Below are 121,896 nucleotides of genomic sequence, written 5' to 3' on the forward strand. Positions count from 1 at the left end.
ACTATGGTCCCAGCTGCCTTGAGATCATTGACAAGATCCTCCCGTGTAGTTCTGGGCTGATTCATCACCGTTCTCATGATCATTGCAACTCCACGAGGTGAGATCTTGTATGGAGCTCCAGGCCGAGGGAGATTGACAGTTCTTTTGTGTTTCTTCCATTTGCGAATAATCGCATCAACTGTTGTCACCTTCTCACCAAGCTGCTTGGCAATGGTCTTGTAGCCTATTCCAGCCTTGTGTAGGTCTACAATCTTGTCCCTGTCATCCTTGGAGAGCTCTTTGGTCTTGGCCGGTGGAGAGTTTGGAATCTGATTGATTGATTGCTTCTTTGGACAGGTGTCTTTTATACAGGTAACAAGCTGAGATTAGGAGCACTCCCTTTAAGAGTGTGCTCCTAATCTCAGCTCGTTGCCTGTATAAAAGACACCTGGGAGCCAGAAATCTTTCTGATTTAGAGGGGGTCAAATACTTATTTCCCTCACTGCAGATGCTGTTCCTAATGTATAGCTTACACATCACTGTTGTCTTAGCTGCTGTTAGTAACTCGTGCTGCTGCCAGTGGCTGGTGCTGTTGTTAGTGGCTGGTGCTGCTGTTAGTGGCTGGTGCTGTTGTTAGTGGCCGGTGCTGTTGTTAGTGGCTGGTGCTGCTGTTGCCACTGCTGTTTGTGCTGTGAAGAGATGCTGTTGATGGTGCTATTATGTTGGCTGTGATATTGCCGTTAGTAGTGCTGTTGATGGTGCTGCTTCTGTTAGTGCTGCTGTTTGCGTTATTGGTGTTACTGTTAGTGCTATTGCTGCTGCTGCTGTTGTTGTTGTCAGGGTGACTTGGTGGCTGATGGATTTCTTATCGCATCCCCGACGGCGCCGGCTGAACATGTGGAGGACGGAGTGTGCCTGTGTGTTTGTGAGTGTTTGTGAGTGGCCTGTGTGTTTGTGAGTGTGTTTGTGAGTGTGTGAGTGGCCTGTGTGTTTGTGAGTGTGTGAGTGGCCTGTGTGTTTGTGAGTGTATGAGTGGCCTGTGTGTTTGTGAGTGTGTGAGTGGCCTGTGTGTTTGTGAGTGTGTGAGTGGCCTGTATGATTGTGTTTGTGAGTGGCCTGTGTGTTTGTGAGTGTGTTTGTGAGTGGCCTGTGTGTTTGTGAGTGTTTGTGAGTGGCCTGTGTGTTTGTGAGTGTTTGTGAGTGGCCTGTGTGTTTGTGAGTGGCCTGTGTGTTTGTGAGTGGCCTGTGTGTTTGTGTGTGAGTGGACTGTGTGTTTGTGAGTGTGTGTTGTGAGTGGCCTGTGTGTTGTGAGTGGCCTGTGTGTTGTGAGTGGCCTGTGTGTTTGTGAGTGGCCAGTGTGTTTGTGAGTGTGAGTGGCCAGTGTGTTTGTGAGTGTGAGTGGCCAGTGTGTTTGTGAGTGTGTTTGTGAGTGGCCTGTGTGTTTGTGAGTGTTTTGTGAGTGGCCTGTGTGTTTGTGAGTGTGTTTGTGAGTGGCCTGTGTGCTTGTGAGTGTGTTTGTGAGTGGCCTGTGTGCTTGTGAGTGTGTTTGTGAGTGGACTGTGTGTTTGTGAGTGGCCTGTGTGTTTGTGAGTGTGAGTGGCCTGTATGTTTGTGAGTGGCCTGTGTGTTTGTGTGTGAGTGGCCTGTGTGTTTGTGAGTGGCCTGTGTGTTTGTGTGGGGAGCGGTAGTGTAGCGGTTAGCGCGCTGCGCTATAAACCTGGCGACCTGGGTTCGATTCCCGCTCACGGCCAACACCAGTGACGATTATCTGAACCGGTTCTGGGCCTCCCCTAGGTCGACTCAGCCTTAAATGAGTACCTGGTGCGGTGTGTAAACATCGCCACTGGGGAGACAAAGGCGGTCGGGCGTGGTGCTGGCCACCCACCCCCTCGTGTACCGTTCCGGCCTTCATAGGTGCTCGCTACCAGCACTTGCCCCAACAGTCTGTTAAGGCTATACGGGGGATCTTTGTTATCTTTGTTGTGTGTTTGTGAGTGTGAGTGGCCTGTATGTTTGTGAGTGGCCTGTGTTTGTGTGTGAGTGGCCTGTATGTTTGTGAGTGGCCTGTGTTTGTGTGTGAGTGGACTGTGTGTTTGTGTGTGAGTGGCCTGTGTGTTTGTGAGAGTGTTTGTGAGTGGCCTGTGTGTTTGTGAGTGGCCTGTGTGTTTGTGAGTGGCCTGTGTGTTTGTGTGTGAGTGGCCTGTGTGTTTGTGAGTGGACTGTGTGTTTGTGAGTGGCCTGTGTGTTTGTGAGTGTGAGTGGCCTGTGTTTGTGAGTGGCCTGTGTTTGTGTGTGAGTGGCCTGTATGTTTGTGAGTGGCCTGTGTGTTTGTGAGTGGCCTGTGTGTTTGTGAGTGGCCTGTGTGTTTGTGAGTGGCCTGTGTGTTTGTGAGTGGCCTGTGTGTTTGTGTGTGAGTGGACTGTGTGTGTGTGTGTGAGTGGCCTGTGTGTTTGTGAGTGGCCTGTGTGTTTGTGTGTGAGTGGCCTGTGTGTTTGTGAGTGGCCTGTGTGTTTGTGAGTGGCCTGTGTGTTTGTGAGTGGCCTGTGTGTTTGTGAGTGGCCTGTGTGTTTGTGAGAGTGTTTGTGAGTGGCCTGTGTGTTTGTGAGAGTGTTTGTGAGTGGCCTGTGTGTTTGTGAGTGGCCTGTGTGTTTGTGAGTGTGTTTGTGAGTGGCCTGTGTGTTTGTGTGAGTGTGTTTGTGAGTGGCCTGTGTTGGCGCGCTGCGTTACGAACCCCGGCGAACCGAGTTCGATCCCCGCTCACGGCTAACACCGGTGACGATTATGTGAATCGGTGCTGGGCATCCTCTAGGTCGATTCGGACTCAAATTAATACCTGGTGCGGTTTGCAGATTTCGTCACTAGGGAGACAAAGGCGGGCGGGCGTGGTGCTGGCCACCCACCCCCTCGTGTGCCGTGTCGGTCTTCATAGGTCTTACTCGCTAACAGCACTTGCTCCTACAGTCTGTTACAGCTACACCGGGGATCAGTGCGTGCAATTCATGATAAACGATATCTGAAGCTGGCCTGGCCTCCTTCTAGGTTGATTCGGCCTTAAATTAATACCTGGCTACATTGGGTCAGCAAGGCTTGATGCTGGGCCGTGTGAAAGGACTGAGTACAATAGAGCACCTGGGTTTGAATCCGGGTTTCAGCCGCCCTTTATTTAAATCTGTTTCTCAAGGCTGGCGAGTCGATGGTCTCAGCCCGGTCACCAATGACTGGCGTATAGACCCAATGACTTGCACAGAGACCCATAAACTCGCATTGAGACCCATAGACTCACAGACTGAGTTGTGATTAAACCGGGTTCTCAAGGCTGGTGAGTCGATGGTCTCAGCCCGGTCACCAATGACTGGCGTATAGACCCAATGACTTGCACAGAGACCCATAAACTCGCATTGAGACCCATAGACTCACAGACTGAGTTGTGATTAAACCGGGTTCTCAAGGCTGGTGAGTCGATGGTCTCAGCCCGGTCACCAATGACTGGCGTATAGACCCAATGACTTGCACAGAGACCCATAAACTCGCATTGAGACCCATAGACTCACAGACTGAATTGTGATTAAACCGGGTGCTCAAGGCTGGTGAGTCAATGGTCTCAGCCCAGTCAGCAATGAACACTCATCATCAAATTTCGATTTAACACAATATTATTTTATTCTCATTCTACGTGACTTACCGAAAGAACCAAAGAAGATTCATCAAGTTAACTTTGCTTCTGCACTGAATCTGTCCTGATGCCTGCTCTCAGAAGGGAACCTCGATCGCAGGGCACGTGAGAAGTGCACCACCTTGTTGCGAGTAATATTCACAATCGAGGATCTCTCAGAAGTAGTTCTGTATTGTTGTCTTCCACAGGTCTGGCTCTCGTCAGCTTTCAGCCGAAATGAAACTTCATTTTGGCCTGGAATAATAGGTGCTCGTAAACACGTCCATCTACGATCCCCATCCTATCCCCCTTCCCACCCCCTCCCCCACTGCTCATTTAATGTTCCAGGCCAATTACTAACCATTGACGTTAAATGTACTTGTATACAATGCAATTAGCATATAATAAAATTAGAATGTAAGTGCAATTATATTACCATCACAATACCATCGTAATGTAATTACCATCGTAATGAAATTACAATGCACTTACAATTACAATTACTATTTACAGTGCAATTGCACATCAAAGTGTAATATACAATTACCATTTACAATTACTATCACAATACGATTACAATTCATAAAAGGTTTTTGGGTTAGATCGCGTTATTTATAAATGTGTCGCAACCCTCCACCACCCGACACGGCCAATCAGCGAAAAAAGTGTCACGTTGACAAAAGACAAATAATTCACTACTTTAGCCCACCGGTGTGTTGAAGAGTGAATCCACAACATTTACAGTTTGAGTACGACGTTTCGTTGGTAATTACATCCAGCATCATCAGGCAATTCGCCAGAATGGTAAAACCCTCGCTTGCTCCCGATCTTAAATAGAGCAGCAGCAGGGTGACGTCATCATTTAACTCATTTCAGGTGCAGTGATTTGAGGCGTAAGGGTTGTATTGTAATTCTATAATCGATTGGTAATCAGTCAATGGTTATGATTAGTAATGAGTTGTAGATTGATAATTAGTTGTAATGTGTTTTATTGTGTTTATATGCTACGTTAGTAATCCGTTAATTAGTATGTGTTTCCCCGATAAGGAATTGTAATGTCTTATTTAATAATACGCTTCCAAGCCGCACTAAGCCTGTAGCTGTCAGAGCGATTAAAGTAATTTTTATTCCTCTCAATTTCAATGGATTCTCTGATTAGTCCTTGCCAGTAATAATTAGTTTTACACAACACTTCAACGTTATCAAAATCAATTGAGTGTCCTTGTTGACAAGCATGTTCTGCCACTGCCGACAGTTGTGTTTGAGATAATTTAATATTTCTTTGATGTTCTTTTAGTCTTATGCTGATGTTACATCCCGTCTGTCCAATATAGCGTCTGCCACATAAACAATTAATCCGATATACACCTTCTGTTGATAATTCAGGTAATGCGTCTTTAGTGCAAGATACTAGTTTTTGAATTTTGTGTACTGTATAGCACGCAAAATAAAACTTTCATGACCAACTGCAGCAGTGCGATTGTGGCCATTCATCCTAAACTATGGGTCGCAGAGTAAATCCAGAGATGTACAGAGACCCGCAGAGACGCACATAGAGGTTACACAGTGACAGAGATACGTAGAGTCCCACAGAGATGCTTAGAGACGCATAGAGACCCACAGGGACACGTGTTATTGTGACCTTGCAATCCAAACTCTGGGCCATAGAGTAAACCACTGTATAGGGTGGTCCAGAGGTCTAGTGACCCCCCCCCCCCCCCCCCATTAATTGATCCTTTAAAAAAATCCCCTTTGCGTATTCATGTCTGTTTTTTTAAAATGAACCTTACTTTTAATTAAATGAGGTTCACAAGGCATTTGGACCGCTCTGTCCACTCCCTCTCGTGTCCAGCAGCAGACCTGCACATTGGCATTGAGCGTCTGAACATTCACAGTGCTGCTGCTGCTGCTGTCAGGCGCAAGATCACAACAGAACCAATATGGGTGGTGTGTGTGTGGTGTGTGTGTGGTGTGAGTGCGTGGCGTGTGTGTGTGGTGTGTGTGGTGTGAGTGGGTGGTGTGTATGTGGTGTGTGTGGTGTGTGTGTGGTGTGAGTGCGTGGTGTGTGTGTGTGGTGTGTGTGGTGTGAGTGCGTGGCGTGTGTGTGGTGTGTGTGTGGTGTGTGTGGTGTGAGTGCGTGTGGTGTGTGTGTGGTGTGTGTGGTGTGAGTGCGTGGTGTGTGTGTGTGTGGTGTGTGTGTGGTGTGAGTGCGTGGCGTGTGTGTGGTGTGTGTGGTATGAGTGTGTGGCGTGTGTGTGTGGTGTGTGGTGTGAGTGCGTGGTGTGAGTGCGTGGTGTGTGTGGTGTGAGTGCGTGGCGTGTGTGGTGTGTGGTGTGAGTGCGTGGCGTGTGTGTGTGGTGTGTGGTGTGCGTGGCGTGTGTGTGTGGTGTGTGTGTGTGGTGTGAGTGCGTGGTGTGTGTGTGTGGTGTGAGTGCGTGGTGTGTGTGTGGTGTGTGGTGTGAGTGCGTGGCGTGTGTGTGTTCTGTGCTTGGTGTGCTGTGCGTGGCGTGTGTATGGCGTGCATGGTGTGCTGTGTTGTGCGTGCTGTGCGTGGCGTGCGTTCGTGGTGTGTGTGTGCTGTGCGTGGCGCGCGTGTGTGACGCCTGCTCTCAGTGTTTGGATGGGAGACTGCCTGGGAATGCCAGGTGTTGTATGCCTGGGATGCGAGGTGCCCGACAGACGCCAGTGCAGCAATGGATTCGTGAATCCACCTGTGCGGAGCTCTGAGTGTCTCCCCCTCGCACGCGCGGTGAGTTTTCTCAGGGATGTCTCCGCTTTCTTGCCGCGCGAAGCCAAATCGTCTCTGCCAACGGAATGCCAGGCCATGCACGCCAATCCAAAGTAGCAGCACCCTCGTGTAAATTAGTCTTGAGGCTCTCCCGAGGCCTTCCTGGGTAACATAAAACGATTATACGGTGCAATGAAGATCAGCCCCTTCTCAAGCCACTACTGGCCGTGTCAGTCGTGGGTGGGCGGCTGGCGGGTTTGACCATACTTCACCACGCTGGTCAGTGCGGGTTGGTGAAAGATGGGGGAAACTAGGGGCGGGTGTAAGACCGCTTCACCGGGTACTCGTTTATGGCTAAGTCGACCTAAGGGAGGGTGGGGGGGGGAATGCCCCTTTCGTCACGACTCGTTTCAGATGTCACTCGCCACTGATGTTATCCGTGTCCGGGAATCGCACTCAGGCGGGGGGGGGGCTGGTTTGTAGTGCAGGTTCTAAACCACATTTATTCATTAACCACGCGTACCATAAAGGATCAAGGTCGCGTGTGGAACGCAATCTTTGTGGGAGTGCAGTGTTATGATGGGCTTCTATGTCGCGGGGAGCGGTGGCGCAGCGGTTAGCGCTACGCTGCACTACGAACCCGGCTGACCCGAGTTCGATTCCCGCTCACGGCCACCAACGACAGCAGGTGACGATTAGCGGTCCTGGGGCTCCCCTGGGTCGACTCGGCCTCAAATGAGTACCTGGTGCGGTGTGTAAACATCAGCGGTGGGAATACAAAGGCGGTCTGGCGCGGTGCTGGCCACCCACCCCCTCGTGTGCCGTGCCGGCCTTCTTAGTTGCTCGCTAGCAGCACTTGCCCCAGAAGTATGTTAAGGCCCTAAGGGGGGAGGGGGTCTTTGTCTTTGTACTGCTATCTATGGAGGCATCTACACCTATACATGCCACTGGAGCCTTAATGTTAAAACAATTGTATCAAGGCGACATTTTCTGGCAATGGCCCTTCTTGTACGCTGAACTTCTTTCGCACCGTAGGTAGCCGACCGTGCTAATCATTACACATCCACATAGGAACATAAACACAGATATATCCACCTAGCGTGAACGTGTTATGAAGGAGGGTCATTTCCCGAATCGTCGCCTATTGTATCTCTTTGTCCTTGTTAGGCCCCGCATTGTGTTAATGATGCACGTGTTGAGGTTGTTGTTGTTTGTGTTTGGGCACCACTGCCAACGCAGCAGCAACAGCAGGGACATCACCAAATACGATATTTATTATACTCTACTGATCTTGTGTGTGTTGTGTGCAGTATATGTATATACTGTATGTGTATACATTAATAATGTGTCCTGTATCATGTTTAGCGTGTGTGACAGAGCGTGTGCATGGATCTGTATGAGTGTGCACGTGTAATCTATGTGTGTGTGTGCATGTGAGAGTGTATGTGTGTGTGTGCATGTGAGAGTGTATGTGTGTGTGCATGTGAGAGTGTATGTGTGTGTGTGTGCATGTGAGAGTGTATGTGTGTGTGTGCATGTGAGAGTGTATGTGTGTGTGTGCATGTGAGAGTGTATGTGTGTGTGTGCATGTGAGAGTGTATGTGTGTGTGTGCATGTGAGAGTGTATGTGTGTGTGCATGTGAGAGTGTATGTGTGTGTGTACATGTGAGAGTGTATGTGTGTGTGTACATGTGAGAGTGTATGTGTGTGTGTACATGTGAGAGTGTATGTGTGTGTGCATGTGAGAGTGTATGTGTGTGTGCATGTGAGAGTGTATGTGTGTGTGCATGTGAGAGTGTATGTGTGTGTGCATGTGAGAGTGTATGTGTGTGTGCATGTGAGAGTGTATGTGTGTGTGTGCATGTGAGAGTGTATGTGTGTGTGTACATGTGAGAGTGTATGTGTGTGTGCGCATGTGAGAATGTATGTGTGTGTGCATGTGAGAGTGTATGTGTGTGTGTGCATGTGAGAGTGTATGTGTGTGTGCATGTGAGAGTGTATGTGTGTGTGCATGTGAGAGTGTATGTGTGTGTGCATGTGAGAACCTGGCGACCCGGGTTCAATTCCCGCTCACGGCCAACACTAGTGACGATTATCTGAACCGGTCCCAGGCCTCCCCTAGGTCGACTCACCCTCAAATGAGTACCTGGTGCGGTGTGTAAACATTGCCACTAGGGAGACAAAGGCGGTCGGGCGTGGTGCTGGCCACCCACCCCCTCGTGTACCGTTCTGGCCTTCATAGGTGCTCGCTAACAGCACTTGCCCCTACAGTCTGTTAAGGCTATATGGGGGATCTTTGTCTTTGTATGTGTGTGTGTGTGTGCGCGCGCATGTGAGAGTGTATGTGTGTGTGCGCGCGTGTGAGAATGTATGTGTGTGTGTGCGCATGTGAGAGTGAATGTGTGCGTGCATGTGAGAGTGTATGTGTGCGTGCATGTGAGAGTCTGTGTGTGTGCGCATGTGAGAGTGTATGTGTGTGTGTGCGCATGTGAGAGTGTGTGTGTGCATGTGAGAGTGTGTGTGTGTGTGTGTGCGCATGTGAGAGTGTGTATGTGTGTGCGCGCATGTGAGAGTGTATGGGTACATCTGTGTGGGGAACCCGTGTGCTTCTGTACGGGGTGGAGCTGTGGTTCGCGCACGAAACCGGCGACCAGAGATCGATCCCGCTCACGACCAATTTGATCCTGTGGTGGGCCTCCCCTGTGTTGAAGTTGAGTACCTGGTGCGGTGGAGACAAAGGCAGTTTGGCTTGGTGCTAACCACAGCACGCCCTGGTGTGGCCATGTTGGCCTTCGTAGGTGCACGCCAACAGCAATTGCCCCACCAGTTTGTGATAACTATACGGGGGAACTTTGACTTTGTTTCCACGACCTTGCGCAGCCATGGCAGATGACGTCTGTACTAGGTCTGGCCGCCTCACAGGTCGACTCGGCCCTAAATCAGTAACTTGGTGTGAGATGTGTGAAACATCAGTTATTGGGGAGACAAAGGCGGTTAGTTGGCCTTCGCTGATAGCACTTTCCCCGACAGCCCGTGCCGGCTACACGGAGGGGATCTTTGTCTTTGCGTCGTGTGAATGCAGAATGCGTCACTCCATACAAAGGTCAATCACACGGAAAAATCAAAACGCACTCGGGCTGCGTCTGGGGCTGCACGCGCTTCCAAATCTCTCCTCTCACCTTGGACCCCCTGCGAATAGAGGGCGGGGGGGGCGGGGCCCTGTGGGGGAATATGGAGGGGGGGGGCAGGGCAAAGGCAATGCCGCGTCTGTCTGATGATCATCACACTCGTCATCGTCACCCGCACGATCATCATTGTAATGAACGTCGCCACAAGCACAATTAAAATAGGCCACCGTTGTTAGTGTTTGTTTGTTCTCAACGCAAATCACCATCGACGTTCTTCATTGCAAGCCCCCTCCCCCCGCGGGCCCCTGGCGGTCTCCAGTGCGGCCCCTGGCGTGCGCGGCCCCCCCCCCCCCACCCCCCCCGACAAAACACAAATGGTGAACACACAACCCCATCATCATCGTCATCATCATCGTCATCATCACCGTGTTCCTGTCACGAAAAAACAAACCCCATGGCCGCCGTGAAAGGTCATCGCCTGTCGCCCAATCATCGTGGACGCGCCCGATCCGGTCACGTCCACGGACGGAAGGCCAAGCCTGGAGACGCAGCCCGCGTGGCGAGGCGCTGCCACGGGATTGTCGCCGCATGCCCGGGGGGGAGGGGGTGCTGCCATCGGTAGCTCTGAGGCTGCTGCGATGGGGAGGGGGGGGCTCTCTATGCACGTGACCGTCGGTAGAGGTGGTGGGGGGGGTCCACTGAACATCCCTCGGTGTTGTTGTTGTTGTGCTCGACGTCTCCTGTGCTCCTGTCCTTCCGCCAAACTCGCACTGCCAGCGTGGTGAAGTATGGTCAGATAGGCAACCACGACTCGGACGACGTTCAGAGGGAAGGGGCCCAGGAGCAGGAGGAGGTTGAACGTCACTCGCCGCTGCCGGGATTGGGACTCGTGTTTGAGGGCAGCGTGCTCGCCGCTGACGCCGCCGCTGCACGCAATTGAAGGATCTCACCGACGTCCGAATGCTGTCGGACGCATTCGGAAAATAAAACGAAACTGATTTTCCCGCTCAAACGGGCCGCCGGGAGGAAGTGGTGTTCATCTCAGCCTTGGAAAGCCAGCGGTGGAAATTCCACATTCGTATGGTGGGGTCGAGTCCGCCCACAGGATGACAATCACTGTTGACTTTCCCACAGAGTAGCACTAATTTTATCGACCCCGAAGGGATGATCGACAAGACCTAAAGCCAGCAGACGGTGGTGGTGGTGGTGGTGATAAGACGACTCGTGCTCCTCGGAGATTAGTTGTCAATTTCGCGCAAAGAACAGCGTTTTTCGGGCAGAGGGAAGGAAGCGATGGCGAGTTGTGAGACCCCCCCCCCCTCCCCCTTGACTATTAATCCGGATGCAATCTCACGTCGTTTGTTCTGCCAGACGCAGAAGGGCACCGCTCCGGTTTCCGTCGGAGCGGATCTAGTCCGCACAATGGAGCCTCAATCGCCCAGCACGGAAGCGGCGGGAATCTGTAGGGGGCCCAATGAGGGTGAGTGGGTCCCCTGTCACGTGGGGGGGGGGGGGGTTAATCGTAAATAAAAGAAATGTAATAAATTTGGGAATGATCCGAAAATGTGACGTCACGTGAAATAACATAACTGTGACGTCAGTTTAAACGACATAAATGTGACGTCACTTGAAGTGACATCGCTTCTGCGGCATTGCTGCTCCGAGTTTCATGACGTCACTTTGGCGATCAAACATTTTTCCCAATAAAGTTACTGATGGATCATTAACCATTTGAATTCAATTACTGATATTTAACGTTATGGAAATTATTCGATGTTTGTGCATAGACACTGGATGATATTGAAGTGTAGGTACATTTAAATCCGAAAAATATAACAATACCAAATCAAATCCATAACTGGACCTTAAAAGTCCGAAAGTATTTTTTTTTATATCTGAAACTCATCCCTACCTGGGTGAGTGGACGGGCCCATGTGGAGGGAAACATCCACTATGGACTGCACCATTATGTGAGTGAAGGGGTGACAGTTTGGAAACCCCGTGTGGACCCTACCGTTAAGGCATAGAGGAGAAAGAGGTGGCAACCCATTGTGGTTGCTATCATAATTTCGGTTTGGACTTTTCCATTATTCTAGCAGGGGGAGGGAAGGTGGAGAGAGGTTAATCCACTGGACCATACCAATCGAGCCGGGGATGTTCGCAGATCCCCCCACCGCGGAGAGGGGGATGGGCCAGCCCAGCTGCCCCCGCGCGAGACCCCCCACGGTGCCCCCCAAGGCGTGGGCTCAAGAATGGGAGAGGTGGGGGCCACCTCGTCACACCGGTCACCTCGTCACACCAGTATCATGCCAATGATCTCTTCACACTGAGCACCTCGTCACACTGTCCACGTCATTGTACTGTTATGATGATGACGACGATACGGCTGTCAGCATATGAACATTAAGCTCATAAACATGACGAGTGGTAACCCAGGTAACACAGGTGTGACACTGAAGATTGGTAGCCTAGGTAACACAGGTGTGACAATGAAGATTGGTAGCCTAGGTAACACAGGTGTGACACCGTGGATTGGTAGCCTAGGTAACACAGGTGTGATACTGAAGATTGGTAACCCAGGTAACACAGGTGTGACACCGTGGATTGGTAACCCAGGTAACACAAGTGTGACACTGAAGATTGGTTGCCCAGGTAACACAGGTGTGACACCGTGGATTGGTAGCCTAGGTAACACAGGTGTGATACTGAAGATTGGTAACCCAGGTAACACAGGTGTGACACCGTGGATTGGTAGCCTAGGTAACACAAGTGTGACACTGAAGATTGGTTGCCCAGGTAACACAGGTGTGACACTGAAGATTGGTAACCCAGGTAACACAGGTGTGACACCGTGGATTGGTAGCCTAGGTAACACAAGTGTGACACTGAGGATTGGTAACCTAGGTAACACAGGTGTGACACTGAAGATTGGTAGCCTAGGTAACACAGGTGTGACACCGTGGATTGGTAGCCTAGGTAACACAGGTGTGACACTGAGGATTGGTAACCCAGGTAACACAGGTGTGACACTGAGGATTGGTAACCCAGGTAACACAGGTGTGACACTGAAGATTGGTAGCCTAGGTAACACAGGTGTGACACCGTGGATTGGTAGCCTAGGTAACACAAGTGTGACACCGTGGATTGGTAGCCTAGGTAACACAGGTGTGACACCGTTAATTGGTAGCCTAGGTAACACAGGTGTGAGACTGATGATTGGTAGCCTAGGTAACACAGGTGTGAGACTGAAGATTGGTAGCCCAGGTAACACAGGTGTGACACCGAGGATTGGTAGCCTAGGTAAGACAGGTGTGACACTGAAGATTGGTAGCCCAGGCAACACAGGTGTGATACTGAAGATTGGTAGCCTAGGTAACACAGGTGTGACACTGAAGATTGGTAGCCCAGGTAACACAGGTGTGACACCGAGGATTGGTAGCCTAGGTAACACAGGTGTGACACTGAAGATTGGTAACACAGGTGTGACACTGAGGATTGGTAGCCTAGGTAACACAGGTGTGACACTGAAGATTGGTAGCCTAGGTAACACAGGTGTGACACTGAAGATTGGTAGCCCAGGTGTCTCTGTCCCTGTCGCCCTGGTGGCACTGCAGTGAGGAGCGCTTCTTGGGAGTCAAGGTGCGGAAGACGAAAGGAGGCCGGAGGCATTACACAGACGTGAGGACATGCACTCGGACACACTCACACAAAGACTAAGATCCCCGTATAACCAGGCAGACTTGTGTTAGCAAGCGCCGACGAAGGCCGACACGGCACACCAGTGGGTGGGTTGTGTCAAACAACCACGCTCCCTCTATCCAGCCAAACAGACACTGCTTGGTTCACGTGGTGACTGGCCGTGTGGGTTACATGATCCAGCCAACGCAGCCCTCGCCTGCCGGAGGAGCTCACTTATGTTGACGTAACTCGCTGACCCTGCCCTACTCGACATATGTGAAAATAGATTTTTAGCTCATCGGATTCAGCCACGAAAATAAATAAAGAATTTGATTCTGATATCCAGATCTATTAAGGATTTGTGAGCTTCTCACACATTTCAGTCGGGCTAAACCCAGGATGGCTCGCAGGCAGGCCAGCGCAGATGTGCCTTTTAACAGGGCCCACGTTTCTCAATCACAGAGAATAAGAGGGGCATAACTGTGGCCGAACAGACCCTGAGCTCCGTGCGGAGCGACAGGCCAAGTTGCTTCCACACAGCAGCGTTACGCTGCCAATGGAAATAAGACGACCGAAACCGGAGCTGGTCATGAACAAACTGCCCAGGTACGATAATATCTCCATCCTATCCACAATTGCCCCATTTACTCGTGGAGAATAGAGGGTGGGGGCGGAGAGTGGATTGTTTGATGACAGGTGATGGTACGGCCCACACCTCTTCGTCTTGTTTGTTGTTGTAATAAACTCCCACGTGCAATTGCATGCGCATCTCAGGATCAGAATCTCTGTTTAGACCGAAGAAGGAATCCGATGAGCAATGAAGCTCTTTTTCACAAAATGTCCACTGCGGGGGCGGGTCAGCGAGAGACACGACTAAAACAACGATAGGAGTGCAAAGTGCAAAATAGAGAGGAGAGAAACAAGTCGCTACAAATAGATATTATAAAGTATATGTTAACATGAATAAAGTGTGATGGACAAATTGCATGAGTACATACATTCCTGGCGATTTGTCGACACCCAATGCAAGCTTGGACAGGGCAGCAAAACAACAACAAAACAACAACAACAAAACAGCAACAACAATAACAGTCCCAGACCACATCGAGACAACGGTACACAGCAGTCCCTCAATTAAATTGTACGTTAATATTGGACTATCGATCCACGTTCCGACCCATCCTCCCGTGATGTACCGTATCCCCTCGTCCCTCCCCCCACCCCGCCCTGTCCCAGGACCCCGGCAGGGAGTGGTTCACGCTCAAGTTCGATTTGGCCAAAGACCAGGGAACGGAAGTGGTCCCAGCTGTCAAGGAGAAGTCGCTCAGGTGAGACCCGGATTGCAGGTGGCAGCAGTGACGTCCTGACTAAGTGGATGCGGTGCGAGAGGATGTGGGGCTGAGTGGACTTTCCGATGACCGGTACCAGCGGTGTCAAGATCGACCTGTGTGGAGGAGGCTCGTGAAGGACGCTACTGGGCAGTTGGAGGCAGTCGCCCTCCAACAACAACGGAGGGCAGAGGAGCGACGCTCACAACAACGAGCAGAGCGCCGGGCAGATAAAACACAGCCATTTTCCACAGTAGGGGGCAAAGGTGGTGCATTGGCCAGCTAGCTCAGTCAACCCATGGCACCTGGGTGTGTCCTGTGACCTCCTGCCAGCAGGCGTTCGACACTTCACGTGGCCTTAAAGTGCACACAGCCTGGCACAAGCGCCGTGGTGACGTCACCGCCACTTAGTGGCGAATGGCGGTTGTTGTTGCACTGACTAGGCGAGGGCCACCACGTGGAGCATCTGCTGTGTGTGTAGGTCCGTGTGGCCTTGTAAGTGGAGCGGTGGTGTCGGGGTTGACGTACTTCGCTCTGCGCCAAGAACCCGGCGACCGGTTTACGATGGCGATTTTTTTTAACCAGTCCTGGGTCTAGTTAAAATGAATACCTGGTACGGTGTGTGTAAAACATTAGCACTGGGGAGACACTTGCCCCCCCCAACAGCCTGTGTAGGTTCACCGGGGGGGATCTTTGTCTTTGTGTGTGTCGCAGGGAGACGCTGAGTCCCATCTTCTTACGGAGGGGCCTGAGTCTGGGCCGCGTCGATGTCTTCCTGGACCACTCGAGCACGCCGCTGTGCCTCGACTTTGAGACGTTCCCTTTCGGAGGACGGCACCTCACGGTCAAGGGTCAGTGAGGGACCTCCTTACCAGCCTCACCCGCACCAATCGTACCTCCTCACCCACTGCACCTTCTCACCGGTACCACCACAACATCTCACTCGGAATTCCTCACTAGCACCACCACGACATCTCACTCGGAATTTCTCACCAGCACCACCAGGATACCTCACAAGGACATCTTCACTGGCACCACAACGACATCTCACTCGGAATTCCTCACCAGCACCACCAGGATATCTCACTCGGAATTTCTCACCAGCACCACCACGACATCTCACTCGGAAATCCTCACCGGCACCACCACGACATCTCACTCGGAATTCCTCACCAGCACCACCACGGGATCTCACTCGGAATTTCTCACCGGAACCACCACGGCATCTCACTCGGAATTCCTCACCGGCACCACCACGGCATCTCACTCGGAATTCCTCACCAGCACCACCACGACATCTCACTCGGAATTTCTCACCAGCATCACCGGGGGGGGGGGTTAATTGTCATAATGGGCGAGGGTGGGGAGCAGGATGACTGGGGGGCGGGGGGTGGAGGAGATGGGGACGAGGCAACGCTGACGATGATCTCGAAGAATTACATCTACTTTGTGGAGGAGCTCTCTTGAGCGAGGCGATAGGACGCGAGGAGGAGGAGGAGGCTCTGTCCAAGACGCAAAAGGGAAGGGGTCGATTTCTCTGAGGGCTAAGAGCCGGGCGGTGGCTAGGCCACACGTGACCACGTGTCCTGCGATCCAGCGCCGTGTGTGGAGGCAGCATCGATGGGTTGTTGTGTGGATGGCTGCGCAGATGTTGTTGTGAAACTCCCTTCTTTGCCGTGGCTTGTCGAGGAGGTGCCCGTCATACCCCCGGGACACGCCAGGAGAAGTCGGTACAGGCACATGACACGAGTCGCCACGAGTTTCCATCTGTACGGGCGATAGAGCGTTGCCCCCTCGCGAAAGGCGTGGGTTTTCTCCAGGTGATTCGGTTTCCTCCCACGTGGTATAATCAGCACAACTCATCGTTAATTGGTTTAAAGAAAACAACGTACAATTATTTTTTTTAAAACCCAAATGCATCAGAGACCCCCAAAGACACATAGTGATGCATAGATTACACAGAGACCCACAGACTTGCATAGATTCCCATATATAGACCCATGGATTCACATAGAACTGTAGACTCTCACAAAGACCCATTTACTCTCACAAAGATCCATAGACTCACACAGACTAATAGACACTCACACATAGACCCATATACTCATACAGAGACCCATAAAACTGACTGCCTCTTTTTCACTACTCAATAATTCGCGTCGAGCGATGCCGGCTTCCATCGAGACACCGCTAAATCCACATCGCGATGCATTTCCTGGTGGTCCCTGTAGGGGGAGCATCGCCATGGCGTGGTGAGGCTATCTGCCTCAGTGGATCGAGAGAAACTGTGGGGAGCGGTGGTGCAGCGGTTAGCGCTAGGTTGCGCTACGAACCCGGCGACCTGAGTTCGATTCCCGCTCACGGCCAACAAACTCGACTTGCGGTCAAAGAGGTCGCCTCTGTCCACCCAGGTTGTGTGTGGTGCGGTAAAGTGTGAGTACACCCACATTTTTCAAAACGCCAGGCCAACGTGGAAGGGTAGTCGAAATAATTAAGAGGGCGCCACGATGGCTATGAGATGTTAACTACCTCGCCTGGTATGCAGGAGGTCATGAGTTCGATCCCGACTCTGACGTATATTTGGAGTTTGCGCGTCTCTCTTCCCCCATGGTCGCGTGGATTTTTCTCCGGGTCCTCTGGGTTTTCCCTCCACAAGAACACCAGTTTAGAGTATTTGGCTGCTACTTTACATTTCCACCATCGTTGAGCTATCATTGGTGATATCCACGTCGCTGAAAAAAATCCATGTAGCTAAGCGGACCTTACCTGGTAGAATAGCAAAAAAATACTGTGGAGTCGTAGTTAGTAAATGCACGCGTAGAGGTTCTCTCTCGAGCTCCCCCCAAAGGTGGAGGAACTTCCTCTGGCAGTGGGGCGAGCGAGACATTGCAGGGCTGCGCCGTTTCACGGCATCCGTGTCCACGCGCACACACTCGTGTTTTGGGTTGACCCCAAGGAGCGCAGCGGCCCCAGCGCGCTGACCCGGCGACCAGGCGAGCCGGCGAGCCGAGTTCGCCTCCCGCCTGCGGCCAATAAAGGTGGCGAGCATCTGAACCGGTCTCCTAGACCTCGCCCTAGGTTGGCTCGGCCTTAACACACGGGCGGAGTTTGACTTCTATATTTGGGTGCCGGTGGTCGGGGCGGGGGGGGGGTTCGCTTTGTCCCCCACATTGGGAATCGCGGGTGCATCTAATTAATTCATATTTTGAACAAAATTTTTAATTTTAAACGGCTGAAAATAAATTGATAAAGGTGTCCCAGTTTGGGCGGGGGCGTTGCGATCCCCCTATACCCCTTCCCCGTGCCCCCCCCCCGTGCCCCCCGCCCCGCAAACGCCTCCCACGCCTTAACCGAGGACCTGGCACGGTGCGGTGCTGGATGATCCTCAGCTACAAGTAGCTACAAGTAGCTACATGTGCTATGGGCCCCGCACTTTCAAAGGGGCCGCGCTAAATGTTTTCAAGCTACCAATTCCGGTTCAGTGATCGTGCACTTACTATCGTGCTATACCGCCTTCAAATTTTACGAACGACTGCGTGTTTAAGGTTAGCGATTTGTCGTATCATCTGGCCGTCATAGCAAATGGAAAATACAATTACTTTGCTATGCAAGTTGAACATTTATGTGTTTTAAAATGTACGTGTTTTTTTTATTTAGGGGCCCCATAATAACATGATCTGCTACAGGCCCAGCACGAGCTTAATCCGGCAGTGGTGCGGTGTGTAAAGATGATGAACTGGGGAGACAAAGGTGTCTGGGCGTGGTGCTAGCCCCCCACCACCACCCCCCTGCCCCCCTCGTGCGGCGTTCCGGTCACAATAGGTGCTCGCTAACAGCGCCAGTTGATGTCGTTGGGGTGTTTCCCCCAGCTGACTTTCAGCTCGGGGCCGTTACCTAAGCGGAGCTGGCGGCTGTGCGCACTGCCACAGCTGCGTTTGCTTTGAGATCCTCCCCCGAGGGGGGACGCCACCGCGCTCCCTGCACGTGTGTGGGTGTCTGTGTGTGTGTCTGTGTGGGTGTCTGTGTGTGTGTCTGTGTGTGTGTCTGTGCGTGTGTCTGTGCGTGTGTCTGTGCGTGTGTCTGTGTGGGTGTCTGTGTGTGTCTGTGTGTGTGTCTATGTGGGTGTCTGTGTGTGTGTCTGTGTGGGTGTCTGTGTGTGTGTCTGTGTGTGTGTGTCTGTGTGTGGGTCTGTGTAGCGGTTAGCGCGCTGCGCTATGAACCTGGCGACCCGGGTTCGATTCCTGCTCACGGCCAACACCAGTGACGATTATCTGAACCGGTCCCGGGCCTTCCCTAGGTCGACTCAGCCTCAAATGAGTACCTGGTGCGGTGTGTAAATATCACCACTAGGGAGACAAAGGCGGTCGGGCGTGGTGCTGGCCACCCACCCCCTCGTGTACCGTTCCGGCCTTCATAGGTGCTCGCTAACAGCACTTGCCCCTACAGTCTGTTACAGGCTATATGGGGGATCTTTGTCTTTTTTATCTTTGTGTGTCTGTGTGGGTGGCGGTGTGGGTGTCTGTGTGTGTGTCTGTGTGGGTGTCTGTGTGTGTGTCTGTGTGTGGGTCTGTGTGTGTGTCGGTGTGGGTGTCTGTGTGTGTGTCTGTGTGGGTGTCTGTGTGTGTGTCTGTGTGTGGGTCTGTGTGTGGGTCTGTGTGTGTGTCTGTGTGGGTGTCTGTGTGTGTGTCTGTGTGTGTGTCTGTGCGTGTGTCTGTGTGTGTGTCTGTGTGGGTGTCTGTGTGTGTGTCTATGTGGGTGTCTGTGTGTGTGTCTGTGTGGGTGTCTGTGTGTGTGTCTGTGTGGGTGGCGGTGTGGGTGTCTGTGTGTGTGTCGGTGTGGGTGTCTGTGTCTGTGTGTGTGTCTGTGTGTGTGTCTGTGTGTGTGTCTGTGTGGGTGTCTGTGCGTGTGTCGGTGTAGGTGGCGGTGTGTGTGTCTGCGTGTGTGTCTGCGTGGGTGTCTGCGTGTGTGTCTGTGTGGGTGTCTGTGTGGGTGTCTGTGCGTGTGTCGGTGTAGGTGGCGGTGTGTGTGTCTGCGTGTGTGTCTGTGTGGGTGTCTGTGTGTGTGTCTGTGTGGGTGTCTGTGTGTGTGTCTGTGTGTGTCTGTGTGGGTGTCTGTGCGTGTGTCTGTGTGGGTGTCTGTGTGTGTGTCTGTGTGTGTGTCTGTGTGGGTGTCTGTGTGTGTGTCTGTGTGGGTGTCTGTGCGTGTGTCGGTGTGGGTGTCTGTGTGTGTGGCGGTGTGGGTGTCTGTGTGGGTGTCTGTGTGTGTGTCTGTGTGGGTGTCTGTGTGTCTGTGTGGGTGTCTGTGTGTGTGTGTCTATGTGTGTGTCTGTGTGTGTGTGTCGGTGTAGGTGGTGGTGTGGGTGTCTGTGTGTGTGTCTGTGTGTGTGTCGGTGGTGGTGGCGGTATGGGTGTCTGTGTGGGTGTCTGTGTGTGTGTCGGTGTGGGTGTCTGTGTGTGTGTCTGTGTGGGTGTCTGTGTGTGTGGCGGTGTGGGTGTATGTGTGTGTGTCGGTGTGGGTGGCGGTGTGGGTGTCTGTGTGTGTGTCGGTGTGTGTGTCGGTGTGGGTAGCGGTGTGGGTGTCTGTGTGTCGGTGTGGGTGGCGGTGTGGGTGTATGTGTGTGTCTCTGTGTGTCTCTGTGTGTGTCTTTGGTGGCTGTGTGGGTGTCTGTGTGTGTGACTTTGGTGGCTGTGTGGGTGTCTGTGTGTGTGTCTTTGGTGGCTGTGTGGGTGTCTGTGTGTGTGTCTTTGGTGGCTGTGTGGGTGTCTGTGTGTGTCTTTGGTGGCTGTGTGGGTGTCTGTGTGTGTCTCTGTGTGTCTCTGTGTATGGGTGTGTGTGAATGCCTGTGTGTGTGTCGGTGTGTAGGTGTGTGTGGGTGTCTGTGTGTGTGTCTCTGGGTGGCTGTGTGGGTGTCTGTCTGTGTGTGTATAGTGGGGAGCGGTAGTGTAGCGGTTAGCGTGTTACGCTATGAACCCGGCGACCCGGGTTCGATTCCCGCTCAAGGCCAACACCAGTGACGATTATCTGAATCGGTCCTGGGCCTCCCCTAGGTCGAATCGGCCTCAAATTAGTACCTGGTGCGATGTGTAAACATCGCCACTGGGGAGACAAAGGCGGTCGGGCGTGGTGCTGGCCACCCACCCCCTCGTGTACCGTTCCATAGGTGCTCGCTAACAGCACTTGCCCCTACAGTCTGTTAAGGCTATACGTGGGATCTTTGTCTTTGTGTGTGTCTGTGTGTATAGGGGAGCGGTAGTGTGACGGTTTGCGCGCTGTGCTACGAACCCGGTGACCCAAGTTCGATTCCCGATCACGGGCACCAACATCAGTGGCGATTATCTGAACCGATCCCAGGCCTCCTCTAGGTCAACCCGGCCTCAAATGACTACCTGGTGTGGTGTGTAAACATCGCAACTGGGGAGACAAAGGCGTCCGGGCGTGGTTCCGGCCTTCATAGGTGCCGCTCCCTGGCAGGACTTGCTCCAACAGTCTGTTCAAGACTATACGGGGGATCTTTGTTTCTTTTGTCTTATTATGTTTGTGCTGGTTCGGGTCTGCCCTCCCCCCATCCCTCTTCGCCTCACCCCTTCACCAACCCGCACTGACGAGTGTGGTGAAGTATAGCCAAACAACCCCCAACACGACTGGCGCGGTGTTGGGGAGGTCTTCATCCAGGGCCGTGCATCGTTGTTGTTTACTTACTTATTTTACAGATACTAGGGCTAGGCGATTCCTCTAGTGTATGTTGCATTTCTTTCGCGCCCTACGTAGCCAACCGTGTTGTTAATCGGTGGTGCGGTGGAAGGACAACAAACTAAGAGCAAATGCTGCCAAATTAATTTGAACGCATCGAATTGGAGCGGGTCAAATGGCTCTGTGGGTCAAATGGCTCTGTGGGTCCGGCTCAGATGGGACAGGTCAGAAGTGATGGGAGGAGATGATTGAAGGTCTCACTGTCACCATGGATGTTGTCGCAGTTGTATGTCTTTGACGTTGATGCGAAATAAGTTCAACATCCATATATACATCCTATTGTTCTATCTCTGTGATTTTGTGGATCCCCATTGTTTCATCTCTATGAGCACAATTGTTCGTCCTTCTTGATATTGATGATTCCATTGTTCTATCTCGGCGACAATGCCAATCCTATTGTTCTCTCTCTAATATTCACAATCCTATTGTTATAGCTCCATGATATTGCGGATCCCATTGTCATATCTCTGTGAGTCCAATCCCATTTTTCCATCTCTCTAATATTCACGATCCCATTGTTCCATCTCTCCGATATTCACGATCCCATTGTTCCATCTCTCTGATATTCACGATCCCATTGTTCCATCTTTTCGATATCCACGATCCCATTGTTCCATCTCTCCGATATTCACGATCCCATTATTCCATCTCTCGGATATTCACGATCCCATTGTTCCATCTCTTCGATATCCACGATCCCATTGTTCCATCTCTCCGATATTCACGATCCCATTGTTCCATCTCTTCGATATCCACGATCCCATTGTTCCATCTCTCCGATATTCACGATCCCATTGTTCCATCTCTCTGATATTCACGACCCCATTGCTCCATCTCTCTGATATTCACGATCCCATTGTTCCATCTCTCTGATATTCACGATCCCATTGTTCTATATCTCCGTGTGATGTCGACCATGGCCCCCGATGGGAGCAGCCAAGGTTCCCGAGGGCAGCAGCAGCAGCAGCAGCAGCAAGTCCCGGCGCATGAGCGTGGCGTGTCCCTCCTTCCTGCTCAGCTCCCTGCGCCTCCGCAGCGTGAGCAGCACCGCGCTCAACGGACCCCCGCGGCACCCGGGGGACCGGCCCGGATCGACCCGTTCCGGGAGGAGACCCCGCTCGGAGCAGACGACCCCCGTGGCGGGGAGGAGCCCCTCCAGGGAGCCCCCCCAAACCGGCGAGGGGGGGATCCCAGCGGTGCCCGCGGAACCAGTGGCACCGGGACTCGAGCCGTCGGTAGGTGGTGGTAGAGGAGGGGGGGGGGGGGTAGGTGGGTGCGGGACCCACCCCCCCTCCCCCATTCTAAACGAGCACCCTACTCTCTTATTAGGGGGGTACGCGTGGGATGATAGCACGGATGAGAAGCGATGGAGGTTGATGATGATGATGATGCAATCATCATCGTTATTTAAACACGTGGTTCTTCGCAGCCAATATTATGATTCCCCATCGATTTTTCACGGAGCCTGAGACAAATAATTAGTGGTGCAGCAGTCTGATCCGTAACGATCTTTTGCATGGATATGGCCGCTTGCGTAAATGCCTACACAGCCCAAAAGCCTGTGCATTGCATCACATCTCATCGCAAACATTAGACGGGCACCCCCAGTGGCAGCTGTCTCTGTGTAGTAGTGAGCGTTAGTCTGAGTGTATGGGGTGATGATTAGCAGGTGTTGTCAACTTCAGTCATTTAAATAGCAGACATGATGAGGATGATGGTGATGATGATCGTGGTGATGATGATGCAATGGATGGTATGTGTTGCGTGTTCTACCCTGGGCTCATGGTGATTATGATGATGATCGGGCAAATGAATTGACGAGTGAGTGAATTTGCGAATGAATGAGCGAATCCGTTGGTGAACGAACGCGCGAATATGTCCGTGGGTGTGTGAATGACTGGATGAACGAGTGCACGATAGTGTGAGAGAATGAGTGTGAATAAGTGATTAAATGAATGTGTGAATAAATGAGTGATGGAATGAGCGGGCGAATGAATTGGCCGAACGTTTTGCGTGAGATAACGAATTCAATGTGTGTGTGAACACAACCAGCGAATGAATACGCTGGTGAATGAACGGACGAGCCAGTGCGCTGGTAATGTATGAACCGAGCGAATCTCGTGGCTTAACTGTACCACGCTCTCTCTCGCTCCACATCCCCCAACTACCTTGACCCCACCTTGATCCCCATCCCCCCCCCGAAGGGAGCCTGGAACCCTGAAACTCCCCGTGTCCCCCGTGCCCTTGAAGGGGTCTGCAGAGGGATGAATACGAATGTCGTGGATACAGGCAGCCACAGGAGATGTGTGTGTGCGTGTTTGTTGTGTGTTTAATTCATATTGTGTTTTTATTTATTTTATTTCTCTACACTGGGTGGTTGTCACTCATTTTATTGGCGGGGTCGCGGGGGGGTGGAGCTATTTTTAGACTGGAATTAGTGCGCTGGTGGGGGGGTTGGGGCAGTGCGCTGGTGAGGGGGGGGGGCACAGTGGGAGGTGATGGATGTGGAATAAACACGAAGAGGCCTGAGAGGGAGCTGATGGTGCCGGGTGAGCGCCTGTACAACACACCATGCACTCAGCAGCAGCAGCGCCCTGCACCAGGAACTCTGCACTCAGCAACCCGCACTCGGCATCCTTGTACTCGACACCCGCCACGAAGCACCCCTCCTGCACACTGCACAAGAACGCCCTGCACCCTACACATCGTCACCCTGCACTCTATCCCTTGCACCCCGCACCCAGCACCGTGCACCCTTCACTCGACCCCCAGCAATCATCACCCTGCACCCTGCCCCCTGCTCCCTGCCCCCTGCTCCCCGCACCCTGCACTCAGCACCCTGCACTCAGCACCCTGCACCTTGCCCCCTGCTCCCCGCACCCTGCACCCTGCCCCCTGCACTCAGCACCCTGCACTCAGCACCCTGCCCCCTGCTCCCCGCACCCTGCACCTGCCCTCTGCCCCCTGCTCCCCGCACCCTGCACCCTGCTCCCCGCACCCTGCACCCTACCCCCTGCCCCCTGCTCCCCGCACCCTGCACTCAGCACCCTGCACTCAGTACCCTGCACTCAGCACCCTGCCCCCTGCCCCCTGCTCCCCGCACCCTGCACCCTGCCCTCTGCTCCCTGCTCCCCGCACCCTGCACTCAGCACCCTGCACTCAGCACCCTGCACCCCTCCCCACCGCCCTTATCCTCCACCGTCCTGGACAGGACCCCGAGAAACTCGGGACCCACATCCCGCCCGAGTCTAGGATCGGGAAGGGGAGCCACGGGACGGGGGATGGGGGAGGGGCGAGGATGGACAAGAGACCCCCTCGCTGACGCGGGTGCGGGGGCACCGGAGGGGGGGGCCCATTTGAAGTGGGGGCTTCAGAGGCGGTGCGGGGAGGTAGTGACCTCTACCGCGGCGCTTTCATGTGCGGCCTCGCTCCCTCTCCTCCCCGCTCCGTCTCCCTCAGCGGCGTCCCTCGCTTCCCCTTCTCCCCCTCCCCTTCCCTCCCTCCCACCCATCCACCTCGCTCTCCCCCCCCCCCGCCTCCCACCTCGCTGCCGCCCCGTCTCGCTCCCATCCCGGAGTCTCGCTGCTGCTGCTGCTGCATCAGCGTCGTCGTCGTCAGCTCCGCTCCTCGCTCCGTCTCTCTTCGCCTCGTGCCCCTCGCTCGGCAAACCACGCGCGGGGCGCTGAGCGATAGCCATTCAGACGAGGTGCTGCTGCTGGTGGTGGTGGTGGTGCTGGTGGACGAGGTGGAGGGTTAGGAGGAGGAGGAGTGGGGAGGAGAGGTGAAAGTGGGAGGCGACGGGACGCGCTGACATGGAGGGAGAAGCGGAGTTCTTCCCGGAGGTCTCAGTGAGCGACGATTTTGCTTACCTGTGTGTGTGTGTGGGATTGTCCACCTGTGTGATTGTTCACCTGTGTGTCCTTGTCCACCTGTGCGATTGTTCACCTGTGTGTGTGATTGTTCACCTGTGTGTGTGTGATTGTTCACCTGTGTGTGTGTGATTGTTCACCTGTGTGATTATCCGCTTGTGTGTGTGTGATTGTGTGTACCTGTGTGTGTGTGTGATTGTGTGTACCTGTGTCTGTGTTATGCGCGTGTGTGTGTACCTGTGTGTGTGTGTGTAACTGTCTGGGTCTGTGCGTGTGGCTTTGTGTCTGTTTATTGTGCGTGTTACCTGTGTGTGTTCGTGATTTAATGGTATGTGTGTTGTTCGTGCGCGCGTTATGCGCGTGTCTGTAGGTATGTGCATCTATTATTGGTGTGTGTGTGTGCACGCACGTCTTTGTATAAGTGTGTGTAATGTGCCTGTGTGTGTCTCAGACACATGTACAGTCTGTGTCTCTGTCTCCTTGTGTCTCAATGGCGCTCCTGTGTCTGTCTTTGTGTGTGTCTCTCTGTCTTGGTGTCCCAGTGTCACTCCTATGTCTCCGTGTGTCTGCGTCTGTGTGTGTATCCGTGCCTTCGTCTCCCCGTCTCCGCGTCACCCCCGTGTCTCGGTCCGTGTCTCGGTCCGTGTCTCGGCCCGTGTCTCGGCCCGTGTCTCGGTCCGTGTCTGCGCGTCTCTCCCCGAGGCGAGGGGACGCGATACGGGAGTCATGCGAGCCGAGTCGGGCATCGATCGCTCAGGGATGTCACGGCCAGGGTGATGATGGGGTGGCGGGTTACCGGTGATGGGATACGCGTGATCGGTAATGGGTGGCGGGTGAAGGGAGGTGAGCGATGGGTGAAGAGTGGTGGCTGATGAGTGATGCTTGAAGAGTGTTAAGGGATGAGTGAAGGGTGGTGGTTGATGAGAGATGGGTGATAGGTGAGTGGTGGGTGATAGGTGAGTGGTGGGTGATAGGTGAGTAGTGGTTGATAGGTGAGTAGTGGGTGATAGGTGAGTGGTGGGTGATAGGTGAGTAGCGGGTGATAGGTGAGTGGCGGGTGATAGGTGAGTGGCGGGTGATAGGTGAGTGGCGGGTGATAGGTGAGTAATGGGTGATAGGTGAGTAGTGGGTGATAGGTGAGTGGCGGGTGATAGGTGAGTGGCGGGTGATAGGTGAGTGGCGGGTGATAGGTGAGTGGCGGGTGATAGGTGAGTGGTGGGTGATAGGTGAGTGGCGGGTGATAGGTGAGTGGCGGGTGATAGGTGAGTAGTGGGTGATAGGTGAGTAGTGGGTGATAGGTGAGTGGCGGGTGATAGGTGAGTGGCGGGTGATAGGTGAGTGGCGGGTGATAGGTGAGTGGCGGGTGATAGGTGAGTGGTGGGTGATAGGTGAGTGGTGGGTGATAGGTGAGTGGTGGGTGATAGGTGAGTGGTGGGTGATAGGTGAGTGGTGGGTGATAGGTGAGTGGTGGGTGATAGGTGAGTGGTGGGTGATAGGTGAGTAGTGGGTGATAGGTGAGTAGCGGGTGATAGGTGAGTAGCGGGTGATAGGTGAGTAGCGGGTGATAGGTGAGTGGTGGGTGATAGGTGAGTGGTGGGTGATAGGTGAGCGGTGGGTGATAGGTGAGTGGTGGGTGATAGGTGAGTAGTGGGTGATAGGTGAGTAGTGTGGGGAGATTGGTGGTGGTTGATAAGTGATGTGCGGTGAGTAGTGGGTGATGGGTGATGAGTCGTGGGGGATGAATGAATAATGGGAATATGCATGATCGGTTATAGGTAATTAATGAGTGACGAGGGGATGGATGGTGGGTGATGGGTGGCATAATGTGGATATTTGGTGATGGGTGGTGAGTGATGGTTGAAGCTCAAGACGTCATTATGGCCAAATCAGCTGTGATGCCACCAACTTGCCAGATCCCGCAGCTGCCGCGCACAGTAGAGACACGCGAGAAATGCCCTCACACTCGCACCATCGCACCGTCTGTCCTTGGGCCTTCTCTTCCACTCAGTCGCCCGACTCGTGGAGGTCACGAGCCCACCCTGCACACACACACACACGTGTCCCTACCCAGGGCTCCCCCTGCGTCCGCCCTGCTCACACCCTGCAACACGCGCCCGACGCTCTATCACGACGTGGCCCAGCGTCCGTCTCCGAGTCGAGCCGAGCCAGCCGCACGCCTCTGTGCTCGATGCGAATATTCGAGCCGCCGCGTAATTAAAGGGGCCCAGCTCTCCGATGCATTTTGCATGCAGTCACAACAACGCACATGGGGCCGTCCGTAGTGGGGGAGGGGGGGGGGGCAGGGGCCCTGGGCAAAGTGCTACGTCTGACTCCGTGATGTCGAAGGGTGGGAGGGGGGTGGTAGCAAAGCTTGGGGCCCAGGGCGGTCGCCCCAAATCGCCATTACCCTAGCGACGGCTCTGAGTGTCCACAGACAGGAAACGCTCCCCCCCCCCCCCCCCCAGTATCAATGTCGCTTCTCTGTACACTGCCTTCTCATCCGAATTGGTGTCCGCCCCCATCGCTCACCTGCCCTGCTAAATCAAGGCGGCTCCTCTTGACCGCCTTGTCACAGCGCCCCCGCCGCCACTGCATTACGGACACAGCTGCCTCGATCTGACAAGACGTCTTCTGCCACCTTAAACAAGAACATCGTCTTACGACTCAAACTGTGGCAGGCTCGCCAGGATGACGGAGACGTCACATTTCCAGTGGCAATTATGAGGCCGTTGACGGGCGTGTTTAGTGATCGGTAATTATCGCGTGGCCGTTATGATCGTCGGCTGTGTTCACAATTGTGTGCAACGCGTCGTCACGGCACTCACGAGGGGCCGAGCCCGCGCGGAATTCTCCGTGTTAGGCAGCGCCTCGTGGAAGGAGATATCCGGGAACTACATCCCAGTCAGTAGGCACGGAACGTTGGGCCGACGTGGGGGAAAAAAAGTTAGCCCAACGTTGCATGTTGACTGGGGGGGGGGGGGGTGTTGTTAATTCACAAATGAGGGCACAGGAAAATTCCGCACAAGCCCGCTGCAGAGAAATGTTCATCACGTGGCAGTCAAAGTGATATTCTTTTTTACTTCTCAGACCTGGTATTTTAGTCAATTTTAAGTAATGCGATTGTATGCTGTGTGCGGTTTTCCTCGTTTTTCAATTTCCTTCCGTCGCTAAAACCTCCCTGCAAAGAGCCAACATATCACTGTAATGTCACTCGGATTGGCCAAAGCATCTCAATGCCGCAGAAACTACCTGGAACATTTTACTCAATTGGAGTTACACACCGCAGCAGCAGCAGCAGCATCGCCCCTTACCGCAACAAAATGACCCTCCTGACAATGAGTGTTGAGACTCGGTGTGAGGATTCCCTGGGAAAACGAGTGTGTTCAATAGAGTTAGCACGTCTTCTGTCTGGCTTATTCTCTGCGCGCGCCATTCCAGAAACCATAAGTGGGCTGGCTCGGCTCGGCACGCTTTCCAACGCACGTGGGAACGCAGCAACAGTAGTATCAGCAGCAGTATCAGCAGCAGCAGCAGCATCAGCAGTATCATCAGCAGCATCAGAGCCACCCGGTTGCTGCAGTGAGGCTCTGAGACGCGGTGCCCCTTGGCAAGGATTGACCCTGTTTGACGTTGCTTAATTCACCTGCTAAGAATTGCTGGCACCCTTTTTAATGGGGCAATTTCATTGTCATTAGTCACGAGCAAGCAGAGACAATTACCCATCAGAGGCAATTAACCCCCCACCCACCCACCCACCACCGCCCAGCCCGCGAGCTGAGCTATTAGGGGGCGACGGGGACAGACGACCCCTACCTAGCACGTGGCCAACACGAGGATGAGCCCCCCCTCTGTCGTCTCTTCGACTAATTACTCCACTCATGGACCCCCCCCCCCACCCCCGTAACCCCCCCCATCCCAAGATGATAATGCTCTTGCCCCCCCCCCATAATTACTCATCTCGTCCCCCTATACCCCTCCCCCCCATCCCTCGTCTCGCCCCCCCCCTAATTACTTCCACTGATTCCCCTCCTACCCCCCCCCCGCAGACCCCCTGCCGGAGGCGCAAGAACATGGCGTCGTACCTGGGGGACGCGATGGTCCCCCTGGAGAAGTGGGGCCCCCGAGGGGGCCGCCCCGACCCCCGCGGGGAGCCCCGTGGACGTGGGGCAAGGTGCGACAGGGGGCTCGCATTGGTGGCATCTTCGGGCCCGGAGGAGCAGTGGTGAAGGTGGGCGGTGGTCTGAGAGGGTGTGAGGGGGTGTGTGTGTGAGGGGGTGTGTGTGAGGGTGTGTGTGAGGGGGTGTGTGTGAGGGGGTGTGTGTGTGTGAGGGGGTTTGTGTGTGAGGGGGTTTGTGTGTGAGGGGGTTTGTGTGTGTGTGAGGGGGTGTGTGTGTGTGTGTGAGGGGGGTGTGTGTGTGTGTGATGGGGTGTGTGTGTGTGAGGGTGTGTGAGGGTGTGTGTGTGTGAGGGTGTGTGTGTGTGAGGGTGTGTGTGTGTGTGAGGGTGTGTGTGTGTGAGGGTGTGTGTGTGTGAGGGTGTGTGTGTGTGCGAGGGTGTGTGTGTGTGCGAGGGTGTGTGTGTGTGCGAGGGTGTGTGTGTGAGGGTGTGTGTGTGAGAGTGTGAGTGTGTGAGGGTGTGTGTGTGTGAGGGTGTGTGTGTGTGAGGTGTGTGTGTGTGAGGGTGTGTGTGAGGGTGTGTGTGTGTGAGGGTGTGTGTGTGAGGGTGTGTGTGTGTGTGAGGGTGTGTGTGTGAGGGTGTGTGTGTGTGTGAGGGTGTGTGTGTGAGGGTGTGTGTGTGTGTGAGGGTGTGTGTGTGAGGGTGTGTGTGTGAGGGTGTGTGTGTGAGGGTGTGTGTGTGAGAGTGTGTGTGTGAGAGTGTGTGTGTGAGGGGGTGTGTGTGTGAGGGTGTGTGTGAGGGGGTGTGTGTGTGAGGGGGTGTGTGTGTGAGGGGGTGTGTGTGTGAGGGGGTGTGTGTGTGAGGGGGTGTGTGTGTGAGGGGGTGTGTGTGTGAGGGTGTGTGTGTGTGTGAGGGTGTGTGTGTGTGTGGGGTGTGTGTGAGGGTGTGTGTGTGTGTGTGGGGGTGTGTGTGTGGGGGGTGGGGGTGGGTGTGTGTGGGTGTGTGAGGGTGTGTGTGAGGGGTGTGTGTGAGGGGGTGTGTGTGGGGGGTGTGTGTGTAGAGTGTGTGTTGTGTGTGTGTGAGAGTGTATGAGTGTGTGTGAGAGTGTGAGTGGTGCGCTGGCACAGTAGGTCGACTCGGCCTCAACTGTGTATAAATCGCCACTGGGGAGACAAAGGCGGCCGGGAGTGGTGCTGGCCACCCACCCCCTCGTGTGCCGTGCCGGCCTTCATAGGTGCTCGCTTAACAGCACTTGCCCCTACAGTCTGTTCATGCTATACGGGGGATCTTTGTCTTTTGTGTCAGTGTGTGTGTCAGTGTGTGTCTGTGTGCTCTGCTGGTTATTGTGAGCGTCCTTTTTCCACCCTGCGGCGGCTAGAACACCGCCGAGATGACGACACAGGGGGTGGTTTCCAGCTCCCTCGTAACGCAGAACACCTGGGCCTGTCCCGTGACCTCCTGCCAGCGGCCGAGCCTTCCACACACTTTGTGCACTTTGCGCGTGACGGCCTCAGAGTGCACCGAGCCTGGCACGCGCGCCCCGCGTGGACGTCTCGGCCACGTTGGTGCGCGTGGCGGCTGTTCCGTGGGGATCGCTTGTGGGTGTCTGTGCGCGAGTGTGCGCTCAAATATGGCTCTTGCCCCTCAGCAGTCTGTTCAGGCTATACGGGGGATCTTTGTCTTTGTGTGTGTCCATTCCATGTGGTGTGCGTTCACGTGCGCGCATACGTTTGTGTGTTGCTCGTGGTATTCATCTGTGTACGTGTGCGTGTGTGTATTTGTGTGCCCGGAAGTGTTTCTGTGTACGCGTATTGTGTTTGTTTTTACGCATCTGGATGTGTTTATTTGTGCACGTATGTATTTGTTTGTGTTGCCGTGTGTGTCTGTGTGGGGGAGCGGTGGCGCAGTGGTTAGCGCGCTGCGAACCCGACGACCGGGGATGGATTCCCGCTCACGGTCAGCACCAAGTGACGATTACCTGAACCGGTCCTGGACCTTCCCCACGTCGACTGTAAACATCGCTAGACAAAGGCGGACGGGCGTGGTGCTGGACACCCACCCCCTCGTGTGCCGTTCCGGCCTTCATAGGTGCTGCTCGCTAACAGCACTTGCCCCAGCGGTCTGTTCAGGTTACACGGGGGATCTTTGTCTGTGGTTCAGTGGAGAGCGGTGGCGCAGCAGTTAGCACTACGCTGCCCTACGAACCCGGCCTACCCGAGTTCCATTCCTGCTCACGGCCAAAAACAGTGACGATTATCTCTGAACCGGTTATGGGCCTCGGTTGACTCTGCCTCAAATGAGTAACCTCTCGCCGCGATGCGTACGTTGAATTTCTTTCGCACCGTACGTAGCCAATCGTGCCCCACCGGAGGTGCCCGGGAAGGGCGGCAAACTAAACGCAGCGAAATGAGTTTCAGTCGAGATTTAAAAGTGCACAGCTCCAGTGGCTTCCTAATATGGGAAGGACGAGCGTGTATCCGTGGTGTCGTTTGTTTGTTGATTCGCTGGTAATGTCTCACTGTGAATGTATTGCGTGGTTGACCCTCGCAGCAAGGCATGGTGGGGAGGAACGGGGGGGGGAGGGGGGCGGTGAATTGAACATTGTGATGGGAAAATGTCGGTGATGATGGGAGAGGCAGATGAGTAGCGAGGGTCTGTGATGATGTATGGATGGTTGGTAGGTATGATGATTGATGTGCTTGCTCTTAGAATATTATTGTGATGATAGTGATTTAATGTGGTGCGATGGGAACATTGTGTGGCTGGTGACGATCTTGATGCGATGATGATTTATTTACGATGATGTGCTCGTGACGACGAGGATGCTATAACATTGAGACCATCTAATTGATGATGGTGTTGTGATTATGTGATTGTAATCTCATCAAGACGATGAGGATTATACGTTTATAGGATGATGTTGATGATGGTGATCATGACGATAATGTTATGGAGACGCGGTGATTGTGATGTTAGGATGATGATGATGGGGGTACAAGTCTCTAATGAGTCTTCATCCCTCGCTCTATTCCGCGTGACCACTGTGGGGGTCTATGCCCCCCCTCCCTCCATCCCCTCCACTCTCCCGCTCCCGGCTGAGACTGTAAGCGACTGTGACCCTGCGCTTGAGGAGGTCACAGTCACGGCTGGAAAACCCCCACAGAGTCTTGACAAATACAATGACAAGACGGTAAGCCAGTCCACTAAGCGAGCCGCTGTGACAAGACGGCAAGCCAGTCCACTAAGCGAGCCGCTGTAACAAGACGGCAAGCCAGTCCACTAAGTGAGCCGCTGTGACAAGACGGCAAGCCAGTCCACTAAGTGAGCCGCTGTGACAAGGCGGCAAGCCAGGCCACTAAGCGAGCCGCTGTGACAAGACGGCAAGCCAGTCCACTAAGTGAGCCGCTGTGACAAGGCGGCAAGCCAGGCCACTAAGCGAGCCGCTGTGACAAGACGGCAAGCCAGTCCACTAAGTGAGCCGCTGTGACAAGGCGGCAAGCCAGGCCACTAAGCGAGCCGCTGTGACAAGACGGCAAGCCAGTCCACTAAGTGAGCCGCTGTGACAAGACAGCAAGCCAGGCCACTAAGCGAGCCGCTGTGACAAGACGGCAAGCCAGGCCACAAAGTGAGCCACTGTGACAAGACGGCAAGCCAGGCCATTAAGTGAGCCACTATGGCAGTATTGTTCACTAATTTTTAGGAGGGGGGGGGGGACACTTTAGCTGATAAGACATCAAGTGTGAGGACCGCCACACATTGGAAACCATTGGGGTTTGACAGCAGCATGATGATGATGGGGTTGTCTTTTCACCATTTGTGTTTTGTCAGGGGCCGCCAGCAGCCTGCGGGCCTTACCAAGGCAATGGAACATTCACTCGCACGTTCGCACACCACGCACTGTAGAGTTTGTGTGTTCTCCCCCCCGTGGTCTGCATGGATTTCCTCCGGGTTATCCGGTTTTCTCCCAAAAGCTAAACAACAAAAAACATACAATGTGATTAATGTTGGCCAAACATCATCTCAATATAGCAGAGACCCTCTTGCCAAAAGAGTCTTCAGGCTCGGTGTGTGTGCGCATGGCTTTCCCGAGTTAATGAGCTCAATCCCGCTGCCTTGTTTCGAATGCACGAGAAAAGATCTGACCGAAATCACCCAGAATGCCGAAACGGGGTCGGGCCATCTATAAAAAGTCTATCCAGCGTAAGCCGAGCATCGGCCAACGTTGGTGACGAATGGAGGCTTCGACGTCTTCCCAGTAAACATGAAACGTGGGGTCCACGGTTCTAACCCCATGCCAACGTTGGCCCAACGTTCGCATGTTTATGTGGTTACCACACGGATAAATGTGGCCCACTGCCAATGAATAACACATCGCCGTCAGGCTGTGTGCCATTAGGATGTGTACCACCAGGCTGTGTACCACCAATATGTGTACCACCAGGATGTGTACCACCAGGATGTGTACACTGAGATGTGTACCACCAGGATGTGTACCACCAGGATGTGTACCACCAGGATGTGTACCACCAAGATGTGTACGACCAGGATGTGTACCACCAAGATGTGTACCACCAAGATGTGTACCACCAGGATGTGTACCACCGGGTTGTGTACCACCAGGATGTGTAACACCGGGCTGTGTACCACCGGGCTGTGTACCACCAGGATGTGTACCACCAAGATGTGTACCACCGGGCTTAACAAACTGTTGGGGCAAGTTCTGTTCACGAGCACTTAGTTTGGTAAGGCCGGCACGACACGCGAGGGGGTGCTGATGTTTTGTGCGTGCCGCACGAGGTACTTCATTAAGGCTGAGTCGGCCCGGCACTGGTTCAAATATTCGCTCATGTTGTTGGCCGCGAGCGCCAATTGAACTTGGGTTACCGGGTTTGTGGCGCCACCGTGCCAAACACTGCGCTACCGCTCCACGGCTCGTCCACCCGCTCCATCACCCACCCGCTCCATCACCTACCCGCTCCATCACTCACCCACCCGCTCCATCACTCACCCACCCGCTCCATCACTCACCCACCCGCTCCATCACTCACCTACCCGCTCCATCACTCACCCACCCGCTCCATCACCCACCCGCTCCATCACCCACCCGCTCCATCACCTACCCGCTCCATCACCTACCCGCTCCATCACCCACCCACCCGCTCCATCACCCACCCACCCGCTCCATCACCCACCCGCTCCATCACCCACCCGCTCCATCACTCACCCACCCGCTCCATCACTCATCCACCCGCTCCATCACCCACCCACCCGCTCCATCACCCACCCACCCGCTCCATCACCCACCCGCTCCATCACCTACCCGCTCCATCACTCACCCACCCGCTCCATCACTCACCCACCCGCTCCATCACTCACCCACCCGCTCCATCACTCACCTACCCGCTCCATCACTCACCCACCCGCTCCATCACCCACCCGCTCCATCACCCACCCGCTCCATCACCTACCCGCTCCATCACCTACCCGCTCCATCACCCACCCACCCGCTCCATCACCCACCCACCCGCTCCATCACCCACCCGCTCCATCACCCACCCGCCTACGCACTGACGCACGCAGCCACCCACTCGGACCTCTACTGCGGTGTCCTGGACCTCTACTGCTGCACTCATCGCCACCGAACGCTCGCCGCCGGGATTTGTGAGCGACGGTCGTCGCGATTCGAAACGCAGATCTTGAGCAACGTGACAGTCTCTGGGCGCGAGTCGAGTGGCACCACATACCAAGGGGGGAGCGGTGGTGCAGCGGTTAGCGCCGCTACGCTTGGAACCCAGCGGCACGAGTTCGATTCCCGCTCACGGCCAACAACGGTGACTGCCTCAAATGAGTACCTTGTTCGGTGTGTAAACATCGCCACTGGGGAGACAAAGGCGGACGAGCGTGGTGCTGTCCACCCACCGTGTGCCATGCCGGCCTTCATAGGTGCTCGCTGACAACACTTGCCCCAACAGTCTGTTAAAGCTATATGGAGGATCTTTGTCTTTGTTGTTCGTATATCTGTATATCTATGTGTACGTGTGTGTGTATGTATGTGTGTCAATGTGTAAATTGTGTGCATGCCTGCAGTGGTTAACACACTGCGCTATGAACCCCGATGACCCGAGTTCGATTTCCGCTGAAGAATATTTGAACCGGTCCTGTGCCTCCCCTAGGTCGACTGGGCCTTAATTGCGTATCGTACCTGGTGCGGTGTGCAAACATGAGCACAGGGGAGACGAAGGTGATCGGGCGTGGTAACTGGCCACCCACCTCCCTCCTGTGCCACGCCAGCTTCGATGTGTGCTCGCTAATAGCACTTGCCCCAACAGTCTGATGGAGGCTATAAGAGGGGAGGGGGGACCTTTGTCTTTGTGCGCAGGATTCGGACCGGCTGGAGATCCTCCGGGGCCGCCTCTCGGCCTTCGAGCTCCACGGCCTCCCCCGGCCTCGCGACGCCGCCGAGTGGAGCGAGCCGCTGCCCGACCTCGAAGCCTCGTGGACACAAATCTGCCACGACCCCAAGGTCAGGCTCACCACGGTCAGGGTCATGGTCAAGGCCAAGCTCGGGGGCAAAGGTCGTGAGAACTAAACGAAACAATTTGTATTATTTTACCAGGTAAGGTCCACTGAGCGATGTAGCTCTTTTTTTTTAGAAGCGACCTGGCTATCAACGAAGTGGCTCATCACCACGTGGAAATTTATAGTAGCAGCCAAATACTCTAAATGCGTGATGTTGATTCTAAATGTGGAGGGAAAGACCAGAGGACCCGGAGAAAAATCCGCACCACCACGGGGAGAGAGAAACACGCAAACTCCAAATATACAGCCTGGCGTCAGGGTCGGGATCGAACCCACGACCTCCTGTATACCAGGCGAGATAGTTAACATCTCGCAGCCACCGTGGCCCCCTGACTAGCCCCACCACCATCCATAACCCCTGACCATCTCGAAAACTACCACCCTCCGACCCGCGAGAGACGATGACTGTCGAGACGAGGCGAGGTTGGCCTGGATATGTATTTGGGATGGAGCGGTGACGCAGTGGTTGGCGCACTCCACGATGAACCCATCGGTGGTGAGTGATATCTGAACCGGTTCTGGGCCTCCCCTAGGTCGGCTCAGTCTTAAATGAGTGCTTGAACTGCTCTTGTTTCCATCGCCCTCCCCCCCCCTTCACCAACCCACAATGACGAGCGTGGTGAAGTATGGTCACATACTCTTTGGTTGTTTCGGTAAAGTCACGTAGGTAGAAATAAAATGAAATAAATCACGACGTTTCGGTGGCAACACAAGCAATCTTCATCAGGTGGAACAACCACAGCAATAAAAAAATGCTGAAATAGGCGAGAGATCTGCCGTGGCAAGAGGTTATATAGGTGAGTGAGGGGGGAGGAGCAAGGGGGGAGAGGGGGAGGGGGGAAGGCTGTGTGAGTGCTTGGGCATGGAGAGGGTATTCATCCAGCAGTGGCCGCAGTTAATTATTGTATGCGTCTATATTGTCTTGTGTGTATGTTCACCGTCACCGTCGTCGTTGTTCTAGTCCGGGGGGAGGGTTGTTCCGTGCGTTTAATCCGGGGCCGAATTTGCGCCTTCGCCACGGGAGGCGCTGACGGCGCGAGGGGTCAAAGGTCACTGGCGAGATTGACTTGTCTTTTCCTGCCACCCTCCCAGAGATCATCAACTGGCTTACACCTTGAGAACCCCGTTTAATCACAACTCAGTCTGTGAGTCTATGGGTCTCTATGTCAGTGTCTATGGGTATTTATGTGAGTGTCTATCGGTCTCTATGTGAGTGTCTATGGGTATCTATGTGAGTGTCTATGGGTATTTATGTGAGTGTCTATGGGTATTTACGTGAGTGTCTATGGGTCTCTATGTCAGTGTCTATGGGTATTTATGTGAGTGTCTATGGGTATTTACGTGAGTGTCTATGGGTCTCTATGTCAGTGTCTATGGGTCTCTATGTGAGTCACTTGTAACCAGGCCGAGACCATCAACTCGCCACACCCGAGAACCCGGTTAATCACGGGATGCTAAAACCTGGATGTGAACCCAGGCCCTCTCCGCCGGTGCCGCCTCGCCGTCGCCCCGACCCCGCGGCCACCCTCGGAGCAGCGGAGCCTTTTGGCTGCTGGCTACCGAACAAAGCCGGTGGTCACCGCGTCGCGCATTCAGATGCGCCGCTGCTTCTGCGGCCGCCTGGAACGCTCTTCCTTCCGACATTAGGAAGCCACTGGCAGACGTGCACTATTAAATCACCATCTAGATCAGGGGTTGGGAACATTTTTTCTGCCAAGGGCCATTTGGATATTTATCACATCATTCGCGGGCCATACAAAATGATCAACTTAAAAAAACAGCCTGTTATATTTGGTCAAACATTTAATTAACTCACCCCTAATGTGATGGCTGGAACTGCTTCTCTTTAGCGAGGCGTGTGATGATGTTAGCTGGTATTGATGATGTTGCTACTACTCGCAACTGCTTTTCCAGGTTTGCTCCTAGATTGATTAAATTTCGACTCCCGCCTGCGGTTGCCTTGGCAGGGACAGAGACCCAAATGATATCGCGGGCCTCATACGGCCTGCGGGCCGGACGTTCCCCACCCCTGATCTAGATCGACAAGCTCATTCCAATCTCGTCGTTGTGCTTAGTTTGCTGTCCTTCCCCCGCGCCTCCGTAGCGTTGGCTACGTACGTAGTGCGTGAAAGAAGTTCATCGTACACGCGTACGCACGGCCGCCACCACCACCTCCTCTTTTGCCTGTTCATTGTTTTTGGCAGATCGCGAGAGTTTCCATTGTCCCAGGGAAGACACGGCGGTGAACTTGCGATGCTCCGTCGTGTTGTTATTCGCGCCGTGTTTTTGCCGAGCGAAACTTCAAAGGCGAGAGAGGTGGGGGGGGAGGTGGAGAGACGCCTTCACAGAATTCACATATTAGCTTCAAACCCCACTTTCATATCGCAACGTGGCAGCGCTCCATGAAGGTGAGGAATGATCATAGCAACGCATTTAATAATAATAGATTACAGCCCTTTGTCAACCCACTGCTGGATGAAAACATCTCCATGCCGTGACGGTAGGGGAGGGGGGGGGGTGGTTTAGTCGACCATACTTCGCCGCGCTGGTCAGTGTGGGTTGGTGAAAAGTTGAGGGGTGGGAGCGAGGCCCAGGATTGAATCAGAATTTTTACTAACACTGGAGAAGTCCGATAAGCTATGAAGCTCTTTTTCCACAGATTGATTAGCTGTGGTATCACTCGCCACTGATGTTAGCTGTGGCAAAGAACCGAACTCTGCTCGCCCGGGTTCGTTAGGGGAGTGTGTTAACCACTCTGCCACCAGTATCCACTAGCGCAAGACAAAGATCCCCCATATAGCCTCAACAGACTGTTGGGGCAAGTGTTGTTGGCGAGTAGCACCTACGAAGGCCGGCGCTGTACACTAGGGAGGGGGGGAGGGTGGGTGACCAGCACCACCACGCGCGGCCGCCTTTGTCTCCCCAGTGCTTGAGTTTAAACTCTGCACCGGGTGCTCATCAAAAGTGGAGTCAACCTAGGAGCGGCCCAGGACAGGTTCAGATATTCATCAACGACGTTTGCTGTGTGAACGGGAATCGAACTTGGGTGGTCCGGGTTCGTAGCGCGATGTGCCTAACCACTACGCTACCGCTCCCGCTCCCCCTCCCCACACACGCAAAGGTCCCCCATATCAGCCATGTCCCGTACAGCGAGTTTCCGTGAGCCACAAAACCCTCGTGATGAGCGGAGCTATCATTTGTGGCCAGGTCGCTTCTGAAAGAAGACGCTAATAGCCGAGTGAGATTTACGTGGTGGGATAAACATTTTTTATTCGTTTTATTTGTATTTGTTTTCAAAGTTATTTACCTTTCCTTTACTTTGTACTCGTATCGTGTTTTTGTCCTCTTTGTTGGTGTAACGTTCTGACCCCGTGCACCTACTGGACATCTGTAAAAAAGAGCTTTATCGCTCATCGGATTCAGCCAGTTTAGTTACGGTAGTCCGATTCTGGGTTGTCGGCAGAGGCTACGATATTCAATGTGCATTGAACTCGAGCTGCCTGTGAGTTTGGGTTGCCGTGCCGAGTTTCTCGGCCGGTCGCATGCCTTCGGGTTTGACTCCAATGTGGTGTCGAGATGTTAACGATCTCACCTGGTCTACAGGAGTTCGTGAGTTCGATCGCGACCCTGGCACCTTCTGCTGTATATTTGGAGTTTGCGGTGTCTCTCTCCCCGTGGTCGTGCGGATTTTTCTCCAGGTCCTCTGGATTTTCCCTCAACATTTAGAATCAACATCACCCCGTTTAGAGTATTTGGCTGCTATAAATTTCCACACGATGATAAGCCACTTCGCGGAGCTGTCATTTAGGTCGCTTCTGAAAAAGAAGCTATATAGCTCAGTGGGCTATTACCTGGTAAAAGTTACATTAAAAAAATAGCTTATGTTGGGACTTGGTAACCGAGGGTCGCGCGTCGCCCCCGACGGTGCTCATCGCAGACGTAGTCATAGGCGGTGGAGGTTGTGGGAAATATTAATTCTTCAAGTTTAGCTTCAAGTTTCATTTATGAGGTAGAGCCCTGTGAGCCATGCGGCTCTTGAGTCGGGTGCAACCGCAACAAACAAAATATGAACAGAGAAACATCTTAAAGCGACGACGCGCATCAGAAACATCCTGGGATAAACCAGCAAATCTTCCAGAAATAAAAATACCGCTCGAGTACCTGCGGTGTGGCGCCTTCATGGCACCCGGCCGCCTTTGTTTCCCCCGGCGAAGATGTGTATTTACTCGAGGCAACATGGTGTGTCGTTGAACACGTCCACCGCGCATTGTCCGCCGTAATTTTGTCCACCTTACATTGTCCACCTCGCATTGTCCATATCGTTTTTTCCACCTCGCATTGTCCATATCGTATTTTCCACCTCACATTGTCCATATCGTATTTTCCACCTCGCATTGTCCACCTCGCATTGTCCACCTCGCATTATTCATATCGTATTTGCTACCTCCCATTGTCCACCCTGGCATTGTCCACATCGCATTGTCCACCTTACATTGTCCACCTCTTAGAGCCTGAGCCACCGGAGCTACCAGCAGCAGGAGGCCACGTGGGAGCTGTTCAGCACCGAGATGTCCTACATGCGTAGCCTGCAGCTCCTGTGTGACGTGAGTGCCCTTGGTCCCCATCGATCCTCGCCAATCATTAATCCTCACCGATCTCCACAATTCTCCACCAATCCTCGCCATTCTCCACCGATCCTTACCCATCCTCACCAATCCTCGCAATTTTCCACCGATCCCTGCCGATCCTCACCGATTCCCACTGATGGCTGAATGAGTGGATTGAGTTAATGAATCGATTCCTCAATAAATGAATGGACAAGTGAATGTGTTCAGGAATGAGTGTGCGGGTGCGCGAATGAGATGAATGGGTGAGTGAACGAACGAGTGAATAAACGCGTGGGGTGATTAAACGAGCGAATTCATTGCGTTGAGTGAATGCCTGTCGACGATTTCTCGCGAGTGAGCAAGTCGAACGAATGAAACAATGAACGAGTGAGCGAGTGAATCGCGTCTCCGTTTCTGACATCTGTGCCTGTGCTCGTCTCTCGGTGCAGCTCTTCATCAGCTGCCTGCTCAACCTGCAGGAGACCGGGCTGCTCAGAGAGGTGACCTCACGATGGTGCCGCCCGTGATGCTCGTTAAGAGTCTGTACGGGTCAGCGATAGCCGATGAAGTATGTATGTTGAACTTCTTTCGCACCGTACCTAGCCAGCAGCGCTAATCGGAGGTGCGGGGGAAGGCCAACAAACTAAACCCAAAAAGCAGTTCTAAAGAAATGAGTTTTCAATCGAGATTTGAAAGTACATAGCTCCAGTGGCTTCCTAATATCGGAAGGAAGAGCGTTCCAGACGGCCGCAGAAGCGCACCTGAAAGCGCCGCGGCGACGGCGGTGACCGCCGTGTTTGTTGCTGCGAGGATGACCACCGGAGTTCACGTGATGATCGTTTATTACCACGCGCGATGCCACAGCCCGTGCCGGCCCGTCGCGATCAGTCGGCGACGCTCCGTGACGGCCCGTGACGTCACCCACAATCACCGATCTCCCCCCCCCCCCCCCCGCCCACATCTCGCCGGTGGTGCAGGTGCAGGTGGAGCGTGTGTTTGTGAACGTGCCGCAGCTGCTGGCGCTGCACAAGGGGCTGTGGCGGGAGCAGCTGGCGCCCGCGCTCCAGCGGTCGCGCTCGTTGCGCGCGCCGCTCCGCCCCGCAGACCTCCGCGGGGCTTTTACCGGGGTGAGCACCCCCCCCCCCACCCCCCACCGCCCTTGTCACACGAAGGCCCCGGAGCCCTTAACAGCCCTCTAGCCAAATCCAGGCTCAAACCCACCCACACTCTAACCCACCCACACTCTAACCTACCCACACTCTAACCCACCCACACTCTAACCCACCCACACTCTCACCCACCCACACTCTAACCCACCCATCAGACCGTAGAACCCATCACACTCTGGACCCACCGCACTCTGGAACCCATCAGCCCCTAGAACCCACCACACTCTGGAACCCATCAGCCCCTAGAACCCACCGCACTCTGGAACCCATCAGCCCCTAGAACCCACCACACTCTGGACCCACCACACTCTGGAACCCATCAGCCCCGAGAACCCACCACACTCTGGAACCCATCAGCCCCTAGAACCCACCACACTCTGGAACCCATCAGCCCCTAGAACCCACCGCACTCTGGAACCCATCAGCCCCTAGAACCCACCGCACTCTGGAACCCATCAGCCCCTAGAACCCACCACACTCTGGAACCCATCAGCCCCTAGAACCCACCGCACTCTGGAACCCATCAGCCCCTAGAACCCACCGCACTCTGGAACCCATCAGCCCCTAGAACCCACCACACTCTGGAACCCATCAGCCCCTAGAACCCACCACACTCTGGAACCCATCAACCCCTAGAACCCACCACACTCTGGAACCCATCAGCCCCTAGAACCCACCACACTCTGGAACCCATCAACCCCTAAAACCCACCACACTCTGCAACCCATCAGTCCCTAGAACCCACCACACTCTGGAACCCATCAGCCCCTAGAACCCACCACACTCTGCAACCCATCAGCCACTGGAACCCATCAGCCCCTAGAACCCACCGCACTCTGGAACCCATCAGCCCCTAGAACCCACCGCACTCTGGAACCCATCAGCCCCTAGAACCCACCACACTCTGGAATCCATCAGCACCTAGAACCCACCACACTCTGCAACCCATCAGCCACTGGAACCCATCAGCCCCTAGAACCCACCGCACTCTGGAACCCATCAGCCCCTAGAACCCACCGCACTCTGGAACCCATCAGCCCCTAGAACCCACCACACTCTGGAACCCATCAGCCCCTAGAACCCACCGCACTCTGGAACCCATCAGCCCCTAGAACCCACCGCACTCTGCAACCCATCAGTCCCTAGAACCCACCGCACTCTGGAACCCATCAGCCCCTAGAACCCACCGCACTCTGGAACCCATCAGTCCCTAGAACCCACCACACGCTGGAATCCATCAGCCCCTAGAACCTACTGCACTCTGGAACCCATCAGCCCCTTGAACCCACCGCACTCTGGAACCCATCAGCCCCTAGAACCCACCGCACTCTGGAACCCATCAGCCCCTAGAACCCACCACACTCTGGAACCCATCAGCCCCTAGAACCCACCGCACTCTGGAACCCATCAGCCCCTAGAACCCACCACACTCTGGAACCCATCAGCCCCTAGAACCCACCACACTCTGGAACCCACCAAACTGCGTGACTACACAAATCAACGCTGCGTGCCTACTTCATCTTGCTTACCGTTGTGCGCGCTGTGTGGTGTGCTGCGTGTTGTGTGCTGTGTGCCTGTCTGCGCTGTGTGTACCGTGGTGCGCTGCGTGGTATGTGGGGCGGTGCCGTGGCGCGTAGTTCCGCGAGCGCTTCGAGCCGTACCTGCGGTACTACCTGAGCGAGCAGCAGAGCACCGACTACGCTCGCAGCCTCATCCGCGACAATGAGGTCTTCCGCATCTACCTCACGGTCAGCGACACGTCACCACGTGGCACACCGCCACACCACGAGCACCACACCGCCACACCACGTGGCACACCCTGCAACACTGTGTCGAGGTGTATCACTATCGCCCCATACCGGTGCATGTATCGGTATGTGTGTTGGTATCGGGGTGTTGGGGGTGTATATGGGTTATCGGTATGTATGTGTATGGGTGTGTATGGGTATCAGGGTGTGTATGTGTGTGTGTGTATGGGTATCAGGGTGTGTATGTGTGTGTATGGGTATCAGGGTGTGGTTGTGTATGGGTGTGTGTGTATGTGTGTGGGTGTGTGTGTGTATGTGGGTGTGGACAGTCCTCTACTCGGGGCAGCAGACTGCCAAACAACAGGGTGTGGCTCTTCTTTTGAACAAAATAATGAAAGGGGCGTGGGAGCGTGGCGGTGAGGTGTGGGAAGCTGTAAGCCCCAGGCTACTTTGGGCTCGCCTTCCCATCAATCGGAGGCGAGGATTGGTGGTCGTGGTTACTTATGCCCCCACCGAAGACGAACATCCATGGAGGGATGCAGGCAAAGCCGATGAGTCAGATGCCTTCTGTGACCTCCTGTCACAGGTGCTGGCTAAAGTGGCCCCTCGGGAATGAGTCATCTTGTTGGGTGACTTCAATGCCCGAGTTGGTCATGATGCTGGCACCTGGTCTGGAGTGATTGGAGGGCATGGGCCAGATCAGGTCAATAACAACGGTAGGAGGCTGCTAGATCTTTGTGCAGCCCATGGGCTTGTAATTACCAACATGCTGTTCTGGCATCGGCGCATCCACACAACATCATGGATGCAACCCGGGTCCAAGCAAGAACATCTGCTGGACTACATAGTGACGGACCAGCGGATGCGAGCCCATGTCCTTGACACCAGGACCTACCGTGGAGCTGATCTGCCCTCTGGCCATCGACTTGTCATCTGTAAGATGCGCCTGCCATTCTTCCACTCCAGTGGTGGGTGTACACCCAGGACCCCATTCCAACCTAAAGTGGCCTGGTCTCAGTTAGCTGATGAAAGTTGCAAGTGAGAATTTCATCATCGCTTGCGGCTGGGGTTGGCATCGTCCCCCACTCCTCCTGATGTCGAGGGTAAATGAGCGAGGTTTAGGACTGTGACTCATGCAGCTGCAATGGCTGCTTTAGGTACGCGGTCCAGACCTCCCCAGAGACCCTGGCTGACAGAGGAGGTGTTCAGGATGGTTGAGAAAAAGCGACAGGCCCACTGTCATCGGCTACAGAATCCCACGTCAGAGAATGAGGAGGCTTACCGCAGCCTTCGCTCGGAAGTTCGGAGAGCCGTGAGGCGCTGCAAGGATGGGTGGTGGTCGCGGGTTGCTGAGGAGATGGAGTCTGCCTCAGTAGCCCGCGTTCACAAATCTCTATTTAACTCCATCAAAAAAGTAACCTGCAGCGCCGCACCAATTACCATCATTCGGGGAAAAAACGGTGATCCAATCTCCGACCCCCAGGAACAGGTTGGCAGATTTGCTGAGCATTTATGTGAGGTCCTGGGGGAGGGGAAATCCCTCATCCAGGAAAACATCGTGGCACAAAGTGGGGATGACCCTGCTGAGGCTGCGGTGCCTCAAATATTGGAAAAAGTCACCCCCTGTGAGTGGCTGGCTGAGGTGCCATCTGTTGAGGAAGTACTGAAGGCGATCCGGAGTCTGAGACCAGGAAAGGCACCGGGTAGAGATGATCTCCCAAGCGAAATGCTGAGGGAGGGTGGCGTTTGTGCACACACTGCCCTATATGACATCATAACAACAGTCTGGACCACTGGATGGGTTCCGCAGGATTGGAAGGATGCCCTGGTGGTCCCCCTCTTTAAGAAGGGGGACCGCACAGACGGTAACAACTACAGGGGCATCTCACTCCTCAGTGTGCCGGGAAAGGTCCTGGCAAGGATTATTCAACATCGCCTTGCCAGGCACGCTGAGGAGAGGCTTGCGGAGCCCCAATGCGGTTTCAGGAAAGGGCGGTCGTGTACAGATGCCATATTTTCTGTCCGTCTGCTACAGCAGAGGTGTAGGGAATTCCAACAAGACCTGCATCTCTGCTTTATTGACCTGGTCAAGGCATATGATACCATCAGTAGGCCTGGACTCTGGGTTGTTTTTCGTGCTTTTGGAGTCCCTGACCCTCTGCTCACGATCATTAAGGACCTTCATGATGGTGAGCGGGCCCGGGTAAAACTACGTGGCCGGAGTCAGAGTCATTCCCTGTACACCTTGGGGTGCGACAGGGATGTCCTCTGGCTCCCACATTATTTAACATCTATTTTGACCACGTAGTTCGTGAAGCCTTCAATAGCTGTACCGGGGGAACCTCCATTTGGTACAGATATAATGGGAGGCTGATCGATGCCCGGGTGCGGTCAAGGGATGGCTCCCTATTGCTCAACCACGTTATGTATGCCGATGATTTAGTAATAGCTGCTCATTCAGAGGAGGAGTTGGAGACGCTGCTGCTGAGACTGGAGCGTGCCACTAAGAGATGGGGCCTTACCATCAGCCCCACCAAAACTAAGCACCTGCCTGGGTATTTTGTACCATCGGACACTCAACCCCCACAACTCCCAATCGGTGATGGGGCAGTTGTGGAGGGAGTGGAGAGTTTCCCATACCTGGGCAGTGTGCTTATGACCAGCTCCAGTTTAACAGCAGAGGTCTCACTCCGAATCAGTCGAGCGGCAATATCTTTTCATAGGTTGCGTAACACTGTGTGGAAGCTACCTGGTCTGTCGCTCCGCACTAAGCTTCAGATCTTCTCGGCCACGGTCATTCCCTCCCTTATTTACGCTTGCGAAACGTGGACCCCCCTAATGGAACATCTTCGCCCGTTAGAAACATTTAGGCTAACCTGCCTACGATCCATCCTGGGTTTAACTAGGCTGGATTTTGTGAGCTTACAAATCGTTGAAAGATCGAGGAGGCTAAACGGGCGCGGCACGGGCTAGAGAAGAGATGGAGTGATGTGGTACAGGAGGACGTGGAGCTGAGTGGACTTGCCGATGACTGGTACCAGCGGTGTCAAGATCGGCCTCTGTGGAGGAGGCTCGTGAAGGACGCTGCTGGGCAGTTGGAGGCAGTCGCCCTCCAACAACAACGGAGGGCAGAGGAGCGACACTCACAACAACGAGCGGAGCGCCGGGTGGCTAAAGCACAGCAGGTTGGCACAGTAGGGGGCACAGGTGGTGCATCAGCCAGTCATCTCAGTCATCTTAGTGGCACTTGGGTCTGCCCCGTGACCTCCTGCCAGCGGGCGTTCGACACTTCACGTGGCCTCAAGGTGCACATGGCCTGGCACAAGCGTCGTGGTGAAGTCATCGCCACTTAGTGGCTAATGGCGGTTGTTGTGTATCGGTGTGTATATTGGGTGTGTATGTGTATGGGTGTGCGTGCAGTGGGCCGAGTCCCAGAAGCCGTGTAGCCGGCTCAAGCTGCTGGACATGCTGGCGAGCCCTCACCAGCGCCTCACCAAGTACCCACTGCTGCTGCGTGCCATGCTGCAGAAAACCGATGCGGAGGGGGACCGCACTGCCCTGCTGGCCATGGTGAACCCTGTAGCCAGCGCCCTGTACCCAGCGCCCTGCACCCTGTACCCTGTACCCAGCACCCTGCACCCTGCACCCTGTACCCAGCACCCTGTACCCTGCACCCTGTACCCTGTACCCAGCACCCTGTACCCAGCGCCCTGTACCCAGCACCCTGCACCCTGCACCCTGTACCCTGTACCCAGCACCCTGTACCCAGCACCCTGCACCCTGCACCCAGCACCCTGCACCCAGCACCCTGCACCCTGCACCCTGTACCCAGCACCCTGCACCCAGCACCCTGCACCCTGCACCCAGCACCCTGCACCCTGTCCCCAGTACCCAGCATCCTGCACCCTGTACCCAGCACCCTGCACCCTGTACCCAGCACCCTGCACCCTGCACCCAGCACCCTGCACCCTGTCCCCTGTACCCAGTACCCTGCATCTCACATCACAGTGAGTGATCTGGTGAGGAGGTGAGTGATGAGGTTTGTTTGTGTAGGCGGAAAACGTGGAGGTTAGCGACGAAGTGAGCCGTTTGTGTGCAGGCAGAGAGTGTAGTGAGTGACGAGGTGAGCGAGGCGGTGAGTGACGAGGTGAGTGACGAGGTGAGCGAGGCGGTGAGTGACGAGGTGAGCGGCGTGTGCAGGCGGTGAGTGACGAGGTGAGTGACGAGGTGAGTGACGAGGTGAGTGATGAGGTGAGCAGAGTGTGTGCAGGCGGAGAGTGACGAGGTGAGTGACGAGGTGAGCGGCGTGTGCAGGCGGAGAGTGACGAGGTGAGCGGCGTGTGCAGGCAGAGAGCGTGGAGGGGTTCATCGTCGAGGTGAACGCCGAGTTGAAGATGCGGCAGGAGCAGCGGCGTGTGGCAGGGGTGGCGGCACGGATCGAGGCCTACGAGGTGGTGGAGCCTGGCTCCGAGGAGGTGGACAGGGTGAGGGGGGACAACCTTCTGGACCGTAACCATCATCATTATCATCATCGCCGTCACCATCATTACCACCATTATCATCACTGCCATCATCGTCGTAATTTTTTCATCACCACTTTAATTTCCATCATCACCACTACACACCTTGTCAGCCCCTTTTCAGTGCCCTACCTTATTACAGACCAATTCAGACCTTATTGGTCACCCCGTGCCCTTATAAATCTCAACGTTCATCCTTAAAGTCCCATCACAAGGGAGAACACACAAACAAATAGACAAAACGTTCTTGTACTCAATTACCTTGTACAAGAATACGAGTAAACCGTATGGGTTTGAAAGGTATGCCATCATCGATACCCCTACCACCACCACCACCACTACAACCACCACCATCATCTCCATTATCACGACTGCCATTATCATCAGAAACTGAAAACTCGCCACCAGTAGCAGCAGCAGCAACACTCCAACCATCCTGATTATCATCATTGTCACTATCATCACAACCACTGTCATCACTATCATGAAGAGTATCATCATTACTGTAATTGTTGCTCACCATTATAATGACGGAAACCGCCATCATCATCATCGCCACCACCGTCACCGCTGCCGATACGATTCTCGCGAGCGGCATCGTGTCTCCGTGACCCCTGCAGATCCTGCTGGAGTTCAGCTGCCTGGACCTCATGGGCCCCATCCCGGGGGCCGGGCGATCGCGGTACCGAGAGGTCGTGCTCGAGGGACCCCTCAAGATGAGGGACGGCAGGGACCGGGTACGATGCCACAACGCTCCTTTTTCCTCAACCTCCTCGCACAACCTCGTCCAATCGGCTGAGCCACGGTTGCCAAAGCCTTTGTGTCTCCTCAGCTCCCGAGTCTCCTCTTGAATCTCCATGCCCTGTGTCGCTATGTGGCTGCCTCCCACGGGTCCATGACCTCGTCGCCCCTGCAGTTCCAGTGACCCCACATTCAACTTCCCCCCCCCCCGCCTCCAGATGTCACCGCATCTCCTTCCCCCGCACCTCCCATTAGCAAGGTTGGATACATACGGTGTGAAAGAAATTTAACATACATACGTCTCCGTACCCCTGTATCACTTTGCCCCACCTTGTTCCCATATGCCATCTGCAATACCCATGTCCCCATATTTGCCATGGTGGTGATATATTATCTACCTCGCCTGGTACATAGGAGGCCGTGGGTTCGATCCTGACCCTGACGATGCCTGTATATTCTGAGTTTGCGTGTCTCACTCCCCGTGGTCGCACGGATATTTCCCCGGATCCTGTTTTTTTTCTCCACATATAGAATCAACACGCGTTTAGAGTATTTGGCTGCTATCCATTTTCCAAATGATGAGTCTCTTAATTGGCCTATCATTTGTGGCCAGGTAGCTTCTGAAAACGAGCTATATAGCTCAGTGGGCCTTACCTGGTAAAATACAAAAAATATTCCCATGTCCTCCTGGACCCTTGCCTACACGCCTCCAACCCATGTCCCTGTGACCCTGTGTCCCTCCAAGTCTTTGTGTCCTTATGTCCCTATGTCTCTGTGACCCTGCATCCCCCTGGCCTCCTCATGCCACATCACCCCGTGCCACGAATATCCCAATTTTATTTTTATTGTAAATGGTTGTCGTTTTATTCTCTAACAACACCGGTGGTGCCGAAGTAGCAATATAATTGTCCCGTTTTGTTTCCATGACAAACCTTAATAATTGGCTGTGGCGGGATTTAACAACACATTCATATTTACGCGATCTAACCCAAAAAACCCTTTATTATGAGTAATATTGGTTTGCGAAAGCCAACGTGTTCAATCGCCATAATCCCGTGTCCCAGGTCCCCATATCCCCGTGTGCCAGGTCCCCATATCCCCGTGTCCCATGACTTCAAAACCCCGTGTCCAATGTCCCCGTGACTCCAAACCTTCTTAACTCCATGACCCCCCCCCCCCCCCCGCCCTCTAGCTGGACGTGCACTGCGTGCTCTTCACGGACCTGTTGCTCGTGTCAAAGTGGACGCGGCGCGGCGAGAAGACTCGAATCATCCGGCCACCCATGGCCGTGGACCGACTCGTGTGCAGGGAGCTCCGAGACCCGGGTTCGACCATCATCACAATCGCAATCATCATCATCATCACAATCGCCATCATCAGTCAACATAAACACAACAACCATCATCACCGTTGGTCGTCAATTACAGTCGACAAAACCATGATGATGATCATCATGATAAGCATCGCCATTACTTGTCTACTTAGACCATTGTCAACATTATACCCAGTGAGCATGGAACGTTGGGACAACGGTTCGAACCACATGCCAACTTGGGTCGAATGTTGCATGTTTACTGGGATGATCATTGTCAACATCATCATCATCAATTGACATAGTGTGACCTAGCCCCGTGGATGACGACGATGATGTCCGTTCTTTGCATGCAGGCTCTTTCCTGATCGTGTACCTCACCGAGTACGGGACAGTGTCAGCAGCCTTGGCTTTCCAGGCGAGCGGAGTCCCAGCCGCCCAGGAGTGGGTGGAGGCCCTCTCGGCCGCCCAGGTCCTCACCAGTCTCACCACTCAACGAGCCTCCACTCGCCATCCTCACTGAACCCAACCTCCGCTCACCTTTACACATTTTCACCTCACCTTCAATCACGTTCACACAGCGCCCCTCGCCTCTATGCGAGTCTATGGATTTGTGTCTCTGTACGAGTTTATTGGTCTATGTGGGTCTATGGGCATTTCTGTGAATATAGGAGTCTCTATATGAGTATCGATGTGAGACTATGGGTCAGTATGCAAATCTAGGGGTACTCTATCTGAGTACTGCATCTATGTCCATCTCTATGTGAGACTATGGCTTCCTATGCCAGCCTGTGGGTCTCTACAGGAGCATGTGGGTTCCTACGCGAGCATATGGTTCTCTACGGGAGCATGTGGGACTCTACGCGTCCGTGCGTCTCCACGTGAGTGCCTATGCGAGTCCGTGCGTCTCTACGTGAGTGCCTATGCGAGTCCGTGCGTCTCTATGTGAGTGCCTATGCGAGTCCGTGCGTCTCTACGTGAGTGCCTATGCGAGTCCGTGCGTCTCTACGTGAGTGCCTATGCGAGTCCGTGCGTCTCTACGTGAGTGCCGATGCGAGTCTGTGGGTTCTCCACTGACGTCGCGCGTGGGCGTGTATCGTGGCCGCCCCAGGTCTCCCTCGCGAGCGTGCGCGCCCAGGAGAGCGAGCGGCGCCGTCTGAGCAACGAGCCGGACCTGAGCCTCATCCCCGTGTTCAGCCTCGTGCAGGCGCACAGCATCGCCCCCCCCCACGGGACCCCCGAACGGTACGCCCAGGGGGCTAGCGGTGTGTGCAGATATACGCGGGCAGATGTGTGTTGCGGGTAGACGTGTGCGCACGTTTGCAGGTGTGTGCACGCGTACGCATGGATTGATGGGTACGCAGATGTATGCATGGGACGGGTGTGTGTTGGGGAGCCGCGGTGGTGAAATGTTAACGCCCTCGCCTGGTGTGCAGGAGGTCGTGGGTTTGATTCCGACCCTGACGATGCCTCTATATTTGGAGTTGGCATGTCATCCCCGTGGTCGTGTGTATTTTTTTTCTAGGTCCTCCGGTGTTTCCCTCCACGCTTAAGAAACGTACGCTTAAGAGTATTTGGTTGCTATAAATATCCACGTTATAAGCCACTTTGTTGAGATATCAATTGTGGCCAGGTCACTTCTGAAAAACAACTCATAACCATTGACTGATGGCCAATCGATTATATAATTACAATACCCCCCCTCCGCCTCAATTCACTGCACCTGAAATAAGTTAAATGATGACGTCACCCTGCTGCTCTATTTAAGACCGAGAGCAAGTGAGGGCTTTACCATCCTGGCAAATTGCCCGATGATGCTGGATGTAATTACCAGCAAAACGTCGTATTCAAACTGTAAATGTTGTGGATTCACTCTTCAACACACCGGTGGGCTAAAGTAGTAAACTAATTGTCTTTTGTCAACGTGACACTTTATTTTGCTGATTGGCCGTGTCGGGTGGTGGAAGGTTTCGACAGATTTATAAACAACGCGATCTAACCCAAAAACCTTTATTATGAATAATATTGGTCGCGAAAGCCTATGTGTTAAACTCAGTTGGCGTTACTTGGTAAAATAAAAAAAATAGTTTAGGTGTGTGTGGTGAGTGCACTACACTACCGCTACCTATGGGGAGCGCACTGAGCTGAACACCCAGTGACCTGAGTTCGATTCCCACTCACGACTAATAAACAGCGCCAAAATATTTAACCGATCCTGGGGCTCGCCTAGATCAACTCAGCCTAAAGAGTACTTGGCGATGTCTGTAAACATCGGCATTGGGGAAACAAAGTTGGCCGGGCTTGGCGCTGGACACCTACCCCCTTGTGCACCGTGCCAGCCTTTAAAGGTGCTAGCTAACAGTACTTGCCCTTGCAGCATGTTAATGGCTATATTTGGAGATCTTTGTCTTTGGAGATGTATGCGTTAACAGAGATCTGTGCAATCGGGGACACAATCTCATCATGATTTTATTTGTGAGTTGGGTCCACCTTCTCACCCTTCTCCACCCCCCTCACGCACCCTCACCTCTCACCCCCTCCACCCCCCTCACCAGGTCCATGCCGTGCGTCGCCCCACCCCGACTCGTGCTCACCACGTCGGGCGACTCGGAGAGCGAGGAGGGGCCCTCCTCGGCGAGCCTGCCCATCGACGACTCCTATGGCGCGGGGCTCAGCTTCTCGTTCCTCCACGACCCCTCGGAGGCCTCCGGGGGGGACGGTCCGGGTGCCCCAGGAGGCGGAGGAGGAACGGGAGGACAAGGAGGAGGTGAAGCGGGTGGAGGAGACGATGGAGACGGAGGAGGAGGAGGAGGAGGAAGCTTGGACTCGGACCGCCACCACGCTTCCTGTCGCGCTCCATCGCAGACAGACGCCGCCGACCCGTGCCGCCGCACCGCCAGCTCGCGGCCCCCGCGGCGTCGGCAGCTCCCGGCGGAGAGCACCGCCGCCTCCATCATGCGCTGGAAGTCGGAGCACAGCCTCCCGCACATGGGCGAGGACGTGATGCCGTGCAGCTCCGCCGACGACTTCACGTCCCACGCCGCGCCGCCGCCCCGCTCGCTCCTCCAGCGGCAGCAGGACCTGCCGCCGCCGTTCTGCCGCAGCATGACCGACGTGTCCTGCGACGCGGGCGGCGGACGGTCGCCCGCGAACACCGCGTCCGCCCTCTCGCTCGACCCCGAGAACTCGAAGTTCAGGTCCCTCTCCGACTGCAGCCTGGTGCCAGTCGCCCTGGCCGACCCCCTGGACTGTGCGAGCAACCCTGCCGGGCACCACCACCCCCACCACCCCACGCGTGGTGGGGGTGGTGGAGCCCCCGGGGTGGCGGGCAGGGCGTCGGGCAGGGCGCGACCGCCGCAGGTCTTCTCGGGCAGCCCCAGCAAGGTTTGCAGGGCGGGCAGCAGCAGCACCGAACTTTCCGACAGCATGGAGTTCGGCCTCGAGTGAGGCGTCAACCCAACACGGACCCGGCCCAGGGGAAACGAGGAATGGGGACATTGTGAGAAGTGACGGGTGTACGTCCGTACCTACGTGGGGTTGGTGTGGGTCTCGGAGTGTGGGTGCGTACGCGTGTTTGCGCACTTGTATATTGGCGAGTGGTTGTGGATTGAGTGGTTGTGAGGTGAGTGGTTGTGTGGATATGGAGCGGTGGCATAGCGGTTAGCATCCTACACTACAAACCCAGCACCCCGGGTTCGATTCCCGCTCACGCTCGACACCAATAACGATTATCTGAACCGGTCCTGGGCAATTCAGCCTAAAATTAGTATTTGGTACAGTGTGTGAACATCGCCACTGGGGAGACAAAGGTGGCTGGGCATGGTGCTGGTCACCAATCCCGTCGTGTGTCGTACCGGCCTTCATAGATGCTCGCTAAAAGCATTTGCCCCCAACAGTCTGTTGAGGCTATACGGGGGGACCTTTGGCTTTGTCAACCCAACCAGTCAACCCATGGCACCTGGGTCTGCCCCGTGGCCTCCTACTAGCATCGAGAACCTTCCACACTTGACGTGATAGCTTCAAAGGGCACCTACAGCCTGGCTAAAGCGCCATGGTGACATAACCACCACTTCGTGGTGAATGTTGGCTGTTGTTGTTGGATGTGCCTGTGTATGGATGTGTGTTGGTGTTCGTGCGTGCTTTTGCGCATATTACACTGGATAGCACAGTGCATTAATACCATTTTAGTTGCATGGCTAAAAAAACGTGCACACATGGAAACCCATCCACACGGCGACTGGAGAGATTGGCCATGCCAGAACCGGGAACATATACAAGTGAACGGGGGAACGTGCATGTAGCCGTACAGGTACACAATGCAATCGTGCATGTATACAGATGCACAGGTATCGTGGACTGCTGCAGAACCTGTTGTTATAGGTTAGCTGGTGCGCATGTTGGTGGGGTTTACTGCTGCACAGGTGTGTAATTGTTTACAGGTGTACAGGTATAATGGTGTACCGGTGTTGTGGAGGTTTACATGTGTAAAATGTGTAAATGTGTACAGGCGTAAAGAGTTCGTGTCAAGGTGTTCACATGCACAGGTAACGACTGGGAGTACGGGCATTCCGCTGTACAGATGCATAGGGGCTGTGAAGGTGTACAGGTTTGTAGTCCACAGGTGAAGGGCCCTGAAGATGGTCACGTGCATTAGGCGATACTCTGAGACCATCGTGGGTGGAACACCGTGAGCTGTGTGACGTCTCCGACCCAGAGGCACTGCTGCTTTTCTGCCTTCCCTGACCCTGGATGAGTGAACGAGTGGGCAGAGTCTCCAGATTGGACTGGACTCGAACCCAGACCCAGCTTAATGTGAAGGTGAATGAATTAATGAATGAACGGGCGCAGTTGCCTCTCCTGGGATGGAGGGAATGAGGTATTTTGTATAAAATGTGGTGGCGACCCAGGCAGCGTGATCCATGATGTGCCAGAGACGCGTGTGAATCGCATCGAGTGTGCGATTCCGCGTGTGTGATTCTGCATGTGTGTGTGTGTGAGAATGAGTCGTTGTTGTGCTGCAGGTCGTTTCAACCTCAAGTGAAGACCCGGTGCGATGCGTAAACATCGCCACTGGGGAGACGAAGGCGGTCGAGCGTGGTGCTGGCAACCCCACCCGCTCGTGTGCCGTTACTGGCCTTCATAGGTGCTCGCTAACAGCACTTGCCCCAACAATCTGTTACAGGCTATACGGGGGATCTTTTTTTTCTCTTTATCTCCGAGTCTGTGTGTGGGGCTGCGTGGTGTTTAAATAAAACAAATCAACTTCAATTCCCCCTTTTAGAGCACCGCCAGGTGTGTGTGCGCGTGTTGTGTGTTCTCGGCCGTCTAGCATCTCCACTGTCGGAGTCTCGGCCTCTGCGTTGGACATTCAACGTTGCGCCGCCGTGATCATTGTGGAGCGCATGTGGGAGCTGTGTTTCTACGATGCTGGACGTGGACTGCCTTAGTATGGCGTTACTGTGTTTGTGCGAGTGCGTTTGGCTGTGGGACAGTCTCTGTGCATGATTTGTGTGGGTTTGTGTGTCTGTGCGGGACTGTGTCTTGTGTGCGATATCTGTGTGCGAGTGTCTTTGATCTGATATGGGTCTGTGTGTGGGAATGCGTGTTCTGTGTTGGTTTGTGTGTGGGAGTGTGTGATATCTGTAGGTTTGTATGTGTGTGGAAGTTCACTTGCTGATGACTGGTACCAGCGGTGTCAAGATCGGCCTCTGTGGAGGAGGCTTGTGAAGGACGCTACTGGGCAGTTAGAGGCAGTCGCCCTGCAACAACTACGGAGGGCGGAGGAGCGACGCTCACAACAACGAGCGGAGCGCCGGGTGGCTAAAGAACAGCAGGTTGGCTCAGTAGGGGGCACAGGTGGTGCATCATCCAGTCATCTTAGTCAGTCGACCCGTGGCACTTGGGTCTGCCCCGTGACCTCCTGCCAGCGGGCGTTCGACACTTCACGTGGTCTCAAGGTGCACATAGCCTGGCACAAGTGCTGTGGTGACGTCACCGCCAATTAGTGGCGAATGGCGGTAGTTGTTGTGGGAGTGTGTGATATCTGTGAGTTTATGTGTGTGTATTTGTGATATCTGTGGGTTTATGTGTGTGTGTGTATTTGTGATATTTGTTGGTTGTGTGTGGGAATGTGTGTGATATCTGGTGGGGTTGTGGGAGTGTGTGACCTCTGTGGATACGCGTCACTCCGTGGACCTGCCTGTGTGCTCGAGTGTGGGACTGTGCAGCGACGCTGCTGCACACGTTGGTGGGCGATAAATCCCTGTGTGATCAATGTTGTGGGCGACACGGCGGAGGAGGAGACGTGGCGAGTCGCGGTGTTTAAGCATCATCCCGTGGTGGAATAAAGACTCGGAATTGACGCACGCGTGTTCATGCGCTGTCTCGCACGCGGACTTGCAGTGTGTGCAAGGTGCGAATACTCAAGAGAATGTGGTGGTGGTGGTGGTGGTGGAGGGGGTGGTGGCAGTGCCGGATTATTCTAGTTGCAAAAGTATCTATAAATGTTAGGGGATCCGCACTTTCAAGGGCCGCGCTAAATGCTTTCAAGCTATCAATTTCGGTGTGATTCTGGACTTCCTCTTTTACTATAGTACAATGCCGTCTTCGACTTTTACGAACGACTGGGTAAATTTTGATTTAAAGCTTTCGTGACTGCAGGGATTCATATTCTTGGTTCTTTCGGTAAAGTCACGTAGAAGGGAAACAATAAAATAATACAAATATAAAACAATACAATTATCACGTTTCGACTGCAACACAAGCAATCATCATCAGGTGTGAAAACCACAGCAAGAAGAAAACCACAGCAAGAAGAAAATTCTTGTTGTGGTTTTGTTTTATATTTTTATTATTTTATTGTTTCCCTTCTACGTGACTTTACTGAAAGAACCAAGAATATGAACGACTGGGTGTTTACGGTTAGAGATTTGTCGTATTATCTGGCTGTATAGCAAATGAAAAAAAACAATTACTTTACTATGCAAGTGAAAATTGTGGGTGTTTTAATATTAACGGTTTCAAAATATATTATTTAGGGCCCCTTTATAACATATGCTACAGGTCCCGCACTAGCTGAATCCGGCACTGGGGTAGTGGTGTTGTGACCCACAATAGTGGTGGTGCAGTGGTTGGTGGCCAGCTCTTGCCAAGCAGGCGAGCCACTGCTGCTGGACCTCTTTTAGGTCGACTCGGCCTCGAGCACCACCGGCATGTCACAGGCTACACGGGGGATCTATTCTTAGTGGGGATCCCCAAAAATACACAATGTAAGGGGCCGTCCATAAATGACGTCACGCACCTAGGGGTGGGGGTCAGAGAAATGCGAGCTCGTTTGAACAGGCGTGGTGGGAATGTGTTCGTGTACAGGCTTCCCTCCCCTAGGTCGACTCAGCCTCAAACTAGTCCCCCTGTTGCGGTGTGCAGTCAACATCGCCACTGGGGAGACAAAGGCGGCCGGGCGTGGTTGCTTGCCAGTCACCCCCTCGTGCGCCGTGCCGGCCTTCGTAGGTGCTGCTCGCTAACAGCACTTGCCCCTGCAGTCTGTTACAGGCTACACGGGGGAACCTTTGTCTTTGTGTTCCTTTGTGCGTCCCTCTCTGTGCCGACGTGCGTCTTAACCACGTGGTCAACGTCGGCCCAACGTTGCCCACGTTGACTAGACCACGTGGTACGCGTGAGAGTGCAGGGTACAGTCCACAGTGTGTGTGTGTAAATCCTCGTTGTGCACGGCGACGCTGGCTTCACGCGCGAAACGTCGGACTCGCGTCATTGTGTAAACATCCGAGTGGACTGTGTCACGGAAAACATCGTCCTCGCCATATTAAAAACATCGCCATAAGAAAAACATCGACTTCGCCATAAGAAAAACATTGACCTAGCCATAGAAATTTGCACTGCGAGGAGACGATTGCGCAACCCTCCTTCGACCGAGTTCCCCCTCGCAGCCGTAGGGTCCGCGGTCATTTGCCAGCAAGCGTCTTGCTGGTAAACTTTGGTCGCCTGTGTACGCCGAGTTTGACGCGGTGCCTAACATGGTTGTTTGGTAAACGTTGCATAAGGGGCCGTCCATAAATGACGTCACGCACCTGGGGGGGTGGGTCAGACTTTTGTGACGAGGGGGGAGGGGTTTGAGAAATGTGACGTCACATCAAAATGCGCAACTTTAAATATAGACAACACGTTCTACTTAATTAAATATACTTTTTAATAAATGTTTACTCCTACAACATCAGTGCAGCGGCACATTAAATACACACTACAATGACAATAGTTTAAAGCGATCTGAAGCATGTTTTATATATATTTTTTGGGGGGGCAGAGCTTTGTGACGTCATGTTTGAGGGGGGGTGTCTGACTTTTTGTGATGCAGCGTGACGTCATTTATGGACGGCCCCTAATGGAATATTGCGGTGGCATTATTATTTGGTGATACTGCGTTGGCACTTGGAGACAAATAACAAGAAAAATAACAAAGAAAACCTCAACAATTATTGTCGAATTTGCTGAGCGAGGTAAAACAATAACTATAATGTAATTGCAGCAACCATCCTTTATATGGGGCAGTTGGTTGGGGCGGGAGTTTGACTTAGCTCATCATCATTCCTATCGGGTTGATAAAAAAAATAAGTACCACTTTGTGGGGATCTCGACAGACTCGCTCCCCGCCACAGGTATGAGGAAAGTTCACCACTGGTTCTGCTGGGCTGTGGACGGGATGGTGCACCAATGCCTCAATAAGGCTCATTTGAGTGGGGTATCACTTGTCACTGATCCTTCTAATCACTCGGGAGTAATTATAAAGGCGACAACAGACAGAAAAAATATGCATCTGTTTAAAGGGAGCTTCGGTGGCTAGGAGATGTTAACTCCCTCGCCTGGTATACAGGAGGTCGTGGGTTCGATCCCGACCCTGACGCCTGCTGCTGCTGTATATTTGGAGTTTGCATCTCTCTCTTTCATCATCACGGTGGCTAGGAGATGTTAACTCCCTCGCCTGGTGTACAGGAGGTCGTGGGTTCAATCCAGACCCTGACACCTGCTGCTGCTGCTGTATATGTGGAGTTTGCGTGTCTCTTTATCTCTCTCATCATGATCATCACGGTGGCTTGGAGATGTTAGCTACCTCGCCTGGTATACAGGAGGTCGTGGGTTCTATCCCGACCCTGACGCCTGCTGTATATTTGGAGTTTGCGTCTCTCTCTCTCTCTCTTTCATCATCACGGTGGCTAGGAGATGTTAGCTACCTCGCCTGGTATACAGGAGGTCGTGGGTTCAATCCCGACCCTGACGCCTAATGCTGCTGCTGTATATGTGGAGTTTGCGTGTCTCTCTCTCTCTCTCATCATGATCATCACGGTGGCTAGGAAATGTTAACTCCCTCGCCTGGTATACAGGAGGTCGTGGGTTCTATCCAGACCCTGACGCCTAATGCTGCTGTTGTATATTTGGAGTTTGCAAGGTCTCTCTCTCTCCCCCTGTGGTCGCGAGGAATTTTCTCCGGTCTTTCCCTCTACATGAAGAATCAACATCACGCGTTTAGAGTTTGTCTGCCACCAATGTCCACGTGATGATAGAGGCGCCACTTCGTTGAGCTATCATTTGTGTAGCCAGGTCGCTTCTTTAAAAAAAAGCGCCGTGTAGTTCCAGTGGGCCTTACCTGATAAAAATAAATAAGTTTTTGTAGTTTAACTTCAATAAGGTGTGCGACAGAATAATAACATCGCGGGCAGACGGCATTTGTCGTATTAGGGGCCGTCCATAAATGACGTCACGCGATTTTGGACGAGTTTTGACCCCCCTCGTCACACGGCGTCACAAAAAGTCAGACCCCCCCCCTCAAATATGACGTCACAAAGCTCTGCCCCCCCCCCCCCCTTTTAAACCCATATTTCCTTTTTGAAAATAAAACATGCTTCAAATCGCTTTAAAGTATCGTCATTGTAGTGCGTATTTAATGTGGCGCTGCACTTTGATGTTGTAGGAGAAAACATTTATTTAAAAGTATATTTAAGTAGAACGTGTTGTCACTGTTACAACGCTGTGGGGGATCACGATATAATTTTCTCCGATACCAAGGTTCTTTGCAAACCCACGGGTTTTTATCAGAGATTTGTTCATGAAGCAATTCAGATCTACAAACACAGACACAATTTCAACCGAGAGGATGGTTTCAAATTAAGCAACCATTGGAAAGATGTTCTCAATCGAACTAAACATTAAACTAATTTCAATGGTACAGTATATTTTTCAAGTAGTGGTACCCCAAACTTTCGCAGCTCTTATAAATTCCCTTTTCACACCATCAATAGGTAAACTCCCCCCCCCCCCCCGCGCCAAACGGCACGTACACCACCTCTTTCCTAAAATCCGCTAATCAAATGCTAATTTTTATGCTAATTTCTTTGTCAGAACACCTTGTTTGCTCGCACACAGTTTAAAGGTCCGCTGTCTGAGCGTGGTTGTGTTTCGCTAAATTCTCCTGTTTGATGAGTACTAGGTGCCTCGGTGAATGTATATGCTCTGACTTTAACATAGCTATTTCTGTGACCAGTTACAAGCTAATCACTCAGCTATTTCAATGCTAAATTCTATGCTAATTCCTTTGTCAAGGGGTACCTCTGCGGATGTGTATACTTTAACTTAGCTATTTCAATGAGCCATTTCAATGCAAAATTATATGCTAATTCCTTTGTCAAGGCGCTTTGTTTCTTCTCACACAGCTTAAAGGTCGTGATCTAAGCGTAGCTTCTCCCACTCCAGCGCTGTCCTCCAGACAGTCTCGTCCCTTCACCTGATGAAGGCCGCTTGAGTTGTGGCCGAAACGTCGTGATAATTTTGTTATTTTATTTTCACCTACGTGACTTTACCCAATATAACCAAAGCGTATAGAACGTGTTGTCTATGTTTATTTAAAGTTGCGCATTTTGATGTGACGTCACATTTCTCAACCCCCCCCCCCCCCTCGTCACACATCGTCACAAATGTCTGACCCCCCCCCCCCCCCTAGGTGCGTGACGTCTTTATGTACGGCCCCTTTTGCAACGTTTACCAAACAACCATGTTAGGCACCGCTTCAAACAACTCGGCGTACACAGGGCGACCAAAAGTTTGCCAGCAACGCGCTTGCTGGCAAATAACCGCGGACCCTAACGGCTGCGGGTGAAACTCGGTCGAAGGAGGGTTGCGCAATCGTCTCCCCGCAGTGCAAATTTCTATGGCTAGGTCAATGTTTTTCTTATGGCGAAGTCGATGTTTTTCTATGGCTAGGTCAATGTTTTTCTTATGGCGAAGTCGATGTTTTTCTATGCCTAGGTCAATGTTTTTATTATGGCGAAGTCGATGTTTTTCTACGGCTAGGTCAATGTTTTTCTACGGCTAGGTCAATGTTTTTCTATGGCTAGGTCAATGTTTTTCTATGGCTAGGTCAATGTTTTTCTTATGGCGAAGTCGATGTTTTTCTATGGCTAGGTCAATGTTTTTCTATGGCTAGGTCAATGTTTTCCTATGGCTAGATCAATGTTTTTCTATGGCTAGGTCAATGTTTTTCTATGGCTAGGTCAATGTTTTTCTATGGCTAGGTCAATGTTTTTCTTATGGCGAAGTCGATGTGTTTCTATGGCTAGGTCAATGTTTTTCTATGGCTAGGTCAATGTTTTTCTATGGCTAGGTCGATGTTTTTCTTATTGCTAGGTCAATGTTTTTCTTATGGCGAAGTCGATGTTTTTCTATGGCTAGGTCAATGTTTTTCTTATGGCGAGGACGATGTTTTCCGTGACACAGTCCACTCGGATGTTTACACAATGACGCGAGTCCGACGTTTCGCGCGTGAAGCCAGCGTCGCCGTGCACAGCGAGGATTTACACACACACACTGTGGACTGTACCCTGCACTCTCACGCGTACCACGTGGTCTAGTCAACGTGGGCAACGTTGGGCCGACGTTGACCACGTGGTTAAGACGCACGACGGCACAGAGAGGGCACGCACAAGGAACACAAAGACAAAGATCCCCCGTGTAGGCTGTAACAGACTGCAGGGGCAAGTGCTGTTAGCGAGCAGCACCTACGAAGGCCGGCACGGCACACGAGAGGGGGTGACTGGCAAGCAACCACGCCCGGCCGCCTTTGTCTCCCCAGTGGCGATGTTGACTGCACACCGCAACAGGGGGACTAATTTGAGGCTGAGTCGACCTAGGGGAGGGAGGCCTGTACACGCACACATTCCAACCTCGCCTGTTCAAACGAGCTCGCAGCAAATGTAGTCCGCCCACTTCCCCGTGAGGGGAGGAGCGCGGGCAGGAACAGGGGACGGGCCGGTGCACCTAGCCTGGCACCCGGAAACCAGAAGACGCTCGCGCATCTCGCGCTCGCTCTCAATCTTCAGTTAGGGGCGACGGCTCCTCGCCTGCCTCGACTCCGTCTCTCACCCAGCTCGCAACACCTCTCACCTGTCTCTCACCCAGCTCGCGACACCTCTCACCTGTCTCTCACCCAGCTCGCAACACCTCTCACCTGTCTCTCACCCAGCTCGCAACACCTCTCACCTGTCTCTCACCCAGCTCGCAACACCTTTCGCCTGTCTCTCACCCAGCTCGCAACACCTCTCACCTGCCTCTCACCCAGCTCGCAACACCTCTCACCTGTCTCTCACCCAGCTCGCAACACCTCTCACCCGTCTCTCACCCAGCTCGCAACACCGCTCACCCGTCTCTCACCTGCCTCTCACCTGCATCTCACCTCACCTGTCTCTCACCTCACCCGTCTCTCCCTCGTCACTCACCCGTCTCTCACCTCACCTGTCTCTTACCTCACCGACTCGCACCTGTCTCTTAACTCACCTGTCTCTCCCTCGTCACTCACCCGTCTCTCACCTGTCTCTCACCTGCCTCTCACCTGTCTCTCGCCTCACCCGTCTCTCCCCTCACCCGTCTCTCACCTCATCCTTCTCTCCCTCGTCACTCACCCGTCTCTCACCTCACCTCACCCGTCTCTCCCTCGTCTCTCACCTCACCCGTCTCTCACCTCACCCGTCTCTCCCCTCACCTGTCTCTCACCTCACCCGTCTCTCACCTCACCCTTCTCTTCCTCGTCACTCACCCGTCTCTCACCTCACCCGTCTCTCCCCTCACCTGTCTCTCACCTCTCCCGTCTCTCACCTCACCCTTCTCTTCCTCGTCACTCACCCGTCACTCACCTCACCCGTCTCTCACCTCACCCGTCTCTCACCCACCTCCTCACCTCCAAGCCGCACCTCGTCTCGTCTACCGCGATGGCGCGACAGTGAGTAGTGTCCCTGGGATCCGTGACTCGAGTCGATCGAACACGATCAGATTTTATAACATTAGATCGAATGTGATTGGATCGGATTTTATTAAATACTGTAGTATTGGATATGATCAGATCGGTTAGTAATGTATCGGATATAATGAGATGAGAATAATGTATTTCTACTGGAGGAATCTGATGAGTTTTAAAAGCAATGTCCAGATCAGGTCGGGGTGGAAGGGGTTGTTGGTTTACCAAGGCTGGAGGAGCCCGGTACCCCCTCGATAGGGGGGGTAAGGGATCAAGGGGACAGGGAGTAAGGGATAATAAGTACAGGGGTGTGGAATGAGGGGGATAGGGGATCTTGTAACGGGGTCGCTACGCGCGTGGGGTCCGTGTGGGTTTGAACCGACTGTGTGTGGATTGTATCGCTTGTCAGTGTAGACTGTAGAGTTTTAGACAGTCATGGTAGACTTGTTTGAACTGTGAGTATCGACTGTGGTCTCACTAGCTTGCATTGTAAGTGTAGCCTGTAGCTTGGACTGTATCGCTTCATTATCGTGGTAAGAAAACACGTGGAGCCACCCGCCTGGACGTGATTGATAATTATGAATCCACCTGCCATTCCACCAAATCGTCGACTCCACCACCAGGTTTTATTCCAACCAGGCCACAATCCATCCAATCTAGAACCCATTCTTTCCCAGGCTCCACTCTATACCAGGCCCCTATTCCGTACAATACTCTGTAACAGTACAATGTGAACTTTAAACATTGGTGGGGCACGGTCCTGCACTTGCTTGCTCGCTCGCTCGCTGAGTAACTTGGTGTAAAATTCAAGCGGAGGTGGAACCACCGCTCTGGTGGATCATGCCCAACGTGAGGGCAACGTTGGTTGGAGAATCGTTGGGCCAACTCTGTCCCAAAATCCCACGTCTAAACTGTGGGCATAACTTTTATTAAGGCCACTCGCGTTACACAAGTAACGACATTCGGGCCATAGGGCAAAGAGGGTTCACAAATTGGGGGTGAACCTGACGATCCCTGCGCAGCGAGAAGGCCTTCTGCACCCTGGTCATCTGCGCAGGATCTTGGTCATTATGCTCCGGTGGTCGGTGAGACCTGTTGGCTCCCCAGGGGTGTTCCTCTGCCACGACGCCACGAGCCTCACACTTTGCCTGTCGCGCGGCTGGCTGGGCGGAGTTTTTCAGACTTCCGCCACAGATTTCCACCGTCCACTTGGGTCACAAGCAAACGGCGAGTGAATGTACAATGACACATTTCTGGTTGCCGACTACAAGCTACACCCGTCAGACGAGACCTCGACAATGGCACCTCCTCACCCGCACCACCACCACCACCGTCCCACAACCTCCCCACCAAATGCGTGAGAACTGTACCGCTGCTGGCGAACAAAAGTGTAAACAACGCGGACGTCCAGAATGATAAAAATAACAACCTCATTCGAGAACCCAAACATCATCGTACGCCTCATGGCTTTGACAGTCCTCTTCCTCGAAGACACTGAAGTCACCCATCAACCGCATCAGAACATCAACAGCAGGCCCATGCACGCATCCACCTCCGTCTAGTGTGGAACATTAAAGGCAAGCCACGGTGTTGTGATTGCGGCCGTGCAAGAAAAACTATGGATCTATATAGTAAACCATGTCGAGCTGCTGGGCTGTGTTTTTTTTCCGGAATCAGAATCTTTTTGTATATCCCAGAGGAAATCCAATGAGCTATGAAGCTCTTTTTTCTTTTTACAAATGTCCAGGAGGGGTGGGCCAGCAAGTTACAACAACAAACAATACGACACGGTAGGAGTGCAAAGCAGAGTAAGAAAAGGTAAGCAAGTCACAAAAGTAAAGTTTGCCAGTACAAATATCACAAGTACATAATTTCCTGCCGATGTTACAACACCAAATGCAAACTCGGGCAATGGCAACAAAAATAACACTAGTTGCACGCCACACCCAAAACAACGCGCACAGTCCCCTCTAATAAAATAGCACGTTCAAATGTCTCGAACTGTGTTAAACAGCCTCACAACCACGTCTCTTTCCTCCTCTTCCCCCCTCATCGCTCAGAATCCCGCCTCTCATTGTAACGTTTCCCAAGGTCGTATTATAACCTTACTCGAATGAAGAAACGTGCTATCTCTTATCTCTATTACAACTTCGACGGCTATGTTTATTCCCGAACATTTAGACTTCCTTTGCGTTGGTGGGGGTGGCATTTGGACCTTTGCTCAGCAAATGTGTAAACAGAAAAAAAAATCCACCCATCTGGCTCTCCATGCGAGAGAAGTGTTCTCATTCTCAGCTCTCTCGCTCTTGTTCGGTTGAATCACGTCGGTGCCTGGTGTTACGGTCCCGCCGTACATATGTCTCCACCCTTCGTCCCTTTAGAGTCACCACCTCTGTGTGATATCCAATCCCCTGGAGCCATTGACAACATCGCTGCCAGCGGGGCAATAACAAATCTGTTTGCACGAGATAATATCAATCTGTCGAGCGACGGCTGTAACCAAACAGTAAATAAAATAATAAAACGCAAGCTGCCAAGCCGGTTCACCAAGTGAGCACCGCTTCATTTGTTCCGTGATTCGCCTGGAAACGCGCCAACGGATTTACATAGAGACTCACAGACTTACGCAGGAGCTTACAGATGTACACACCGACACGTCGACTTGAAACAACTAAAGAGATAGCTCGTTGCGTACGTATGTACGATTAACTTTATTCGCACCGTACGTAGCCAACCTTGCTAATCAGAGGTGTGACACCGAGACCTGTAGATTTGCATAGAGACCCACGCACGGAGTTAAGTAGTCCCATAGACTTACATTGAGGTCAATGTTCTTACATAGTGAGCCATAGACCTACACATATCCGTATATTTTTTTGTGATTGCCCATAGACTCAATAAAATCTATATACTTGCGTAGACTTACACAGAAACCCACAGGCTTATAGGAAACTTATGCAATAAATAAAAACAGTACACAATATACAGCTTGGATGAAGGCCTCCCCATGTATGCGTTGCTCGTGGGGGTTATTTGACCATACTTTATAATGCGAGCCAATAAGTTCGGCTCATGCTGTAGACGCTGTGAAAACAGAGCATCGCAACAGGAGAACGCGTCACAAGTTGTTCTGAACACGCGTAGATTTACCAACGCATCAGGGTGGGCTGCTCACAAACGGCAGGACGACTACATGTTCAACCCAAGAGCGTTTCATGTCTGCCACTCAGAAGACTTTTCCGATTCACTTATGAAGCTATTTTTCACGTATGTCCAGCTGCTGCTGGCAAGCAGTTTGCTGCTTCTGCTACAGCAGCTACAACTGCTGCGCCTACTGGTGCGTGTGTGCGTGCCGCCTGGGTCCCCTGCTGCAGGTGGTTTCATCAGGAGCTGGATGGGCCCACGGCGGGGGAGCTCCTCATGACGTTCGGGGACGAGGGCAGCTTCCTGGTGCGACGCAGCGCCACCAATTATGATGACTACGTCCTCTGTGTCAGGTGCACATGCACGTACAACGTCACACAGGCAGGTGGTTTGTGTGTGTGGGTCTTGCGTGCGTGTCTATGTGGACAGCGGTCGTGCAGCGGTTAGCGCGATGCGCTACGAACCCGGGGACCGGAGTTCTATTCCCGCTCACGGCCAACACCGGTGACGATCATCTGAACCGGTCCTGGGCCTCCCCGAGGTCGACTCGGCCTCAAATTAGTATGCTGCGATGTGTAAATTTCACCACTCGGGAGACAAAGGTGGCAGGGAGTGGTGCTGGCCACCCACCCCCTCGTGTGCCATGCCGGCCTTCATTGTTGCTCGCTCACAGCAACTTGCCGCCAAAGTCTGCGAAGGCGACACGGGGGGTCTAATTTGTCCTTTGCCTTTGTAGGCAGGGGGATCAGGTGCACCACATCAAGATCCAGCACACGGGCGACGTCTTCGACCTGTACGGTGGTGAGAAGTTCGCGGTGCTCGGCGAGCTCGTGCAGTTCTACACCGAGAACCGGGGCCTCCTGTGCCTCAAGGAGGGGGGCGACCCGGTAGGCCACGGGGGAGTAGGAACGTGGGCTGAGAGGATAAAGGGCCGCAGGGGCGTGGGGTGGGGAGGTGTGGGGGTGTGGGGCATAGGATGGGAGAGCGTGGAAGCACAGAGATGTAGGGGCATGGGGTGGGAGGGCATGAGGGCATGGGATGGAGGGTGGAAGAGTCACGGGCCATGGGTGGAAGAGGAAATGTGAGCATGGGACAGGAGGGCGTAGGGATATGGGGACGTGACATGGGGGATGACGTAATAACCGAGTTCGATCCCGATCCTGTCATCTGTTTATTTGGAGTTTGCAAGTTTCTCCACCGTGGTCGTGTGGATTTTTCTCTGGTTCCTTGGGGTTTTCCCTCCAAATCTAGAAACAACACGCGTTTAGAGTATTTGGCTGCTATACATTTCCACATAATAAGCCAATTTCGTTGAGCTATCATTTGTGGCCAGGTCGCTTCTGAAAAAGAGCTACATAGCTCGGTGGGCCTTACCTGGTAAAATAAAAATAGCTTGGCTATAGATTATAGCTTAGCTAACTCAAGGGCTTCCTCTTCCTCCTGTTCTTTCTTCTGCGCCCCCTCCTCCACGTCGTGCACAGATTTTGCTCAATAAGCCACTGCCATGCAGGGAGCCGACGTTCAATCGCTGGTTCCACGGCACGCTGCGCGCCACGGAGGCCGAGAAGCTGCTGCTGGCGCCTCGCGTCTCTGCCGGCTCCTTCCTGGCGCGCGAGAGCGCGAGCAAACCCGGGCAGCTCGCGCTCACGGTGCGATCCCAGGACGGCGTCGATGGCAAAAGAGGGCTGCCCGTGATCATCCACGTCCACGTTGAATTCAAGGTGATTGGGGGGGCGGTTGGCAGTTCGCGATGGGAAGCACACTGCCTGTGCAGTGGTAATGGCAAGGTGGTGAGCGGGACAGCGAGTTAGGGACATGAGTATGAATCTGAATTTCCGTTTTGCCTTTTTTTATTTACAAGCTTTTTATTAACTCACTCTGTCTGTTGTTGTTGTCGTTGTATCCTCAAATCTTGTAACTCAATTTTAACCGACTTCCCAATGTGGTATCCACTGCAAACTTGGTATTCTTATGTCTTACTGATGACAATACTATATTCTATCATAAAAAAAAAAAACATTTAAAAACATTATTTTTTATATGTTATGTTTTGGCTTGGCTCTAATTGTCCACGGTAAACTGACGTTGGCTGTAAATGATCACGGTCCCTTACGTTATGGCAAGCTTCGGGGCCACTTCCTGGAGTCGTGGAGTTCTTCCATTATTAGTACGGTACATTTAAAAAATTTTTAACGTTTTTTTAAATATTAATTATGGTGGTCATTATCCCTGTAGCGGCGTACCGGTTAATAACTTGGACTGGCAATCCAGAGGTGGATGGTTCGAGAAGAGAGTTTTCAAGCTGAGTCGTGATGACGAATCAAATCAATAATAAATCTTAATACGTCGTACTCAGATTGTAAATGTTGCCTTGGCTCTCTCTGCTGTACTAGTGACGAATTGGCATGTTCTGTTTACGTGACAATCTTTACTAGTTGGCTGTGCCGGGTGGTGGTGGGTTTTAGCGACATATATTTACGCGATCTAACCCAAAAAAACCTCATGGATATCACAATAAATTATTTATTTATCTAGAAGATCCACATTATTGAGTCGTGGGACACTTTTTCAGCAGGGTCCTGCATTGTTTTTTTTTATTTTAAGATGTTTTCAGCCAATTAACGACGAGGATATATTATACGTGTGTGAGGGAACCAGGGTACCCGGAGCAAACCCACGTGCAAAAGGGGACAACACGCTATCCCCGTAGAGATGGACAGATCGCAATTACCGTATTTTCCTGCATATAACCCGCAGACGCATATACCCCGCAAAAATAGCGTTTTGTGTAAAACAAATTTCAGATAGCCCGCACCTCCATATACCCCGCATGCATTAATATATTTAACGTCGTTACCACAGCTTAATTCCATCATATTAATACGAAGTTTACATTTGTAATACATTCCACTATCAATTGTTAACATTTAAATCATAACGTGCACAAAGAAAACAAACTAACCGAAAACGAGTGACCTTAAAGCAGTGAATAAGTAACAAAAGTAAATATCCAATAAATAAGTAACACATAACTGGTAGATAAGTAAGCACAGTACATGTACAGTTTTAGCACTGGTAGATTGCGCACTGCGCAGATAACAACGGCGCTTTGGTGACGCCGTTGCCTCGCCCCCAACCCCCACCTCTCTCCCCCCCCCAGCTGCCCCACCCCCCAACCCCCACCTCTCTCTCCCCCCCAGCTGCCCCACCCCCCAACCCCCACCTCTCTCTCCCCCCAGCTGCCCCACCCCCCAACCCCCACCTCTCTCTCCCCCCAGCTGCCCCACCCCCCAACCCCCACCTCTCTCCCCCAGCTGCCCCAACCCCCACCTCTCTCTCCCCCCAGCTGCCCCACCCCCCCAACCCCCACCTCTCTCTCCCCCCAGCTGCCCCACCCCCCAACCCCCACCTCTCTCTCCCCCCAGCTGCCCAACCCCCCACCTCTCTCTCCCCCCCAGCTGCCCAACCCCCACCTCTCTCTCCCCCCACAGCTGCCCCACCCCCCAACCCCCACCTCTCTCTCCCCCCAGCTGCCCCACCCCCCCAACCCCCCACCTCTCTCTCCCCCCAGCTCTCCCGTCGCCGGTAAACAGTGCGCGCACTTCCAACATTGTCATTTAATTGCACAAACAGATCATTTAAAACGTGATAACATATTCAATTTTAGTGTGAGTGGTTTATTCAGCAGTGCTTTAGTCAAAGGTAAGTGTTGCATAGTGGATAGCCCTACCATGAGAAAATGTAACGCGTCATGACATGTCACACGTGTAAGATATTTTTGGGATAGCCCGCACCTCCATATACCCCGCAGGGTCTTGTTTTGTTTGTAAAAAGTGGTATACCCCGCGGGTTATATGCGGGAAAATGCGGTAGTCCACTTGCTGTAACTGCCTTCTCTTGGCGAGCCGGGGTATCGCACCTTGGGAAGGGAGTTTCACAAAATGTGTGCGATCCACCAACTCTCGCTGCCTCCACAGTGCTGGATTACAGATGTGATGAGGGTGATGAATCGGTGCTGTGTTGGGTCGATAGGCGTGGGACGTAGCTGTGAGCACCAGTCGCCCGTCCCACGGGAGTGGTCACATCCACACTGTGTACCTGGGTGCAGGAGGAGCGCTACAGCATCGGGGACGGAAAGGACTTCGATTCCCTCGAGCAGTTGGTGGATTTCTACCGCAGCCACCCCATCACGGCGCACACCAAAAGCCACCCCAACCATGAGTTCATCTTCACAAAGGTCTTCTCCTGATCTCCTGCTCTCTTGATCTCATGGCCTCCTAGTTTCCTGGTCTCGCTCTCTGCCATTCTTCCCATCTCTTGATGCCCCTGGCTCTCTTAGCCCCGACTCACAAACTCCCTTCCCCCCTCCCATGCACCACAGCCGCTCTGCACATTGAGGCCTAGACGGCTTGGACCTCCTGGTGTTTCTAATCTTCTGGTCTCCCAGCATCTCGTGTCTCGGTCTCGCTGTCTCCTGATCCCCCGCCCACACCTGACAGCCACTCTGCACGTCAAGCCTGCTGGCCGCTGAGCTCCCTGCTCGCGTGCAGGAGCTCGAGCGGAGCAGGCACGGGGGCTCGCAGAATCCCCGGGAGAGGTCCTATGGATCTGTGGGAAAGCGGTCGGCCTCCTACACCAACGGCTTCGGCCTGGAGTATGAGGTGAGGCCCGGAGCACCGCCTTCCCAACCACCTATGGCCACAGCCATCGGTCAGATCTCATGACCTCCAAGAATGATGATGATGATAATGTTTATGATGATGATTATAGTGGTCAAGGCGATGTTGACGTTTGTGATAGCAATAATGAAGTTTGTGGTGAAAATTATGGTGTTAATGATAGCGAACATGATGGTGATGACATCGATTGTGATGATAATGATAATATTGACTGTGGTAGTGATGATGGGTTTGATGGCAATGATAGCGATGAGAGTGATGGTGCGTGTTTGTGAACAGTGCACTCACCTGAACAAACAATTATCTTGGTTCCACCCCCCCCTATTCCCACTGACGGCCGTGAACCCCACTGACCCTCTGATGTTCCCTTGGTGACCCTGTGACCCCTGGTGACTCCCATCAGACCTTGCAGCTCAATGAACATGCGGAGTTGACCAGAAACGCAGGGCAAGACCCATGTAACAAGGGCAAGAACCGCTTCAAGAACATCCTGCCATGTGCGTGCAACATCCATTCTAGCAACTTGTCTAATGCAACACTGCCACTGGAAGTACCATCACTAGAGACTTTGTCACGAGCGGCATCGTTTCTAGCAAGATATACACCAACCTTTGTCAATATCACATAATATCGTTCCTAGCAACATCGTCACGAGCGGTGTTATCACTTTTTTTGTCACAAGCAACGTCATCCATCACGACGTTATCACGGGCAACATTTTCACAAGCAATTTCGTCACGAGCTATACCTATAGCAACATTGTCACAAGCAACATTATCAACATCAACACCGTCACTAACAACATAATCTGCAGCAATGTTATGAGCAACATAATATCATGTCTGTTTGTGTCAATTCGGCCTAAGATGAGTACCTGGTGCGGTGTGCAAACATCAGCACTGGGAAGACAAAGGCGGCTGGGCGTTGTTCTGGCCACACCACCCCCTCGTGCGCCATACCGGGCGCCCTCTAACAGCACTTGCCCCAACAGTCTGTTGAAGGCTATGTGGGTGATATTTGCCTTTGTGTGTGTGCGTGTCGGATGCCTTTAGTCGACAAAACACGCGTGGTGCTGAAAGGAGACCAAGACTACATCAACGCAAATTATATCGTGGTGAGCCGGGGAGACAAGGACAGGGGTCTGGGAGGGGTCTTCCCCTGGGGTATGAGCCGGGCTAGCGTTAGCGATTGGGATTGGGTTGGGACTTGTGGTAGGGTTAGGGCTAGCTATTGGCATAGTCATCGGGCGAGCCATAGGGATAGGGGCTCGCGATATGGGTAGAGACATGGTTAGAGTCAGTGTTAGTGTTATTAGTGTTATTGCCAGTGATAGGGTTAGTGCTAGTGATAGGATTGCAGTGAGTGTTAAGACTGATGTGGTTGTGCTAGTGATAGGGTTGCAGTTAGTGTTGGCTCTGATGGGGTTAGTACAAGGAATCGGGCTCGCAGTATTAGTAGTAGACAGTTCTAATGCCGCAGCTGCTCGAATCTGAACATCATCATCGACGATCATCGTCTTTCCTTCCCACGCACGACCAGACTGATCCGCCCGGCCGTGCGTGCAACGTCCGACATCTCATTCAACGTTTCCATTCGCATCTTCCCTTCCCTTGCCGCCCTCCTCCCTGCGCCCGACTCCGCCACCCCTACCTCACTCCCCCGGGGGCGAAGGTGAAGACGGGGGACACAGTGCCCCCGTGCCGTTACATCGCCACGCAGGGCTGCCTGCAGAGCACCGTGGCCGACCTGTGGAGTATGGTCCTACAGGAGCGTTCCCGCATCATCGTCATGGCAACACAGGAGGTGGAGAGAGGCAAGGTGAGGTGCTGCCCCCCTCCCTCGGTCGCCACGGCAACCAGACCGGGGTTTGTTTTCCGTACCGCTATTCTCCTCCCACGATTTTGTCGCGCTTACTCTATTGGCGCCGTGTCCCGAGACGAAAGGATCCATTTGATACCACGGCAGAGCAATGCAAGCTACCTCCGTGTTAGAGATCAGGCCCATGGAAATGGATATCACAGAGCTACCTCTGAGATCACTTGTTGATGCCCGAGGTAAATTTCGTCGACTTCACTCTGGCGCGACCTTGACACTCAAACGTTCCCGACCTCGGCAAAGCCCCTCCGCCCACCCAGCCCACCCAGCCGGTAATCTAGCACCGTGGAGGCAGCGAGGTTTGGTGGATCACCGCGCAAATGTTGCGAAACTCTCTTTCCGTGGACGTTAAGGAGGAGCCATCCCCTGGCTCACCAGGAGAACGTGTTACAGCAAAGTGCGAACGAAGATTGTGCCTTCTGTACGGGATAGCGTGTTACTCCCTCACATGTGTGGGTTTCTTTTCTGGGTGCTCCGGTTTCCTTCCACATGTATAAACGACTCAATTGGCTGATGACACCTCAATACATAGAGGACTGCAGAGCTACGGGGAGGGTGGAATTTGATTCCAGCTCACCGCGTGGCAGCCTTTCTCTCGCGCCCTCCGAGTCGTTCTCTCTCTCGGGGAGGGTGAGCGGACAGCCGTGTGACAGTGACGCGTTTATGAGTCTAAATCCGTATTTTATCATTTGGGGGAAATATTTGCGGGGGGGTGGGGGATGGCATGTTTTTGGTCAGAGAGAGCCAAGGTGGACAAGGGCTCTCCTCCGCACTTCGTGGCTCTCTCCCTTTCTCACCCTCTTCCCCCCTCTGTCACCGTCCCCACTCCGGCCCTGCCCCGCGCAGAACAAATGCTTCCGCTACTGGCCGGAGGTGGGCTCCCACCGGCAGTTTGGCCGCGTGATCGTGCGGTGCGACGAGGAGCGGTTGAGCAGCCACTTCACCGTGCGGGTGCTGCATGTCACCGTGGTCGGCCGCGTGAGTCCACGCACGCGCGCACACCTCGGACTCGCCCCCCCCCCCCCTCTCCTCCCTCTCTCTCTGTCTCGCCCCCGTACGAAGACTCGGTGTGAATTCCGTTATAGGAGCTGGCGATGGCCGAACAAAGACCTCGGAGATCGGTTAAATCACGAGTCTAAATAAATACAGTACGCCTGCATAGTGAAATGTAACTTTTGTTTTTTTACACACCCCATCAGCCACACGCGCGGCCTTCTGGGAGTGCATGATTTCAGCGGCATTGGTTCAACACAAGCGAACTCTGGGCCAGTTTTGACATTCGGTGCTTCATCGGCAGAGTCATGCTTTCATGACCCAGTGCAGATTATTTTGCCAGACGTTAGATATGGGCACTGGTTTCATGGAAAATGATGTAATACATAACTCAAAATTATAATATAATTTGCGTTGCGGAGAATGAAAGCTATCACAAGTCTACTCTCTACTGCGCTATGAAGAAGGGCCGTTGCCCGAAACGTCACCTTTTGTATTTTTTTCCCGTTAAGGATGCACGCAGTTATTATTGATGAATGTGTTGAGGTTTCTGTTTGTTAATTGTGCTTATGCACTACTGCCAACGCAGCAGCAGCAAGCAGCCGCACCAAATCATTTGTTTACTCTCTGGATAATGAGATTTTGTGGGTTATAACGTTTTTCAGGGCACCGTTGAAAATGTCAACACAAGTCGGAACATTTCAGTGTCCAATCGCGTGAATGCAGCTGATCTCAGACGCGAGATGGAGAGGGAACTTTCATTAAATCCAACAGTGGTGGCCGGTGATTAATCATGCGGCTGGGCATGGAAGCCTCTGTGGGTGGGGGGTTGGGGGGAAGGAGGGGGGCTGGGGGCTGTATGCAATTTACATTCAGTTAAACGCGTCGACTTTCGCGACCAATATTATCCATAATAAAGGTTTATTTTGGGTTAGATCGCGTAAATATAAATGAATTTCGTACTTGAATTGTAAATGTTGTGGGTTTACTCTCCAACTCACCGGTGTGCTGAAGTCGTAACTAATTGGCACGTTTTGTTACGTGACAAACCTTACTAATTATCTGTGTCGGGTCGTGGTGGGTTTAACGACACATGTATATTAAGGCGGTCGAACCCAAAATAAACCTTATTATGATTCTACATTCTGTAAGTAAGCCTGACTCTAATTAGGTCTCCATATCGTGAAGAGAGAATCCTTGCCTGTAAAATTATGGCTGTGCACGAGCATTTATTCAAGTAATAGACCCGACCCTGCTGATGAGACACGAAATGTCCAGGCCGGTCCAGAGAGTATTTTTTTTGTATTAAACCAATGCTGTTGAAAAAAGAAACACTCCCAGAAGGCCGTGCGCCCAATGGGTTATGTAAAATATAACTTATTTTTTATGTGGAGAGACATATGTGTCGACAGGTGCGTATTGACTAGCTTATTTATTGTATTTCGTTATTTTTATTCTCCACAATGAGACGTATGATTATTGCAAGTTATAATGAGCAGGTTTGTACCGTTATGGTTTATTTACATTTGCCGGTATTGACGAGTGGGGCCCGGCCTCTCTGTCTGTGCCGATGAGGCGCCGATGAGGCGCCGCTGAGTCGCGATACCGTATCGAGATTTCCGCCGGTGGTGGTGTCCTGTGTCCCGCCTGTGTCCACGCAGTCCGGTCAGGGCCACGAGGTTTACCAGTTCCAGTTCAAGGCCTGGCCAGACCACGACATCCCGGAGGACCCCCGGATGGTGCTGCGATTCCTGGACGAGGTCAACAAGGTTCAGAGTGCGGTGCCGGATTCCGGACCCATCATCGTGCACTGCAGGTGACTAATTGATAATGACAAAGGCAATAACATGTTGTGGCAATGGTGATGATGGTGGTGATGATTACACTGCACCAGTGCTTGGCTCTCTGTGCGAGTCTATTTGGCTCTGTGCAAGTGTAAGGGTTTCTATGTGAGCATCGTGCGTCCCTCTGCGAGGGACTAATTTATCATTGTAATACAAAGGCGGCAACGTGTGGTGGTGATGATGATGATTATACTGCACCAGTGCTGGGCTCCACCAGACCGGTCCTCCTGGGGGAGCCGCGTGGGCTGATTGTGCCCGTCTGCTGGAGGAAGCAAGCGCTCGACTTGGGCAGGGGCAGCGCTCGCCCCTTCCTCTCGCCCGCTCGTGTCTGGCCAGCCGCGACCATCGAAACGTGTCCCCGCCGAAGCCTAACGTTCGCGGGGACGCCGTTTCTCTCCTCCCAGTGCGGGCATCGGAAGAACGGGGACCCTCATCGTCATCGACGCCCTCAAGGAGCAGATCAAGCAGCAAGGTGGGGAGGCACAATGCCGTTTTATTATTGTTATTATTACGTTACGTATTATTACGTTACGTATTATTACGTTACGTATTATTACGTTACGTATTATTACGTTACGTATTATCTGCTTAATAGAGCCATGGGCTGGTTTGTAATAGAGGCATCTCCACTCTGCCATGTCAGTGCTCCCTTCTACAGACCCCTTGTTCAATTGAGTCTTCATCCTATCAATTGAGGCACGATCGAATTAATTCAACCATGAGCCATGGTCATATTAAAATTATCCATGATTCATTTATTGATCAGAGATTTAGATAATAGAGCCCTGTTCCATTCAATGAACTCATGATCCTGTTAACCAAGCCATGGTTCAATTAAGTAAGTCATGATCCGTTCAATCAAGTATTAATCCTGTAAATCGACTCTAGATCAACTTCATTGAACTGGGCCATGATCCAGATAATCCCGTCAATCGAGTCACCAGCCCTTCAAATAACGATCCTTTGTATCGCACCATGATGCTGTAAATCGCACCTTGACCAATTTAACTGGACTATAGGCCCAATATCAAACACCCCCTAAAATGCAAGCTGTATTTCTTTGCCCTTCCTGTGCCCCCCATCCCCACTCCCCCTGTATCCCCCTCCTCACTCCCACAGGGCTGAATTGTGAACTGGACATCCCTAAGACGATCCAGGACATGCGGAGTCAGAGGTCGGGGATGGTGCAGACTGAGGCGCAGTATGCATTCGTGTACAAGTGCCTGGAGGTGTTCGTGCAGGACGAGGTGGCAAGTCGCACGGCATTGTCGCACGGCACATGGAGACGTCCGTGCTGCTTGTATCGTCCGTTTTTAGTTTTCTGAATCAATAAAAGGATGTCTCTGAATCGATTTAGATTTCAATCGATACACTCATGCGTTGTCACACGTCTTGTGACACGCGATGATATTTGATGTAGCCAGGAGCGAGGTCGCCATCTCCTGGCTTTTAGCCGGCGGACGATGTCAGTACGGCAAGTGGGACTAATTTTCATCTGTACGGGGATTGAGTGTTATCCAACTTCGCAATGCGTGGGTTTTCTATGGGTGCATGAACACGTGAATGGAGTTGGCCAAACATCCCGTCGTAGGATCACAGAGCTTGGGCAATTATTGGCGGCGGTTCTTGCTACCTCCTTGCTTGTCTGCAGTTTCCTATGTCTCTGAATCGTGTTGTCTTTTGAGACTGAACGAAAAATTGTGCACGTTATAAAGTCTAACTTATTGCTATTAGCAGCAGAAGAAGAAGAGACCACCCCGTGAGTGGTGGCCGAGTGATTGCGTCGGCAGGAGGCCCTGTGACTGTCTCCCACCGCTGTCTTCTCCACAGAATCAGAAGCTGGAGGGAGAGGGAACTGAGCAAAAGGAGGAGAAAAAGTGAGAGCCTAAATTTACTCATTAAGGCACGCTAGTAACGGTGTAATAATTCGAGGTGGATCGATACGCGCCACTGACTCGGCACTGAGCCTGCCGTTTGGTCACTGAGAGCGTCCCCATCAACAAGGCAGCGCCAGTCAGAGTTGGCGCTGCGTTGTTGATGGGGAGAGAACTGCCGACTCGAAACTGACCGCGGATTTTTGTCCATATTGTTGTGGGTGTCTCTTAGTCACCCACAACAACACCTACAGTGGTTGCTGTGCTCCTGGGTAAGAGGGATCAGGGGAGCAGACGGGTGCAAGAGGATCAGGGGGGAGAATGAGGGATTAGGGAATCAGAGGTAGCAGGAGGCTGGGTGACCTTGATTCTGTGTGTGTATGTTTGTCTTTTGTGTGAACTCAGGCTGAATTCCTTTCCCATCTATGAGAACATAAAGCCTGAAAAGTTCAGCATATCCTTGTGCTGACAGGACCATGGGACACCAGCTCACCCCTCATCGAGTGACCCCTTGCCTACTGACCCCTCAGACTTATTCCTCTAACTTTTGACACCTCACCTACTTTACCAGTCACCAGTTGACCCCACGGACTACCCTTCTCCTCCCCCCCGACAAGACTTGTCTCATGAGTGATGACAATTTCAGTCTTGGAACGTTGTGCCAAGTCTCTCGCTCGGTCTCACGCTGGCTCACCTCGGGTTTGCCTCAGGATGAGATGGGAAGCCTAGAGATCGCTTGAGCCGACAATGGGCGATTTTAATTTTTACATATTATTTTTTACTTTAACACTTTCCGAATGAAGTTAATCATTTGTGCATTAGCTCTGTTTGTCCAAAATGTACGGGGCCCCACGATAACTCTCGTAAAGGAGATCAGATATGAACAAAACTTTAGTGTAAAGTTGTATTGGTATTAGGGACTTGCGCTGGAGAAAACCAGTGGAATTGACCTAAGGGGTTGCCCAAAAACTTGGGATACGCAAAATTACTGCTCAGTGAACATGTAACGTTGGGGCCAACGTTGGAATGTTTACCTGATATTTACAAACATGCAAACGCGATTGGCCCTGACAGCTACTGTTTGGCAAATCGGTGGATGTTGGTCAGCCTCGTAGGATGGGGATGGGTCAAATAATTCATTGTCCCTCATGGGAATGGCCATCAAAGTGGATTTTGAGTCACACCTTCCCAGTAAAAATTGAACGTTAGGCCACTGTTGGACCAAACGTTCCAACCAAATGTCAACGTTGGACATGTTTACTGGGTCGCTCTCCAAGGTGGGTTTCAGATCTCCTTTCAACACTGCAAAATGCCGTGTTGCAAGATTGTGATTTGAATTCAGTGTGGAATTTGACTAAAAAGTTGTGAATTATTTATGACAAGGGCAGGGAATTTCCTCGCCATACAGCCAATGGGAAATGGAGCAGCCCCTGATTTAATTCGTTGATTACGTTAAACGCAATTCACGTGTGTTTATGAAGTGGTCACCCAGCGTGGCAGTTGACAGGATGGGGCAAGTTCATTAAATCCACCTCCCATCGCCTCTGTCCACACAGAAGTGTGAACGGGTACAAATGCAATCGATTGGCTGATCGCGTGTCGCGGGGTAAAGTGTTGGGTGCTGCCACCTCTGGCCAGCGTGGAAGAGTAGGCCAAAATTGCCTCTGGAGGGGCTACCGAGAGCTCCTGACAGCAGTGGCTTGAACGAGCAATTGCAGGGCTGCTCCTTTTCCTTTTTTATTTTTTTAAAGTTCACAAACAGTAAGTTAATATGCACGTTAAGTGACGGTAATAATGAAATACGCTTGTAAAAGTAAAAATGTTAATATATCAGATAATCACAACATATTTCTAATAATTATTACAGTTTTGATTTAAAGCTTTCGTGACTGCAGGGATTCATATTCTTGGTTCCTTCGGTAAAGTCACGTAGAAGGGAACCAAGAATATAATTATTACAGTGTTAGATTTTGTTAATACTATGTAATATTTTACGTAATTTTTATAAAGTACAATGAAATATCAAATATGTATAATGTTATAGCCAAATTCAAATAAATATATTATTTAAATAAACGCAGTATAACTGTTTTGAAACTAAAGTATACTAAACTATGTTCATCTTACCAGGTAAGGCCCACTGAGCTATATAGCTCTCTTTCAGAAGCGACCTGGCGACAAATGAAAGCTCAACTAAGTGGCTTATCATTTGGGAGAAGGCAGTAGAGCAAGTTGATTAATCTGCATCTGTTTCCATCTGGACAGGGTTTGAGTTGCCCTCTCTTCCACGCATGGTTTTTTTTCTGGGTGCTCGAGTTCCTCCTACATGCATAATAAACTAAACTCATTAATTGTCTGAAAACATCTTAAAATAAATGCCCAATGGAGCAGGACGCTCTTGAAAAAGAGTACTGTAGTTGGTAATCAGTCTGGCGTTCCTGGTTAAAATAAGTTATTTGTTTTTTATATGATTGAACTAATGCGTCGGTTTCCGTGGATGTGCTGCTGTGTTGCCGGGTTGTGCCGGGTGTGCTTTCAGCGTGATGTTAGATATTTTGCTGAATTCCTGCAGAAGCAAAACGTCGGACATCGTCCCGAAAAACGTTCAGTACAACCTGGAGAGCTACGTTTAATTAGTTGTGGGCTCTATAAATGCCAGCGTGGTCTTCATTTCAAAGGCAAAAATGTACCCAAGGTACAATTTTGTCCATGTTAACTGCCGATGTAGCTGGATTGCTAGTGTTATATTGTTATATGCATTTTATTCGTACAAATAGAAATAGCCTACATTTTGCTTGGGCCTTTCAGCATTCCAATTTTGCTCATAAACCAAATCAGCTGTGGCGCATTTGCCCACGTGACGTAACAATTTTATGTGAGTGGCTCTGTCGATAGATGGTGGAGGGTTGTGCTGTAGTTAAAAACTGACATACCGTCACGATCGAAACCCAAAAGAAACCAATTACGAATGGATTGCTCGTGCGCCCATGCAGAACTAAACTGCTTTGTGACCTCGTGTGACGAAACCTCACGAGACCACCACAGCTCACGTGCATTGTCTTGCGTAGCCCCCCACAACCCCCGAGAGGCGCACACAGAATGTCTCTGATCCAGGTGCGTGCCCCACATATAGAGGAGCAAGGTACATTGTTGTACTCAACGTATGCGCTGCCACGCTTCACCAACCCGCAACGTACTGGCGATGTGGTCAAATAACCACCGTGTGGTATGCAGGGGGCAACCTGAATCTAGGTTTTCAGTGAATTGACAAATGATCCTGTACAATCATGCATTGGTTTTTTTTAATGTCATGCCATAAGCACTTAAATTTGAAGGGATATTAGTGAAATAATCTTGAAAGAGAAAAATATGAGAAATCAACATTGTTAACGAAAGGAAAGTCTACGTTAAAGGCAGGAGGCAATGTTTAAAACCATTTGCATAAACCCTCGTTAATTGGCTGCAGACATCGCCATGCATGCTACGCCGCCTGTGTGTGTTGCGGCTCGCGAAGCGTGTGATGCAGTCGCGTAAATGAGCGCTGCTATATATAGATATACAAAGGTAATCTTATTAACTCGATAATATTTTGCATTCACGTCATTACCCAAGTGATGAATTGAGTTTCTTGCAGAAAACCTTTTGAGAGAGGGAGGAGCCAGATGTTTTGCATTGCTCACAGCCTCGCTTGTTGTGTCTGCTGACAATGTTGTTGTTGGTTGTGTTGATGTTTGTGTTCATGTACACGCTTATCGTCACTTCGTGTGAGTCTTGTGGTAATGGTGTTGATTCCACGCTAAGGTGAGTCGTGGGAAGTACAGTCCTGCTCTGTGTGATTTTTAAAAAATAAAACACATGTCTGCGCGTCTCTGCCTCGTTCACTGGATTTCCATTTGGGATTTTTCTTTGCTACTGTTTTTTTTGCTGTAATTAAAGGTTGGGGGGTGGAAATGAATCTGACATTTAGACATATCAACAATTATTTGCTGATGCTGCTGTTGCGTTGGCAGAGGTAAATGATCACAAAAAACACACAGCAACTCAACACATTCGCCGTGGACTTTCAAAAAAGAATAATATATTGTACGAGGCGACGTTCTGCAAATGGCCCTGCCTCACATCACGTCAGAAACAGAATACTGTATACTGGAGGAATCCGGTGAGTTATAAAGCTATTTTTTTACAGATGTCCAGTAACATAGCAGCCAGAGAGGTAGAGTCAAACATATCTACCTGATTAACTGGTAGGGGTTTAGTATGCTACACTTCGTAGAAAATAATATACGCATTTAGTTGTTGTGGGAAGGAAACCGGAAAGCCCAGACACAACCCACCACGTATACTCTGTGGGCCAGGTGATAACTCAAACCTCTGCCCATTTATTTATTCAACAATCAATTTCTGTGCTGCCATCTCTTGGCCACCAATGTAACTTGCACCCCATGCTGACGGTTCAAACACGATGCCGTCTGGTCCTGGTCATGCCTTTACGCTCTGACCATATCCACCACCCAACCTGCCCCGCGCCTCATGCCCCCTGATTCCGACCATTCCCCATGCCCCCACGCCACGTGTACTGACTGTGCCCCTTGCATGTCCTACGCGCCCTGTCTGTGTGCTAACCATGCTCCCGTGCCCCTTTCCTCGACCATGTCCATTCCCCATGGGCAATCCGCGTCCTGCCGATACTCCATACCCTGGCAACGAGCCATGCCCCGTGCATGCCCTGTAGCCTGTTGATGCATTGATCATACTCCGTGCCCCGCCCATGCGCCATGCCACATTCATGCCCATCAGTGACCGACCCATGCGCGCCATGCCCCGTGACCAGTAACATGCCCCATGGTCGGTGCCCCACACCCTGACAAGTGCCCCATGGCCCTCACCAATGCCCCCCCTCCACCCCGACCATGCCCCTCACCAACGCCCCTCCACCCCGACCATGCCCCTCACCAATGCCCTCCCACCCCGACCATGCCCCTCACCAATGCCCCCCTCCCCCCACCATTATTTTGACCATGCCCCTCACCAACGCCCTCCCACTCCGACCATGCCCCTCACCAATGCCCCCTCCCCCCACCATTATTTTGACCATGCCCCTTACCAATGCCCTCCCACCCCGACCATGCCCCTCACCAACGCCCACCCCGACCATGCCCCTCACCAACGCCCACCCCGACCATGCCCCTCACCAACGCCCCCCCCCACCCCGACCATGCCCCTCACCAACGCCCCCCCCCCCACCCCGACCATGCCCCTCCCCGTGCCGCTAGGGGGCAGCACGGAGCCGGCTCCGCCTCCGGAAGCGCGGAGTCCCAGGCTCCGCGCGTCCCCGGGCCCCGACCCCACAGTGCCGGATCCCGGGCCCCGGGCCCTGCCCCGTGGCCTCCCCTGGCCCCCCTAGCCCTGTCCCCTACCCCTCCCCCCCCTCGGGGCCCCGCGGCCTCCCCTGCCCTGGGCCGCCCTTGGTCCGGGCCCTCACCGAGCCCAGCAATGACCTCCCAAAGGTGAGCTGCAGTGGCCCACTGCGGGGCCTCCTCATCCCGGAGCCTCCCTCCCCTCGGCCCTACAACACGAGGGGCGGGGGGTGGGGGGCTCATCCCTCGTCCCTCCAACCCCCTCCAACGCGGGGGGGGGGGGGGGCCATATCTCTCTCTCATCCTGGCCCCCATCAGCTCTAATCTCCCAATCTCTCAATCCCGTACCCGCCGCCCGACTCGCCCCTCCGTCGACGGGCGCCGCTGGCGTCGTCTTCATCTCTCTCGACGGGCGCCGCCAGGGCCTCCGATCCCTGCGCCCAGCGGCGACCCACCACGGGGCTCGCCGCTTTCCTTTCATCCCTTTCGCCCGCTGGGGCCTGCATCCCTTGCGACAACCGGTCCCTTGGCTGATTTCTCACGACTCGCTGGGTCTATCGCCGAACCCCCTCGGTGATTTAAATCTCAGACTCCCTCTTATCCCCATATCCCTCCAGCGCAGGGGGTGTGTGTGGGGTGGGGCCTATCCCTCTCCGTCGTCATCCCATCCATCCTAGGGGTCCAGGTCCCCCGTCGTCCCCCACTCATCCCTCTACCCACGGGTCCCCCATAATCACTCAGTGCCATACAAGGAGCCCAAACCCAGGAGCTACCCTTTGCGTACAGGGGGGGTTTGTGCCCTCGTTAAACCCAGATCGGAACTCGCCAGATTCTGGTCCCATCTCGTCATAGGGAGCAGCTGTTTGTTGGGATGTTAGGGGCTCTACCTGTTCAGCAGAGGGCACTGTCGGAACTGTCAATTGTTGTACTGTATGCTCTCACGTGTATGGTCCCCTTCCTCCCCATCACCTTTGCTAAACTCGCGGCTGACCGGCGTGGTGAAGTATGGTTATACCCCCCCCCCCCCACGACGTGGGGAAGCCCTCAAGCATTGGATGAACACAAGGGATACACGTTTGTTCAGCATAATTTATTACACTGTAACAAAATTAATATTTTTTGGTCCTGGGTAGTAAGTGTTATTTCCTAATGGTGTATGCCACAAAAGTACAGAAAATGGCTATTATTCCCCACAAACTTTGCTTTTGTGACCAGGACATTGATATTTTTAAATTTACATATTTTCAATGAGAAAACGTGGTGTGCATTTGTGTCATTCCTTCACGTAAAGTCCAGGTCACAAAATAAAAGTTTGTGGGGAATAATATCCATTTTCTATACTTTTGAGGCATAAGCAGTTAGAAAATAACACTTAATACTCAGGAACAAAAATCGTGTTACATAGTGTTATTTAATCAAGGGACCGTCAACGTGGATTAGGGGGTAATTTCCCTTTCAGTTGCACAGTAATGCATGCCACCGCTGGATGAAGGTCGACCCTGCTCCGTGTCGGTTGTGGTTGTTTGACCATACTTCACCACGCTGGTCAGTGCTGGTGAGTCATTTTCAGTGACAAAAGTGCAGTATGCTTGAGGCGAAATCTTCGCAATGCAAGTTGACCGCAGCTTATGGGGTCAGCTGACCTCACCTCATCCGACATGGCCTTGGACGAACTGATCTCACCTGATTTCACCAGACCTCGCGTCACATTCTGACCTTGACCTGATTTCAGGGCTGCGACTGGCCAATAGAGGTCACTATGATGGTGGCCGAAGTGGTGATGGTGGTGGTTATGGTGCTATTCTCATAATCTATTATTTGTAACACGTGCAGTTTACGTTCAGAGAGAGAGAACGATCCAGGGCGCCGGAAACCACAGACGAGTGGGAAGGGCAACCAGAAGCTGCGCCAAGCTCCGTGGTGGTCCTACACATTGGGATGTTTTTGGCCAACTCCATTAAGTGTTTTTACGTGTGGGAGTACCCAGAGAAAATCCACGCTTACGAAGGAGGTAACACTCAATCCCTGCAGATGCCTCCTGCTACAATCCGCACGTTTGGCCACGAAGTCCATCGGTGTCGACGAGCGGGGTGGGGGGGGTGACCGCTCATCATTCGCATCTCCTGGCCACACCTCGCAGCCCCACGCCTACAACAACCTCGGTGGTCTCATATCCAGGCTCACCATGTCTGCTTAGCTGTATCCTCACCCTTACCTTTTGATTATATAATCTCACCACTCCCTCACCCACACCTGTATCCTCACCTGCGCCACCGCCCGTCCTTACAGATGGTTCCACCCGCACATCACGGGGCTGCAGGCTGAGCAGCTGCTGATGACGCGGGGAGTGTGCGGCTCCTTCCTGGTGCGGCCCAGCTCCAGCAACCCGGGCGACTTCACCCTGTCTGTGCGGTGAGAGGCTCACCTGACCTTTGCGTCCCGTCCACCCGCTGTGTGGATTAAAAGACATGACCTCAGTTCGGGAACAGTGACACGGTCCAAGCAGGAGCACGTTTTGCTGCTCGTTGCATGGGGTTCGCGATTCAAGTCTAGCGGCAGCCCCAGTTAATACCGTTGCTTTATTGATCAAAGGTACACATCCTTTGATGTTATTCAAAGAGCAGGCCACGTGTGCCGTCATCACGGTCCAAATTTGTCAAATTTCTCTGCCTATTGGCAGACTAATGCCTACTTTTGGGCAGGTGCTGGTTTCACCTTGGGCCTCACAGGAACAGCTGCCACTGGGGGGTGACCTGCTGCTAGATGTCTCGAGATGTACTGCATGGGAGGTGCAGGCTATATATGAAGTGATGATGAGACCAGTCTTGGATTCAAGGCCACAGGACCTACAAGTACAAAACCCTGGTCAAGGCCGAAAGCCACAAGGCCAAGGTGAGACCAAGGCCGGGAGCTGTTGAAGGCCAGCGTCAAGGCCATATCTTCTTGGCTGGATTATTGGCTACAGTGAGCAAAGCCGTTGCTGGGTGGATTGTTACATCGTAGGCCTGTAACTCAGTGGATTGATCATGGCTGATATGTGTAACATTTTTTTTTTTGTTCCTGGGTAGTAAGTGTTATTTCCTAATTGCTTATGCCTGACAAGTACAGAAAATAGCTTTTATTCCCCATAAACTTTTGCTTTTGTGACCAGGACAGTGATATTTAGAAATGTACCTATTTTCCAGAAAATTCCAGATAGATTCAGTGCTGAGTAAACTTGGAGTAACTTCTACAACATTCTATAACTTTCTAGTAATATAAATAGTAGTATAAATACAGAGGGCTTAAGCCCACTAGTTCAATTTAGTTCCAGCTGTCTCAGTAGATACATAGCTGCATTTTTCTGAGATGGCATCAAGAGGCTGCAAGCATCCAGCAGACGCATTTTGCTATGTCTGCGGCCAATTTATCAAGACAAGAGTGGAAAAGGACTCTGGAAGCATCTGCTAAGATGTGAGGCCTACAAGGCATATTTCGGCATGCCTGTTGGGGATCAAGGCAAACCCTGGGTACCTCATTTCACCTGCGAGCAATGCAAAAACACTCTGGAAGGTTAGATGGACAATTGTTGCTCGGAATTTTATGTTATAAAATTCGTCAAAATTTTTTAAATTGTTAAAGTTTCTAATTGAAAAATATTTTACAATTTTCAATGTTATTGAAAAAATATATCATATATGAAAAATGTTGCGAGAATCTCTTACACATTAGTCATGGGTGAAGTAAATGTATTTTTGTAGGATGGTATAGAGGGGAAAAGAGAGCCATGAAGTTCACTATCCCAAGAATTTGGCAGGAACCCACTGACCACTCAAGCAACTGCTATTTCTGCATGGTGGACCCTTCCAAACGTCAGACTGGCAAGAATGCACCTGCTATCACGTATCCGGACCTTCCTTCATCCATCACCTCGGTGCCACACTGCCATGAGATCCCCGTACCCACTCCTCTGGAGATAGTGCAGCAGTCTTTAGAACAGAGCGGCAAGTCAGAGAGGGAGGAAGATGTTGTAGATCCAGATGCAATTTCAGAGGTGGAGCTGAGGAGAGAAACCCATACCACCCCAACCAAAAAGACCTCAACGACATGATCAGAGATCTTGGTCTCACCCAGTCCAATGTCGAGCTTTTGACATCTAGGCTCAAGCAGTGGAACTTGTTGGATGAAAGTGTGCAAGTCGCAGATCAGAGGAAGCGTCATCAACCTTTTTGCAGCTTCTTCACCCGTCAAGATGGGCTCTGCTTCTGCCGCAATGTGACCAGTCTGTTCGAGGCAATCGGAATCGCTTGTAACCAGAATGAGTGGCGCCTCTTCATTGACAGCTCATCCAGGAGCCTCAAAGCAGTGCTGCTCCATCATGGTAACAAGTACCCGTGTCTTCCCCTGGCTCAATCGGTGCACCTCAAAGAGGATTACAACAGCATCAAGACCTTGCTGGATGCCTTGAAGTATGATGAGTACGGCTGGGAGGTCATCGGAAACTTCAAAATGGTGGCATTCCTGATGGGTCTCCAAGGCGGTTTTACCAAGTTTCCCTATCTTTGCCTTTGGGACAGCAGGGACACCAAGACGCACTACCACAGGCGGGACTGGCCACAGCGGACCGAGTTCTCTGTGGGGAGGAACAACATCAAGTGGGAGCCACTGGTGGACCCCCGGAAGGTGTTGATGCCACCACTGCACATCAAATTGGGCCTTCTAAAACAATTTGTCAGAGCTGTAGATAAGGAGTCAGCAGCCTTCAAGTACCTTAAAGACTTCTTCCCTAAGCTGTCTGAGGCAAAGGTCAAAGCCGGTGTCTTCGTCGGACAACAGATAAAGAAGATCCTGGAGTGCAATTAATTCCCCAAGAACCTCACTAGTAAGGATAAAGCAGCTTGGGACAGCTTTGTCACAGTGGTTCGTGGCTTCCTGGACAATCACAAGGTCGAAAACTATGTAGAGCTGGTGAGACTGGTGAAGAACTACGAAATAATGGTCTGTAGGATGTCCCTCAAAGTCTATATTCTTGATGCTCATCTTGATAAATTCAAGAACATGGGAGCGTACTCGGAGGAGCAAGGCGATCGCTTCCACCAGAATATACTGGACTTTGAACGCCGCTACCAAGGGCAATATAACGAGAATATGATGGGAGACTACATTTGAGGGCTGATTTGTGAAAGTGATTTACAGTATAATCGTAAATTTCGAAAAACTACTCACTTCTAAATCTTTTGTAGTAATTTTTGCATGACTTTAGTATAAATACATGTACATTTTGATTCATGGTTTTTTTCTGACTTTATGTGAACGAAAAGACACAAATTCGCCCGTTTTCTCATTGAAAATAGGTACATTTCAAAATATCACTGTTCCGGTCACAAAAGCAAAGTTTATGGGGAAAAATAGCCATTTTCTGTACTATTTAGGCATAATTATAAAATAATACTACCCAGAAACAAAAATTGTCTTTTGTAGTATTCTTGGGTCTTTCTTTTTTTAATAGTATTCTTGGGTCTTACCTATCTACGTGACTTTACCGAAAGACCCAAGAATATGAATTCCTGCAGTCACGAAAGCATTAAGTCAATGTGTTTTATAGTGTAATGATGTTAGGAGGTACGGAGCGGGTTTGGGCAGCGTTGGGATGCAGGAGGGAGCTGAGGAGGGGGACACAGCGTTGCCAACTTAGCGATTCTGTCACCAATTTGGTGGTTCATCTCGAGCAGCACTTCGCTGGTTTTCCCCGGCGGTAAAACCGTCGGCCGCCGCCCCCACCGGCGTGGCGCGTTGACGTTCCCTGTGACCGCCTGGCGTGCGCAGGCAGAGGGACGAGGTGCGGCACATCAAGATCCAGAACACGGGCGACTACTACGACCTGTACGGGGGCGAGAAGTTCGCGACGCTCGCGGAGCTCGTACAGTTCTACACGGAGAACCAGGGCCAGCTGCGAGAGCGCGACGGCGACGTCATCGAGCTGCGCTACCCCCTCAACTGCTCCGACCTGGCCAACGAGCGCTGCGGGGGTCACGGCGTCAAGAGGTCGGTTTATTTGGTCATAATTCAGTGTAATTTTTAAGAAGTGTTTGCACAAAATATCGCAAATATCAATATCGCATTACCCAGCAGGGCCTAGAGGTCCTTACGGTCCATCGCCAGGTCGCCTGACGCCACACGGAGTGATTTTATATAAATCCAATGATGATGATTATTATTAAGATGTCGGCACTAGGACGTGATAAGACGTGGGTTCCCAAGTAGTGAGCCAGGTTGCGAAGGAACGTGGAGTGGATGTTGACATGGCCCCGGGATAGGAATGAGTGGAGGAAAGGGACAAGGAAGTAGGCAGACCCTACATTCGTGGGTACATTTCAGGAATGAGCGGAAGCCAATTGCCTGGGGGGCTTCAATCGGGGCCTTTTGCCAGGTCTTTTCAGATCAGTAACCTGGACAATATTTCATGCACGCAACACACCAGTAAACCTCTCGCTTTGGCTGTGGCTACTACTATACAGTACTAATCAAGTGTCAACTAATCCAGTCGAAACAGCGGCACGGAAATAATTGTGGGAAATGAATCCCCCAGCAAAAGCATCTGTGCCAGCATGGTTTCTTTAATGTTGGTCAGTGTCCGTTAATTTAACTCGGCAGGTGAGATAAACGCCGCTGAGACAAACAAGGCACATGGTTCACCTTGCTCCTTGCAAGGGCGGCTCGAATTTTGAGCGTTCGGGCATGTCGTGCCGCTTGTGCGTGCCGCGGTCGGCAGGTGGTTCCACGGCCACATCTCCGGCAAGGACGCTGAGCGGCTGCTCGCCGAGAAGGGCAAGGGCGGCAGCTTCCTGGTGCGCGAGAGCCAGAGCAAGCCGGGCGACTTCGTGCTGTCGGTGCGCACGGGCGAGGAGCGCGTGGAGAACAACGAAGTGAAGCCCAAGGTGACGCACATGATGATCCGCTGCCTGGTGAGTCACGAGCGTGCACGCGCACGGTCATACGCACGCGCGCGTGCGGTCACACACACGCAGTCACACACGCGCGCCACCAAATTTCTTTGTTTTAGCAGGTAAGGCCCACTGAGCTGTAAAGCATCTTTTTCAGAAGCGACCTGGCAACGAATGATAGCTCAAAGAAGTGGCTTATCACGTGGAAATTTACAGCAGGCAAATACTCTTAAACGTGTTGTTGTTGATTCTAAATGTGGAGGGAAAAACCAGAGGACCTGGAGAAATATCCACACGACCACGGAGAGACACGCAAACTCCAAATATACAGGCGTCAGGGTCGGGATCAAACTCACAACCTCCTGTATACCAGGCGATATCGTTAATAACTCGTGCTAAATATCCTGGTTTCATTTTGGTAGTGCCAGAGTGGTAATCTTTTTTTTTAGGATTTCCACCACCTGTATGTGTTTATATGTTCTCCCCTGTTTTGTGCGAGTTTTCTCTGGGTTCCACGTTTTTTTACCCCCATAGCTAAAAGAAAACATTATGTAACAAGCATTGGCCGAACATCCCCAATTCTGTAAGACTATTACCTGCAGATGGCATTACACACAACGGCAAAATCGCCCCCCTAATGCAAACAACTTGGCAAGACCCTCCCTGAAAGAGTCCTGAGACTTGGTGAGGCTTTCTTGGGGAAACAAGCATAATACTGTGATCATGATAGTGAGGTTGAAAGAGATCATCTATTCACTGTCTCCACCGAGGGGGTGATGGGGGGCAGTTGTACAGATTGCGGTGAATGACAGCTCCTCTAGTGGCTGCAGCGGGGAAGACATGCGTCCATTGCCTACAAGCTGCACGAATCGCAAGACGTCGATTGATTCTTACACGCGCATATTTGAATCATGCGTCGCGAGCTTAAGAATCGATGTTAACCGATGAACGAATGTGACACTGCACCCCGAGAGACAAACTAGGACGAGTTAACTTTTTGATCGAGTTAGTTTAGAAATAATTTGGGAGTCCCAAGGTGGGACGCTCGTAAGAGCGAAGGCATCGTTTTAAAATGTTTCTTAAATCCAGGGAAGCCTCGCGCAAATCAGCACGCGTGATCCACCAACCCTTGCGTACCAAAGTGTTGGATCACGGGCGTTCGCCACCATCAACACCGATGGCTCCACCATAGGATTACTGGCTTTGGCGTCGTCTCGGCACCGTGGCCCTGTCCGCATTTGTACTCCGTAGATCGATCGCAATGATGGGTGATGAACGGCTTGCAATCCCCCCCTCCTCTCTCTTTGTCTTGTCGCAATTCGCATGTGTTGCACGCTACGTGGAATTTGTGCAATATATGTTGCTCTGGTACTCGCAGACGGCAGTGAGGCAGTTGGTCACCTGGTTGCGAGACATCCTTGATGAAACTTTAAAGAAACGTGCCCATTGCTTAAACTGCCGTACGGGGAGGTGGAATCGGCGACCTCGGGAATGCAATTGCAACGTGCTGCCAGCCCCCACACCGCGGCGGCAGCCGCATACCTTGCGTCTTATAACGACGCAGTGAAAATCTCTTGCGATCTAAAAACGGGCGGCATTGCCCAAGGCGGGTCCCCCCGTATGTTACCGATGGCACGGCGTGCCGGCTGGGTGACAGGCGGGCGGAAGGTGGGAGTGGGCGAAGGGTAGGAGCGTGCAGGGATAGAGGGAGCGTCTGGGGAGAAGGGGGAACGTGCGGGGAGAGGGGGGGGGAGCGTGTGGGGAGAGGTAACGTGGCGACGAGGCGCGGCGCAGTGTGTGGTGAGAGGGGTTGTGCTGCGAGCGGTGCTGTTGGTCGAGCGGTTGACCGGAGGTGGGGGCTGCCCGTGACCCTTGTGACGTCCACCAGGAGGGAAAATACGACGTCGGGGTAGAGGAGAAGTTTGAGTCGCTCGCTGACCTCGTGGAGCACTTCCGCAAGAACCCCGTGGTGGAGACGTCTGGCACCGTCATCCACCTCAAGCAGGTGGGAAGATCGTCCACCCCGGCCGGGTGACCTGTCTCTCGCGAGCTCACATTTCAAGAATCGTGTCTACAGCTGTCACAATCTATCAAATTTGTCACTCGTTTAAACTGTATCATCGATTGCTATGTTTGTAGTCAATTGGTCAGGTTCTAGTGAATTTGCCAATGCAGATTTTGAGCAAATTTCCTTATCCGATGAATCGAACCTGTAATTGGTAGAGTAATGGGTTACGTACATAATTAGTTGCAATAGCTTTTGAGATTACTGGGTCATGCTTGCGATGACGGGATCGTATGTGGGTTTGTGCTTGGGTACGTTTTGTGCCCACGTGTGCGTGTGGTGGCGCTTCCCCGCACAGCCGCTGTACGCGACGCGCATCAACGCGGCCAGCATTGACCACCGCGTGCGCGAGCTCAGCAAGACGCCCGCCGACGCCGACAAGCAGAAGCAGGGCTTCTGGGAGGAGTTTGAGGTGAGTGCCGCTAGCGCCATCCTCGCCAGATGTGAAAGAAGTTCTGTCTAGATCTGGCCGTTACAGGTTGATCCAACGATGTCCTGGCGAAGCAGCATGTGTGTGCGCATGATCCCCCGCGTAACCTTAACAGACTGCTGGGACAAGTGCTGTTAGCAAGCAGTACCTATTTCAGGATGGCATGGTACACAAAGGGGTGGGTGGCCAGCACCAAGCCAGGCCACCTTTGTCTCCCAGTACCAATGTTTTACACATCCCAACAGGTTTGAGATCAACTCGGCCTCATTTGAGGTCGAGTCGACCTAGGGGAGAGCCAGATAATCGTCACTCGTGTTGTATGTTTAAGTTATTTCGTACTCTGTCACCAACCGTGCTAATTGGAGATGCGGGTGGCCGTGAACTGGAATCGACCTTGGGTCGCTGGGTTCGTAGTGCAGCGCGCTTACCGCTACACTACCCACTTCCCATGTGCACAAGCACGCGCAATCATTTCATCTGTAAAAATAATATAATGAAATCGGTCGCCTTTCAGCGAATCTCCAGGAGTGCAACCCAATCTTCTTGCATCCCGGAAACTAAGCAGGGTTTGAACCCTTGGATGGTGCTTTGATCGGCGGCTGCCACCGCCACGCATAATAAATTGGGGGTCTTGTGGTCTGCTTCAACAGTGCAGCAATATCTGTGGTTGTACTGTATCAAGTTGACCCCCTGTGATGGTGACCTCCAGACGCTGCAGCAGCAGGAGTGCAAGCTGTTGTACAGCCGCAAGGAGGGACAGCGCCCAGAGAACAAGGCCAAGAACCGCTACCGCAACATCCTGCCCTGTGAGTGCACATCAGTGTGTGCGAGTGTACACGCGTTGGCGAGTGTATAGGGGAGCAGGAGTGCAGCAGTTAGCGCGCTTCACTACGAACCCGGAAATCCGAGTTCGATTCCCGCTCACGGCCAACACCAATGATGATTATATGAACCGGTCCTGGGATTTTCGTAGGTCGACTCAGCCTAAAATAAGTACCTAGAGTGGGGAGATATGCGGCTTGGCGTGGTTCTAGCCACAGCACCTTCGCGTGTGCCATGCTGGCCTTCATTGGTACCCGCTAACAGCACTTGCCCCAACAGTCTGTTAAGGCTATGGGAGGACATTTGTCTTTGTCTTGTGTGCGTGCGTAGTTGACCACACGCGGGTGATCCTGCGGGAGGTGGACCTCTCCGTGCCGGGCTCCGACTACATCAACGCCAACTTCATTGTGGTGAGTCCCTCATGACCTCCGAACCCAATAGTGAACGCGCTGACCTGACGGGCGGTGGTCTTTACAATCGGGCGATATTCTGTTCTTGCGTATGGCAGCACTATGCTCAGGAGATAGTTGGCAATGTCAAGGTCTGCTGGCCACGGCGAGAGGGGTTCAGGAGAGAATTGGCGTCTTTTTGCGATTCCTCTGTTGAAGGAGTGCAGGACCACAGTGGTCTTAGTAAATGGTCCATAGTTTGGGTTGCAAGGTCACAATTGCAGTACCGTGTATTGCCTTTAGTTTAACAATTATGAAGGAGCTGTGCGCATCAGCCTGTTCATGTTCTGATGCGGTTGATGGTGATACCAGTAGCTCTGAGGAGAAATGCCAAAGCCAGGAGGATGTGCAATGCTTGGGTCTCTAAGGAGGTGTTTATTCTGGACGACCTCTGTGATACAGCAGGAGACGATATTACAGTGGGAGCCTTTATTGTGACAAGACATTGTGCATTGGAAGGCAACAGAACAAGAGGCGATAAAGATGTTACCTTGTTATTAAACGACACCCTTACGGGGACCCCCAGTAGAAAGTTGGCCCATGCATCAGGGGGAGGGGTGCTCGCTACAACAGGGTTAATGACAATGTGAACCGGGCCTTCAGAGAAACGGACGAGAACGTTAACAAATCATCGCCGCGTACATTTACATTTGTACAGGCCTCCTGAGTGAAAGACAAAATTAAAACATCACCCAAATACACGTGTGCATAGCACCACTGGAGCTATGCACTTTTAAATCTAGATTGAAAACTCAATTCTTAGGCATTGCTTTTTTTTGTTCAGTTTGTTCTTCCCCCGCATCTCCGAATAGTGCGATCGGCTAAACAAACGGTGCGAAACAAGTTCAACATACGTACATACGGTACTTTATGCGTCGTCTTTTCTCAAAGACGTTGGCAATCATAGCTTTCTTTCTAATTACATTTTCCACGATGCTCACTCAAGAAGGCAATTGTTCGAATCGCTCTCTTCGGCGCCGTCGGCCCCAGGCGGACATATCTGACGGTCGCGGGCCGAGCACCGCCCCGCGCCGTTACATCGCCACGCAGGGCTGCCTGCAGAGCACCGTGGCTGACCTGTGGAGCATGGTCCTGCAGGAGGACTCCCGCATCGTCGTCATGGTGACCAAGGAGATGGAGAGAGGCAAGGTGAGGCACCCTCCCCCCCCCCCCTGCTCTAGACGTTTTCACGAGCCTTGGAGGTGGTCCGGCAGCCCGGAGTCCTGGGTTCGAGTCCAGGTTTCAGAGGTTTTGTTTGGGTTCCCAATCAGAACCTGCACACAAAAAGAGCATCGCGTTAAATTTGGTACTGCGCTTAATATGGCCAAATTCCAGCTCAAGAGAATTGAAATATTACTTTTGACAGTCATGCAACAGATTGGGAAAGCACTACCTCCTACAGTGTTTTGAGTAGAGGTCACTGGAAGGGATCTCGGAAGGTAGCTCTAAGATATCCACTTAAGGGGCCATTCTCTATTAACACCGAGAATTCCGAATGGATGCTCTTCAAGTGATACCGCAATAGCTTGCATTGACCCTTAACCCAAACCCTTGTGTGTCCCCCCCGCCACTGCAGAACAAGTGTGCGCACTACTGGCCAGACAAGGGCGGCGCGCAGGAGTTTGGGGGCTTGTGCGTGCGCTCTGTGGACGAGATCCAGGCCTACGACTACGTGGTGCGGGAGCTGGACCTGTATCGCGTCGACGCGGTAAGGCCTCCTGCCCGCTACGTGCAGCGCTTTGTTGTCGCCCTCCTCCGCACATCAGCTGGCGTTCATTTAGAGCTCGCTGTGCCATCACAGCCAAGACCTCCCGCTGTCGTGGTGTGCCCGCCAGCAGCAGCTCTGATTTAAGTGCAATGAACCTGTCGATGATTTCTGGGGACGGAACAGAAAAACGGCGGGGGCGGGTGGAGAACTTTAGGCGCTTGTGGCTCCCGATTTTTTTTAACTCCTTTACTGCATGCTTGTTATTGTCAGCCTGTAACCTCTCACTGCTGGGCAAAAGCTATTTTACTTGGGGGGGGGGGGTGTGTAACATGGCCCAGCCAAAGAGTGTTCGCAGCTGGTTGTTTGTTTCAAATCCAACGTCTGCCCTGACTATTATTGTAGGTGTAATAATGGTCTACGCCGTCTGCTGCACTCAATGATGGACGTTAAAGATCCCCTGATGTCGTTCGCAAGAGTAAGCTGTTGAGTGTTGGCTTTGGCTTCCGAATTTGCCGAATAAGGAAATTACTCTGCCAACTACTCAACTGGGATTATTCGCAAAGCAGCAAACGTTACCCCCACCCCCTGCACTCCTTGCTGGCAGACTAATGCCCCAGGCACTCTAGCAAATGAGGCTATCCTGGTCTCTTGTGTTCTCAGCTGGTTTACCAAAATCAACTTGAAACTTGATTCTCCCCCAGTTGCTCGTGTCCAGTCCGTGGCTTCCGAACTCCACTCCGGATTTAATTTCATCTCTCGTCAGCAGTTCTCGTGACGTGTCCTGCCCCCGTTTCCACTTGATTGCTTTCCTTTGACCGCTTACAGTCTTTCAAAACCGCTTTAAGAATTAATAGGTTTGCTTTGAAAGTCGGTCGGCTAATGGGACTCAACCTCTTAGGGATGATGTAACTCTAACCGTCAACCACGTGCCCACCCCCTCCTACCGTGAATGGGCACAGCCAGAGGACGTGCGCCGCGTGTGGCAGTACCAGTACCTGGCGTGGCCGGACCACGGCGTGCCGGGGGAGCCCGGGGGGGTGCTCGGCTTCCTCGAGGAGGTCAACAAGCGGCAGGAGGGGCTGCCCCTCGCCGGGCCCGTCGTCGTGCACTGCAGGTAGCAGCGGGGAGACGTGCGGGGAGGGGAGACGCGCAAAGGAGGGGGGGAATCGTGGGGAGAACAAGTGGAGAGGCGGGGTGGGCTGTTGCACGAAACGTCGCCCTGCATTGCGATGGCACAGTCAGGATATTGGGGGGGGAAAAACTGCACAAAAAACGTAACAATAATCGTGGGAGACGTGCCTCTGTGTCCGCGGCGGTTGAACCGCTACTGCTGGAGGAGTCGATTGTGGCGATAGCAGCGTGGAGCGGGCGAGTGACGCGGGGGCTGCTGGTTCTGTCTCCTCCCGCAGCACCGGCATTGGGCGAACAGGAACCGTCATCGTCATCGACATCCTCCTGGGCATCATCAGGCAAAAAGGTAGCATCACATGCCTTCCACGGTCATGCGGTCTATGTGTGGGGAGCGGTAGTGTAGCAGTTAGCTCGCTGCACGGTGAACCCAGCGACCCGAGTTCGATTCCCGCTCATAACCAATTTCGGTCGTGGATATCTGAACCGATCCTGGGCCTCTTCTGGGTCAGCTCATCAAGGGGGGGCCGTGCGTGGCACTGGCCCCCCGCATGTACCATGCCGGCACTTGTAGGCACTACTCGCTTACAGCACTTGCTCCAACAGCCTGTTTAAGGCTACCTGGGGGGTCTTTGTGTGTGCCCGGAAGGCCTCGACTGCGAGATTGACATCCCCAAGACGATCCAGATGGTGCGGAGCCAGCGCTCGGGCATGGTGCAGACGGAGGCGCAGTACAAGTTTGTGTACCGTGCCGTGCAGCACTACATCGAAACGCTGCAGAAGCGCATGCTGGAGGAGCAGGTGGGGGCAGTAGCCACCAGCACCACTGCCGTCACACCACCTGCACCTGCCCATCACCACCACAGGACCGCTGTTACTGAGCATCTCTGGCTACGACCAACCGAACGTTGTGAAGTTTCTCCCTATCTCGAGCAAAGCCATGTGTTGTGAGCGGTTAAATAACGGACCGCTGACCGTGTTGTGTCTGCGTGTCTGTGTGTCTGCATGTGCCGCTTCGCAGTGGAGTAAAATCAAGGGGCGTGAGTACACGAACATCAAGTACACGACGGCCGACCCGCTCAGCCCGCTGCCCCACACGCCCGTGCACACCTACACCGAGTGAGTGGCGGACGCTTCGGGGTAACACGCGACAGTGTGATGTGATGCGCGACAGTGACGTGATGCATGATGGGGAGGTGATTTGCGATGAGGGGGTGGTGACACGCAATGGGGTAACACAGTCGTGTATGCGCTTGCCTGTGCCTCTCCGGGTGTTGCTGCAGGTGTCAGGAAGGCTTGTTCCGAAGGCCCTCAGACTGTTGACACCACGATGGATTCCGGGGTGGGGTCTGACCCCGACGCCCAAAAGTCAAGCCGGGACAGCGAGCTCCCACCACGTCTCGGGTAGCGGCAGACTTAGTGTTTAAAGGTCAGAGAAACATGGTCAGTTGACAATAGACTCCACGCAGAGGAGAGCGCGTGAAGTTCCCGGCGACTGGACGAGAAGATATAGTGAATCACACATGCACACACAAACACACCTCACCTGTACACACACCTAGCGGTGGTGCAAGTCAGCTGCAGCCACCTCCTGTTCGCTGTTGTTTGGGTTTTTGCATTTCTATGTGGGGAAGTTGGGTCAATGAATGAGTGGATAGATGGGTGACAAAATGAGGTTGGGGCACAAGTGTGTGGGTGTGAGATGGTGAGCGGGCGAGCGAGGAAATGCTCCCTAGGCCCGTCAAGTTGGCTGCAGCTCGGCGCGTAACGATGCAGCGATTCGCCAATTTCAATAACATTCAACGCTCATGACACCGTAATCCAATCATGCTCCATCGCAATCGATGATTTTCAACTCGTATATGTTGTACGTAAGCGGTTCTCGGCAGTTGAAATCGTGCCTCGTTAAAACGTGATACGGACATCTCACAACCACTGGGCTCTGGTGAGGGGGAGCCGCAAGTATTAGAATTCCTTCGCGGGCGTTTTAAACGGACGTTTGTGTTATTTTGTATTTTACGCTGTGTCGAGAGCCTGCGTCGTGCAGAGCCCCACATTCGCATCGTTCAAGCTGTGATGGTAGAGAGCGTGCACGCATGAGGAGGAGGCCTTCTTGCACCCGCCACGGCAGAGAAAGCGCAGGAGCCACACACGCTTTAAAGAGAGCCAGCCATGTCCGGGCACGAGCAACACACACTTTAAAGAGCCAGGCACCTCCGGGTGGGAGCCACATGCGCTTTAAAGAGAGCCAGCCATGGCCGGGTGGGAGCCACAGTTTAAAGAGAGCCAGCCACCTCAGGATTGGTGTGACACACACACACATGTACTTACACACAACAGCTGCCATTCGCCACTAAGTGGCGGCGACATCACCACACCACTTGTGCCAGGCTGGGTGCACTTTGAGGTCACAAGGGAGAAGGCTCAGCTGCTGGAAGGTCTCAGGACAGACCCCAGGTGCCATGGGTTGACTGAGATGACAGATGCACCACCTGTGCACCCCATAGTGCCAACCGCTAAATTTGAGCAGCTCTGCTCGTTGTGAGCGTCGCTCCACTGCCTAGCATCCCAATAGCCTTCAAAGCAGAGGCCATCTTCACACTGCTGGTGTCAACAAGTGCCACATCCTCCCGTACGTACCACCGGTCCATCTCGTCAAGCATGTACCATGCCCATTAACCTTCGATCCGGCCAAACAAAAGCTGCTTTGGCAATGTGAAGTACATGACCCAGCCATTTACATGGTCAAAATAGATGTTAAATAATATATGGGCCAGAGGAGATTTCACACCCGAAGGTGATTAGCTTGAAAAATAGCCCAACGCCCAAGCTTATTGATAGTATCATAGGCAGCAGCACACTAATATGCCCTCGCATGCCATTATACACACAAAACCGAGTTACACAGTACAGTACTGTCATTCACAAACACAGACCCCCCCCCCCCCCCCGTATAGCCTTTTAACAGACTGTTGAGGCAAGCGCTGTTTGCGAGCACCTATGAAGACTGGCACAGCACAAGAGGCGGTGGACAGCATTTGAGGCCGAGTCGACATAGGGGATGCCCAGAACCAGTTCAGATAATCACTACAGGTATTGGCCATGAGTGGGAATCAAACTCGGGCCTGCCAGGTTCATACCGGAGTGCACTATCCACTGTGCCACTACTCCCCACACACACGCCACACTTGCACAGTCAGGACCAATGTGTCTTAAGTTTGTTCTCCTTTGCGGGCACCTCCGATTAGCACAGTTGGCTATGTACGGTGCGAAAGAACTTCAACATACATACGAGCAACGTGGCTACCAACCAATCAACCGACACTGACGCCACAGGCTTGGGGGGGGGGAGGAGCCAGAGGGGAGCTGCCACACCTGGGTGAGCCAGGACAAGTCTTACCTGTGCTCGACCTTGCAGCAGCCCCTGCGCCTGCCAGGTGCACGCAACCTCCCGGCGATCTTTGGCGGCAGCGTCTCTTGCGTGAAGCTATGGTACAGAATTGTCACGCGTACACAACACATGAGTAACCAACGTTAGTTCTTCGAAGCGGATATTAAATTGCAACAAATATATAAACCGCGAAGGATTTTTTTTTCTATCGTCGCGGTTGTGCTGTGCTCGGGTTGCCGCTCGTGTCGTCGTTTCGTGAGCTTGACGTCCGACGTTTCGCAACCGCGTGCCCGGGGGGGGGGGGGGGGGGGGGGGAGCTGCTTCGTTCCGAGTTCCCGAAGAAGCTCATCCTCTCGGTACGTGGAGCTAAACGTCGGACATCGTCGCGCCGAACGACAACGCAATCGTCAAGTTACCCGAACGCGCATTGGAAAGCTGTATTGCAAAAAAAAACGGTTTAGAAGTGCTGCCCACAGGCTGTGAAGTTATTTGTTGGGCACCGGTTAAGGGATTGGGTGGGGGGGTGGGACTGGGTGGGGGGGGTGCTGGGGGTGCGACGCGACGGGAGACGAGGAGGGGTCTGCGCTACATCCCGTGCCTAAGCAAAGCGAAATGCAACTCCCAGACATGTATTTTATAAATTAATAAAGTTTTAAAACCGCCGCGCCGTGGCCTCTCGTTCGTCTCCACGAATCCCTCCGCCGACCGAGACATCGTGTTGCGTTGTTTCATTACTGTACTAATGGTTCATAATAAACTCACTCAATACCATTGATTTGCATTAAACCACTTAACACAACGAATCATCGCATGAATGCACTTTCCCAAAGCCACATTTTCACGGAAGACTCGTATCACTATAACAGCTCTAAATGATCACAAAACGTCTATCTAATCTACATTTATTGAGCGCCTTTATTCAAGGCGCTTAGCACAGCTTACAAAACGGTGACAATAAATTGCTGTACTGTAGTTGAATGGGCCGTGCTACAAGGACCGAGGAATGAGTGACAGCGATCGAGGGGGCTTAGGGGTCACCAAAGGGTGAGGGAGGGATGGGAGGCGTGGAAGGGCGAGGGGAGGGAATAGAATGTGCGATGAAGAAGAGGTGAGGCTTTAAGAGAAGAATGGAAGGAGGTTAATGTACAGGGACAGTGTTGAATCTATGAGAAGTGCTGAGTCTGGGCAGTCCTGAGTCTATAGGCAGTGCTGAGTCTATGGACAGTGCTGAGTCTATGGGCAATGCTGAGTCTATGGGCAATGCTGAGTCTGGGCAGTGTTGAGTCTATGGGCAGTGTTGAGTTTATGGGCAGTGCTGAGTCGATGGGCAGTGTTGAGTCCATGGGCAGTGTTGAGTCCATGGGCAATGCTGAGTCCATGGGCAATGCTGAGTCCATGGGGCGTGTTGAGTCCATGAGCAATGCTGAGTCTATGGGCAGTGTTGAGTCCATGGGCAGTGCTGAGTCTATGGGCAGTGTTGAGTCTATGGGCAGTGCTGAGTCTATGAGCAATGCTGAGTCTATGGGCAGTGTTGAGTCAATGGGTAGTGTTGAGTCCATGGGCAGTGCTGAGTCCATGGGCAGTGCTGAGTCCATGGGCAGTGCTGAGTCCATGGGCAGTGCTGAGTCTATGGGCAGTGTTGAGTCTATGGACAGTGCGGAGTCTATGGGCAGTGCTGAGTCCATGGGCAGTTCTGAGTCTATGGGCAGTGTTGAGTATATGGGCAGTGCTGAGTCTATGGGCAGTGTTGAGTCTATGGGCAGTGTTGAGTCTATGGGCAGTGCTGAGTCCATGGGCAGTGCTGAGTCTATGGGCAGTGTTGAGTCTATGGACAGTGCGGAGTCTATGGGCAGTGCTGAGTCCATGGGCAGTGCTGAGTCTATGGGCAGTGTTGAGTCTATGAGCAGTGCTGAGTCTATGGGCAGTGCTGAGTCTATGGGCAGTGCTGAGTCTATGGGCAGTGCTGAGTCTATGGGCAATGCTGAGTCTATGGGCAGTGCTGAGTCTATGGGCAGTGCTGAGTCTATGGACAGTGCTGAGTCTATGGGCAGTGTTGAGTCTATGGACAGTGCGGAGTCTATGGGCAGTGCTGAGTCCATGGGCAGTGCTGAGTCTATGGGCAGTGTTGAGTCTATGGGCAGTGCTGAGTCTATGGGCAGTGCTGAGTCTATGGGCAGTGTTGAGTCTATGGGCAGTGCTGAGTCCCTGGGCAGTGCTGAGTCTATGGGCAGTGCTGAGTCTATGGGCAGTGTTGAGTCTATGGACAGTGCGGAGTCTATGGGCAGTGCTGAGTCCATGGGCAGTGCTGAGTTCATGGGCAGTGTTGAGTCTATGAGCAGTGCTGAGTCTATGGGCAGTGCTGAGTCTATGGGCAGTGCGGAGTCTATGGGCAGTGCTGAGTCCATGGGCAGTGCTGGGTCTATGGGCAGTGCTGATTCTATGGGCAGTGTTGAGTCTATGGGCAGTGCTGAGTCTATGGGCAGTGCTGAGTCTATGGGCAGTGTTGAGTCAATGGGTAGTGTTGAGTCCATGGGCAGTGCTGAGTCTATGGACAGTGCTGAGTCTATGGGCAGTGTTGAGTCTATGGACAGTGCGGAGTCTATGGGCAGTGCTGAGTCCATGGGCAGTGCTGAGTCTATGGGCAGTGTTGAGTCTATGGGCAGTGCTGAGTCTATGGGCAGTGCTGAGTCTATGGGCAGTGCTGAGTCTATGGGCAGTGTTGAGTCTATGGGCAGTGCTGAGTCCATGGGCAGTGCTGAGTCTATGGGTAGTGTTGAGTCTATGGACAGTGCGGAGTCTATGGGCAGTGCTGAGTCCATGGGCAGTGCTGGGTCTATGGGCAGTGCTGAGTCTATGGGCAGTGTTGAGTCTATGGGCAGTGCTGAGTCTATGGGCAGTGTTGAGTCAATGGGTAGTGTTGAGTCCATGGGCAGTGCTGAGTCCATGGACAGTGCTGAGTCTATGGGCAGTGTTGAGTCTATGGACAGTGCGAAGTCTATGGGCAGTGCTGAGTCCATGGGCAGTGCTGAGTCTATGGGCAGTGTTGAGTCTATGGGCAGTGCTGAGTCTATGGGCAGTTCTGAGTCTATGGGCAGTGCTGAGTCCATGGGCAGTGCTGGGTCTATGGGCAGTGCTGAGTCTATGGGCAGTGTTGAGTCTATGGGCAGTGCTGAGTCTATGGGCAGTGTTGAGTCAATGGGTAGTGTTGAGTCCATGGGCAGTGCTGAGTCTATGGACAGTGCGGAGTCTATGGGCAGTGCTGAGTCCATGGGCAGTGCTGAGTCTATGGGCAGTGTTGAGTCTATGGGCAGTGCTGAGTCTATGGGCAGTGCTGAGTCTATAGGCAGTGCTGAGTCTATGGGCAGTGTTGAGTCTATGGGCAGTGCTGAGTCCATGGGCAGTGCTGAGTCTATGGGCAGTGCTGAGTCTATGGGCAGTGTTGAGTCTATGGACAGTGCGGAGTCTATGGGCAGTGCTGAGTCCATGGGCAGTGCTGAGTTCATGGGCAGTGTTGAGTCTATGAGCAGTGCTGAGTCTATGGGCAGTGCTGAGTCTATGGGCAGTACGGAGTCTATGGGCAGTGCTGAGTCCATGGGCAGTGCTGGGTCTATGGGCAGTGCTGAGTCTATGGGCAGTGTTGAGTCTATGGGCAGTGCTGAGTCTATGGGCAGTGCTGAGTCTATGGGCAGTGTTGAGTCAATGGGTAGTGTTGAGTCCATGGGCAGTGCTGAGTCTATGGACAGTGCTGAGTCTATGGGCAGTGTTGAGTCTATGGACAGTGCGGAGTCTATGGGCAGTGCTGAGTCCATGGGCAGTGCTGAGTCTATGGGCAGTGTTGAGTCTATGGGCAGTGCTGAGTCTATGGGCAGTGCTGAGTCTATGGGCAGTGCTGAGTCTATGGGCAGTGTTGAGTCTATGGACAGTGCGGAGTCTATGGGCAGTGCTGAGTCCATGGGCAGTGCTGGGTCTATGGGCAGTGCTGAGTCTATGGGCAGTGTTGAGTCTATGGGCAGTGCTGAGTCTATGGGCAGTGTTGAGTCAATGGGTAGTGTTGAGTCCATGGGCAGTGCTGAGTCTATGGACAGTGCTGAGTCTATGGGCAGTGTTGAGTCTATGGACAGTGCGGAGTCTATGGGCAGTGCTGAGTCCATGGGCAGTGCTGAGTCTATGGGCAGTGTTGAGTCTATGGGCAGTGCTGAGTCTATGGGCAGTGCTGAGTCTATAGGCAGTGCTGAGTCTATGGGCAGTGTTGAGTCTATGGGCAGTGCTGAGTCCATGGGCAGTGCTGAGTCTATGGGCAGTGCTGAGTCTATGGGCAGTGTTGAGTCTATGGACAGTGCGGAGTCTATGGGCAGTGCTGAGTCCATGGGCAGTGCTGAGTCCATGGGCAGTGCTGAGTTCATGGGCAGTGTTGAGTCTATGAGCAGTGCTGAGTCTATGGGCAGTGCTGAGTCTATGGGCAGTACGGAGTCTATGGGCAGTGCTGAGTCCATGGGCAGTGCTGGGTCTATGGGCAGTGCTGAGTCTATGGGCAGTGTTGAGTCTATGGGCAGTGCTGAGTCTATGGGCAGTGCTGAGTCTATGGGCAGTGTTGAGTCAATGGGTAGTGTTGAGTCCATGGGCAGTGCTGAGTCTATGGACAGTGCTGAGTCTATGGGCAGTGTTGAGTCTATGGACAGTGCGGAGTCTATGGGCAGTGCTGAGTCCATGGGCAGTGCTGAGTCTATGGGCAGTGTTGAGTCTATGGGCAGTGCTGAGTCTATGGGCAGTGCTGAGTCTATGGGCAGTGCTGAGTCTATGGGCAGTGTTGAGTCTATGGACAGTGCGGAGTCTATGGGCAGTGCTGAGTCCATGGGCAGTGCTGGGTCTATGGGCAGTGCTGAGTCTATGGGCAGTGTTGAGTCTATGGGCAGTGCTGAGTCTATGGGCAGTGTTGAGTCAATGGGTAGTGTTGAGTCCATGGGCAGTGCTGAGTCTATGGACAGTGCTGAGTCTATGGGCAGTGTTGAGTCTATGGACAGTGCGGAGTCTATGGGCAGTGCTGAGTCCATGGGCAGTGCTGAGTCTATGGGCAGTGTTGAGTCTATGGGCAGTGCTGAGTCTATGGGCAGTGCTGAGTCTATAGGCAGTGCTGAGTCTATGGGCAGTGTTGAGTCTATGGGCAGTGCCGAGTCCATGGGCAGTGCTGAGTCTATGGGCAGTGCTGAGTCTATGGGCAGTGTTGAGTCTATGGACAGTGCAGAGTCTATGGGCAGTGCTGAGTCCATGGGCAGTGCTGAGTTCATGGGCAGTGCTGAGTCTATGGGCAGTGCTGAGTCTATGGGCAGTGCTGAGTCTATGGGCAGTGCGGAGTCTATGGGCAGTGCTGAGTCCATGGGCAGTGCTGGGTCTATGGGCAGTGCTGAGTCTATGGGCAGTGTTGAGTCTATGGGCAGTGCTGAGTCTATGGGCAGTGCTGAGTCTATGGGCAGTGTTGAGTCAATGGGTAGTGTTGAGTCCATGGGCAGTGCTGAGTCTATGGACAGTGCTGAGTCTATGGGCAGTGTTGAGTCTATGGACAGTGCGGAGTCTATGGGCAGTGCTGAGTCCATGGGCAGTGCTGAGTCTATGGGCAGTGTTGAGTCTATGGGCAGTGCTGAGTCTATCGGCAGTGCTGAGTCTATGGGCAGTGCTGAGTCTATGGGCAGTGTTGAGTCTATGGGCAGTGTTGAGTCTATGGGCAGTGCTGAGTCCATGGGCAGTGCTGAGTCCATGGGCAGTGCTGAGTCTATGGGCAGTGTTGAGTCTATGGACAGTGCGGAGTCTATGGGCAGTGCTGAGTCCATGGGCAGTGCTGAGTCTATGGGCAGTGTTGAGTCTATGAGCAGTGCTGAGTCTATGGGCAGTGCTGAGTCTATGGGCAGTGCTGAGTCTATGGGCAGTGCTGAGTCTATGGGCAATGCTGAGTCTATGGGCAGTGCTGAGTCTATGGGCAGTGTTGAGTCTATGGGCAGTGCTGAGTCCATGTGCAGTGCTGAGTCTATGGGCAGTGTTGAGTCTATGGACAGTACGGAGTCTATGCGCAGTGCTGAGTCCATGGGCAGTGCTGGGTCTATGGGCAGTGCTGAGTCTATGGGCAGTGTTGAGTCTATGGGCAGTGCTGAGTCTATGGGCAGTGCTGAGTCTATGGGCAGTGCTGAGTCTATGGGCAATGCTGAGTCTATGGGCAGTGCTGAGTCTATGGGCAGTGCTGAGTCTATGGACAGTGCTGAGTCTATGGGCAGTGCTGAGTCTACGGGCAGTGCTGAGTCTACGGGCAATGCTGAGTCTATGGGCAGTGTTGAGTCAATGGGTAGTGTTGAGTCCATGGGCAGTGCTGAGTCTATGGACAGTGCTGAGTCTATGGGCAGTGTTGAGTCTATGGACAGTGCGGAGTCTATGGGCAGTGCTGAGTCCATGGGCAGTGCTGAGTCTATGGGCAGTGTTGAGTCTATGGGCAGTGCTGAGTCTATGGGCAGTGCTGAGTCTATGGGCAGTGCTGAGTCTATGGGCAGTGTTGAGTCTATGGACAGTGCGGAGTCTATGGGCAGTGCTGAGTCCATGGGCAGTGCTGGGTCTATGGGCAGTGCTGAGTCTATGGGCAGTGTTGAGTCTATGGGCAGTGCTGAGTCTATGGGCAGTGTTGAGTCAATGGGTAGTGTTGAGTCCATGGGCAGTGCTGAGTCTATGGACAGTGCTGAGTCTATGGGCAGTGTTGAGTCTATGGACAGTGCGGAGTCTATGGGCAGTGCTGAGTCCATGGGCAGTGCTGAGTCTATGGGCAGTGTTGAGTCTATGGGCAGTGCTGAGTCTATGGGCAGTGCTGAGTCTATAGGCAGTGCTGAGTCTATGGGCAGTGTTGAGTCTATGGGCAGTGCTGAGTCCATGGGCAGTGCTGAGTCTATGGGCAGTGCTGAGTCTATGGGCAGTGTTGAGTCTATGGACAGTGCGGAGTCTATGGGCAGTGCTGAGTCCATGGGCAGTGCTGAGTTCATGGGCAGTGTTGAGTCTATGAGCAGTGCTGAGTCTATGGGCAGTGCTGAGTCTATGGGCAGTACGGAGTCTATGGGCAGTGCTGAGTCCATGGGCAGTGCTGGGTCTATGGGCAGTGCTGAGTCTATGGGCAGTGTTGAGTCTATGGGCAGTGCTGAGTCTATGGGCAGTGCTGAGTCTATGGGCAGTGTTGAGTCAATGGGTAGTGTTGAGTCCATGGGCAGTGCTGAGTCTATGGACAGTGCTGAGTCTATGGGCAGTGTTGAGTCTATGGACAGTGCGGAGTCTATGGGCAGTGCTGAGTCCATGGGCAGTGCTGAGTCTATGGGCAGTGTTGAGTCTATGGGCAGTGCTGAGTCTATGGGCAGTGCTGAGTCTATGGGCAGTGCTGAGTCTATGGGCAGTGTTGAGTCTATGGACAGTGCGGAGTCTATGGGCAGTGCTGAGTCCATGGGCAGTGCTGGGTCTATGGGCAGTGCTGAGTCTATGGGCAGTGTTGAGTCTATGGGCAGTGCTGAGTCTATGGGCAGTGTTGAGTCAATGGGTAGTGTTGAGTCCATGGGCAGTGCTGAGTCTATGGACAGTGCTGAGTCTATGGGCAGTGTTGAGTCTATGGACAGTGCGGAGTCTATGGGCAGTGCTGAGTCCATGGGCAGTGCTGAGTCTATGGGCAGTGTTGAGTCTATGGGCAGTGCTGAGTCTATGGGCAGTGCTGAGTCTATAGGCAGTGCTGAGTCTATGGGCAGTGTTGAGTCTATGGGCAGTGCCGAGTCCATGGGCAGTGCTGAGTCTATGGGCAGTGCTGAGTCTATGGGCAGTGTTGAGTCTATGGACAGTGCAGAGTCTATGGGCAGTGCTGAGTCCATGGGCAGTGCTGAGTTCATGGGCAGTGCTGAGTCTATGGGCAGTGCTGAGTCTATGGGCAGTGCTGAGTCTATGGGCAGTGCGGAGTCTATGGGCAGTGCTGAGTCCATGGGCAGTGCTGGGTCTATGGGCAGTGCTGAGTCTATGGGCAGTGTTGAGTCTATGGGCAGTGCTGAGTCTATGGGCAGTGCTGAGTCTATGGGCAGTGTTGAGTCAATGGGTAGTGTTGAGTCCATGGGCAGTGCTGAGTCTATGGACAGTGCTGAGTCTATGGGCAGTGTTGAGTCTATGGACAGTGCGGAGTCTATGGGCAGTGCTGAGTCCATGGGCAGTGCTGAGTCTATGGGCAGTGTTGAGTCTATGGGCAGTGCTGAGTCTATCGGCAGTGCTGAGTCTATGGGCAGTGCTGAGTCTATGGGCAGTGTTGAGTCTATGGGCAGTGTTGAGTCTATGGGCAGTGCTGAGTCCATGGGCAGTGCTGAGTCCATGGGCAGTGCTGAGTCTATGGGCAGTGTTGAGTCTATGGACAGTGCGGAGTCTATGGGCAGTGCTGAGTCCATGGGCAGTGCTGAGTCTATGGGCAGTGTTGAGTCTATGAGCAGTGCTGAGTCTATGGGCAGTGCTGAGTCTATGGGCAGTGCTGAGTCTATGGGCAGTGCTGAGTCTATGGGCAATGCTGAGTCTATGGGCAGTGCTGAGTCTATGGGCAGTGTTGAGTCTATGGGCAGTGCTGAGTCCATGTGCAGTGCTGAGTCTATGGGCAGTGTTGAGTCTATGGACAGTACGGAGTCTATGCGCAGTGCTGAGTCCATGGGCAGTGCTGGGTCTATGGGCAGTGCTGAGTCTATGGGCAGTGTTGAGTCTATGGGCAGTGCTGAGTCTATGGGCAGTGCTGAGTCTATGGGCAGTGCTGAGTCTATGGGCAATGCTGAGTCTATGGGCAGTGCTGAGTCTATGGGCAGTGCTGAGTCTATGGACAGTGCTGAGTCTATGGGCAGTGCTGAGTCTACGGGCAGTGCTGAGTCTACGGGCAATGCTGAGTCTATGGGCAGTGTTGAGTCAATGGGTAGTGTTGAGTCCATGGGCAGTGCTGAGTCTATGGACAGTGCTGAGTCTATGGGCAGTGTTGAGTCTATGGACAGTGCGGAGTCTATGGGCAGTGCTGAGTCCATGGGCAGTGCTGAGTCTATGGGCAGTGTTGAGTCTATGGGCAGTGCTGAGTCTATGGGCAGTGCTGAGTCTATGGGCAGTGCTGAGTCTATGGGCAGTGTTGAGTCTATGGACAGTGCGGAGTCTATGGGCAGTGCTGAGTCCATGGGCAGTGCTGGGTCTATGGGCAGTGCTGAGTCTATGGGCAGTGTTGAGTCTATGGGCAGTGCTGAGTCTATGGGCAGTGTTGAGTCAATGGGTAGTGTTGAGTCCATGGGCAGTGCTGAGTCTATGGACAGTGCTGAGTCTATGGGCAGTGTTGAGTCTATGGACAGTGCGGAGTCTATGGGCAGTGCTGAGTCCATGGGCAGTGCTGAGTCTATGGGCAGTGTTGAGTCTATGGGCAGTGCTGAGTCTATGGGCAGTGCTGAGTCTATAGGCAGTGCTGAGTCTATGGGCAGTGTTGAGTCTATGGGCAGTGCTGAGTCCATGGGCAGTGCTGAGTCTATGGGCAGTGCTGAGTCTATGGGCAGTGTTGAGTCTATGGACAGTGCGGAGTCTATGGGCAGTGCTGAGTCCATGGGCAGTGCTGAGTTCATGGGCAGTGTTGAGTCTATGAGCAGTGCTGAGTCTATGGGCAGTGCTGAGTCTATGGGCAGTACGGAGTCTATGGGCAGTGCTGAGTCCATGGGCAGTGCTGGGTCTATGGGCAGTGCTGAGTCTATGGGCAGTGTTGAGTCTATGGGCAGTGCTGAGTCTATGGGCAGTGCTGAGTCTATGGGCAGTGTTGAGTCAATGGGTAGTGTTGAGTCCATGGGCAGTGCTGAGTCTATGGACAGTGCTGAGTCTATGGGCAGTGTTGAGTCTATGGACAGTGCGGAGTCTATGGGCAGTGCTGAGTCCATGGGCAGTGCTGAGTCTATGGGCAGTGTTGAGTCTATGGGCAGTGCTGAGTCTATGGGCAGTGCTGAGTCTATAGGCAGTGCTGAGTCTATGGGCAGTGTTGAGTCTATGGGCAGTGCTGAGTCCATGGGCAGTGCTGAGTCTATGGGCAGTGCTGAGTCTATGGGCAGTGTTGAGTCTATGGACAGTGCGGAGTCTATGGGCAGTGCTGAGTCCATGGGCAGTGCTGAGTTCATGGGCAGTGTTGAGTCTATGAGCAGTGCTGAGTCTATGGGCAGTGCTGAGTCTATGGGCAGTACGGAGTCTATGGGCAGTGCTGAGTCCATGGGCAGTGCTGGGTCTATGGGCAGTGCTGAGTCTATGGGCAGTGTTGAGTCTATGGGCAGTGCTGAGTCTATGGGCAGTGCTGAGTCTATGGGCAGTGTTGAGTCAATGGGTAGTGTTGAGTCCATGGGCAGTGCTGAGTCTATGGACAGTGCTGAGTCTATGGGCAGTGTTGAGTCTATGGACAGTGCGGAGTCTATGGGCAGTGCTGAGTCCATGGGCAGTGCTGAGTCTATGGGCAGTGTTGAGTCTATGGGCAGTGCTGAGTCTATGGGCAGTGCTGAGTCTATAGGCAGTGCTGAGTCTATGGGCAGTGTTGAGTCTATGGGCAGTGCTGAGTCCATGGGCAGTGCTGAGTCTATGGGCAGTGCTGAGTCTATGGGCAGTGTTGAGTCTATGGACAGTGCGGAGTCTATGGGCAGTGCTGAGTCCATGGGCAGTGCTGAGTTCATGGGCAGTGTTGAGTCTATGAGCAGTGCTGAGTCTATGGGCAGTGCTGAGTCTATGGGCAGTACGGAGTCTATGGGCAGTGCTGAGTCCATGGGCAGTGCTGGGTCTATGGGCAGTGCTGAGTCTATGGGCAGTGTTGAGTCTATGGGCAGTGCTGAGTCTATGGGCAGTGCTGAGTCTATGGGCAGTGCTGAGTCTATGGGCAGTGCTGAGTCTATGGGCAGTGTTGAGTCTATGGACAGTGCGGAGTCTATGGGCAGTGCTGAGTCCATGGGCAGTGCTGGGTCTATGGGCAGTGCTGAGTCTATGGGCAGTGTTGAGTCTATGGGCAGTGCTGAGTCTATGGGCAGTGTTGAGTCAATGGGTAGTGTTGAGTCCATGGGCAGTGCTGAGTCTATGGACAGTGCTGAGTCTATGGGCAGTGTTGAGTCTATGGACAGTGCGGAGTCTATGGGCAGTGCTGAGTCCATGGGCAGTGCTGAGTCTATGGGCAGTGTTGAGTCTATGGGCAGTGCTGAGTCTATGGGCAGTGCTGAGTCTATAGGCAGTGCTGAGTCTATGGGCAGTGTTGAGTCTATGGGCAGTGCTGAGTCCATGGGCAGTGCTGAGTCTATGGGCAGTGCTGAGTCTATGGGCAGTGTTGAGTCTATGGACAGTGCGGAGTCTATGGGCAGTGCTGAGTCCATGGGCAGTGCTGAGTTCATGGGCAGTGTTGAGTCTATGAGCAGTGCTGAGTCTATGGGCAGTGCTGAGTCTATGGGCAGTACGGAGTCTATGGGCAGTGCTGAGTCCATGGGCAGTGCTGGGTCTATGGGCAGTGCTGAGTCTATGGGCAGTGTTGAGTCTATGGGCAGTGCTGAGTCTATGGGCAGTGCTGAGTCTATGGGCAGTGTTGAGTCAATGGGTAGTGTTGAGTCCATGGGCAGTGCTGAGTCTATGGACAGTGCTGAGTCTATGGGCAGTGTTGAGTCTATGGACAGTGCGGAGTCTATGGGCAGTGCTGAGTCCATGGGCAGTGCTGAGTCTATGGGCAGTGTTGAGTCTATGGGCAGTGCTGAGTCTATGGGCAGTGCTGAGTCTATAGGCAGTGCTGAGTCTATGGGCAGTGTTGAGTCTATGGGCAGTGCTGAGTCCATGGGCAGTGCTGAGTCTATGGGCAGTGCTGAGTCTATGGGCAGTGTTGAGTCTATGGACAGTGCGGAGTCTATGGGCAGTGCTGAGTCCATGGGCAGTGCTGAGTTCATGGGCAGTGTTGAGTCTATGAGCAGTGCTGAGTCTATGGGCAGTGCTGAGTCTATGGGCAGTACGGAGTCTATGGGCAGTGCTGAGTCCATGGGCAGTGCTGGGTCTATGGGCAGTGCTGAGTCTATGGGCAGTGTTGAGTCTATGGGCAGTGCTGAGTCTATGGGCAGTGCTGAGTCTATGGGCAGTGTTGAGTCAATGGGTAGTGTTGAGTCCATGGGCAGTGCTGAGTCTATGGACAGTGCTGAGTCTATGGGCAGTGTTGAGTCTATGGACAGTGCGGAGTCTATGGGCAGTGCTGAGTCCATGGGCAGTGCTGAGTCTATGGGCAGTGTTGAGTCTATGGGCAGTGCTGAGTCTATGGGCAGTGCTGAGTCTATAGGCAGTGCTGAGTCTATGGGCAGTGTTGAGTCTATGGGCAGTGCTGAGTCCATGGGCAGTGCTGAGTCTATGGGCAGTGCTGAGTCTATGGGCAGTGTTGAGTCTATGGACAGTGCGGAGTCTATGGGCAGTGCTGAGTCCATGGGCAGTGCTGAGTTCATGGGCAGTGTTGAGTCTATGAGCAGTGCTGAGTCTATGGGCAGTGCTGAGTCTATGGGCAGTACGGAGTCTATGGGCAGTGCTGAGTCCATGGGCAGTGCTGGGTCTATGGGCAGTGCTGAGTCTATGGGCAGTGTTGAGTCTATGGGCAGTGCTGAGTCTATGGGCAGTGCTGAGTCTATGGGCAGTGTTGAGTCAATGGGTAGTGTTGAGTCCATGGGCAGTGCTGAGTCTATGGACAGTGCTGAGTCTATGGGCAGTGTTGAGTCTATGGACAGTGCGGAGTCTATGGGCAGTGCTGAGTCCATGGGCAGTGCTGAGTCTATGGGCAGTGTTGAGTCTATGGGCAGTGCTGAGTCTATGGGCAGTGCTGAGTCTATGGGCAGTGCTGAGTCTATGGGCAGTGTTGAGTCTATGGACAGTGCGGAGTCTATGGGCAGTGCTGAGTCCATGGGCAGTGCTGGGTCTATGGGCAGTGCTGAGTCTATGGGCAGTGTTGAGTCTATGGGCAGTGCTGAGTCTATGGGCAGTGTTGAGTCAATGGGTAGTGTTGAGTCCATGGGCAGTGCTGAGTCTATGGACAGTGCTGAGTCTATGGGCAGTGTTGAGTCTATGGACAGTGCGGAGTCTATGGGCAGTGCTGAGTCCATGGGCAGTGCTGAGTCTATGGGCAGTGTTGAGTCTATGGGCAGTGCTGAGTCTATGGGCAGTGCTGAGTCTATAGGCAGTGCTGAGTCTATGGGCAGTGTTGAGTCTATGGGCAGTGCCGAGTCCATGGGCAGTGCTGAGTCTATGGGCAGTGCTGAGTCTATGGGCAGTGTTGAGTCTATGGACAGTGCAGAGTCTATGGGCAGTGCTGAGTCCATGGGCAGTGCTGAGTTCATGGGCAGTGCTGAGTCTATGGGCAGTGCTGAGTCTATGGGCAGTGCTGAGTCTATGGGCAGTGCGGAGTCTATGGGCAGTGCTGAGTCCATGGGCAGTGCTGGGTCTATGGGCAGTGCTGAGTCTATGGGCAGTGTTGAGTCTATGGGCAGTGCTGAGTCTATGGGCAGTGCTGAGTCTATGGGCAGTGTTGAGTCAATGGGTAGTGTTGAGTCCATGGGCAGTGCTGAGTCTATGGACAGTGCTGAGTCTATGGGCAGTGTTGAGTCTATGGACAGTGCGGAGTCTATGGGCAGTGCTGAGTCCATGGGCAGTGCTGAGTCTATGGGCAGTGTTGAGTCTATGGGCAGTGCTGAGTCTATCGGCAGTGCTGAGTCTATGGGCAGTGCTGAGTCTATGGGCAGTGTTGAGTCTATGGGCAGTGTTGAGTCTATGGGCAGTGCTGAGTCCATGGGCAGTGCTGAGTCCATGGGCAGTGCTGAGTCTATGGGCAGTGTTGAGTCTATGGACAGTGCGGAGTCTATGGGCAGTGCTGAGTCCATGGGCAGTGCTGAGTCTATGGGCAGTGTTGAGTCTATGAGCAGTGCTGAGTCTATGGGCAGTGCTGAGTCTATGGGCAGTGCTGAGTCTATGGGCAGTGCTGAGTCTATGGGCAATGCTGAGTCTATGGGCAGTGCTGAGTCTATGGGCAGTGTTGAGTCTATGGGCAGTGCTGAGTCCATGTGCAGTGCTGAGTCTATGGGCAGTGTTGAGTCTATGGACAGTACGGAGTCTATGCGCAGTGCTGAGTCCATGGGCAGTGCTGGGTCTATGGGCAGTGCTGAGTCTATGGGCAGTGTTGAGTCTATGGGCAGTGCTGAGTCTATGGGCAGTGCTGAGTCTATGGGCAGTGCTGAGTCTATGGGCAATGCTGAGTCTATGGGCAGTGCTGAGTCTATGGGCAGTGCTGAGTCTATGGACAGTGCTGAGTCTATGGGCAGTGCTGAGTCTACGGGCAGTGCTGAGTCTACGGGCAATGCTGAGTCTATGGGCAGTGTTGAGTCAATGGGTAGTGTTGAGTCCATGGGCAGTGCTGAGTCTATGGACAGTGCTGAGTCTATGGGCAGTGTTGAGTCTATGGACAGTGCGGAGTCTATGGGCAGTGCTGAGTCCATGGGCAGTGCTGAGTCTATGGGCAGTGTTGAGTCTATGGGCAGTGCTGAGTCTATGGGCAGTGCTGAGTCTATGGGCAGTGCTGAGTCTATGGGCAGTGTTGAGTCTATGGACAGTGCGGAGTCTATGGGCAGTGCTGAGTCCATGGGCAGTGCTGGGTCTATGGGCAGTGCTGAGTCTATGGGCAGTGTTGAGTCTATGGGCAGTGCTGAGTCTATGGGCAGTGTTGAGTCAATGGGTAGTGTTGAGTCCATGGGCAGTGCTGAGTCTATGGACAGTGCTGAGTCTATGGGCAGTGTTGAGTCTATGGACAGTGCGGAGTCTATGGGCAGTGCTGAGTCCATGGGCAGTGCTGAGTCTATGGGCAGTGTTGAGTCTATGGGCAGTGCTGAGTCTATGGGCAGTGCTGAGTCTATAGGCAGTGCTGAGTCTATGGGCAGTGTTGAGTCTATGGGCAGTGCTGAGTCCATGGGCAGTGCTGAGTCTATGGGCAGTGCTGAGTCTATGGGCAGTGTTGAGTCTATGGACAGTGCGGAGTCTATGGGCAGTGCTGAGTCCATGGGCAGTGCTGAGTTCATGGGCAGTGTTGAGTCTATGAGCAGTGCTGAGTCTATGGGCAGTGCTGAGTCTATGGGCAGTACGGAGTCTATGGGCAGTGCTGAGTCCATGGGCAGTGCTGGGTCTATGGGCAGTGCTGAGTCTATGGGCAGTGTTGAGTCTATGGGCAGTGCTGAGTCTATGGGCAGTGCTGAGTCTATGGGCAGTGTTGAGTCAATGGGTAGTGTTGAGTCCATGGGCAGTGCTGAGTCTATGGACAGTGCTGAGTCTATGGGCAGTGTTGAGTCTATGGACAGTGCGGAGTCTATGGGCAGTGCTGAGTCCATGGGCAGTGCTGAGTCTATGGGCAGTGTTGAGTCTATGGGCAGTGCTGAGTCTATGGGCAGTGCTGAGTCTATGGGCAGTGCTGAGTCTATGGGCAGTGTTGAGTCTATGGACAGTGCGGAGTCTATGGGCAGTGCTGAGTCCATGGGCAGTGCTGGGTCTATGGGCAGTGCTGAGTCTATGGGCAGTGTTGAGTCTATGGGCAGTGCTGAGTCTATGGGCAGTGTTGAGTCAATGGGTAGTGTTGAGTCCATGGGCAGTGCTGAGTCTATGGACAGTGCTGAGTCTATGGGCAGTGTTGAGTCTATGGACAGTGCGGAGTCTATGGGCAGTGCTGAGTCCATGGGCAGTGCTGAGTCTATGGGCAGTGTTGAGTCTATGGGCAGTGCTGAGTCTATGGGCAGTGCTGAGTCTATAGGCAGTGCTGAGTCTATGGGCAGTGTTGAGTCTATGGGCAGTGCCGAGTCCATGGGCAGTGCTGAGTCTATGGGCAGTGCTGAGTCTATGGGCAGTGTTGAGTCTATGGACAGTGCAGAGTCTATGGGCAGTGCTGAGTCCATGGGCAGTGCTGAGTTCATGGGCAGTGCTGAGTCTATGGGCAGTGCTGAGTCTATGGGCAGTGCTGAGTCTATGGGCAGTGCGGAGTCTATGGGCAGTGCTGAGTCCATGGGCAGTGCTGGGTCTATGGGCAGTGCTGAGTCTATGGGCAGTGTTGAGTCTATGGGCAGTGCTGAGTCTATGGGCAGTGCTGAGTCTATGGGCAGTGTTGAGTCAATGGGTAGTGTTGAGTCCATGGGCAGTGCTGAGTCTATGGACAGTGCTGAGTCTATGGACAGTGCTGAGTCTATGGGCAGTGTTGAGTCTATGGACAGTGCGGAGTCTATGGGCAGTGCTGAGTCCATGGGCAGTGCTGAGTCTATGGGCAGTGTTGAGTCTATGGGCAGTGCTGAGTCTATCGGCAGTGCTGAGTCTATGGGCAGTGCTGAGTCTATGGGCAGTGTTGAGTCTATGGGCAGTGTTGAGTCTATGGGCAGTGCTGAGTCCATGGGCAGTGCTGAGTCCATGGGCAGTGCTGAGTCTATGGGCAGTGTTGAGTCTATGGACAGTGCGGAGTCTATGGGCAGTGCTGAGTCCATGGGCAGTGCTGAGTCTATGGGCAGTGTTGAGTCTATGAGCAGTGCTGAGTCTATGGGCAGTGCTGAGTCTATGGGCAGTGCTGAGTCTATGGGCAGTGCTGAGTCTATGGGCAATGCTGAGTCTATGGGCAGTGCTGAGTCTATGGGCAGTGTTGAGTCTATGGGCAGTGCTGAGTCCATGTGCAGTGCTGAGTCTATGGGCAGTGTTGAGTCTATGGACAGTACGGAGTCTATGCGCAGTGCTGAGTCCATGGGCAGTGCTGGGTCTATGGGCAGTGCTGAGTCTATGGGCAGTGTTGAGTCTATGGGCAGTGCTGAGTCTATGGGCAGTGCTGAGTCTATGGGCAGTGCTGAGTCTATGGGCAATGCTGAGTCTATGGGCAGTGCTGAGTCTATGGGCAGTGCTGAGTCTATGGACAGTGCTGAGTCTATGGGCAGTGCTGAGTCTACGGGCAGTGCTGAGTCTACGGGCAATGCTGAGTCTATGGGCAGTGTTGAGTCAATGGGTAGTGTTGAGTCCATGGGCAGTGCTGAGTCTATGGACAGTGCTGAGTCTATGGGCAGTGTTGAGTCTATGGACAGTGCGGAGTCTATGGGCAGTGCTGAGTCCATGGGCAGTGCTGAGTCTATGGGCAGTGTTGAGTCTATGGGCAGTGCTGAGTCTATGGGCAGTGCTGAGTCTATGGGCAGTGCTGAGTCTATGGGCAGTGTTGAGTCTATGGACAGTGCGGAGTCTATGGGCAGTGCTGAGTCCATGGGCAGTGCTGGGTCTATGGGCAGTGCTGAGTCTATGGGCAGTGTTGAGTCTATGGGCAGTGCTGAGTCTATGGGCAGTGTTGAGTCAATGGGTAGTGTTGAGTCCATGGGCAGTGCTGAGTCTATGGACAGTGCTGAGTCTATGGGCAGTGTTGAGTCTATGGACAGTGCGGAGTCTATGGGCAGTGCTGAGTCCATGGGCAGTGCTGAGTCTATGGGCAGTGTTGAGTCTATGGGCAGTGCTGAGTCTATGGGCAGTGCTGAGTCTATAGGCAGTGCTGAGTCTATGGGCAGTGTTGAGTCTATGGGCAGTGCTGAGTCCATGGGCAGTGCTGAGTCTATGGGCAGTGCTGAGTCTATGGGCAGTGTTGAGTCTATGGACAGTGCGGAGTCTATGGGCAGTGCTGAGTCCATGGGCAGTGCTGAGTTCATGGGCAGTGTTGAGTCTATGAGCAGTGCTGAGTCTATGGGCAGTGTTGAGTCTATGGGCAGTGTTGAGTCTATGGGCAGTGCTGAGTCTATGGGCAGTGCTGAGTCTATAGGCAGTGCTGAGTCTATGGGCAGTGTTGAGTCTATGGGCAGTGCCGAGTCCATGGGCAGTGCTGAGTCTATGGGCAGTGCTGAGTCTATGGGCAGTGTTGAGTCTATGGACAGTGCAGAGTCTATGGGCAGTGCTGAGTCCATGGGCAGTGCTGAGTTCATGGGCAGTGCTGAGTCTATGGGCAGTGCTGAGTCTATGGGCAGTGCTGAGTCTATGGGCAGTGCGGAGTCTATGGGCAGTGCTGAGTCCATGGGCAGTGCTGGGTCTATGGGCAGTGCTGAGTCTATGGGCAGTGTTGAGTCTATGGGCAGTGCTGAGTCTATGGGCAGTGCTGAGTCTATGGGCAGTGTTGAGTCAATGGGTAGTGTTGAGTCCATGGGCAGTGCTGAGTCTATGGACAGTGCTGAGTCTATGGGCAGTGTTGAGTCTATGGACAGTGCGGAGTCTATGGGCAGTGCTGAGTCCATGGGCAGTGCTGAGTCTATGGGCAGTGTTGAGTCTATGGGCAGTGCTGAGTCTATCGGCAGTGCTGAGTCTATGGGCAGTGCTGAGTCTATGGGCAGTGTTGAGTCTATGGGCAGTGTTGAGTCTATGGGCAGTGCTGAGTCCATGGGCAGTGCTGAGTCCATGGGCAGTGCTGAGTCTATGGGCAGTGTTGAGTCTATGGACAGTGCGGAGTCTATGGGCAGTGCTGAGTCCATGGGCAGTGCTGAGTCTATGGGCAGTGTTGAGTCTATGAGCAGTGCTGAGTCTATGGGCAGTGCTGAGTCTATGGGCAGTGCTGAGTCTATGGGCAGTGCTGAGTCTATGGGCAATGCTGAGTCTATGGGCAGTGCTGAGTCTATGGGCAGTGTTGAGTCTATGGGCAGTGCTGAGTCCATGGGCAGTGCTGAGTCTATGGGCAGTGCTGAGTCTATGGGCAGTGTTGAGTCTATGGACAGTGCAGAGTCTATGGGCAGTGCTGAGTCCATGGGCAGTGCTGAGTTCATGGGCAGTGCTGAGTCTATGGGCAGTGCTGAGTCTATGGGCAGTGCTGAGTCTATGGGCAGTGCGGAGTCTATGGGCAGTGCTGAGTCCATGGGCAGTGCTGGGTCTATGGGCAGTGCTGAGTCTATGGGCAGTGTTGAGTCTATGGGCAGTGCTGAGTCTATGGGCAGTGCTGAGTCTATGGGCAGTGTTGAGTCAATGGGTAGTGTTGAGTCCATGGGCAGTGCTGAGTCTATGGACAGTGCTGAGTCTATGGGCAGTGTTGAGTCTATGGACAGTGCGGAGTCTATGGGCAGTGCTGAGTCCATGGGCAGTGCTGAGTCTATGGGCAGTGTTGAGTCTATGGGCAGTGCTGAGTCTATCGGCAGTGCTGAGTCTATGGGCAGTGCTGAGTCAATGGGCAGTGTTGAGTCTATGGGCAGTGTTGAGTCTATGGGCAGTGCTGAGTCCATGGGCAGTGCTGAGTCCATGGGCAGTGCTGAGTCTATGGGCAGTGTTGAGTCTATGGACAGTGCGGAGTCTATGGGCAGTGCTGAGTCCATGGGCAGTGCTGAGTCTATGGGCAGTGTTGAGTCTATGAGCAGTGCTGAGTCTATGGGCAGTGCTGAGTCTATGGGCAGTGCTGAGTCTATGGGCAGTGCTGAGTCTATGGGCAGTGCTGAGTCTATGGGCAATGCTGAGTCTATGGGCAGTGCTGAGTCTATGGGCAGTGTTGAGTCTATGGGCAGTGCTGAGTCCATGTGCAGTGCTGAGTCTATGGGCAGTGTTGAGTCTATGGACAGTACGGAGTCTATGCGCAGTGCTGAGTCCATGGGCAGTGCTGGGTCTATGGGCAGTGCTGAGTCTATGGGCAGTGTTGAGTCTATGGGCAGTGCTGAGTCTATGGGCAGTGCTGAGTCTATGGGCAGTGCTGAGTCTATGGGCAATGCTGAGTCTATGGGCAGTGCTGAGTCTATGGGCAGTGCTGAGTCTATGGACAGTGCTGAGTCTATGGGCAGTGCTGAGTCTACGGGCAGTGCTGAGTCTACGGGCAATGCTGAGTCTATGGGCAGTGTTGAGTCAATGGGTAGTGTTGAGTCCATGGGCAGTGCTGAGTCTATGGACAGTGCTGAGTCTATGGGCAGTGTTGAGTCTATGGACAGTGCGGAGTCTATGGGCAGTGCTGAGTCCATGGGCAGTGCTGAGTCTATGGGCAGTGTTGAGTCTATGGGCAGTGCTGAGTCTATGGGCAGTGCTGAGTCTATGGGCAGTGCTGAGTCTATGGGCAGTGTTGAGTCTATGGACAGTGCGGAGTCTATGGGCAGTGCTGAGTCCATGGGCAGTGCTGGGTCTATGGGCAGTGCTGAGTCTATGGGCAGTGTTGAGTCTATGGGCAGTGCTGAGTCTATGGGCAGTGTTGAGTCAATGGGTAGTGTTGAGTCCATGGGCAGTGCTGAGTCTATGGACAGTGCTGAGTCTATGGGCAGTGTTGAGTCTATGGACAGTGCGGAGTCTATGGGCAGTGCTGAGTCCATGGGCAGTGCTGAGTCTATGGGCAGTGTTGAGTCTATGGGCAGTGCTGAGTCTATGGGCAGTGCTGAGTCTATAGGCAGTGCTGAGTCTATGGGCAGTGTTGAGTCTATGGGCAGTGCTGAGTCCATGGGCAGTGCTGAGTCTATGGGCAGTGCTGAGTCTATGGGCAGTGTTGAGTCTATGGACAGTGCGGAGTCTATGGGCAGTGCTGAGTCCATGGGCAGTGCTGAGTTCATGGGCAGTGTTGAGTCTATGAGCAGTGCTGAGTCTATGGGCAGTGCTGAGTCTATGGGCAGTACGGAGTCTATGGGCAGTGCTGAGTCCATGGGCAGTGCTGGGTCTATGGGCAGTGCTGAGTCTATGGGCAGTGTTGAGTCTATGGGCAGTGCTGAGTCTATGGGCAGTGCTGAGTCTATGGGCAGTGTTGAGTCAATGGGTAGTGTTGAGTCCATGGGCAGTGCTGAGTCTATGGACAGTGCTGAGTCTATGGGCAGTGTTGAGTCTATGGACAGTGCGGAGTCTATGGGCAGTGCTGAGTCCATGGGCAGTGCTGAGTCTATGGGCAGTGTTGAGTCTATGGGCAGTGCTGAGTCTATGGGCAGTGCTGAGTCTATGGGCAGTGCTGAGTCTATGGGCAGTGTTGAGTCTATGGACAGTGCGGAGTCTATGGGCAGTGCTGAGTCCATGGGCAGTGCTGGGTCTATGGGCAGTGCTGAGTCTATGGGCAGTGTTGAGTCTATGGGCAGTGCTGAGTCTATGGGCAGTGTTGAGTCAATGGGTAGTGTTGAGTCCATGGGCAGTGCTGAGTCTATGGACAGTGCTGAGTCTATGGGCAGTGTTGAGTCTATGGACAGTGCGGAGTCTATGGGCAGTGCTGAGTCCATGGGCAGTGCTGAGTCTATGGGCAGTGTTGAGTCTATGGGCAGTGCTGAGTCTATGGGCAGTGCTGAGTCTATAGGCAGTGCTGAGTCTATGGGCAGTGTTGAGTCTATGGGCAGTGCCGAGTCCATGGGCAGTGCTGAGTCTATGGGCAGTGCTGAGTCTATGGGCAGTGTTGAGTCTATGGACAGTGCAGAGTCTATGGGCAGTGCTGAGTCCATGGGCAGTGCTGAGTTCATGGGCAGTGCTGAGTCTATGGGCAGTGCTGAGTCTATGGGCAGTGCTGAGTCTATGGGCAGTGCGGAGTCTATGGGCAGTGCTGAGTCCATGGGCAGTGCTGGGTCTATGGGCAGTGCTGAGTCTATGGGCAGTGTTGAGTCTATGGGCAGTGCTGAGTCTATGGGCAGTGCTGAGTCTATGGGCAGTGTTGAGTCAATGGGTAGTGTTGAGTCCATGGGCAGTGCTGAGTCTATGGACAGTGCTGAGTCTATGGACAGTGCTGAGTCTATGGGCAGTGTTGAGTCTATGGACAGTGCGGAGTCTATGGGCAGTGCTGAGTCCATGGGCAGTGCTGAGTCTATGGGCAGTGTTGAGTCTATGGGCAGTGCTGAGTCTATCGGCAGTGCTGAGTCTATGGGCAGTGCTGAGTCTATGGGCAGTGTTGAGTCTATGGGCAGTGTTGAGTCTATGGGCAGTGCTGAGTCCATGGGCAGTGCTGAGTCCATGGGCAGTGCTGAGTCTATGGGCAGTGTTGAGTCTATGGACAGTGCGGAGTCTATGGGCAGTGCTGAGTCCATGGGCAGTGC

At 53.0% G+C, this 121,896-nt stretch overlaps 3 protein-coding genes and 2 long non-coding RNA genes across 7 annotated transcripts; 4 read left to right on the forward strand and 1 right to left on the reverse strand.

Moving 5' to 3' along the window:
* Window positions 1-10,943: 10,943 nt before the first annotated feature.
* On the forward strand, window positions 10,944-14,483 carry LOC142929288 (uncharacterized). The gene is made up of 3 exons (XR_012945515.1): window positions 10,944-10,967; window positions 11,652-13,165; window positions 14,402-14,483. It is a non-coding gene; the product is annotated as an uncharacterized LOC142929288 (long non-coding RNA).
* Window positions 14,484-22,159: 7,676 nt separating this feature from the next.
* Window positions 22,160-56,265, forward strand: LOC116946882 (pleckstrin homology domain-containing family G member 5-like). Its single transcript, XM_032962116.2, has 14 exons — window positions 22,160-22,478; window positions 29,159-29,340; window positions 35,608-35,751; window positions 40,316-40,411; window positions 40,864-40,914; window positions 41,392-41,541; window positions 43,221-43,331; window positions 46,752-46,901; window positions 47,678-47,815; window positions 48,472-48,588; window positions 49,785-49,917; window positions 50,261-50,376; window positions 51,016-51,149; window positions 52,460-56,265. The coding sequence occupies exons 1-14, from the start codon at window positions 22,160-22,162 to the stop codon at window positions 53,349-53,351; spliced, it is 2,733 nt and encodes a 910-aa protein (XP_032818007.2). The 3' UTR covers window positions 53,352-56,265.
* A 4,786-nt stretch (window positions 56,266-61,051) lies between these two features.
* LOC116946883 (tyrosine-protein phosphatase non-receptor type 11-like) lies at window positions 61,052-81,475 on the forward strand. 2 transcript variants are annotated; one of them, XM_076070250.1, is made up of 15 exons: window positions 61,052-63,183; window positions 66,573-66,695; window positions 67,079-67,229; window positions 67,824-68,063; window positions 70,451-70,579; window positions 70,842-71,003; window positions 71,425-71,518; window positions 72,074-72,135; window positions 72,693-72,839; window positions 73,743-73,874; window positions 75,551-75,705; window positions 76,138-76,205; window positions 76,853-76,983; window positions 77,564-77,610; window positions 78,013-81,475. In XM_076070250.1, the coding sequence occupies exons 1-15, from the start codon at window positions 63,173-63,175 to the stop codon at window positions 78,074-78,076; spliced, it is 1,716 nt and encodes a 571-aa protein (XP_075926365.1). In that variant the 5' UTR covers window positions 61,052-63,172; the 3' UTR covers window positions 78,077-81,475. The 2 variants fall into 2 exon arrangements, with proteins under 2 accessions (XP_075926365.1, XP_032818008.1); XM_032962117.2 differs by having other exon boundaries at window positions 62,142-63,183; window positions 76,853-76,980.
* Window positions 81,476-82,902: 1,427 nt separating this feature from the next.
* On the forward strand, window positions 82,903-100,651 carry LOC116946884 (tyrosine-protein phosphatase non-receptor type 11-like). Of its 2 annotated transcripts, XM_032962119.2 has the most exons (15): window positions 82,905-83,114; window positions 85,254-85,376; window positions 88,770-88,988; window positions 89,716-89,908; window positions 91,776-91,892; window positions 92,251-92,364; window positions 93,092-93,188; window positions 93,535-93,614; window positions 94,644-94,802; window positions 95,230-95,361; window positions 96,321-96,475; window positions 96,771-96,838; window positions 97,139-97,290; window positions 97,511-97,608; window positions 97,773-100,651. In XM_032962119.2, the coding sequence occupies exons 1-15, from the start codon at window positions 83,101-83,103 to the stop codon at window positions 97,810-97,812; spliced, it is 1,761 nt and encodes a 586-aa protein (XP_032818010.1). In that variant the 5' UTR covers window positions 82,905-83,100; the 3' UTR covers window positions 97,813-100,651. The 2 variants fall into 2 exon arrangements, with proteins under 2 accessions (XP_032818011.1, XP_032818010.1); XM_032962120.2 differs by lacking the exons at window positions 96,771-96,838; window positions 97,139-97,290; window positions 97,511-97,608; window positions 97,773-100,651 and having other exon boundaries at window positions 82,903-83,114; window positions 96,321-96,479.
* On the reverse strand, window positions 94,001-97,856 carry LOC142929290 (uncharacterized). Its single transcript, XR_012945517.1, has 5 exons — window positions 97,747-97,856; window positions 96,661-96,816; window positions 96,357-96,469; window positions 95,344-95,529; window positions 94,001-94,927 (listed from the first exon to the last, which is right to left on the reverse strand). It is a non-coding gene; the product is annotated as an uncharacterized LOC142929290 (long non-coding RNA).
* Window positions 100,652-121,896: the final 21,245 nt, after the last annotated feature.

Source organism: Petromyzon marinus, chromosome 28 (genome assembly GCF_048934315.1).
Source record: "Petromyzon marinus isolate PM22_M1 ecotype Great Lakes invasive population chromosome 28, UKy_Petmar_22M1.pri1.0, whole genome shotgun sequence".
Taxonomy (NCBI): domain Eukaryota; kingdom Metazoa; phylum Chordata; class Hyperoartia; order Petromyzontiformes; family Petromyzontidae; genus Petromyzon; species Petromyzon marinus.

Coding starts and splice junctions, on each gene's coding strand:
- LOC116946884 (XM_032962119.2), top strand. Junction 94,803..95,229: donor AGGAGATGGAGAGAGGCAAG/GTGAGGCACCCT, acceptor CCGCCACTGCAG/AACAAGTGTGCGCACTACTG. Junction 97,291..97,510: donor AGCGCATGCTGGAGGAGCAG/GTGGGGGCAGTA, acceptor GCCGCTTCGCAG/TGGAGTAAAATCAAGGGGCG.
- LOC116946882 (XM_032962116.2), top strand. CDS start 22,160: ATGGCCCCCGATGGGAGCAGCCAAGGTTCCCGAGGGCAGCAGCAGCAG. Junction 49,918..50,260: donor CAGGGAGCTCCGAGACCCGG/GTTCGACCATCA, acceptor CTTTGCATGCAG/GCTCTTTCCTGATCGTGTAC. Junction 50,377..51,015: donor AGGCCCTCTCGGCCGCCCAG/GTCCTCACCAGT, acceptor TGGCCGCCCCAG/GTCTCCCTCGCGAGCGTGCG.
- LOC116946883 (XM_076070250.1), top strand. Junction 66,696..67,078: donor GACTACGTCCTCTGTGTCAG/GTGCACATGCAC, acceptor TTGCCTTTGTAG/GCAGGGGGATCAGGTGCACC. Junction 77,611..78,012: donor GAGCAAAAGGAGGAGAAAAA/GTGAGAGCCTAA, acceptor GTGTGAACTCAG/GCTGAATTCCTTTCCCATCT.